Source organism: Saccopteryx leptura, chromosome 4 (genome assembly GCF_036850995.1).
Source record: "Saccopteryx leptura isolate mSacLep1 chromosome 4, mSacLep1_pri_phased_curated, whole genome shotgun sequence".
Lineage (NCBI taxonomy): Eukaryota > Metazoa > Chordata > Mammalia > Chiroptera > Emballonuridae > Saccopteryx > Saccopteryx leptura.
Genome location: NC_089506.1, coordinates 111,725,781 through 111,846,867, shown reverse-complemented (window position 1 = coordinate 111,846,867; position 121,087 = coordinate 111,725,781). Strand labels below are relative to the sequence as shown.

Genomic DNA, 121,087 nt, shown 5'->3' with positions numbered 1-121,087 from the left:
GTTCAGCAACATCCTGCATTTTATGAGTCAGAGACCCTTATTAGAAGTTTATGTTTGAAATTCTCCACTGAGCAATACCCCCCCCCCCCCCGTAACTGCGCACGACCTCCCTAGCCAATAGCTAACAGCCACATCAGCTTCTGTATAATGCTTGCTCAACCTAGATAGCCACCCTATAAAAAGGAGTCATTTTAGAAGCTCGGGGCTGCAGTGTTCCCCTGTGTGGGTTACCTGCAGTCCCTGCGCAGGTTTGCGGGGCTGCAGTGTTCCCCTGTGTGGGTTGCCTGCAGTCCCTGCGCAGGTTTGCGGGGCTGCAGTGTTCCCCTGTGTGGGTTGCCTGCAGTCCCTGCGCAGGTTTGCGGGGCTGCAGTGTTCCCCTGTGTGGGTTGCCTGCAGTCCCTGCGCAGGTTTGCAATAAAACTTATAAAATTTACTTTGTGTCTGCTGTAGCCTGTCTCCTGGGATGTAACACTAGCACTAGAATCCCCAAACAGCACAAGATGTGGTGGGTTCAGCAGCATTGCAACTTTCAACTTATAAAATTTGTAACTATAAATACAGGTTGCAATTCATTTTCTACAGACTCAAAGCTGAAAATAGAAAATGAACTCATTTCTTTTTTTTTTAAATATTTTTTATTTATTCATTTTAGATAGGAGAGAGAGAGATAAGACAGACAGACAGACAGACAGAAAGGAGGAGCAGGAAGCATCAACTCCCATATGTGCCTTGACCAGGCAAGTCCAGGGTTTTGAACCAGCGACCTCACTGTTTCCAGGAAGACACTTGATCCACTGCACCACCACAGGTCAGGCTGAACTCGTTTCTAATGTTGTTTTAACAAGGTGTACATTTGACAATGTGCATCCCACTTATAACAACTTGATTTTTAAATTTCTCATATGTATAAACACTTGAAATTACAAAATAAAAATACAGTGCTTCCTAAGCAGTTCAGAACTAACTCAATTTTAAATATAATGTTTGTACAGTTTCACAGAGGGTTAGGTCATTTTAGATTATAACTTATTCACCTTTTCTGTCCTGATTTAAATTAATGTCTACTTTCTTGCTATGAAATTCTTTTTTTTTTTTTTTTTTTTTTGATTTCAGACCTATCTTTTTTTTTTTTTTAATCATTTTATTTTTTTAATGGGGCGACATCAATAAATCAGGATACATATATTCAAAGATAACAAGTCCAGGTTATCTTGTCGTTCAATTATGTTGCATACCCACCACCCAAAGTCAGATTGTCCTCTGTCACCTTCTATCTTGTTTTCTTTGTGCCCCTCCCCACCCCCTTTCCCTCTCCCATTCCCCCCTCCCCCCCGTAACCACCACACTCTTATCAATGTCTCTTAGTTTCACTATTATGTCCCACCTATGTATGGAATAATACAGTTCCTGGTTTTTTCTGATTTACTTATTTCGCTTCGTATCATGTTATCAAGATCCCACCATTTTGCTGTAAATGTTCCGATGTCATCATTTCTTATGGCTGAGTAGTATTCCATAGTGTATACGTGCCACATCTTCTTTATCTAGTCATCTATTGATGGGCTTTTTGGTTGTTTCCATGTCCTGGCCACTGTGAACAATGCTGCAATAAACATGGGGCTGCATGTGTCTTTACGTATCAATGTTTCTGAGTTTTTGGGATACATACCCAGTAGAGGGATTGCTGGGTCATAAGGTAGTTCTACTTTCAGTTTTTTGAGGAACCACCATACTTTCTTCCATAATGGTTGTACTACTTTACATTCCCACCTACAATGGATGAGGGTTCCTTTTTCTCCACAGCCTCTCCAACATTTGCTATTACCTGTCTTGCTAATAATAGCTAATCGAACAGGTGTGAGGTGGTATCTCATTGCAGTTTTGATTTGCATTTCTCTAATAGCTAAAGAAGATGAGCATCTTTTCATATATCTGTTGGCCATTTGTATTTCTTCCTGGGAGAAGTGTCTATTCATATCCTCTTCCCATTTTTTTATTGGATTGTTTGTTGTTTGTTGTTGAGTTTTATGAGTTCTTTGTATATTTTGGATATTAGGCCCTTATCTGAGCTGTCGTTTGAAAATATCATTTCCCATTTAGTTGGCTTTCTGTTTATTTTGTTATCAGTTTCTCTTGCTGAGCAAAAACTTCTTAGTCTGATGTAGTCCCATTCATTAATTTTTGCCTTCACTTCTCTTGCCTGTGGAGTCAAATTCATAAAATGCTCTTTAAAACCCAGGTCCATGAGTTGAGTACCTATGTCTTCTTCTATGTACTTAATTGTTTCAGGTCTTATGTTTAGATCTTTGATCCATTTTGAGTTAATTTTTGTACAGGGGGAGAGACTGTAGTCCAGTTTCATTCTTTTGCATGTGGCTTTCCAGTTTTCCCAGCACCATTTATTGAAGAGGCTTTCTTTTCTCCATTGTGTGTTGTTGGCCCCTTTATCAAAAATTATTTGACTATATATATGTGGTTTTATTTCTGGACTTTCTATTCTGTTCCATTGGTCTGATTGTCTATTTTTCTGCCAATACCATGCTGTTTTGATTGTCGTGGCCCTATAATAGAGTTTGAAGTCAGGTATTGTAATGTCCCCAGCTTCATTCTTTTTCTTTAGGATTGCTTTGGCTATTTGGGGTTTTTTATAGTTCCATATAAATCTGATGATTTTTTGCTCTATTTCCTTAAAAAACGTCATTGGAAGTTTGATGGGAAGTGCATTAAATTTGTATATTGCTTTGGGTAATATAGCCATCTTGATTATATTTATTCTTCCTAGCCAAGAACAAGGTATATTCTTCCATCTCATTATATCTTTTTCGATTTCCCTTAACAATGGTTTATAGTTTTCATTATATAAGTCCTTTACATTCTTTGTTATGTTTATTCCTAAGTATTTTTTTTTTTTTGTTGCTATCGTGAAGGGGATTATTCTTTTGAGTTCGTTCTCAGTTGTTTCATTGTTGGCATATAGAAAGGCTATTGACTTCTGTATGTTAATTTTGTATCCTGCGACCTTACTGTATTGGCTTATTGTTTCTAGTAGTCTTTTTGTGGATTCTTTGTGGTTTTCGATGTATAGGATCATATCATCTGCAAAAAGTGATACCTTTCCTTCTTCTTTTCCGATATGGATGCCTTTTATTTCTTTGTCTTGTCTGATTGCTCTGCCTAGAACCTCTAGTACCACATTAAATAAGAGTGGAGAGAGTGGACAACCCTGTCTTGTTCCTGATTTAAGGGGGAAAGCCTTCAGTTTAGTGCCATTTAATATGATGTTAGCTGATGGTTTATCATATATGGCCTTTATCATGTTGAGATATTTTCCTTCTATACCCATTTTGTTGAGAGTCTTAAACATAAGATTGTGTTGTATTTTATCGAAAGCCTTTTCTGCGTCTATTGATAAGATCATGTGGTTTTTGTTCTTTGTTTTGTTGATATGGTGTATTACGTTAACCGTTTTACGTATGTTGAACCATCCTTGAGATTCTGGGATGAATCCCACTTGATCATGATGTATTATTTTTTTAATATGTTGTTGTATTCGATTTGCTAGTATTTTGTTTAATATTTTAGCATCTGTATTCATTAGAGATATTGGTCTGTAGTTTTCTTTTTTTGTGCCATCCTTGCCTGGTTTTGGTATGAGGGTTATGTTGGCCTCATAAAATGTGTTTTGAAGTATTACTTCTTCTTCAAATTTTTGGAAGACTTTGAGTAGAATAGGAACCAAGTCTTCTTTGAATGTTTGATAAAATTCGCATGTATAGCCGTCAGGGCCTGGACTTTTATTTTTGGGGAGGTTTTTAATGGTTTTTTCTATTTCTTCTCTACTAATAGGTCTGTTTAGGCTTTCTGCTTCTTCTTGACTCAGTCTAGGAAGGTTGTATTGTTCTAGGAATTTATCCATTTCTTCTAGGTTGTTGAATTTAGTGGCATAAAGTTTTTCATAGTATTCTACAATAATTCTTTGTATATCTACGGTGTCTGTGGTGATTTCTCCTCTTTCATTTTGGATTTTGTTTATATGAGTTCTTTCTCTTTTTTCCTTGGTAAGTCTTGCCAAGGGCTTGTCAATTTTGTTGATCTTTTCAAAGAACTAGCTCCTTGTTCTATTAATTTTTTCTATAGTTTTTCTGTTCTCTAATTCATTTATTTCTGCTCTGATTTTTATTATCTCCTTTCTTCGGCTGGTTTTGGGTTGTCTTTGTTCTTCTTTTTCTAGTTCCTTAAGGTGTGAAGTTAAGTGGTTCACTTGGGCTCTCTCTTGTTTGTTCATATATGCCTGAAGTGATATGAACTTCCCTCTTATTACTGCTTTTGCTGCATCCCATAGATTCTGATATGTCGTATTGTCATTTTCATTAGTCTGTATATATCTTTTGATCTCTGCACTTATTTCTTCTTTGACCCATTCATTTTTTAAAAGTATGTTGTTTAGTTTCCACATTTTTGTGGGATTTTTTTCCTCTTTTTTGCAGTTGAATTCTAGTTTCAAGGCTTTATGATCAGAAAATATGCTTGGTACAACTTCAATTTTTCTGAATTTGCTGATGTTGTTTTTGTGGCCCAACATATGGTCAATTCTTGAGAATGATCCATGTACACTGGAGAAAAATGTATACTCTGTCACTTTGGGATGAAATGTCCTGTAGATGTCTATCATATCCAGGTGCTCTAGTGTTTTGTTTAAGGCCACTATGTCTTTGTTGATTCTCTGTTTGGATGACCGATCTAGAGCCGTCAGTGGTGTATTGAGGTCTCCAAGTATGATTGTGTTTTTGTCAGTTTTTGTTTTAAGATCAATAAGTAGCTGTCTTATATATTTTGGTGCTCCTTGGTTTGGTGCATATATATTAAGAATTGTTATGTCTTCTTGATTCAGTGTCCCCTTAGCCATTATGAAATCGCCATTTTTGTCTCTGAGTACTTTTCCTGTCTCGTAGTCAGCATTATCCGATATGAGTATTGCTACACGTGCTTTTTTTTGGATGTTATTTGCTTGGAGTATTGTTTTCCAGCCTTTCACTTTGAATTTGTTTTTATCCTTGTTACTTAGATGAGTTTCCTGTAGGCAGCATACAGTTGGATTTTCTTTTTTAATCCATTCTGCTACTCTGTGCCTTTTTATTGGTGAGTTTAATCCGTTTATATTTAGTGTAATTATTGATACTTGTGAGTTCCCTATTGCCATTTTATAGATTGCTTTCTGTTAGTTTTGTGTCGTTTGATCCTTCTCTTTCGTTTTTCTATCTTTTGTTTTTATTTGGTTGTATTCCATACATCTTTCCTCTCTTGCTATCTTTTTTATCTCATGTGCTTCTGTGGTGGTTTTTTCAAGGGTGGTTACCTTTGAGTAATGAAAAGGGTCCCTACCCTGTTCATTGTAGCGCACTATTTTGTGAGTACTTTTGTACTCCATCGTCCTTTGCTACTGTTAATCTCCATCTTCTCCCCCTCTTTCTTTTTGTTGTTGTCACAGTTTAAATTTGGTTTTCTTGTGTTCTTCTCGGAGCTTTTACTTGTGGCTCTGTTTTTTTTTTGTTCTTTGTATCTGATTGGAGAACCCCCTTTAGTAATTCCTGGAGTGGGGGTTTTCTGATGATAAATTCCCTCATCTTTTCTGTATCTGTGAATGTTTTTATTTTTCCTTCATATTTGAAGGATAGCTTTGATGGGTATAGTATTCGTGGCTGAAAGTTCCTCTCTTTCAGGACTTTAAATATTGGGGTCCACTCTCTTCTAGCTTGTAGAGTTTCTGCTGAGAAATCTGATGATAATCTAATGGGCCTTCCTTTATATGTTGTATTCTTCTTTTCCCTGGCTGCCTTGAGAATTTTTTCTTTGCTGTTGGTTTGTGTCAATTTCATTATGATATGCCTTGGAGTAGGTTTGTTGGGGTTAAGAAAACTCGGAGTTCTGTTTGCTTCTTGAACTTGAGGCTTTAGTTCTTTCCACAGGCTTGGGAAGTTCTCATCTATTATTTGTTTGAGTATGTTCTCCATTCCATTTTCTTTCTCTTCTCCCTCTGATATACCTATTATTCTTATGTTATTCTTTTTGATGTAGTCAGATAATTCTTGTAGGGCTATCTCATTTTTTTAAATTTTTGAGTCTCTTTCTTCTTCTCTCTGTTGTGCCTCAAGTTGCTTGTCTTCTATTTCACTAATCCTCTCTTCTATCTGACCTGTTCTATTAGCTAAGCTTGTTACTTCGTTTTTCAGCTCGTGAATTGAGTTTTTCATCTCTGTTTGATTTGTTTTTATAGTTTCAATTTCCTTGGAGATATACTCTTTGTGTTAATTGAGTTGTTTTCTGAGCTTCCTAAATTGCCTTTCTGTGTTTTCTTGTATATCTCGGAGGATTTTTAGGATTTCTATCTTGAATTCTCTGTCATTTAGCTCCAAGGTTTCCAAGATATTAAATTTTTTCTCCATAGATTTTTCCTCATCTAGCTGTGTTACCTCTCTTTCTTTTGTATCCATGATATTCGATTTTCTCTTCCTTAATGGCATCTGAGGGTGGTTTTGTTGATAGTATTAATGAGATTTAATAAAGAATAAAAAGTTAAAAAAAATAATAAAAAAAAATCGAAAAGAGTTGTTTTTTAAAAAAAAAATTAATAATGAAATAAAGAAAAATAAAATAAAATAAAAATTTTTAAAAAAGGAAATTATTCCCCCCCCTCCTTTTTTCCTCTCCTCTCCTCTCCCCTCTTTCCTGAGAAAATCTTGTGGTGAACTGTGAATTATAACAAACAATGCCTGTGATGGAGGGCCTGAATTGGGGAAAAGTAATAAAGGGACAAAAAAAAAAGGAAAAAAAAAAGAAAAACGAAAAAAAAAAAAAAAAAAAGTGTATGGACCCACAAAAAACAAATAAGGAAAAAATTTGGGTCAAGAATAAAATGATTTGCTTTTAGGTGTTGGTTGTCTAAGAGTTATGATGAGAGGAATAAGAGGAAAATGGAAAAATGGGGGGACAAATTAAAAAATTACTATTGTATTTAGTGGAACAAGAACTAGATAAAATGGAGAGCCAGGGATGGGAGCACTGCTAGTGAGTTAAAAAGGTGAAGTAAAAAACCCCCAAAATGCCACAAACATAAGTTTGAGTCCCAGATAAGATAATTTGTTTGTTATTGAGGTTTGAATGAGAGGAGATGTAAAGGAGAAAGGAAGAAACTAATATAGAGGGAGAAAAGAAAGAGAGAGAGAGAGAAAAAGAGGGAACCACTAAAAGAAGAAAAAAGAAAGGAGAGAGAGAGAGAGAGAGTTAAGGGTTTTGGAATTCAACCCTCATAGAGAGAAAGGAAGAGAAGAGAAAAGATAATGGGAGATGTAACACTTATGGGTAGTGTAGTTCAAGGAGAGGAGAGAGTAAGACCGGCAGAGAGTTAATCGGCCAAATTGGAGGAGGAAAAAAAGTATCAAGAATGAAGATAAGAGAAACAAACAAACAAATATAATAAAATGGGATAGGTTATAAAGTCTGCAGATTATTCTTGATTTTGAGAGGTTATCTTCTTGCTTTTTCTTTTCTCTCCCTCTTCCTGGTCGGTGACTCTGTACCCCGGGTTCTGCCCCTTTGGCACGCTCAGGTAGAGTTTTGCAGTTGATAAGTCTCTATGGCAATATTATGTATTGTGCTTTAGTCTCGTTGGCAGTCGAGGCTCATTAGCATTTATAGGCTCCGACAGTGAGAGAGTCCGTGTTCCTGGAGCCTTTCTCCTAGTCTTTCCTTCCTCAGGTAGTAGCCTGATAATCCAGCTGTGGGGTTGCTGCTGCCTCTGCCTGGATAGTAAGAGGCTCAAAGAGCTGGCAATTCCCCACTCTATTTCCACTCAGCACAGGGCTCTGGGTAAGGCTCAGTCAGTCAGAGCTGCTAGCATAATCAGGCGGGCTTTCCGCCCACTCAAAGACCTCTGGCTCTGTCTGCCACTCTGTCCGGTAACACAGGCGGGCGCCCACTTCCGGGGCGCTTGGAGGAAACTCTCACTCACTGGCTGTGCGCGCAGACCAGGATATCCGGCCAGCAGTCTCACGCTCTGAGTGAAACCCCCAACCGCAGGGAAAAGTTGCAGCATTGGAATTGAGTCTCGCTCCGTCCCCGTGCACAGCTTTTGCAAGGCGCTGGGGCGGCCCGAGATTCTGCTTTGGCCCACACAAAGGCCCCTGACTCTGCCCCTCTGTGCGATAACACGGGTGCGCACTGCCGAGGCACTCGGAGGAATCTCTCATTCACTATCTGCGCGCGCAAACCAGGATATGAGGCCGGCCGCGTTTCCCTCTGAGTGAAACCCCTCCAGCACAGAAAATCTCCACCATTGGAATTAGTTCTCACTCCCTCCCGTGCGTGGCTTTCCCAGGGCGCTGGGGCTGCCCAGAGACTCTGCCCTCGGCCCACAGAAAGGCCTCTGAACCTGCCTCTCCGTGGGGCAACACGGGCACCCACTCTCGGGGCCTAGGAAGAAATCTCTCGCCCACTAACTGTGCGCACGCCAACCAGGAGACCGGGTAAAATGGCCGCCCCGCTTGTCTTTCTTTGTTTGGGTTTGGCGCGAGTGTTAGCTTGTATTGCCCGGGTGTCCACAGGATCAGTTTTTCCTCGGCTTGGATCTCCGTGCCACAGCCTGGTTCGGCCGTTTGTGCCGCGGCCTGGATCTATTCACCCCCTTTGCCCGCCTCAGTTTCTATATTCACAGTTACCAGAGAAAGCCGCCCTGTTTAGGTTAGTGAGGAAGGCGGAGCATTTCTTACTCCCTATTTCCTTCGGGGTTTGGTTATATATTTAGCCAATTTTTCACTCGACCATACCTTTGGGTGTATTGCGAAGCTTCTGGAGGCTCCAAGTATAGGTTTTTCTGTTTCTGGTTGAAGATCTTGTTGAGTTTTGGGGGAGATTTATCGGTATCACTTCCTACCCTGCCATTACTCTGACGTCATCTCTGAAATTCTTATTGTTATATTAAATTGTTTCCATTTTTTGGTCATATTTACTCTCTGGTTCCATGTTTGTGCAAAATAAGTATCTTCAAGCCCAGTTGACATAACACAGGATCATCATGGAACATTTATAAATTAGCTTGGTTCTCGTAGTACATATCAAAAACTGGTGCTTAAATGATAAAGTGAGGTAAAGAAAAAGTATTAAGGATAAAGTATGAGAAGAGAACTTTTTAAATAAAAGATGTAAATTAGATATTTGTTCCTCTGCTATATGGCATCATCGTGAAAGAAGTAGTCAAGGGAACCTAAATTCTGCAGAGTGAGATAAGAAATTTCCCCATGGTTAGAATGAAAACTTTTAGATAGGCTGTATTCTAAAATATATTACATAAACCTGCCTTCCTACATTATATAATATATTTAAATTTTTCATTAGAGGTCCAAGGTCATAATTATGCGTACACACTAATAAGGTAGATGCACTGAAACCCTGATATACCAAGTGATTTTAGACCATAGAGTATTATTTTAGTAACAATCCTTATTTCCTTTCCAGTATTCAAACCGAGTAGACGCAAGTTAAAAAAAGGAATATCAAAATATCAGCTTGAAAAATAAAGAACTCTGATTTGCTTCAAAATGGATTTCCTAAGACTTGACAGCTCAATAGAACATGAATTCTCTCACCCTAGGCAGAACTGTAGGCTCCTGATGCCCACAGCTCACTATATGGAGGGTGGACAGGTGCATCTGTTCTGAAGGCAGCCACATTCAAACAGGAAGGGGTGGAGCACACATGTTTAGGTCCTTCCTTTCAGTTCACCCACCAGCTCAATGTTGATTCCTTTGGGGAACAGTGAAGGAGGGTGGAAGTTATTTTGAAAGGGTAGAACCCCTCACACTAATGCTATCAGTTGTGTCTGCTCTAGTTTGTTTCTCCCTGATTTAAAATATCACTTCTTATTCAGCTTTATCAGTCTTCTCTACATTTTAAATTCCACTCTGTTTATTGTGGTTTGGAAACCAAAGAAACTTTGTATCAAGTATAACAAGCAGGTGGAAGAAAAGGTCTCAGGGTACTGCTAGGCAAAACACAAATTCTTAACTGGATAGACAGTGCAACCACAATTTTGTTTTAGAGGTCTGGGCTTTGTATTTACAGTGCATGAGGGTATCTGCAAAGCCACTTATGAAGAGAAAGAATACATTTTAAATATATTTCTTATTTTTAAATAAAATCTAACTAATTTTGGCTTTTGTAAGCAGGTAGTAGTCCATGATAAAAGTAGGCAAATCACACCAGTCTGTGGTTGATGGAACCGACAGTCAGGACGGAGGGCGCACCTCCCTGTCTCAAACAACTGACATAATCTTCACAGGGGCTCAGGAAGCACTCCTGCAAGCCATACTTGTTAAAATAAGATAAATAATAATAGTAGTAATAATAATAAACTTTAGAAGCCAAAGATTTAGGAAACTCCACCCGCAGACTGCAGCTTCAGCTCCTGCCCAAGCATTACCAGCCTGTGGTTTAGGCCTGGCCTACAGATTAAGAACTTGTCAGTTCTCACAATCACAAATACCTCTCTTATCTTCTACAGGTTTTGTTTCTCTGATAGAACCCTGATTAATACATGACTAATTAAAATCTTTTCTAATTCCTATTTCCTACCAGCACTACAAATTTTATTCTTGACATCTCCAAAACATTTGAAGTACAAAAAATGTCAATTTGCACAAATAGAATAAAATCCCACCTATCCCCAAATGAGACCTGGGAACAACTTTATTTTATAAAACACAATTTGAATATTTTACCAACATCTTTACCTGGGATCTCAGCACTTCCCACTCCCCTCCGGCCTGGTTTTTAAACTAATTGAACTGTGCAGGTTGTTCACTAGTTTCCTCATGAAGACTATGAACAATTTAGCCCTTCTGCCTGGAATCCTCTTACCCTCCCTCACCCGCCACAGGGACCTGCTCCCGAGTGTGGGCACACCTGTGCCAGCCCCTTACTGGACTGTGTGCTACTCAGGGAGCATTCTACACACCAGCTGACAGCTTCTCTTTTCCTTTTAATATGAAAAGCAAACAGGGGAAAAGATAGAAAAAGCATAAGATAATTGGCTCAGGCCCAAAATTCCTTACCTGTGTAATGCTGGTGGCCGAGGCCAGGCAGGTTTACACTGGATTCAGGCAGATGGTAGAACTGCGAAGCTGGAAAGTGTTGGGCCATTCTGTTTATTGGAGGCTCACGACAGCAGGCAAGCACACAGGCTGGGGAAAACCGCTTCTCACAGCAGCAGGCTAACAAACAGCAGAACGGCGCCTCGCAGTGGCGGGCAGGCACTCTGCAACCCGCACTGAGGGCAGGCGCCCGTAGGCTCACACAGACTATACACGCGTGGTACTGCCATGTGCTCACTCACTAATCAGGCAAAGTACAAGCGAGCAAGCCTAACACAACTGTTTTCCCAACACCCTAAATTTTAAAATCTAAAAAACTCCCCAAAATGAAAACTTTCCAAATATGTCAGCTGCAAAACCTGGCCTAAATTTAGATGAGGCTTTTTATCAGATCTAGGTATTCACAAGTTTCACTGCAAAAATACCAACCCTGATGGGAATGCTTCATTAGAAATGCCCGAAAACCCAAATTCTGAAATACTTTTGCCAAGGATTTCATATAAGGTACTGTGAACCTGTAACTTTAAAAAAAAGAAGTCCACCCCCCACACACACACAAATATCCAATTGGATCAAATCTCACAAAGGCCAGACAAGGTTTCTGTTTAAGTTTTAGTACCCAAAAGTTATAAAATATATTCCAAGTGCTGAAACTTGAGTCCCAAAGTAGCAAGCACTTCCTTAGAATGGCCCAGAAAGCTGAAGGCCAAGTGTAGGGAGCTGTGTTAGGCTCGCTCGCTGGTTTACCAGCCGCAGGCCCTTTGCCTGATTGGTGCGTGAGCACCTGGCAGCGCCACGTGTGTGGCCTATATAAGGCTATGGGCGCTTGCACTTAGGGGGATTGCGGATGGCAGATTGCCCGCCTGCCACTGTGAGGGGACAGTTTTGCTGTTTGTGTGCCAGAGAAGCGGTTTTCCCCTGCCTGTGTGCTTGTCCGCCCTTTTGAGACTTTACTAAAACAAAAATGGCCCAACGCTTTCCGGCTCCGCAGTTTCTCTACCATCTGCCCGAATCCAGTGGGGACCTGCCTGGCCTTGGCCACTGGCATCACACTAAGAATTTAGGTAGCCTCAGAGAAACAGAACTCTTAGCGCTGCTCTGCCTAACTTTGAAGACTTACACTTCAGATATAAAGATGAACGTTTCCTACCTGTTAGGGCTCAAGTGTGAATTAGTCCCAAACATAAAGCCATCCTCTTGAGGTTAGAAAAATACCAGTTTAGTCTCTGCCTACAGAACCATATTTAATCAATTTCCAAATACATCTCTTACAGGGTGGGGCAAAGTACGTTTTCATTTGTTCGAATGGAAAATAATACAATAATTAATAAATAATAATACAAGGCCTGACCTGTGGTGGTGCACTGGATAGGGTGTTGACCTGGAATGTGAGGCCATTGGTTCAAAGCCCTGGGGTGGCCCAGTCAAGGCACATATAAGAAGCAACGACTATGAGTTAATGCTTCTGCCCGATCCCCTTTCTCGCACTCTCTCCTTTACTCTAAAATCAATAAATAAAATTATTACAAAATAATAATACAAGAATAAAATTTCATGTACTCACAACTGTAAACCTACCTTTGCCACACCCTGTATATACCATATATGTCAACTAATCTTATTCCCCAAAAAGGTAAATAAAAAAACTCTTCAATCAATAAAAAGTTAATAAACCAAGTACTTTATATTCAACCATGAAAAAAACCCACTAAAATTCCAGTATAAAAAATATAGGAAAAGGCCGGTGGCTCAGTGTATAGAGCATTGGTGTGGCGTATGGACATCCCAGGTTTGGTTCCCTGTCAAGGCACACCAGAGAAGCGATTATCTGCTTCTCTCCCTCACCTCCTCCCCCTTTTCTCCCTTTTCCCATCCTGCAGACAGTGGCTCGATTGGTTTTCCAATCTGAGGATAGCTCGGTTGATCCAAGAGCAACCTCAGGCACTAAAAATATCTCAATTGATTTAAGCATTGGCCTCAGATGGGGGTTGCCAGGTGGATCTTCGTCAGAGTGCATGTGGGAATCTGTCTATCTCCCCTCATCTCACTTAAAAAAAAAAAAATATATATATATATGTACTGTATATATATATAATTCTACTGTAATTTTTCCAATAAACACACATATCAAAACAATATAGGAAGATATTAAGTTTGACTTTCAATTATTTTTAAAATACCAGTTACACACAGACCAATGGAACAGAATAGAGAACCCAGAAATAAAACCACATATATATGGTCAAATCATCTTTGATAAAGGAGCCAAATACACACAATGGAAAAAAGAAAGCCTCTTCAATAAATGGTGCTGGGAAAACTGGAAAGCCACGTGCAAAAGAATGAAACTTGACTACAGTTTTATCTCCTTGCACAAAAATTAATTCAAAATAGATCAAAGACTTAAATATAGGACCTGAAAGAATAAATTACATAGAAGAAAACATAGGTATTAAACCCATGGACCTGGGCAATAGAGAACATTTTATGAATTTGACTCCAAAAGCAAGGGAAGTGAAGGCAAAGATAAATGAATGGGACTACATCAGCTAAGAAGCTTCTGCATAGTAAAAGAAACTGACAACAAAACAAACAGACAGCCAACTAAATGGGAGATGATATTTTCAAACAACAGCACAATAAGGGCTAATATCCAAAATATTTAAAGAACTCACAAAACTCAGCAACAAGCAAGCAAACCCAATAAAAAAAATGGAAAGAGGACATGAACAGACACTTCTCCCAAGAAGAAATACAAATGCTGATATATGAAAAAATGCTCTTCTTCATTAGCTAATCAAATGCAAATCAAATGCAAATCAAAACTACAATGAGATACCACCTCACACCTGTTAGATTAGCTATTATCAACAAAACATGTAATAACAAGGGTTGGAGAGGCTGTGGAGAAAAAGTAACCCTCATTTGCTGTTGGTGGGAATGTAAAGTAGTGCAACCACTATGGGAGGAAGTATGGTGGTTCCTCAAAAAATTAAGAATACAACTACCATAAGACCCAGCAATCCCTCTACTGGGTATATACCCCCAAAAGTAAAAAACATGGGTACACAAAGACACATGCAACCTCATGTTCATCACATTGTTCACGGTGGCCAAGACATGGAAGCAGCCAAAATGCCCTTCAATAAAGGGTTGAATAAAGATGTGGCACATATACACAATGGAATACTACTCAGCCATAAGAAATGATGACATAGTACCATTTACGACAACATGGATGGACCTTGATAACGTTATACTGAGTGAAATAAGTAGATATGAAAAAGCTAAGAACTGTATGATTCCATACATAGGTGGGACACAAAATTGAGACTCATGGACATAGATAAAAGTGCAGTGGTTACTAGGGGAAGGGGAAGAGAAGAGAAAGAGGGGGGTGGAGTAGGGGAGGGGCTTAAAGAGAAACAAAATATAGGGTGACAGAAGATGATCTGACTTTGGATGATGGGTATACAGCATGATCGACTGTCCAAATGATGTGGAGATGTTATCTCTAAATCTACATGCTCTGGTTGACCAATGTCACCCTGTTAAATTTAATGGTCTAAATAAAAAAAAATACCAGTTACAATGATTTCATATGTACATTTGCTTTATTAAAATTATGGCACTTAATATAACAGCAGAAATGGCTTCACATTCAGAAGCAACTGAATTGTGGAGATGCAAACATTCCTTAATATCAATAAAAGTAAAAAAATTTTAATGTTCCATAAGCCCTTAATTGCATAAAATATTATATTCAACATAATTTACAGCCAGCACACATATATAAACTAATTTTCATTACCTTTTTTTACAATCTGCAAAAGAAATGTTAAATACCTATGATAAGACATTCAAAACAAAGAAAATTCACTGTCAGTTCTTAATCATTCAGAGAAACTACAAGTTGATAATTCCTCTTTTATAAACTACTGAATATTGTTACAATGATTCCAAAGTAAAATCCCAAGGCCCTGCTGAGTGCCATGTTGAAAGACAAGAATGTTTTTAGCTGCAGCACCTTTAGTCAACAAAGGGTTGCGTCCTGTTCCATCATGCTACACAAATTATGACATCTGTAAAATATGTACTACGTAAAACAAATGTTCTAACAGGTGATAAATGTTTTGGTAAGCAGTTCTTGGAAGCAATATTAACATCTGGTGATAAGAACTACCACGATTTTGAGTTTTCCATATGCTATCTTCATGAAAAAGGAAGCCTGTAAACATAGGTGTAAAAAAACATTTTAAATTAAGATGTAAAGTGCACTCAGTGCACCCTGGGAAGTACTATCTGCTACTCTTAATCAAGTAATACTCAGGATTAAAATAAGGTACCAATTCTTAAATGTGCTGTGTATTTAAGATGTAAAGTTACAACAAATTCATAGTCAGATCCAGCTGATAGGAAACAGCATATCTAAGAGAATCCACTTAAAGAAACAAAACTCCACAACTTAATTCTCCTTATTGTTTAAACTAAAGATATTCCAGTGTTTCATTAGCTCCTTCAAAAATACCGTGTTAAAAACAAAATTAACTTCATTCTAACCAGGGACATAAACAGACTCGAACAAACTGCTAGGGTTTGGTTATATAAAGTGCAGTTCAACACTGTGCCATCCTAGCCATTCAAATACATCTAGCAATTCTGTAGTTCACTCTCATCTTCAAAATAATTTTTAGATGCATTCAAGGCCTTATATTAATATTCATGTTCGTAACAGCTCTGAAAATCTTCCCTAACAATTTGCAACGTACTTCACAATTCCTAAGTGGCAATGAAGCTTAAGGAAGGACAGCAATTCCTATTTGTGCTATAATACATTCAAGATCTAGCTCTACTTTTTTTCTTTAAATAGTTTCACACTTTTTGTTGTATAAAATTTTCAAGTTTTATTATGATACAGGCAGTACATTCCATCACCCTCATAGCAACCTCGGAAGTGAACCTGTCATTTGGAATCTGTGGGAAAGGAAGCAAATCAGGGTATCTTGTCTTTAAACTGTCTACACCATAAGCTTCCAATGTGTGGACATCATTTGTCAGTCCTTCAAGTTGCTGACTATATTCTTCTATTTTTTGTGCAAGTGCAGCTGGCTTTACATCTTTATCAGACTTCCCTCTCACAGCATAGTCAGCAGCAATCAAAGCTAATTTGGTAGAAAGGTAACACTTAAAACACACCCATTCGTTGGCATTTTTATGAAGGTCATTCCTGGCAGCTGAAAAATTTGCTCTGGCTTGTCTTAGCCACCTACGTGCTTCAACTGGATTACCAACTGACTTAAAAGTGGGAGGGACAAAGAACCGCTGAGAGTAAGTCTGTCCAGCCGAAGGTGGGCATTTTTCTTTATTTTGCTGTTGCCGTTCAGATTTGTGGCTTGTTGCTTCTTGATTCCATGAAGTATAAAATCTCTGGAATGAGTACTTGTCTGACTGAAACCGGGATGCTGAAGTTGAAAATGTCCGCCTTGAGGCTCTGTCTGCATTTTGATCTAGAAAAGCCTGTTTCTCTAATCTGTTAATTTCATTCTGCAAATGTTTAAAAACTTCATTAGCAATATCATGATTCTCTGGATTTTTGTCAGGGTGCCATTTTAAATATAACCGCCTAATAATCTTTTTTCTTTCAGACTCTGGAAGCTTCCAAGCTTGCTCCACCACTGTTGTCACTTCTTTTAAAATTTCTGGTAAGGAAGTCACCTTAAGCTTTCTGGGGGAATGGTGTTTGGAAGATGAGGTCTTGTGGCTCTCTCTACCAGAGAAAAGAGGAGGAATGCTTCGTACACCAGGTGCTAGGAACTCGGTAGGGCTGGTTGGTGTAGAGGGGGCACTGTCTCTGCTTTGAGAGCTTTCCTCAGGCCTTGAAAACTTATACAGATCGAGAGAGCTAACTATTTTATATTCACTATAACCAATGTCAATCTGATAGATCTTTCCTAGAAAACTAGAATTTTCAGCATCTTCTCTTTCAACTTCTTGTACAATAATTGCATATGTATATGTTGGCTGGTATGATCCATAGATATCACCACCTTCGGCATCAACAAGGTACCCAACATATTCTCCTGGGTAGAAAACATTCATTGGATCCATAAGCAGAGTATAATGAATTTCAGCAGGTATTGGAGTGCCTGGCATTGGAAGTTCAAGTTTTGATGGTTCTGAAGAGTCATATTTCACTCCTAAACTGTCAAGTTTCTCACTGATTCTATAAATATCATTGCATCCTAGCATAGCAATTAAATATGAAGTGTCAGAAATCAAATTGTCAGTCGCTGATTTAAGCGTCATTGCCAATGCCAGTAGGAAATTAATGTCTTTACTGTCTGAATGTTGTATGTAGAGCAGGATGACAGCATTACCAAATCTCTTCAAAAAAGCGAAAGTCTCACTTCTACTGTGGGGGATAGGATTAAACCCTTTAACTCTTAACGTTGTTTGAAGCTTTTCAAAACAGGACACTTTCAATCCTTCTCTTAGGGCTTTGCAAAGTCTTATGGCTTTTTCTTCATTGGCCAGGAAAGCATTATCATTTTCATGCTTCATAATTCTAATTATTCCTGTAATGAACTGTTCAGAAGACAAGAGTAACTGCAATCTTCCCTGAAGAGAACACAAGGCTCCAAACTGACAAACTTTGGGGGTCTCTTCATCTAACTGCTCTTCAAGTATACTGCTCAATAAACGAGGTCTGAGTTTTTGAGGAAAAAGCATTATCAACTTAGTATGAAATCCGTGGTCTTTCCCTAAATAGCACTGGCTAAGATCAACCAACATTTGCACACCAATATTCCCCTGGATTCTACTTTTGTAATGCGGTGCATCATCAAACACTAAGATGCTGGACTTGACCAATCTACCATCCTGGCTAGGAAGGTAAAGTGCAAGGTCACGTACATTCTCAAGATCACCTCTCACCTTGACTGAATCATTTTGTAGACTCTTGAACAAGCCAGAAACTACTCTCTTCACTGTACGCATTTCATTAGGATCTAACTGTTTTCCTTCAGAACTTTTAAATATGCGGCTCAACACTTCAACATATTGCTTAGTTGAAATAACATCTTCAGTACCTAAATGTTTGAACAACTGATGAAAGGTGCCGAGTTCTAAAGGTAGTTTGTACAAATAAGGTTTAAAATCAGATTCATATTCTAGATTTATTACTACCTCTTCAGGCTTCAGAAGTTTCCAACCATCTTCTACCATCACAAAAGCAATGCCCCGCAGCTGAAAGCGGAACTCCCTTTTTTCTGCACTGAGGAATTCATATATGCTCCTTAAGACCTTTGCTCTAGTTTTCACCATTTCTTCATCCAAAGTTGTAATGTTGCATATGTTTCTGCAGTTATTAATGACCTTATCAAGAGGGGGATCCAGGTTAACATTAAGCATGCTTAAAACTTGTTCAAGCTGTTCCTGTGGACCAAGGTCACTAGCTTCTTGTTCTCTGATACTCAAGGGTGTTGCTTTCTCTGGAAGAATAGGGCAGGATGTCCATAACAGCTGAACCACATCACACTGCTTAAATTTGGGATTCACTTGTGCTCCATTAAACTTTATAAGGGGAAGTGTTCCATTTACCTCTTGATACTGAGGATGAAATCTAATGAATTCAGCAGGGGCCCGCTCAGGACATAAGAATGGTATTAAAGACAGTTCTTTCAAAAAACTTCCAGATAACAAATCTATCCGTTCTTGGAATATGTGATGGAGAAGGATATCAACTGTATTTTGCAATGTTTCTTTAGACCAGTTTTCTGTATTAGCTCTCACACTGATTTCCTTTGCAAACTGTAATAACTGCTGCTGAGAAAGTACGTATTTTAGTCCAATATTTCTTAAGAATTCTACCCAGGAGGTCATAAATGAAACTTGATTTTTGGGTTTTATAAGTTGTTCTAATTTTTTAAAAAAATCCTTAGGAATAAACAATTTTTCAGGAAGCATAACTTCAAAAACTTTCACAGTTCTATCATAGAAATGTTTTGCTTGCTTTAGTCGACTGTTAGCATCATAGATTATCAATAAACTTTCTAGTTTTTCAAAAAGTTGTTCTTTGATCTCTGACGATTCCTCAATATTTGATAATCTATTCTTAAGATAGATCAAATGCTCTAGTTTTGCATCATAAGAGAGATTTTCAATTTTTGGTAAGAGGTGTTTCAAATATACCTCAAGATCATCAACAGGTACACAACCAAGCACCTCATACAGTTCTTTTAAGTGTATTTTTTCTTCAAGAAATGCAGATGATGATGACTGTGTCCACTTTTCCACTTCAGCCGTAGGAATACTTTTTGTAAGTACAAAGCATGTTCCAAATTTTGCAATGCTCATATAGCGACCACTGATGGATTTATAGCATGGAAGTGACTTTAAAACTTTTATGTCATCTTGAGACATTAAGTGACTCAAATTGCAATTGAAATACATCAAAAGTGCTTCAAAGTCATTTTCTACTAGTTTTTCAGTTCTAAATGTTGAAGTTTGAACCATATAATGTACAGCCCTCAAAATGCTTGTGGGGCTCTCTATGTTTGCTGTGTGACATGACAAAAGAGGAACAAATGCACTGTCTTTGGAACATATTTTGTTCAAAGCAAGTTGAATACAGCCAGCTTTCATAAGTGCATGAAAAACTTTATCACTCTGGGCATTTGGGAAAACTGCAATGTGCACGAGGCTGAGAGGAAGCAGGACATCTCCTTCGGGAACTACAAGCTGATTTGCTGAAACAGTAAACTTTGTTCCCGGAAGCAATGCCCAGTCTTTTAGAGTGTCAACAATAATGTCAAATGCTGGTTTTGTTTCTTCTTGATCTTCTTTCACAGTTACAGATTCGCTGATAAAATGCCATGCATTCTTAAGCCAGGACTCACTTGCAAAATTATCTTTCCATTTTGTACAATTTTTGGTCTTATATTCACGAGGCAATACAGAGGACAACAAATCAGCAAAGCTGGATATGTCAAAAACTTTTGCAACTTTACAGTTCAATAAAATATTACTGTATTTCAAGTATAATGTATTCATGAACAAGTCTTTGCGGGATGGAATCAATTCATGGTATGTTGTTAGAAACTTAGGTCGTTTTGCATCAAAAGTTTGCAAAACACTGTCCAGTGTAATGAGAAGAGGAAGTCCCTCCACTTCCATCTCATTTTCTTCTGCATCCTTAAAACAATAATCAACTAAAAGTTTTAAACTGTGAAAAAGTTTTAGGTTAGTCTGCTGGAGACGACAAGGCAGCTTCCCAATATGGCAATTAGTATCAGGAGAAGAAAATGTCATTAAAAAAGATCTAACATCAGCAGGAGTTACATAACTAACAGGAATATCTGCATCTATGAGACAGTGGTACAGATTAGCAGTTTCATCACAGTTGTAAACCAAGTTGAAACCAACCTCTAAAAGTAGGTGTTTCAGTCTATAGACATTCTCTGCTACTGTTTTCCGTGTCGTGATATTATAATCAGCATTTTTTAGGTGTTGTAATTCATCCTGCAATAAATTGTCAAAAAATGGTCTCATTTTATTTGAAGTAGACATATTAATCCAAGTAATTATAACTGAAGAATGCAAATCAGAGCCATCAATATTCGGAGTCCGTACAACAGGCAAAAGACGTTTCATATCTTCATGAATGCAACTATAAAGTGCTTTCACTAAACAATATAAATCTGGCTGTAGATCAAGCTTGTTAACTGGGAAAAATGACAAAAATTTCTTTAAAGTGTCCTTTACAACATGAATAGGCGTGTTCTGTAAAACTGACAATGTTGGGTCAGAACCAGGGAAATACCGCTTTTTTAACTGGATTAGTAATTCAACATACGCAGGAGCTATTAATGCTGTCATTAAGCTGTTGTTCCAGTCACTTCGGACACCAACTCCATTGTCATCGCGCCACAGGTTTCTTCGGGCTGAATCTAGAGCAAAGTGGCCATTCACATGAAATGGTAAGCCTGTCTCTAAAGAGAGGGGCAAAAAACAGAAGGCCCTGTGGGGTTTTTTATAGTTGTGTGTAATGCAGGCAGCTACTCCACCACGTGGGAAGAGAGTAATATCTTGGTTCTTGTGAGCTGATATAACGCTTTTAGATACTTTTTCCATACTTGAAAAACCTGATCTATTACAGATTAGCCATGTAGTAAGATTCCCTTCAGAGTCCTCAGTATCCATAGTATAGGTGATCTGTTGAACTGGTATGTCTTTGAGCTGTCTCTTTTTAGTAACACTGTCAATTACAGATGCATGAAATTGCTTCCTTTTCAATCTGTCTACATCAGTGACTTTGCCCTTTACAGAATACAGCACATTTAGAGCTCCAGTAGTTTTATCTATTTCACAAATAGAAATCTTTTCCATGTGATTAAGAAACATTAGAAGTTCTGCCCCATCTGACCGCAATTTGTCCAAAAGATTCTGGACCATTCTGTCTGATGATGGAACTGAAGAAATTTCTGAAACTTTTGCCATTTCTGCATTACGAAGAGGAAATCTAAACATTGTGCAATTATCCAGTTTAAAGTGGGTTCCCAAATAAAGATCCAGAACATCTGAGAACTGTGTCCTAAAATCCGCATCCAAATCTCTAAACATGCGTCCAGGACTAATGGACGTAGCTCCCGGTGCATATCTGGCATGAGGATCGAAAATACACAGGATATCATTGCCAGAAATAAAAGAAGGGCAGTCTGTAATGTGATACACAGAATTGAATCCTATTCCATACTGTCCAGTCTTATAAGGATTTCCTTCTTTGGTGCCTTTTCCGAGATTCTGAATCCCTCTGACATCATCTTCTGTAAAAGGTTGGTTGTTATACACACAAAGTGCAGGCCCCTGCAGTGGGGCCCACTTATCATCAAATATTCTATCCACAGGATGCTCTCTAGGATCAAACACAAAACAGATTTCAGTGGCCTTGGCATCATCAGCATTTTGAAGAAGTTCTTTCAACATTTCCTTTTCTGAAGGATAGGCATTAAGGATGCTCTTAATTCTGCTGGTGAGTTTTTCTTTCTGCCCAAATTCAGTGCCAAGTGTTGTAAAACAGATGTTAGATGCATATCTTTCTAAGGCTTTATGTCGCTTTGGTACTGCTCCTAGTTTTACAGCTACTTCCCTGGGTATATCAGCATGACAGTATTTTACAGTCGTATCCTTTACTTTTATCCAGGGACAATCATTGTAGCATAACGACTTAGCAGGGAGAAGCTTAAGATTAGTGTCTGGCAATAAGATTTTGCCATAATTTTTCTCACAGAATTCTTGTTTCTTTTCTCTAATGAGACTCCATATTCCTTCACTAATTATTCGCCGGCAAAGCTGAAAATTCTCTTCTGTTATTTGTTTTGTTCCCCTTTCTTGATCAATAGATTCCAAAACAAGGGCAAAATCTTCAACAGTAAATGCCTGCCTTACACCCACACTTTCAAACAGTTCACGGAAATTATTTTTATATTTATTAGGCAACTGATAAAGGTATGGTGCTGCTTCAAAATTCAAATGAAAAGAAACCTTTTCTGAGCCAACATATGCATTCTCAACTAGAATGAAGCTAAAGGGTTTTAACTTTTCAACAACTGATAATTTAGTGGCTTCATTTTGCATCATTGCTTCATGAAGATATTTGTAGCAAGCATTGGTGATATTCTCTTGGTACAACGTAATTCCATCATCAACTGATTTTGCAACTTCTTTCAATTGGTTTACAACCAGATCAACTGTTGGCTTCCTTAGTAATCCCAAAAACTCCTTAACAGCTAATGGCACTGAACCGCAACCTCTGAAGGAATGCGAGTTTTCGTTTAGAATTGGCTGCAAAAGACAAACTATATCTTGATGCTCAGCTATATAAAGGTCAGTTGCTGCAAACATGGTTTCAGGATTATAACTGTTACCTTTCCAGTCTAAAGAAAAACCTGCTGGTTTTGTTAAAAATGGAAGAAAGGGGATTGTTTGATACTTTACAGCAAAATCCTTTGCTCTAGGATCCCTTATTTTTAGTTTTTCATCAATAAGACTTAATAGGATACTACTTCTTAGACAAGCAGCAGCATGATCACGTTTATTAATTTCTGTTACTGACCCTGCACGTTCTAGCATGTCATCCCATAAAATATCATCTTTTGCCATACCTAACTGAACTAGTTTAATCAAAATAATAGGATTAAGATAATCCTGAGTAGAACCATAAGGAAACCGTCCATCTTTAGTATCAAATAACTTTGCAACTCGTCCTTCGGGGTGAATTAACCTTGATGGTAAAACCAAAGGATGGCCCTCCAAAGAGCAAGGAATACATGGAGTAACACGAAGAATTCCTGAAAATTCATCTACTTTCTCATTTAGAAGAAAAATCATTAAAGGATCTCTGAGTTCGGCATCAATTTCCTGAATATTTGGAAAAAACACTTCTGTAAAAAATTGTTTCTCTGAAAATGTATTTTCAAGCAGTATCTGTTTGCAGGCAGCTTCTTCAAATCCTAATTTTACTGAAGAAGGAAGTTCAACAGCACAAAGGTTTTTTGACCCAGTCTTCTTGAGGTATTTCAAAAATATCTTGAAGGCTGCTGCACCAACATCTCTTCTTTTAAGTATAGAGTCATCTAGAAATCTCACATTCTTCATGGAAACCCAAGTAGATCCATCAGAGAAGACTCTGGTCAATTCTTTCCCCTTTCCATGAGCTATATCTTCATAAAATCCTTGACATATCACAGAAAAATCATCATGAACTAAATCAGGATCAGGCCACACTGCATAGTAAGTATAGTCCACTAACTCCCCACTGGTGGCCAGGTCACGCAGGACACTGAGCACCTCTAAGTAAGCTTTCACAATAACATTTCTCATGAAGGTGGTATTCCATCGTCCTTTTGTATCTGTCTTCCAGATTTCTTTTCTATTGGAAGTTACAGCAAAGCACCCATTGATATGAACTGGCAGTCCTGTTTTTATTCGTAAAGGTAAATAGCAAAATACTTCTCCGGTGTGTGGTTTCACAGTCCACTTTTGGTCCTGGACTTCAGAGAGCAGAACTCCTACAGCCCCACAAGGAACCAGTCCTAGTCTTCTTCCACTTTCACTCAGGGAAAACTTGAGAGCCTCTCCTGTATCCATGCAGGTACATATAAGCCATGTGGTGCACTCTACTGTTTTTTGTGGCAACTCATCTGATGGTTTTTTTGATTGGCCAGACTTAGCCATTTCAAAGAGAGCAGCTGGGTCATCATCTGGACCTCTAAAAAGTGGCGACTGTAAATCAGCAATCCTTCTGAACACATGGTGAAATTCTTCAACTGAGATTTGGAGAATGCAAGATGACTTTGGTGCGTCCACAGGTGGCTTTTTATTACTGCTGCTGCAAGTTTTCATGAGTTCAGCAGCTTCTTTTAAAACACTTAAGATAGGTGCAGTCAGTACCTTGGAAGAGCAAATTGTTTTTCTAATTATTATTGTATCCTGTGCTAAGCTGGGATTGTTTTCCTCAATTTTCAAGTACTTCAAATACATTGAGTTTACACTCTGAGTAAAAATGATAAGCCTATGTCCACAGAGACTAAATTCATCCACAAGAGAGTAAATATCTGCTGTATTATAGCAGGTGTTACTAACTTCACTCACTTTTGCTTCCTGCTGAGTTCTAAAGGACAGTCGGAAAAGAGTTCCATTGTAACTGTAAGGTGTCTCTACAGTCAAGGGTAACTGACAGCCAAATACGTCTATAAATGGTCTGAACTGATTAGGAAATTTTCTAAGTCTTTTCTGTTGTTTACTCCAATTAATTTTGATTCCAGGATTAGATTTGTCTTTAATGTGTTTACTGATATGGTTTATATTTGGATCAAACATTATCATGAATTCTCGACTCATAATGATGGGAATGTCAGTAATATGGTACACAGAATTAAATCCAAGACCAAATTTTCCAACTTTGTCAACTTCTGCTCTTTTTAAAGATTCTCCTAACCTAGTTATGTTCACAAAATCCGAATCTGAGAATACAGAATTATTGAATGACCACAAAGCGGGTCCATGACAAGCTGCCATGCCTGGGTCCAGGAGATTCTCTCTAATGTCCATATTTCTTCTCATATCAATCATGAAACTGCATTCTGTTGCATTTGCATCATCAGCATTTTGAAGTAGTTCTTTAAAAATATCTGACACTGAAGGGTATTCTTCCAGAATATTTTTAATTCTTACAGTAAGTGGTTCTCTTTGGCCTGACTGCTCAAATCCCATGTTCTCCGGATTGATCAATCTTGTACTAAGGCATGGAACTTTCAGCCATTCTGCAGTTTTCATGGGTATGTCCTCATGCACCAAAATGATTGGCTCCACTGAATCTTCCAATACATCATTAAGGTCATCAACTTTGATGTCACAATAACAGCACTCATGAATTGGCTTCATGACGAGTTTAGAAGGGTCTCTGCTGTGATGTATAGGAACTGGTGTGTGGGGGCTTGCTGGAATCTGATTGCTGTATAGCCATCTGATAATGTTCAACATCAGATGAAGATTTTGTCTGCTTTCTTGTTCACTGAGATCTTGATCACTTTTGAGATATACCTTCTGAATAACCATGGAAATATGATCTGATGACAATTCCTCTATTGAACCACAGACCTTAAACAGTTGGTGAAATTTTGCCATGGTTTTAGGCACACTATGCAAATAAGGCTGAAGGTCAAGGTCATGGAATGGTTTTATCACAGCTTGGTTGAGAGGACAAAAATTTTTGCCAGTCCAAACCCATGGAAATTCTAAGGCTCTGAAAGCCTCTTTCCCCTCATTTAAATGATCATGCATGAATCCATAAATTTCAAGCAAAATATGTTGGAATTGATAGTAGTCTTCATCACTAAAAGTTTTTGAAGTATACCAATCAATGACAATTTTAAAGTGTTTTAGGACAGCATTGATGCTAGGTTTTGTGAAGATACCTAAAGCTTTTTCCAAGTTTATATGGATACTTTCAACAAGAGGAAGTGCTGAGCCCACTAGAATGGCATGGGCCACATCACACATGTCTGGTGGTGTGCAAAGACTACAGAGATCCCCTTTCCATACCAAAGAGCCTGGATAATTTGGAGGCCTTTTCTTGCAAGCTGGAACCCATTTTATTTTCTTCAGTGTCATCTTTCCTTCAGACGACTGCAACAGTGTATAATTCTTATTTAAAACCTGTAAAAGTGTTTTGGCTTTCTTTGTAAGAATTTCCTGATTTGGACAACCACTAATCTGTAAGGCTTCAATTTTTTTGGCCACTTGCACAACATCTTTCTCTTTGAGACTGGCTTCGTTTTTTAAACCAATCTGTCTTAAAGAGTGAAGACTATCTCGTGAGGTAAAAATTGAAGGTGGGAAGCAAGTCTCTTCTTCATTATAAAAGAGATCCTTTAGCACTTCTATATCAGGATCAAAGAGTTCACTGGCTGATACCATCTGTTCCTGTGAAATCTGAATGAATTTTAATGGCATTAACCAATCAAGCACGTTTGGATTCTCATTTTTAAGAGAGGATAGATTCTCAAGGATCCATAGCATAAGGTGTGTTATCTCCTCATGTGAATAAAATGCATTTTCAATATCTTTTAAAACAAGCTTTAAGCAGCTAGTAGTCTTTAACTTCTCTATTTTCAACATGTTTGCCAAGCCAATAGTAGCTTCATCACTACTGTCTATTACTGAAATAGAGAGTCGCAGATCTGGTGGAAGTTTGGCAGTATGGTGCAAGACTTTACAACCTTTCAGTTTTGTATAAGAGGAAATTCCCTGACCAGATGAATGGTTAATTCGTTTGAATATTGTCAATTCCTGAATTATTCTTTTTTCCTTTTCATTGGTATCAGTTAAACTAGCTAAAAACTTTCTGAGGGCATCTTTGTGTTTTGGAAGTAGTGAAGCTATTTGATTACACAATTTCTGCAACGGCATCTTCTCCATTATCTGCAAAACAGCACTTGGTAATGGTGAATGAATATATTTTTTAATAAGTGGATGTTGTATGGAGGCATCCAGTTTTTTAAGAACAATCCCTCCAAGTTTTTGTATAACATCAGCTAGAAATTCTGGAAGCTGCGCTTCAGATTCATCATCTAAAATTACTAATGATGGAATCCTGAGTCTAATGAGTTCCACACATGTCTGACCTTCTTCGAGTGTAGTTTTGGGGATAAGTGGCATCTCTTCAAATAAAGTCAAATCCTCTGAAAAATGCATATAGAGATTCTTCCAAACCGTTTTAAGCCATGAAACAGACGGATGATTTTTGTCTTCATCAAATGGATACCATTGAACAATCAACTCTCTGCCAGGCCAGAATGTATTCATTACTTCCTTGATAAGACGTGCAAATCGTTCTGGATTTAGAAGTTGCAGCTGAGTACATGGTCTTCCTGTAAATCATATACAGACACATTATAAATATGTAATTCTACAATAATTTATTTAGCTTTCTATCCATGCAGATTATATAGTACTAGAAACTCATTTTAATAAGTTTTAAATACACTGTAAAAATGCAAAAATTCAGCATAACTAGCCTAAACTAATTTTTAAATAATAATGATAATAGAGAAACTACCTATAAATCTATATTTAAATAACCTCTGGGAAAAACAATTCTCTCTGGAAAGTGCTTATTTTAAATAAATATATAAAAATGCATTTACATGTGCTTTAAAAATTATTGTATATGTTCTACAAATGGAATCAACATGGAAACTAATTTTTAGCGGTTATTTGTCCATAGAGAAAAGTATCAAAGGAAAGTGGATAAAGTTTAAATAAGTACCATGTTGATTGTAGATGTAAGTAATTTACAAGCAAACCCAATGTGAATTCCTTTCTTTCACCTCTGCAGGAGCCATGTGGCAGTACGAGGTAACAGACGGGCCTAGAGGAAGAACATAGAGGATGGATGTCGGTCTTAGTTGACCAACTCTCTGAAGCTGAGGCAGCAGGGAGACTTCGTTTCTTTTCAACCACTAACTACATGTATCACTTCCTCTTTCTAGGCTTGCATGCTCTCAACTGGAAAAAGAATGGGGATGAGGTTCAAGGTCTCAAGACAGCTCTATATTTGTGCCCAAGTAAAGGGCACATTCATAACTTTTCCAAAGTAGCTTTACTTAGCTGCTAACTACTTATTAAAGTGTGTTCTTCTGAGCCCGAGGTTTTGCAGAAATGCTTCAGGGACAAGCAACAAGAGCGAGTGGGACACTGCTGTGGATGCGGGGCTATCTACCATCAAGTAGCTTCACTTCGGGAACTCTCATAAACTTGGAGAATACAAAGATTTGTCTGGGAAAAAGGCTTTTGCTGATTTTTAACCACTGGTTTAGAAAATAACATTTTATTTTAAGTTTATTTTGTGTTTCAGAGTATTTAAAATATCAATAGGAACAAAATTTTAAACTAGGGGGTCTGGCCTGTGACGGTGCTGTGATAGAACATCAACCTGGAACGCTGAGGTCGCCAGTTTGAAATCCTAGGCTTGCCAGGTCAAACCACATATGACAAGCAACCAATGAAGAACTCAAGTGAAGCAACTATGAGCTGATACTTCTCATTCCCCCTCCCTTCTGTAAAATAAAAAAATTTAAACTAACATTATGTACCTATATGTATGTATTTTCCCCTATGGTGAAATAAAAAGCATCTCAAATTCAATCCTATGGGAAACTAACAATTTTTTCTCTATGTACATACAATTTCTACAATCTTGAAAGACTAATTTAAAAAAAAGTTATAAAAGAGGGCACAGCTCGAGCCCCTTGAAATTTCTGTATGTATTTTAACCAAGGAAGAACACCCTTATTTCTTTCTTACACATCAGGAAGATGACTCTACCTCTGCCAAAAAATTACCTCTGTTACAATAAGACATTTTAAAATTATTACCATAGAAACTTAAGCAAGTACACACTTCTGCAACTTCTGGGAGCTGTCGATACCCAAATTCTGAATATTTTCAGTTTCTACATTGTGTGATTTAGGGTAAATCAAGTAGTATTATAAGTAGAAATTATAAAATCTTGTCAGGAGTCTGATTGGTATAGCTTCCTTGGTCTATGAGTCCCTTTAAAATATAATTTTTATAATTAATTTTTAACAATACTATTTTAAACAAATGTTTACTGAATTAACAATAGAATATCCAAATCATAAGAAACACAAAGATTTAATACCAAAGATACAAAAACAAGTTAGAAATTAAAGTTCACAACACTCAGAAAACAAAAATCAAATATGCACCACATCATGTTCTATGTTAATAATTGCCACATAACATGCATTTTGTAGGTACTCCAACCCAATATCCTTGCATAAAATTTGGCCATATATAAAACACATACCTACCTTTAAGACAATTATCAAAATTAATGTATAAATAATATGTCAATAAAACACACACTATACATAACATGCAACTAACACATCGGTCATGCTCAACTAAAAAAACATAATAGAAAATAAAGGAGAGAGAAAATGTAGTAAGACACAGGTAAATTATAAGTACCTAAGTCAATTCAATCTGAAGTTCTGTTTTCTATTTATTTTGTATTTAAGCACTTATATAGCTTTTAATCCTAAATTATATATGTTAACACAGAAAAAAGTCTTGTTCTTTAGAAAGTCACTAAAATGGTAAAGCACTCTCTAACAGTATAAGCAAAATAATTTATAGCACTGTAATAAATGACTTGTGTTTTTATGGCCTCGCCTTTAAAATTATCAGCACTGTCCAAAGTAGTTAAAACTAAGCAGTATTGAAAGTGTTCCTAGAGACAGAAAGCTTTTTATGTAAATTAGTATTAAATATGATTGTTTAATTAAGAAATAAGTCTCCTAAGAGACTTATTCAAAATAATATCAACACACTGAATCTCTATTGAAAGACTGCACTGTTTTTTTATTGTATACATTTACATGTATGTTTATATTCAGTACTAACTTTGACTAAGATTTTCAATGTGGATGAAAACAGAATATTATGGTCTATTTCAAAATTTACTTAACCAAAAAATCTCAGTCCTTATTGCTTTTATGAATTGGGTGTTTAGAACAGCTGACCAGCCTCGCTCAGTCAAAGCCAGCTGACCACTCTGATACCCAAGGTTACAAGTGTTTTTATACTTTTCTTGTACAGAAAGGGGCAATGGTAGCTTTGGTTGTTGATGAGTTCTGACAATGCTCCACTGTGTAGATATCCAAATCTCTCTGTAAGTACATATGTGATAAAGTGAAGGTCCAATTAAATGTAAAAGTCAGTCAAATGAAAAAGGCCAAACCAGGAAAGGAAAGGAAAGCCTGCCTGCCCACCAAGATTCCAGCTGGCACGCCACACGTCTAGCGGCAGCATGGCGCACACCGTGGGGGCCGGGGGAAACATCCACTCTGATGTGGATGGGGTTGCAAAGGTGGTTCAAAAATAGCAGAGGGACCCTCTTAGGAAATCAACATGCACACTACTGCTGCTTCCCTCGTTTCCACCCCGACCGGGGCTGCAGCAGCGGCCAGGTCCCTCACACTGCCAGAGCTGCAGGGCAGGGCGACTAGGCAGCCCACTGCTATGAGATTGTGCTTTCCTCTTTGATTACACCTTAAAAATATAAGATATATTAATTAAGGTTTAAAAATATATAACAGTAGTTGTGAATGCTAAGCCACTTTTAATATAAGCTAGAAAACAAATTTAATATTTATATGAAGTATCAGTATAATAAGAGCTTAGTTTCTAAATTAATTTTAATATAGGTATAGCCTACTTCAAAGAATAAATTAACTCCAAAAATATTATTTACAAAAGTTTCTGTAAAGAAAATCTTATACCCTCTAATTTTCTAAGTGAAAGTAAACTAAGGGAAAATAACACAGGGTAAGTAAAAAACGTTTAATTAAAAAAATCAACAAAATGATACACTAGGCATTGTAAGAACATTCAAGCACCTGTCCCTAAGGGAAGCTGGGCTGGCTACAGAACTTGTCCTCTGCTACATCCCTGCAGCTCACTAAGTCATAGGCTCTCACTTCACAGGTCCAGAACTAATGCCCCTCTACCCTTTTTAATCTCAACACTTACAAGTATCATATAATAGGGGTGTTCACTTTCATACTTAGCCACAAAATACCAAAGATTTCAACATAATTCTTTCATTTGTAACTAAATGCTCTATGAAATGAATGTTTCCAAGCCATTTAAATATGGTTTTGTTGTGGTATGTATAACAACCATATACATACATGTATCAATATGTATAGTTTCCTCTCCCCTTTAATAGTTATTACTACTAGAAAAAAATGATATAATTTCTAGTTACTTAGGTAAATGAAAAAATGGGATTCAAAGAGTCAAATGAACAAAAACATAAGGCTAAAAATGGACACAACATTTAGTCAGTTATCATACCTGAGTATCCCCAGAGAAGTTGTGCTAGAATACAATTAAATCTTTTCTTAGAAAAAGAATTGTCACAATTTTCACATGATGACTACAGAAATTTTTCTGTATCTTAAGATGACAGTTTTACATTAACACTATTTGTCTTAACACACCACTATGTAAAAGAAAAGCCATAAATAAAACTCCAAACAGCAAATTATACATTTAAGATTTAAAGATGTATTTCAATGAAAACTCCAAACTACATAGGGTAAGGAATCTTAGTTTAAAAAGAAAGCAAGAAGAAAGGAATATGTACTCTATATGCACAAATCACATTTCAACAACAGAAATAAAGTCATTCGATAAGCCTCCCAAGGCTTTCTGTATAGGCTATCATCACATAATACTTACATATTCTAGATAAGAAGAAAAAGAAAGACATTTGACTTTTAAAAAGTTTTGGAATAACTCTACAAAGTAATACACAATTAATTCATTAATTCTGTCTTTATAATAACGAAGGGAAGATTTGATATATTTTCCATTGTTTGCATCAATAATTAAAAACTTCAAATAATTGCTCCATGGATATCTAACCCATCATCTGCCTAAACCAAGCCACTTATTTGATCAAGAACATCTCTACAACTCTGTGAGGTATTGTGTATTTGGTTGCCTCTGGCTAAACTTGGTATCAAATACAGAAACCACGGGTCTTACCAAGGAATTTAAACTCTTTTAACCTTAACATCCTTTCAATTACTTTAAAGGCATTTGTCAGTCAGTGCTAGATATACAGAGAAGAACAAAACAGACATGGTCCCAGACTTGACCTAACAGTCTAATGAAAAGGCAGGTAGTAGGTAAATTATTATAAACAACTAAACAGGTACAAGAGCATGAGTGTCATGAGAAGCTCAGGACGAGGTCAGCACACATGGGCTGTGTGGAAGACGAGCATGAGGGGTAAGATAGAGAGGGTGGCATCACATGCACCACATCCAAGGGAGAAAAAGAGCATGCTGCCTTCCAAATATGAGAGCTACCAGGGGAAAGACTAAAGGGTATGGGAAGAGATGGTTAATAATAATCATACAGCAAACACTGATGGACCCTTTCCACGTTCCAGGGTTCTTTATAACACCCAGAAAATGGAGCCAGATAATAAAGAGCCTCACAGAAAATGTTCAGGATTTTGGCCTTTGTTCAAGGAAAAAGGAGAGCCTTTGGAAGATTTTCAAATAAGAAGTGGGAAAATAATATTTTACACAGATAACATAGAGTATTGTGTTTTATTACCCAGATAGGCAAGAATAAATGTGAGATTTTTGAGATTATTTCTGCACTCCAGATCTCTTGAACAAGGACTGAGAGGCAGAAAGCCTTCCTAAAACACAGCCCCTCCGACTGACAGCTGGGAAGTGGTGACCAGAACATCCCAGTGGCACAAAGCTTGCAGCAAAATCTTTGAAATGCTGCTGATCCACACTCCTGAAGCTGGTACCTAAAACTACAACTCTTTCTAAAGTTTTTTCTTACATACATATATAAGATGCTGTTATCCCTATAATGAACACTGCAAATCATCACAAAGTTGTGTCAAAGTGGACAATGTAAATACGCTATGCCCTGAGCCATGAAGTTCACAGTCTTTCTCCTGAACGTATGAGTCAGAACATGTTCCAGCTCATCTGTGAGGTCCCCTGACCTGCCACACCCCTCCTGAACAAACTCTGTTCTCAGTATTTCATGGAGGACCAACCTCACTAAATGCCAGTGTCACTGACATGCTGGCTATGCTCAGCTCTGAGCTCCTTCAGTACTCATCTCTACAATACGTCCATCTGGCAAGATGCCCGAGACATGGGGGACAATCAAACAAATGTTTATTTAGGAGTCTTTGATCATGAGATAGAACAAGGCATGAGGTCATGTGTAATAAAAACACAAGAAAAAATTTAAAATATAAATATCATTTTGGTGCCAACCAATTATATATTCCTACCATCTGACTTGACTGGTTTTTCTTTATTTTCTCTGAAACCCATTTATCTACTCTTCTAACTATCCCCCAACTTCTAACAGTCACCCATTTATTCAAGTAACTTAATACAAAAATAATCTAGACCTGGAAATAGAAAAAAGCAAAACAAAATCAGAATCATAGCTCCAACTCTGCAATCAAGCAAGTCATTTAAATCCTTCAAACTATATCAGCTTCAAAGTCTCCCCCTCTGAAATGAAGATGATAATACAGGTTCTGTTATGGCATGGCTGTGAAGAACAACTAAGGTAAGAGAGATAACTTACTTTAAAAACAAGTACTAACCCACAGGCACAATACCAGAGACTTTCCTATTCATCTTTGTACCCCCGACCCCAAGATCATCATACAGAAGCATTAAGTTTTTAATTTTTGTCCAACCAAACTTGTCAATCAGGCACTGGGAATACAAAAATAAAATAGATGGCCCCTGCACTTAAGGATTTTATAGTCTAGCACAGCAGAAATATGGTTGTTATAATAAGGTGAAGAGGGTCAAATGGACCATGCTCTGGGCTCCACGAGCCAAGCAGAGGCGTCTACCTCAGCTCTGCACAGAGGACCAGGGGTGTGGGGAGAGATGTGAAAGACTGCCTTCAGGGAGACTTGTGGGTTGAATATTAAAAGATGAATAAAAGTCAGCAAGGCAAAGTAGAAAATGGCAAAAGTATTCTAAGAAAAAAGAGCCGCATATAAAAGAACTACTGATATAAAAAACCTTTCATTTGAGTGAAAAAGAAACTTACTGAGCACCCACCTTAGAGCAGGCACTGTGCTACATGGTGGTGACAAAACTCACTGGGCTCTGCTCTCAGGAGATTAAGGGAGCGCCACAGTTTACCAACCTACAAGTGCTAGAGAAAACAGAAAGAGGGGCACTGAATGAATCACAGCCAATGAGACGGCAGGTTCACAATCACGAAAAGTCTGTACTCCACACTAACCGGATACCTTCCACAGGGGAGCAGCATGAACAGACGAGGAGCACATGCTGGAGGGAGGGGTCCAGAGATGGCAGCAGTAATACGCCACAGAAACACAGGCCATCGACTACAACAGTGGCAGTGCCCGGGAGAGAGCAGATGCCCGAAACCATGACGAGCACTGAACCCTAAATGGACGACCTCAGATGAGTTTTCTCCTATCTATACATACCATTTCTCTGAAAGGGCGCACCTTACAGCTTCTCTTTGGCAGGTCTAAACTGCCAGCATCACTACTCCTATGCTTTGAAACCGTTATCAGGTGAAAAAAGGATGACCTGTGATAGTCGGTCTGATAACTACAGTAGCTACTGAATGGTGGGATGAGGATAAGGGGAAACTAATGCAAAGACAATAAGCATGCACTACTCTCTATGACAGCATGCAAGAAGGGAGATCAAATCTAAGGTTTGTTTTGCTTTCCCCAAAATGAGAAAGACTGAAACATGTTTAATTGCTATTGGAAAAGGTACAGTAGATGTAAAGAGAAAAGACAAACAATAACTTAATATTTAGCTCATGATTTTAAATGTGATACAAGTAAAAGGCAAAACTGTCAAATAATGAGACAGATTTTTCTTGAGCTATAGAATCAGAGAAGTACCCACTGCAGCAGAGAAATAAAAACCATGTTTCAACTATATGCAGCAGTCCCTTCGAAACTGGCCAGTTTTTACTGACAGTCGCATAACCATTATTTAGAGCAAAAAATGCCAAATGTTATATATCTGTGATATCTCCTACCATATGAAGGGAGCTCCGTATAATACCCTTGGCCTCCTTCCCCCACACGCACTAGTACCCTCCCTCCGCACCACTCCACCGGGAAGTGGCTTGACATATGTAACTGGTATCAGAGAGGGAGAGACTCTGCCTGCTCACAAGTGGCTACAGGGCAGCTGCTCCATGCTCTGTGCACAGGGCCAGGCCCCATGTAAGGAAGCCTGTGGTATTTCCACTCAACGGGCTCAGCTAATCTGTTTAATTCTGGAGCTGAACTGTAGAAGTCCACCGCCTGACATTAGCTATGATCTCCAAAGTAAAATTATAATAGAGTTGTGATTTTAGACATCAATCTGCTGAACTATTTTCTGTGTATCTTCACTGACTAGTTCTCAGGAAAGGAAAGCCAGTCATTGTTTGTGTCCCCAATCAACCCCTACATTATAATGCTCCCAAAATATTGTATGTTCATGGCAATAATGTAATTTTGGTCTGAAACAAAATTATTTTTTTTCTGGAACTAACAATATAAAAATAAGAAGGAAGGTGCCCAGGAAGCAGTTATCCACTCACCCATGTAGTCAAATAAAAATATAGAAAAGGATTATTAAGTAATCAAAAGAATGGTAGCCTAACACATATAATCAAAGTAAAAAGAAAGTGACCATGAAGACAATTTCTGGTAAAGCCAAGCCACACCTATGGGTGACAAAAACAGTAAGTATACCCTATCTAGTGTAACAGTAACAGTCTAAAGAAAATTAACCAAGAACCAGAGACAAAAGGTAGTGCACACAGAATAATCCCAAGATAAACCAGAAGTCACAGCAGATGAGAAAATAAAGACATACAAAGTGGGATGTGAAATAACCTAAGTTAATAAGTAACTTTTAACTCATCCTTAAAAATATAACAGGTACCCCCATCTGTCAAAGGCTAGATAAGCAAGTTGTGGTCACGCCCTATGCCACAGGGTATTTAAAATGGTTTGAGGCCCTGGCCGGTTGGCTCAGCAGTAAAGCATCGGCCTAGCGTGCAGGAGTCCCAGGTTCGATTCCCGGCCAGGGCACACAGGAGAAGCGCCCATCTGCTTCTCCACCCCTCCCCTTCTCCTTCCTCTCTGTCTCTTTCTTCCCCTCCCGCAGCTGAGACTCCACTGGAGCGGAGTTGGCTCGGGCGCTGAGAATGGCTCTGTGGCCTCTGCTTCAGGCGCTAGAATGGCTCTGGTTGCAACAGAGCAATGCCCCAGATGGGCAGAGCATCATCCCCTTGTGGGCGTGCCGGGTGGATCCTGGTCAGGCGCATGCAGGAGTCTGTCTGACTGCCTCCCCATTTCCAGCTTCGGAAAAATACAAAAAAATAAAAATAAATAAATAAATAAATAAAATGGTTTGAGTAAAAGCAGTATTATTTTGTTGGTCTTGCATGGTATTTACCTGATTGGTTCTCAATAACTTTTGGCTGATTTCTATATCAATATGCACCTCTGAAACTACTGGCTATCAAAAAGAGTATTCTCTTCAAAGAAGGTGATACATTGCACAATAAAATACCACAGCACTAAGAAGGAAACATCTACAACTCTGTGTGACAACGTCAATGATCTCACAAATATCAGAGTAAGTGAAAGAGCAAACACAAAGAATACATACATATACTATATGACATCTTTTACAGAAAGTACAATTAACTAGCTAAATTAGTCAATGCCATTAAAAGTCAAGATCAATGAATGCATAAATAAATTGAAGTTTCTCTCTCTCTCTCTCTCTCTCTCCCCCCCCCACCCCCTTCATCTCTCTAAAACCAATTTAAAAAATTAAAAATAAAACGTTAGGATTATGGTCACCGTTGAGTAGGTGGGACTGAAAAAGGCAAGAAGGGTTTTCTGGGTGATGGTGATCTAGGTATTTTTGGTTTGCAAAATTCCATTAAGCTTACGTTTATAATATGTATACTTTTCTGTATGTACAGTATCGTTCAGTGTAAAGTTTTTATAACAGAATAGAATAATATTTGAATAATAAGCATTTCCAAAACTTTGGACTAAACAATGGCAGGGTTACAGAAATTCATGTTTAGACTCCCCAAAAGGCTACTCTGAAGATGACAATTCCCATCAATTGTCACAGTTACTACCTCAGAGTTACAGATTACTTACACTAAACAGTATTTACATATTCCTTTTCCTTTAGTCTCACTTTGACTCTCTCCTTAATTTGCCTCCCAATTCCAATTCCTTTCACCTACATTTAAATGAATTAAGATAGTACAATTATTACAACTTTTCCTGTCATTACCTTTTAAAAGGAAATAGTATATGTTATAAAAGACACATCATAAGCCCTGGCCAGTTGGCTCAGGGGTAGAGCATTGGCCTAGCATGTGAAAGTACCGGGTTCGATTCCCAGCCAGAGCACTCAGGAGAAGCGTCCATCTGCTTTTCCACCCTCCCCCTTCTCCTATCTCTTTGTCTCTCTTTTCCCCTCCCACAACCAGGGCTCCGTGGGAGCAAAAGTTGGCCCAGGTGCTGAGGACTGCTCCATGGCCTCCGCCTCAGGTGCTAGAATGGCTCCGGTTGCAATGGAGCAATGCCCCAGATGGGCAGAGCATTGCCCCCTGGTGGGCATGCACGGTGGATCCCAGTCAGGCAATTGCGGGAGTCTGCCGCCCACACCTCACTCCTCCCCATTTCTCACTTTGGGAAAATACAAAAAACAAACAAACAAACAAAAAAAGACACATCACGAAGAATATGCTTTGCAACCTTAACCAGTAGAACAAAACCAGAATTTTTCAGGCCAATATCTAACTAGAAAAAAGTTTGGGCAATAGTCTTATGAGGAAAATGATGCTTGCAAAAGTTGTAAGATAATATCAAACTTAGAACCATAGTGATTTTTCTCTCCAAACCATTCTGTCTTTTCCTAAGAAGAATTCTGAGTAAAGGATGCTCATCCTTTGCTGACATCCCAGGAGTCCCCTTTCCTGACTCTGTGGCACAGTTCATTTACCTGTCAGCATTTCCCTAAAGTGACTCGGCACAACCGCACAAAATTGTGGAGGGCAGGGCAAATGGGCAACAGAACAAGGCTGACAGGTGCAAGATCTGAGCTCTAGACATGTATAAGCTTAAGAGCCTGAACTTAACCTCCTTATGTGTCATCTCTGCAATCTGGAGAACAGCTGTCCTCACTACCGCATATGCTACAAGGAATGAGGCTGGGGGCTCAAATGAGGAAACAAATGAGAAAGCATAGAAAGTAAAGCACTGTGCAGACTAAGAAAGCATCTCTGTAAATGTACACCAACATAATGTAACAGGAGAGACTCTTCAATACAACTCTATATTCTTTTAGATGTCAGAATCCAGTATTGAAACATCTTAAAATATAACAATTATATTAGGTTAAACCATATGAAACTGTTAACTTACAGATGTTGAAAATGGAAAATTATTGGCAATTTCATATTGGTGAAACTTAATAGAAAACTTATAAAGACTTTTTAGACTTTTATAAATAGGTTTATTTAAAAAAATAATTAGAATACCTCGGGTTTGGGCAGCTTCCTTTAAAGCAACTAGAAGATGAGGCTTCAAATTATCCAAAATAAATCTTCCTTCAAGACCTGGAAAAAGGGACCTAAAAAGTGACAGGACCGCAGCAATTATAATCTTCTAACAAGTCTAAAATAAATTAAATAATTTCAAGCTAGCTAAACGAACTATTTTACACAGGTCAATGCACACATCAAATCACATTGCAATAGTTTTTGCTCAAATATGAATGAGCCTTTGCTTTAAACTATGAGCGCTTCATGAACCACATGCATAGCCAGAGCTACTCTATAAATAGCTCAGAGTAGAATTAATGTTATTTTCTGAAATGTCAATATACAGCCTTAGTTATAAAAAAATCACTTAACACTTTATTTTCATTCATTTAAATTAAATTTCATAAAATTCATTGACACATCTGACTTAGTTATTAGCACTTAATAGCCATTGTTTTCAGTGTTTTGTCTTTAAAATTTCCAAGAAAAACAACAGCTTGAATAGCTTTTTAACTAATAAACATGTTTTTTTTCATTTTAAGATGTAAAAACTTGTCCATTTATACTTTAACAAAGTATTATATTTCTGCAAAAGTCTTCCTTATTATAAAATCTACATTGATAATTGATGAATTTCTCAATAAAGAATCTAAATGTGGGCAGGGACAGAGGAGTATGTAAAAGTAAACACTTATTTTTAAAAGTGTGATCTGTACCTTGGATAGTCTTCTGAGGTAATATAAATTACATCTTGATCTGATACAGATGAGGAGAAGGGAACAAAATTTCCATTTTGTAAAGGTAGCAGCTCCAACCCAAGAAGTTCGCTGTAGGCCTGGTCGGAAAGCACGAATTCTAAGAGGTGAAGCCTGTCTTCGGCGCCACCCAGGTGTGCAGACTTCCTCAGCACCTGCCGCACCCACGCAGGGGTCACCCTCCGCATGGGCTTCTCACTGGAGGCAGTGAGCTGCATGGCTGCAGACAGATTCGCTGGGACCTTGACAACCTGCTTCCCTGAGCTGTGGAGGTAGTTGAGCACAGTCTTTGTGTACTCCAAACTTTCATCGAGTTCTGAGAAATACGCCTGGTCCAACTTGACCCACTGGTTGCTCATTGAATAAATCACTGCATTCTGGAACAGCTCGTGAAATAGAGGTTCTAACACTGGCTGCCAGTGCACCTTGACTTTGTTCACATCAGGCCAAAGCTTGTAGATGACGTCAACTGACAAGGGAAAATCAGAGCCCCTCTTTGACTCCAGGCGTTTTATTGAATCTAAGATCAGAGTAGCGTAGGCTTTCGGAACAACAGTCAGGATCAGAAATTCATTCCATAAGGCAGCCGGGTCTCTCCACTGGTCCAACTCTCTCCATTTTATGCTTCTGCGATTGTCAGTCAGACCGAAGAACCCGCTAATGTGAACTGGGAGGCCTGTTTTACTCTCCTCTCCAGGCGGCAAGGGAAGAAAACAAAATGCTTTTCCTGAGAAATGAGATTCTGCTCCATTTTCATCATCTCTGCTTGACAAAGACATGGCTATTCCAATGGTTGGGACAAATTTCAATTCATCAGCCAAAGAATCAAGTTTACTACTAATCCCTCGCCCTCCCACACTGTTACACACCAACCAAGACGTCTTGTGTACGTCCTTCGTGCTCTCATCTTCTAAAACTATATTTACGTAATATGTTACACAGGTTATGGTATTGTTTGGAATCTTTTTACAATAGTTACTAATAGCAGTTTCCAGAATCTTGATAGAATCTGGCCGTTCCTGTTTTAGGGCCTTGTTCTCACTAGCAGTCACTCTAAACACCAGCTTCTCTGTCCCGTCAGCTTCTCGGACACATAAGGAGACACCCTGCACACTTTTCAGAAAGAGAAGCACTGTGTCTGCATCTGCTCTAAAAGACTCAAACAACTCAAGAACCTTTTGTTTATTGTAGAGGTTACTACTAAGCTGGGAAGGCTGTAGGCGAAGAGGGAAGCGGAAAACTGTTCCTGGAAAATTGCCATTTATAAATGTTTCCTTGGTGCTTCCAAAAATGCCAAGAAATGGTGCAAATTGGTCTGAGAGTTCATTAATTTCTTTGCTGTCGTCTTTGAGATTCCAGCATTGACCTGATTCATGTGGACCAAAAAGTGTTTGATGAGGATCTAACATCCCAATCTGGTCACCACTAAAAATACAAGGAACATCTGCAAAGAAAAATTCAAGTCACCATCAACTCTGAAACGTAATGAACAGTAACAATTACATTACACAATGCATAATTGCTATCAGAATATTATACATGAAAAGGCATAAGCCATAAAATGACTCCAAAATAGATTTCTTTTTAAAAAGCACTAAATTTAGCTCAAAAAATATAATTCTTTGAACATGAAGAGGAAATATAGGCCCTGGCTGGTTCAGCGGTAAAGAGTCAACCCATCATGTAGATGTCCTGGGTTCAATTCCTGGTCAGGGCACACAGGAGAAGCACCCATCTGCATCTCCACCCCCCTCCACTTCTCTCTTTCTCTCCCTCTTTCTATTCACTTCCTGCAGCCATGGCTCAATAGGAACGAGTTGGCCCCAGGGGCTGAGGATGGCTCCATGGTCTCCACCTCAGGTGCTAAGAAGGGCTCAGTTGCTGAGCAATAAAACACCCCAGTTGGGCAGATCATCAACACCTAGTGGGCTTATGGGGTGAATCCCGGTCGGGAACATGTGGAGTCTGTCTCTCTGTCTCCCCTTCTCTCACTGAATTAAAAAAAAAAAATTAGGTAAATAAAATTCTTTCAACATGAAAAATAATAAATTCTCTCTTGATTCAGTAAGTATCAGGCACAGAGACTCAGTGGCAGTCAACCAGGTCCCTACCGCCCACTAGTGGGCATTCCAGCTTTCATGGTGGGCGGTAGCGGAGCAACCAAAGTATAAATAAAAAGATAAGATTTAACTATAGTAAGTTGTTTTATAAAGATTTATTCTGCCAAACTTAGCAAAAATCTGACATAAAGTACTTGGTAAGTAATTATTATTATATGTTTTAACTTGCTGTAACTCTGCTTTATAAATTTTATAAAGTAAAGTTACTTCCCTACTTTATAAATCACTATTACTGTGGAACCGGTGGGCGGTTAGAAAATTTTACTACTAACAGAGATACAAAAGTGGGTGGTAGGTATAAAAAGGTTGACTACTCCTGCTTACCTGGTTATTATGAAAACCTAAGATTATTTTGAAACTTTTATTAAACAATATATGTGAGGAATAATTGGATATTTACATTCAGCCCCGACAGCCATGTAAACCCAGTCAAACAGAACAGAGTCATACCCTATGCTCAAAATAAAAACTTCAATGGCACATTCCCTGAAGGAAGAGGGCAGGGAACTAACACCACAGGTGATTCTGCCACGGTGTTACCCAGTAAGCTTTCTCTATGCTTCCTACAGCGGTGTGCCCTCAGGCAGGAGCATCTCTCCCCCTGAACTGAAGGGTAGTGCTTCCAGAGACACATTTTTTGTATAGCATGGTCCCTAAATTGATACCAACTGCTTCATCTGTTCTTCAACAAAGACAAAGTTATATTTAAATACTGGAAGAAAAACTAGACATGTCAGAAATGCTATATTATAAGACATTCTTCAATATGGCCCATTTAAGGACTTCCTGAGGGTTAATTTTGATATATTTTGCCTCACATGCTGCTACAGCACCTAACCTTCATGCAAAATGCAACTCCAATGAAGTCCACCTTTAAGATTGATGGTCATCAATTGCAGGCTCAGTTGTCACAACCATCAGCCCCTAAGCTCTCGGGGTTTTTTTTGTTTGTTTTTTACAGAGACAGAGAGAGAGTCAGAGAGAGGGATAGACAGGGACAGACAGACAGGAACAGAGAGATGTTAGTTAGCATCAATCATTAGTTTTTCGTTGCGTATTGCGACTCCTTAGTTGTTCATTGATTGCTTTCTCATATGTGCCTTGACCGTGGGCCTTCAGCAGACCGAGCAACCACTTGCTGGAGCCAGCGACCTTGGGTTCAAGCTGGTGAGCTTTTGCTCAAACCAGATGAGCCTGCGCTCAAGCTGGCGACCTCGGGGTCTTGAACCTGGGTCCTTCCGCATCCCAGTCTGACGCTCTATCCACTGCGCCATCGCCTGGTCAGGCTCTCTCGGGTATTTTAAGCAGAAACTGTTACATCCACCAACCCAGCAGCTAAATCAATCAAAAATGTGGTCAGTGACACTTTTGTCCACAGACTGTGTACATACTCCCATTATTGAAATTATGCTGGGAAACTACTGACTGTTGTAAAGCAGGACCCAGGAACCTCGAAAATCCTCAGATTAGAGAATTGCACTGCACTTAATACTGCTGCACGTAAATGTGCCCATTCTCAAATAGTGGGACAAATAAGTCCATAGAGAGATGCAGACACTGGCAGTCAGCTGGACTCTAAGTGATCCATTCCTGTATAATAGTCTCCACGCTTATACCATTCACATATGTACCCCATAAATTTAAAAACTGACCTGAGGGATAATTTGAAAATAGCTGAATATTAATATTCACATATAACAGTAATATAACATTTTAATTTATGAATTAATATATTTTGTTATATAAGTAATATTACTTAGTACCTTATATAATATTTAATAATATAAATATAATACAAAAAAACAGGCTTACTAAAATTGGGCTATAGTGACAATGACCCTACATCCCGCTCACCCAGGGAATTCCCAATTTAGAATAGTTATCTCAAAATAATACACTCTCATGAGTGTCCTAGTTTAGACAATAAACTATATGATCACCCGAACAATAACTATAGCTCTGCTAGCTCAATCTCTCCTTCTCCTGCAAGTTCAAAATGCCAAAAGTTTGAAACTAAACAATAACCAGGCCCAATTCCATAAAAAAAATGAAAAAAAACATTTTTAACACAAACTAGTAAATAGTAAGCTTTGATTCTGGATGAACAGCCATATACTTTTAGAGATGTCTACACTGTTTCAAGTGTTTCCTCTTATAAGTATGTACCAGAAACCTCATATTCTTTTTAGATTCAAAACATAATTTCAAAATCATCAAAATACTCACTTAAAAGCAAAATTTTTATGAGAAAAATATGCAGAAATCAGAATCACATCAAAGATCTTCACTTTGTCAGTTATTCAATACCATTAGCTATTATACTTTAGCCCTGTCCAGTTGGCTTAGTGGTAGAGTGTCAGCCAACATGTGGATGTCCCAGTTCGATTCCCAGTCAGGACACACAGGAAAAGTGACCATCTGCTTCTCCACCCCTCCCCTTCTCTTTCTCTCTTCTTCTCTCACAGCCATAACTCAATGGGTTTGATCAAGTTGGCCCTGGATACTGAGGATGCCTCCATGGAGCCTACACCTCAGGTGCTAAAAATAGCTCAGTTGCCAAGTAACATTCCCAGATGGGCAGAGCATTGGTCCCAGATGGAGGTTACCAGGTGGATCCCGGTTGGGGTGCATATGAAGTCTGTCTCTCTGTCTCCCCTCCTCCTACTTAAAACAACAACAACAAAAAACAGTATTATCTCTACAGTTAACCAAATAAATTATAAACTACAGGCTAAAATAATTTTCAATCTCAAGACTGATATCAAATACTATACCTGTTATGTGATAGACAGAATTAAACCCAATTCCAAATCTTCCAACTTTCAAAGGGTCATCCTTCTTCCTGCTTCTTGCTATTTCTTGAATACCGTGCCAGTCCTCTGGGGTGAACACTGCATTGTTGTACACATAGAGAGCTGATCCTAGATGTTAAAATGCACATGCACACATTCAGAAAGAAGTGTGATAAGATGTTCAGCTCTTTCACGAACTTTCTCTACATAAAGTTGCTTATTTGATGGGAAGATATAAAGAACTGAATGGCATGACTGAATTCTGCATTATAATTCTGATTGTTTTCAAAATAAAAATAAAACACATATAAATGGTAAAAGTTACTAGCAAAAACTCAAAAAAGAAAAAATTATGGGTGTTATGGTACTTAAATATCCAAAACATGGGGCAAACAAGGATCTTAATCACAGTGTACTACTTTGTGAAATTTGTTTCTAAATAGCATATTAAAGTTTTTTATTTTGCAAATGAGATTATGTGTAAATGTATTTCCTTAAGAAACCTTGTTATTATTTCAAAAGGTAAACAATCTCCTTTAATAAATTTAATAATCACTAAGTGCTTGTTTTTATTTTTGGCAGCCTCTAGATTTTTCTATATAAGATATTCCTTATATCATTTTAAAAATCAATATGACAAATTTGTAAGTAAGCATGTCAAAAAATACCACCCTTGTCTCCAAAGTAGTTCCTTTAAAAAGTTATAATTCTGCACAAATATTTTTGGAACTCTACTTTTTGAGATTTATCTTCAGAATCTCTAATATTTTTTAATACATTCACCTAAAATAACTCCTCATACTTTAAAAATAATTAATATTTTTCTCTGAAAATGTTACTGACATATAACATACAGGGTGTGGCAAAAGTAGGTTTACAGTTGCGAGTGCAAAACAGTTTATTCTTGTATTATTACTTATTAATTGTTGCATTATTTTCCATGTGAACAGCTGTAAACCTACTTTTTCCCAGGCTGTACATACAATACAGGACCAAATACTAAGTGTACAGCTTGATCAATTCTGACAAAGTGAATAAACCATGTAACATCCACTCAAATGAATTACAGAGAATATTCCAGCACCCCCTCCAATGCCTCTTCTCATGTGCCTATAAATTCAAGCAGATCCAGGGATGAGGACCACACATAGTTTGTTTTATAAAAATGATGTGACTGCTACTTGTAAAATAGTTTGAGCAGGAATATGAAAGCCGCCCAGACTGCGGAGGTCCTTCTGAGAAGGATGGAGAAAGCACACTGCGCTGAGCATGCGTGCCAGAGCCAGGTGGGCTGGACAGCAGCCAGCTCTGCTGTCACAACTTTAGGCAACACTAAAGCCACCGAGGCTCAATTTCCTCATCTGTAAAATAATGGTGAGAACAGTGTGTATCCACAAGGTGTTAAGCAGCAAATGAGTAACAGCAATGAGGGGCTCAGCATAGCACCCAGCACAGCGAAGATACCCAAAAAGTCAGATACTCTTACTGTTAAATTTATTTGTGGTATATAATACTGTCATATTTTATCATAGCAAGTTAAATATTACAGAAATAGTAACAAAATAAATCTTATTATGCAACAGCTAACTCCAGCTGGTTTAAAAATTCCATCTAGCAAGTAGTGCCTGGTTCTGCCTGCTCCAAATGTCCCTTAGAAATATGTATGAAGACACAGAAACAAGGGCCAACCACAAAAACTCACGACACTGAACCCCAGACCTGAGAGTGAACCTTTAGCCAGAATCTGGAGAAAATGGGCACAGCTGCGAGATCATGGAAGGGACGAGAATCCAGCAGTGACACCCAGCAGCCAGGCACCAGCAGAGAGGCAGAGCCGCTAGCCTGAGGACCCTCCTTGCTGCCCACTGTCAGCTGGCACACTGAGCAGCAGACCCTCTGAGGCCTGACAGCTTTTATAAAACACTTGTGAGATTACAAAATAATAGATGCTTGTTTTCTTTTCAAATAAAAAAGCATTTCCTGTGAAAAAAAACTTCCTCCTCATATCTCCACTCTCCACAGTATCTGAAGTGTCAAAACTACTGTTTTTCCCATCCACATTAATGCCACTCCCGGAAAGAAGGACACCCTGTAAGTGAAAGTGTCCTGTCACTGGCTGCCAGAGCCCTTCTCACTCTGGCCGACCAGCACTGTGACCAGGAGTGCGCACACACACCCACCTCAGAGAGCAGACGGCAGGATGAGAGGCAGGCAGACGAAGCCCTCTCCACTGGTTCTGCATCTAGCAGGTATGACCTAGTTGTTACGAAAGGTTTTTAATCAAGATATAATTCTGATTCCACTCATCCTGGAATAAGAAGGGAAGCTATGTAATTTGCCTTTGTTCCAATCTACTTGGGTCTCACTGAATCTCTGCCTTCATCCATGAGATCAAGGTTAAAAGGGGTCGTCAAACTTTTTATAAAAACCGCCCACTTTTGCAGTGCTGGTAGACCTGGTCCCTACCGCCTACTAGTGGGCGTTCCAGCTTTCATGATGGGCCAATCGCGGCGCTGTTTGGTTGCACGGTAGGGACCAGGTTGACCAGCACTGCAAAAGTGGGCGGTTTTTATAAAAAGTTTGACGACCCCTGCGGGGAGGAGAGTATTAATAGTAGGCTGGCAATCTATTTGCTCCTTTTAAAAGGGAATACCCGGCCCTGGCTGGTTGGCTCAGTGGTAGAGCGTCGGCCTGGCATGCAGGAGCCCCAGGTTCGATTCCCGGCCAGGGCACACAGGAGAAGAGCCCATCTGCTTCTCCACCCCTCCCCCTCTTCTTCTTCTCTGTCTCTCTATTCCCCTCCCGCAGCCAGGGCTCGATTGGAGCAAAGTTGGTCCGGGAGCTGGGGGTGGCTCTATGGCCTCTGCTTCAGGCACTAGAATGGCTCTGGTCGCAACAGAGCAACGCCCCAGATGGGCAGAGCATTGCCCCCTGGTGGGCGTGCCGGGTGGATCCCGGTCGGGCGCATGTGGGAGTCTGTCTGACTGCCTCCCCGTTTCCAACTTCAAAAAAATACAAAAAAAAAAAAAAAAAAAAAAATAGGAATACCCAAGCCAGAGTCTCCTTGTAAACACTCTGGTGACAGACCTCTGGGCAAACACAGCAACAGTATTTACTAACAGAAGAGGCCTGATCTAGTGGATGCTTTTAGAAGGTTGCTTACTGTAAGGAAACCTGGAATTTATAGATTTATGAGGCATAATTCCCATATAATGCCCTAAGCTATGTAATTACCAGGAAAAACATGAACATCTTTCATGACTAAAAGAGTTCTATTTGTTTAAGTGAAGGCCTGCGTGTATCACTTAGAGACCACTTGTCCTAAACCCAGGCCATGGTGTGTGTCTAACAGCAGGAAGAAGCTAGAAGGAGGCCTTAGGAATCTAAGACGTCTCCATGCTGCCTTTACTTGTGTCTGTCTCTTAGTTACCCACATCCTTGAAATCCTTATATTAAAGTGTGGAACTGGGTAAGTTCTCTTCTTTTCCTGCAACTCATTTGATGAATTGGGCTTGTCATATGATTATATAAAAAGGAACAAAAACAAGTTGTATTAAAAAATTCTCACTTGCAAAACTAGGTATCATAAAGGAGGAAAAACTATAATCCAAAAAGACATCATCAAAGACAACATTTATATCTGAATGCAACAGAAAGATATTTTCCAATAATGCAAGAGCATGTAGGAAATTATTTGTTAAATAAAGATGTCAGCCCTGGCCTGACCTGTGGTGGCACAGTGGATAAAGCATTGACCAGGAATGCTGAGGTTGCTGGTTCGAAACCCTGGGCTTGCCCAGTCCAGGCATATATGGGGAGAGTTGATACTTTCCATTCTTCCCCCTTCTTTCTCTCCACTCTCTCTAATAGCAATAAACAAAAAAAAATCATTAAGCCCTGGCCAGATAGCTCAGTTGGTTAGAGCATCATCCTGAAGCACATAGGTTGCCAGTTCAATCACTGGTCAGGGCACATACAGGAACAGATCAAGGTTCCTGTTTCTCACTCTCTCCCTTTCTCTCTCTAAAATCAATAAATGAACATTTAAAATAAAATACAATCTTTAAACAAAACCAAACAAAAAAGATGTCAGCCCACAAAGGATATGGGCGCAATCCCCGGTCAGGGCACATACAGGAACAGAATGATGTTCCTGTCCTTTCCTCTCTCTCTGAAATCAATATATAAAAATTCAAAAAAAATTTAAATTAAAAGTTAAAATTTTTTTTTAAAATATGTCAAAGATCATTTCTACCAATATGTCCAAGTTATTTTAAATTGGCTTATTTGGTGTGAGTTTAAAAAGCCTATCTCTAAGTATACTTATGCACAAATTCAACTAAATAATCTTGTTTCAAATATATTTTTAAATGAGGTAAAGTCAAGGCTAGAAGCAAAAAATCATAAAATTTAGGTTGTACTTTGAAGCAAAATACTTATAGGATATCTCCATACTCTCCCTTTCATGGTTCTAGAGTGCACACTAATAATATCAGTATGCCAGAACACCTAAAACACTGTCACATAAATTACCTGATTTAATCCTCAAAGTATATGGGAGGTCAATTTTGTTCTTAATACTATTCTGTAGGTGAGCAGACTGAAATTCAGTGAGGCTCACTAATCTGCTTAATCTCACTGAGTGAATATGAGGATCAGAGATGCTACCCCACCTACTGGCACCCTGTTGGGGGTACATGAGATGGTAGCCCTGTGTAGGATCAGGATATAAGTGAAAGCCTCTCAGAGCCACACTTGGTATTTTTCAACAATGGTTACATTAAATCGTAGAAACTTAGAACCAGGAAACCTCACTGCTCAATCCTCTCATAACCAGTACAGATGCAATGACATGCGCAAGATCCCAAATGCTGAAAACCTCTGAATGTATTATGTCTGTCACCACGTCTCTTTATAAGATAAAAAGATGCAACTTTAGAGAAAAAGTTGGATGATGTCAGAGTAATGGCGGTATGAGAGATACTCCTGATCTCTCCCCTTGAAATTTCAACAAATTGAACAACTATAACACAGCAAAGGAACCCCAATTGGGCTTGCAGGCATGCCTGAAAGGGTCACATACTGAATGTACCGAAGGTGGGATGGGGTGAAAAGGGGAGCAGAAAATAAAATTCACTCACAGTGGGCTTTGGAGAGGAGAGGAGACAAATCTGGAGTGACTGGTTTTTCTCTGCCAGGACTATAGGGAAGAAGGAAGCTTGGGCTCTCTGGATTTTGTATGAGGAGTATGGAGAGGGAAACCTGGAGTGACTGAGTCAACCTCTGCAGGGTGAGACAGAGGGGCAGAAGGGGAGATAAACCAAAGTGGCCAGAGAGTGGGGTCACCGCCAGTGTTCCTGTGGTCTGCCTGCAGCTCACACTCAGCAAAGACAGAGAAAACTAAAGTGCGGTTTCCAGTCTCCCAGATCCTGCCTCCCTCACCTTGCAGTACCGAGAGTGGCAGAGACAAACCCCACGCCAGCTCACCAGAGCCACTCTCTCCCCTGAAAAACAGAGGTGCTCAACATCAGGTGCCCAGGTCTGAGATGTAGGAAGGAGTGCCTGAGTGCCTGGGAGCCTGAGATCACTTGCCATTGCTAGAGCCATAAAGACCTCATAACAGGCCCCACCCACTAATATGACTATAGCCCCACCTACATCATTGCCATAGCAACATCTTAGCAGCAGCCCAGGAACTTCATAGTGCTAAAAGTTGTAATACAGTGACATCTACTGGAAGAAACCTCTCAAAACCAAAATTTATTTTTTTCTTTTTTTACTTCTTATTCTTTTTTTTCATTTTTGAACTTCATTTTTTAAAATTTTTATAATTTTATTCTTATTTTTTGTGGGTATTTTGTTTTTGATCTTTTTCTTTGCTTCCCATCTTTTTTTTCAGTGGTTTTTCTTCTTGTCATAATTTTTAAATTTTTTCAATATTTTACTGTATTTTTAAAATTTTTTCAAGTTTTTTTAGTTGTTTTTTGTTAGGGTTCTTAACAATACCACTCTCAAATGTCATCAAGGAACAAGATATAAAATACCATGGCTACACAAGACAGAGGCATATTTCAGAAAGAAAATGAAAAATGTCCAGAAAAAAATCTCAATCACATGGAAGCCTTGGAGTTAAATAATAAAGAATTCAAAATTGAAGTTCTGAAAATACTCAACAAGATGTGAGAAGACACCAATAGGCAACTTAATGAGCTCAGAAAACAAATTAATGAACAAATGAATACCTCACCAAGGAGACTACAACTTTAAAAACAGAGATGAGGAACTCAGTATGGGAACTAAAGACTGAGGTAACAAGTTTACCTAATAGAACAAGCCAGACAGAGGAAAGAATCAGTGACACTGAAGATAGGGAATTAGAGGTGCTACAGAGAGAACAGGAGACTCATAAATTAAAAAAACTGAGAAAGCCTACAAGAATTGTCTGACTCAATCAGAAAGAACAATTTAAGAATAATGGGTATATCATAAGAAGAAGAGAGGGAGAAGAGAATGAAGAGCCTATTCAAACAAATAATTGATGAGAATTTCCCAAACCTATGGAAAGAGTTAGAACCTCAAATCCAAGAAGCAAACAGAATGCTGAGTTACTACTACCCAAACAGACCTACTCCAAGGCATATTGTAATAAAATTGTCAAAAATCAATGACAAAGAAAGAATACTAAAGGCAGCTAGGGAAAAGAAGACCACGATATATAAAGGAAAGACCATCAAGTTATTTTCAGACTTCTCAGCAGAAGAAACTTTACAAGCCAGAAGAGAGTAAACCCAAACATTCAAAGCACTGAAAGAGAGGAATTACCAGCCAAGAATACTATATCTATTAATGGTATCCTTCAAATATGAAGGAGAAATAAAAACTTTTACAGACATACAGAAGCTGAGGAAATTTATCACCAGAAACCCTCCATTGCAGGAAATACTAAAGGGGGTTATTCAACCAGACACAAAGAACAAAATAAAAATTACAAGTAAAAGCTGCAACAAGGTCACAATAAAAACAAAGATAATCTGTGACAACAATAATATAAAAGGGGAGAGAATAGAGATCTGAAGTAGCAAAGGAGGATGGAGTGCAGAAGCACTGATATGAGAAGGACTCTTGTACATATGAACATTTTCTTCTAACCTAATGGTAATCACTCATGATAAAGCCACTACTGAAACACACAGCTTAAAAAAAGAAGAAACGGGAAAGAAGTATGGAACACCACCAAACAAAAACAACTGACAGAAACAAAAAACAGAGAAGAACCAAACGAGAAACAGAGCTACCAGAAAACAAAACATAAAATGACTATATGAAATCCTCAAGTGTCAAATTACCCTAAATTTAAATGGACTGAATTCACCAATAAAGAGGCACAGAGTAGCAAACTGGATCAAAAAGCAAAGCCCAACCATATGCTGCCTTCAAGAGACACATCTAAGCTGCAAGGACAAAAGCAGATTCAAAGTGAAAGGTTGGAAAACAATTTTCCAAGCAAATAATATATAAAAGGTAAACAATCCAATTAAAAAATGGGCAAAAGAACTGAATACACACTTCTTCAAAGAGGACATACAGATGGCCAACAGGCATATGAAGAAATACTCAACATCACTAATCATTAGAGAAATGCAAATTAAAATCACAATGAGATACCACCTCACACCTGTCAGAATGGCTCTCATCAACAAATCAACACACAAAAAGTGCTGGTGAGGGTGTGGAGAAAAGGGAACCCTCCTGCATTGCTGGTGGGAATGCAGACTGGTGCAGCCACTGTGCAGAACAGTATGGAGTTTCTTCAAAAAATTAAAAATGGAACTGCCTTTTGACCCAGCTATCCTACTTTTAGGAATATATCTAAGAATACCAAATCAATGACTTAAAAGAAGATATGCACCTGCATGTTTACTGCAGCATTGTTCACAATAGCCAAGATCTGGAAACAGCCCAAGTGTCTATAATGGACAAGTGGATTAAAAAGCTGTGGTACATATACACAACAGAATACTACAGAGCTGTGAAAAAGAAGAAAATCTTATCTTTTGTGATGGCATGGATGGACCTGGAGATTATTATGCTAAGTGAAATAAGCCAGGCCGAGAAAGAAAAATATCATATGATCTCACTTATATGTGGAATCTAATGAACAAAGTGAACTGAGGAACAGAATAGAAGCAGAGGCAGGTCACAGGGAGCAGAGGCACAGAGTCAGAGGGAAGCGGAATGAGGGAATGAGATCAGAGAAGGTGAAGAGATTAGTGAAATTATATTATACATAACACAGAGATAAAGATAATATGATAGCAAATCCCAGAAAAAAGAGGGGAGGGATTGAGGGGAAGGGGGATAGAGGGGGTATAAATAGAAATATGGGAGTGGGGGGTGAGGGTGTTATATTCAGTGGGACACCCGAATCCATGTAAACACAATAAATTAAAATAAACATTTTTAAAAAAGAAAAGCAGGTGTAGCCATACTCATATCTGACAATGCTGACTTCAAGACGACAAAGTAACCAGAGACAAAGATGGACATTTCAAAATGATAAAGGAGACATTGTATCAAGAAGATATAACACTTCTTAATATATATGCACCAAACAAGGGAGCACCAAAATATATAAGATATTTACTAACTGATCTAAAAATAGGAGACAATCATTCTTAGAGATTTTAACACACCACTGATGATTTTAAATAGATCATCCAAACAGAAAATCAATAAAGAAATATCGGCCTTAAATGATACTCTGGACCAAATGGACATAATAGACATTTATAGAACATTTCATCCCAAAACATCAGATTATACATTCTTCTCCAGTGTGCTTGGAACATTCTCAAGGACAAACCATATGTGGGGCCACAAAACTAACAACAACAAATTCAGGAAGACTGAAATTATACCAAGCATATTTTCTGATCATAAGGCTTTTAAATTAAAATTCAATTGTAAAAAGGAAGAAGAAACCCACAAAAGTGTGAAAATTAAACAACATTTTTCTAAGAAATGACTGGGTCAAAGAAGAAATAAAAGAAGAGATCAAATGATATATCCAAATGAAAATGACAACATGACATATCAAAATTTCTGGAAAGCATCAAAAACAGTAATAAGAGGGAAGTTTATATCATTACAAGCTTATATCAAGAAACAAGAGAGATCCCAAGTAAACAACCTAATATCACACTTTAAGGAACTAGAAAAAGAAAAACAAAGGCAACCTAAAGTCAGCAGAAGAAAGGAAATAGTAAATATTAGAGAACTAAATGAAATAGAGAAAAAAACTATTAAAAATACTGTAACAGAGCTAGTTCTTTAAAAAAATCAATAAAATTGACAAACCACTGGCTAGACTCACTAAGAAAAACAGAGGAAGAACTCATATAAACAAAATCTAAAATGAAAGAGGAGAAATTACCACATCATAGATACACAAAAGATAATAGTAGAATATCATGAAAGATTATATGTCACCAAATTCAACAACCTAGAGGAAATAATAAATTCCTAGAATTATACAATCTTCCCAAACTGAGCCATGAAGAAGTGGAAACCCTAAATAGACCTATAAGGAAGGAGGAAATAGAAACAATAATGAAAAAACCTCCCCCAAAACAAAAGTCCAAGACGAGATGGTTACACTAGTGAATTCTACCAAATATTCAAAGAAGATTTGGTACCTATTCTTGTCAGTCTTACAAAAAATAGAAGAAGCAATACTCCCCAACACATTTTATGAGACTAACCAAAACCTGGCAAGGACAACACAAAAAAAGAAACTACAGACCAATATCTCTAATGAATACAGACACAAAAATCCTAAACAAAATACTAGCAAATTGAATACAACAATACATTAAAAAAATAATACATCATGATCAAGTTGGATTCATTCCAGGAGCACAATGATGGTTCAACATACATAAAATCAGTGGTAGTCAACCTGGTCACCTGGTCCCTACCGCCCACTAGTGGGCGTTCCAGCTTTCATGGTGGGTGGTAGCGGAGCAACCAAATGGAGCCGTGATTACATACTAATCGACTAACTGTTGACCAGTCAAGATCAGGACAGCGGTCAGACTCTGTTACAGGGCATTTGTATTGGGACTGCATCCAACCTCTTTCATAACCACCTGGCCTGCATCCTTAAGCAGCCAGGTACCTGACTCTGGGTCCACATCTGCCGCCCAACCTGGTGGGCAGTTCATGACCACTATTGTCACCCAAAAACTATCAGTTCATCATTTTATTAACCAGCAGACAAAGAACTCCATGATTCAACGCTTCTTTCAATGACAGAAACTGCCAGACAATGGAGACACCAATTAACTCATATTTTCGTCTCGATTCCCAGATTTTAGGGTAATAAGGTGAGGAACACCCCCCCCCCCCCCGACTGCCAAAACTAGCCGATGTCTCGCTACTTTGCCCTGATCACCATTGGCCAACTCCCGCTACATAAAATTTTATAAAACGCACAACCATGGATACTCAGTCTCGTGTTGACAAACTCTCACTCAACCATGACACTGTAACGTCGTGACCATGTAACAGACTTCAAGCGCATAAGTTTTGTTCACGTTACGTACGTGAAGCTAAATGGTGTTACGTAATCGAAACTAAAGTCAGTACATAGTTAGATTTCTGAGAGCAAGCACATGCTTACAGCTTCAAACAAAATATTGTGAAATATCGTGAGCCCATGTCTCAAAAAAAAAAAATATGCACATGGCTATTTGCCAGAGTATCTGAAGATGGGTTTCATAGAATCTGTTCCAAATAAACAACATCCAATGTGTTTATTGTGCCACAAAACATCATCCAATGAGGCAGTGAAGCCAAGTCAATTGCGAGAAATCTTTCTACAAAATGACAAGGACAAGCCCATTATATATTTTCAGGAAATATATAAAAAGTTTCAAAATCATTCAACTATCGTTGCATCATTTAAGAAACAACATACAACAAACAAAGATGGATTACTTGCCACTTATTGCATTTCACAAATAATTGCAAAAAGTGGTAAAAGCTATAATATTGGAGAAACTGTAATAATACCCTCTTTAAAAGAATTTATCTCAACAGTAATGCATCAGGATATACCTCAAATTTTAAAAAACGTTGACCCTAAGTGATAGCACAGTAAAGCGACGAATTGATGAAATGCAGTTAATGTTGAAAACAAACTTATAAGTATTCTCCAAAACTCTTCATTTTCCATGCAATTGGACGAATCTACCATTGCAGATAATGATGCTTTATTGATGGCATATGTATACCCTATTTTGATGAAAACAATATATTACGAGAAGAAATGCTATTCACAGTAAATCTCATCACAGATACAAAGGATTATCTACATTTAATACTGTGAGAACATACTTTACAAAAAATAATATTCCTTTGAATAATATTGTTGCATGCACTACTGATGAAGCACCATCAATGGTAGGTCACTATCGTGGATTTGTTGCTTATTTGAAGCAGGAAGTGCCAAATGTTTTATGTATTCGTTGTGTGGTGCACAGATATATCTTATAGGAACACATCTAAGTACAAGTCTCCATTCATCATTAACTATAATAATTCAAGCCGTAAACAAGATCAAATCCTATGCAAAGAATGATAGAATGTTTCGGCAGCTTTGCCAGGACAATAATGAAGATTTTATTAAGTTACTTTAGCACACAGAAGTTCGGTGGCTGTCAAAGAGTACATCTTTGGCTAGATCTGTAGCATTATATGATAGTGTCATACAATTTTTCGAAAGTAATAAGACCAGTCTGTGTCAACAGTTAAAAACAGTAAAGAGTGATGCCTTTTACTTGGCAGATATTTTCAAGAGATTTAATGATGTCAATTTGCAGCTTCAAGGAGCTAATAAAACTCTTATAGGTTGCCATAGTATTGTGTTATTATTTATTGACAAACTTGAACTACTTCGTCATAATCTATTGAGGAGAGAATTTCATCAGTTTCCTCAATTATCATCTATAAAAGATGATGTAACTCCAGAGGATATTGACAGATTCAGTAGCTACCTCAACGAACTTAAAGTGGACATGGAAAAACGATTTGAAGATATTTTGAAATTGAAGGTACATAACTGGATGAAAAATCCTTTTGCCACAAATATTGAAGAGGCTGATACAACTTGCCAAGAAGAACTGTTAGAAATTAGATATGATGAAGAAAGTAAACATAAATTCGACAGTGATGGATATGAAAACCTATGGCAAAATAAAAAAATGCCGGTCTTATATCCAAATATGTGAAAAATGGTATTCAGCTTATTGACACCTTTCCCTACCTCATATCTTGTGGAATCAGGATTTAGTGCTGTTAATCATATTATGATGAGACCTTCATTTGTTCCTCACAACAATTGAACCGGATATTCAATATTTAGTTTCCCAGCATCAGCTTCAGGGATCCCACTAATAATTCAATTAACTAATGTAATTTCTATGTATGCAAAGCATAAATAAAAAGATAGATTTAACTATAGTTGTTTTATAAAGATTTATTCTGCCAAACTTAGCGAAAATCCAATATACTTGGTAAGTACTTGGTAAGTAATTATTATTTTATGTTTTAACTTCCTGTAACTCTGCTTTATAAATTTTATAAAGTAAAGTTACTTCCCTACTTTATAAATCACCATTACTATAGAACTGGTGAGCGGTTAGAAAATTTTACTACGAACAGAGATATAAAAGTGGGCGGTAGGTATAAAAAGGTTGACTACTCCTGCATAAAACAATTTATGTAACACACCACATCAACGAAACAACAAAAAAGGTATGATCCTAATAGATGCAGAAAAGGCATCGATAAGATTCCTTTATGTTTAAAACACTCAATAAAATTGGAATAGAAGGAAAGTACCTCAACATAATAAAGGCCGTATATGACAAACCATCAGCTAATATCATTCTAAATGGTGAAAAATATGAAGGCTTTTCCTCTAAAATCAGGAATGAGACAAGGCTGCCCACTCTATCCACTCTTATTCAACATAGTTCTGGAAGTTTTAGCCACAGCAATCAGGCAAGAGAAAGAAATAAAAGGCATTTGTAATGGGAAAAAAGAAATAAAGGTATCACTTTTTGCAGATGACATGATCCTATATATAGAAAACCCCAAAGATTCCACCAAAAAACTGTTAGATACAATAAATCAATTCAGTAAAATTGCAGGATATAAAATCAATATACAAAAGTCTACTATTTTTCTATATGCCAAAAATGAAACTTCAGAAAATGAACTTAAAAAAAATTTCTTTTACAACTGCAACAAAAAAAATAAAGTACCTAGGAATATACTTAACAAAGCATGTGAAGGATCTATAAACAGAAAACTACAAAACATTATTGAAAGAAATTAAAATTCAAGACATAATGAAATGGAAAAATATTCTATGTTCATGAAATGACAGAATCAACAATTAAAATGGCCACATTATCCAAAGCAATATACAAATTTAGTGTAATCCTCATCAAAATCTCAATGTCATTTTTTTAAAGAAATAGAACAAAAAAATTACCAGGTTTGTATGGAACCATAAAAAAAAAAAAACACCGAATAGCCAAAGCAATCCTGAGGAGAAAGAATGAAGCCAGAGGTACCACACTGCCTGACTTCAAATTGTACTATAGAGCCATGATAATCAAAACGGCATGAAGTTTTGATTATCCCACCCAATTCAAAGCATTTCAAGGGTATTGGCAGAAAAAAAAACATACAGACCAATGAAACAGAATTGAAAGCCCAGAAATAAAACCACATATATAACAAATCATCTTCGACAAAGGAGCCAAAACACACAATGGAAAAAGAAAGCCTCTTCAATAAATGATGCTGGGAAAATTGGAAAACCACATGCAAAAGAATGAAACTTGACTACAGTTTATCCCCCTACACAAAAATTAATTCAAAATGGATCAAAGCCCTAAATATAAGACCTGAAACTTAAAATTACATAGAAGAAAACACAGGTACTAAGCTCATGAGCCTTGGCCGTAGAGAACAATTTATTAATTTGACTCCAAAGGCAAGGGAAGTAAAGGCAAAAATAAACGAATGCAACTATATCAAACTAAAAAGCTTCTGCACAGCAAAAGAAACTGACAAGAAAACAAATAGTCAACTAAATGGGAGATGATATTTGCAAACAACAGCTCCAATAAGGAATTAACATCCAGAATATATAAAGAACTGACAAAGCTCAGCAACAAACAAGCAAACAATCCAATTTTAAAAAAGGGGGAGAACCTGAAAAGACACTTCTCCCAAGAGGACATACAAATGGCCAACAGGTATATGAAAATATGCTCATCTTCACCAGTTATTTGAGAAATGCATATCAAAACTACAGTGAGATACTACCTCACACCTGTTAGATTAGCTATTATCAACAAGACGGATAATAACAAGTGTTGGAGAGACTGTGGAGGAAAAGGAACTCTCATTCATTGCTGGTGGGAATGTAAATTAGTACAGCCATTAAGGAAGAAAGTATGGTGGTTCCTCAAAAACTTAAGAATAGAACTACCATATGACCCAGCAATCCCTCTACTAGGTATCTACCCAAAAAACTCAAAAACAGGCACGTAACAACACATGCACCCCCGTGATCATCGCAGCATTATTCACAGTGGCCAAGACATGGAAACAGCCAAAGTGTCCCTCGATAGAAGATTAGATAAAGATGTGGTACATATATACAATGGAATACTACTCAGCCATAAGAAATGATGACATAGTGACATTTACAACAACATGGATGGACCTTGAGAACATTATACTGAGTAAAATAAGTAAATCAGAAAAAGTTAAGAACTATGATCTCACACATAGGTGAGATATAAAACTGAGACTTATGGACATGGATAAAGTGGTTACCAGGAGGAAGGGAACATGGGGGAGGGGGAAGAGGACTAAGTGAACAGGGAGTGGGAGGGTGTAAAGAGGGATAAGTATAAGGTTACAGAAAATGATTTGACTTTGGGTGATGGGTTTACAACATACTGAACAGTTCAAATGCTAAAGAAATGTTCACCTGAAACCTATGTACCCTTATTGATCAATGTCACTCTGTTAAAGTTAATTTTCTAACTAAAATAAAAAAAAAAGATGCAATATTCATATCACAATTTGGCCTAAAAATAAACATAGCTATAAGAAATGCTAAATATATATATATATATTTTTATAAATTTTTATTAATGTTGATGGGATGACATTAATAATTCAGGGTACATATATTCAAAGAAAACATGTCTAGGTTATCTTGTCATTAAATTATGTTGCATACCCCTCACCCAGAGTCAGATTGTCCTCCGTCACCCTCTGTCTAGTATTCTCTGTGCCCCTCCCCCTCCCCCTAACTCTCTCCCTCCCTCCCTCCTGCGTCCTCCCTCCCCCCACCCCTGGTAACCACCACTCTCTTGTCCATGTCTCTTAGTCTCGTTTTTATGTTCCACCAATGTATGGAATCATGTAGTTCTTGTTTTTTTCTGATTTACTTATTTCACTCCGTATAATGTTATCAAGATCCCACCATTTTGCTGTAAATGATCTGATGTCATCATTTCTTATGGCTGAGTAGTATTCCATAGTGTATATGTGCCACATCTTCTTTGTCCAGTCTTCTATTGAAGGGCTTTTTGGTTGTTTCCATGTCTTGGCCACTGTGAACAGTGCTGCAATGAACATGGGGCTACATGTGTCTTTACGTATCAATGATTCTGAGGTTTTGGGGTATATACCCAGTAGAGGGATTGATGGGTCATAAGGTAGTTCTATTTGCAGTTTTTTGAGGAACCACCATACTTTCCTCCATAATGGTTGTACTACTTTACATTCCCACCAACAGTGTATGAGGGTTCCTTTTTCTCCACAGCCTCTCCAACATTTGCTATTACCCGTCTTGTTGATAATAGCTAATCTAACAGGGGTGAGGTGGTATCTCATTGTAGTTTTGATTTGCAAGAAATGCTAAATATTTAATGTTTAAATACTTAACAATAATATTGATTACCCTCCTAAATCATAAAGCAACTTTTTAAAAAAGATGACTTCCATCTCTTTAAAAATATGTCCAGGAAACTCCGAAGTAATCCTCCCTTTTCTCAATAGCTTTCTATATAATAAACAGTCATTCACAATCATCATAGTGACTTCAAAACTGCAGTGAATGTAATGAACACTTTTTCCAAACAACACTTCAAAGAGTAGACTAAGGCAGTGTTTTTCAACCAGTGTGCCGCGGCACACTAGTGTGCCGCGGCACACTAGTGTGCCGTGAGACGTGGTCAGGTGTGCCGTGGGGAAATTAAAGATGGATCCCCAAACTACGGCCTGCCTGCCAGATACGGCCCAGGGAGGCTATTTATCCGGCCCACTGTCAGCCGCCATCCGAACATAAACATTCCCCTAACAATCCCTCCAGCTATCAGCGACAGGAAGAGTGGAGGCACAGGGAACGCTCACTGACCAATCACCTTCTAGGATTCATCCCGACCACTAGCGATGATGAACGAATAGTAGGCCGCCTCTCATCCACACCCAGGAAGGTCCCCGCTCGGGCTGCCGCGCACTTGTCATTGTGTGGCCGCAGCGAGTAGTTGAAGCTGCTACTCCTCCCGATGGTCCCGATTTCTAATCCTGGTCAGGACTGGAGGTAAATGTTGCCACCACTAGATAAAGCCTCAGCCTCAGCTGGTTATGTCTATCCTGATGGTGTATATAGATATTTGACCTTTTTCTTTTTAAAAGAGGCCCCCGCAGAGGGTGATATACAATGCATCACAATGTTATCTATATTGTATATGGCCTTCTGAAGGGTCATCTTCTTAAAGAGCTCAAATCTCTATATACACCATCAAAACAGACAGAACCAAGGCCCCTGCTGACCATGGGATTTGAACCCACAACCTCAGGGAGAACTCTAGTATTTATCAGAATCCTTACCTAGAAAGCAAACTTCTCAATCTGACAGTAGAGATGCTCTGAGGACTTATGATGTTACACAAGTACCCAACATTTTCTAAAATTGATTTTGTCCAGTCTCTATATAGAGAGAGTATTTGCCAAATTTATTTGAACCCACAACCTTGATGAAAGCTCCAGTAAATATTAGCAGGACTGTATATATGAGGGGATACATGGGACTGTATATATGAGGTTACATGGGACTATATATGAGGGATGTTACGTGGGACTGTATATATGAGGGGATGTTAAATGGGACTGTATATATGAGGGGGTTATCCTTTTTTATTTAACTTTTTAAAAATAAATAATTTATTTAAACTTTAAATAAATTCTAACAATTAGAGTGTCATTTTGTGTCATTTTGGTAGGTGGTGTGCCCCAGGATTTTGTAAATGTAAAAATGTGCCGCGGCTCAAAAAAGGTTGAAAATCACTGGACTAAGGTATCAAGTCTATTGGATATGGTTCTCTTATTGTCTTTCATTTTACTTATTCTCTTCTCATCTTCAAAATTTTTTCCCACCCAATTCAAAGCATTTCAAGGGTACCATGTAGGAAAATGGCTGAGAGATTAAACCGCAGTCTTGAGACAAGTCTTTGGTGTGGACTTCAGAATGCCAAGTCCTGCGGGGACAGAACGCTGCTCTGGTAAGCACTATTATGATTGTTTACAGGAAGCAGCTGATCCCTATAGCCATTTTCCTACATGCCTGGGGGGCATCGGTTGGTCATCTTTCTCTGCACCTGAATCTATTGTAGACTAATTTGACCCAGGCTCTGCTAATTTACTTGATGAGCAAAGAGACCAATAAATACCATGAGGCTGCAGAGGTCTGGGCTCTCAGTTCTAGAGCCTGGGAACCCTCTGTATCCATTTTCCTGTATGTTGTGTCTTGTGTGTGTTTTTTCTTAAGTCCTACAGTGCCTTCCTTTCATGCACCCCCACTGCTGAACTGGTCTCAGCAGTACCATAAAGCAGAAGCATCTTATTTCTTTCCAAATGCAGAGAAGTTTTTTATATATATGAAGCATTATATATATGATATCCTTTTGTCTTGCCAATGATATAAAATACTCACAAGTGACTAAATATATAACAAGAAGCTATGTACAGTTGACCGTGAACAACGTGGAGATTAGGAGTGCCAATGACCCCAGAGTTGAAAATCCACATGTAACTTTTCACTCCCCAAAAACTTCAGTGGTGCTTGGTATCCCTGTGGGACTAGTTCCAGGACCCCTCAGACACTAAAATCTGAAGATGCTCAAGTCCCTTATATAAAATGGCATAAGACAATGCACACAGTAGGTCCTCTGCATTTGCAGATTTTCTACTATGAATCAAAAATACTACTTTAGATCTATAATTGCTTAAATCTGATGATATGAAACCCAGAGATACAGAGGGCCAACTGGACATTTATTGAAAATAATCTGCATGTAAGTGGACCCATGCCATTTAAACCTGAATGGTTCAAGGGTCAGCTATATTTACGTTCTTGTTACTTTGAGTTATTTCTTTTCGTTTTTTAAAAATACCAACTAGCAGAGACATCTACACATAAAAAGCAGAGAAAAACATCTGAAGAAGTGGAATGAAATATGCCAGAAAGTGAAATATAGGTGGTAACTGGGCTATTCGTTAAAAAGAATATTGCTTCACTTAACATAATATTTTCCAGGTCCCTCCATGTTGTCACAAAAGGTAAGATTTCCTTCTTTTTCATGGCCCCATAGTATTCCATTGTATATATATATACCACAGCTTTTTAATCAGTGAAATAAGCCAGGCAGAAAAAGAAAAATATCATATGACCTCACTCATTTGAGGAATCCAATGAACAATGTGAACTGAGAAACGGAATTGAGACAGAGGAGAGATCAAACGGACCAGAGGAAAAGAGGACAGAGGGAAAGGGGATGATAGGATGGATAAACCTGAAGGGAAGGACATAGGGCGCTATGGGGAGGGGGCAAGGGGGATGTTGAGGGGAATATAAGGGAGGGGAGATACATTTGGGGCAATCCTATAATCTATGTAAACATAATTAAAAATTTTTAAAAAAGAGCATTGTACATCTCTAAAAATCACCTGTTAGTACATAAAACCTGTTCCTAAATAATGATTCTTACCCTGATATTGTGCCATATCTTTTGACCAAAGAGTCTCTGTTCCATATTGAGTTTCATCATATAAAAATTTAACTTCTGTGGCCCCAGCATCTTCTGCATTCTGAATTAATTCCTAATCAAGAAATACACCAAATATAACATTTCATAATAAGTAATTACTTATTTTTACCTATAATATTTAAAAATTACATTTAAGTAAAGGAAACCCACCACTTGCCTCATATCAGGAAGATCTGGTGAGGGTACTATTGACAGTAATTGTTACATACATACAAGTATGGTTGAAAAGACCACGAGTCCTTCTTCAACTACACATACCTACAATGTGATTTGTAACGTACTACTCTTTAGTGTATAATGTAAATCCTGAGACCATTTACAGCTCTACCTCTTATTTACAATCTGTGCACAGCCTTCATACAAAAGAAATCACTCCAGTTCCAAAAGCTGTACAGATTGTTGTCATTTGCAACAAGGACCCATTCTGAAGCAGTTAGCAAAAAAGATTTTTATTTATTTTCTTACTAGACTTACCTTCCTCTCAGAAAAAAAAAGTATAATCTATACATATAGTATGCTGCATTATTGAAATCTTCAGATAAGAATATGTTTTTCTCTTGTACTAAGATCAAAGTTTCTTGAAGGTCAGCACTGACTTATTCCTTTCATAAAAAAGGTAGTACTTTTGTTTGGTGAATAAATGAGTAGGTGAGTAAATGGGTAGTCCAAGCTCTAAAATGTAGAAAGGAAAAGACAAACTACAAAATGTATACCCATCAGTAGCCTCAAAAAAGTTCCCAGTCTCAACAACACCATGTTGGGAGCTCCAAACTTTGAAATAAGAGTCCAACTCCTCTAGCAACCCCACAGTCACCAGAACTTGAAATGATTTCCACAGATATTATCCCCTAGTTTATTTTGGACCTTGTTTAAAGTATGGGAATGTCAATGCATGACAATGCATTGGTGAGCGGTGAGTTAGGCTGAACCAAATCTGGTAATTATATTTTAAATGGATGAGTCTTTAGAAACACAATAATTTACCCTGTGGTATTACACTCACAAACCTCTAACTTTGGGGAGAATTATATTTTTAAATTTTCAGCACTTTAGTACCACTAAACCAGGGGTGGAAGTGGGTAGAAACGGGCAAGAACTGAAGACAGCAATGCCAACAGCATAGCTTTTATCAGAGCAAACTCTCCCCAAAAGCAAACCTCTAAACCCAGGGATCAAACGAGCACATGATTATGGCCCCTGAGTGTGGGTTTTGTATTATTTTGTGTGGTAAGTTGGTTGGTAGATTTTTAATGCCACTGGACAAAGTTTCACATGAAATTCACAAAATTACATGATAGAATTATATAAAATTATAAAGTGTTCCTAGAGCCACACTGCTTGATTACATGAGCTCAAGTGGGTTCCTCTGACTCTGAAACCTCACATATTTGTATGGAAAGCATTCTCAACACAAACCATCCGGCAAATGCACCGCAGGTCTGAAAGGTAATAAATACAGCCATCAAACCTAGAAAAGAGTTTTTACAAAGTAAATACTAACAAAACTTGCAAGTAATTTTACTTCATCTAATTTTTATCAAAGTAAATACATAAATACACAGCATGGGCCCTACCTTCAGGATCTGCCCTCCTTCTGGGTATCTTCTTAAAATGTCCTTTAGAAAATCAACCAGCGGTGGAGTTGTTTGACCAAATCGACCTAAAATGAAAATCCCATGGTCTGTTACCAATGTGTTATTTGGTTCCAAGACATTAAATTCTACAAGTTACATGAGATTCTATCTGCAAATCAGATTTAGTAGAAAGTAAAAATTTGTAACAAATCTCAAGATTTTTCATTAAACTACAAATTCGATTTTAAAAATCTGTTCAAAAATAGACTAAACGTCACAAAAGATTATTAATTCAAAAATAAGGGACATGGGTAGAGGGATTGCTATTTTCCTAAACAACTGAAATAAATAAATAAATTGTGCTTTGCTGCTAAATTTTAAGCCAGAGATAATGGTGACAATCATGGCATTCTTAATAGTCTCAAATGATGTTCTGAAATTCAGCACAATCACTGTCACGATGGCCTTTCCAAACTAGAGATTCTTAATACAGACTGACCAGGTAATTTTCAGAGAGGTGACAGGAAAGTATAAGGAGAATGGGGGGAAGGGAAGTAACTTCTCATATGTATAGGATAAAAAAAAAATCTGTAAGTAAAAAAGAAATCTGTGCTTAAACAAAATCACTATAAATTTGTATCATTTTGACACAACTATCCACCAAGACCAAACCCCAATGTCCCACAGACAATACATTCCACACATTTTCGTAACTCACTCCTCCATCTGCCGTTGTTTCCTTCTGGCCCTGACTGACCCTCATCACATTCCAATGATACATACTTTCATTTCAATTTTAAAACTTAATCTTTCTTCAAATAAAAATGGCATGATCTCCAGGTAAAGCCAATGTTATACCTCCCCCTTTTAAGCCTTTTGATTGAAGGTTTACAAAAAGATGATGACAATTTTTGGAAGTCAGATCTCCAATCTTGATCCAGTCAGGTAACTGAAACAAAAAAAAAAATGAAAATGTATGATAGCAACATAGCTCTTAATACTGTAAATTCAAAATTTTGCCATATTTTTTCACATAGGCTAAAATGCTTGTTAACTATTCTTATCAGGAAGTAAGCTGCTCTGGAGAAATGATTATTTCAAAGAATAAAACTTTAGTCAAAAATTTTATTTAAAAATTTAAAAGATTTTTCCTTCAATAATTATAAAAATACACATATTTCTAATCATTTAATTTGTTATGATGAATCAGGATCATCAAATAAAAAAGTCATTCTTCGGATCAGCATTTCCAAAGTGTACTGCTCAGAGCACAGCTCTGAGATGTCAAGAGATATTATAACACAAAAAAAATATTTTAAATGAGTGTAATATTTTGGGTTTTAGGGCATTTAACATATTAATATATAGCGACTTTCTTTAATAAGTTAATTTTTAACTTATTGGGATTACATGGATGGCCAGACAACAGAGGTTTCAGGGGTGACTCAATATCACACCATCTACACTGCATCATGCACCCTCTGCCCCAAGATCTTTCACCCCATTTGACCTCCTCCTCCCTTTCTCTTGGCTATTGTCACCCTATTGTCTGTATATATGTGTTACATATATGTTTTTTGGCTAATCCCTTCACCTTCTTCTATCCAGTTCCCTTCAAACCCATCCCCTCTGACCACTGTCCATCTGTCCCATGTGACCCTGCCTCTGTTTCTATTTTGTTCATCAGTTTATTGTGTTCATTAAATTCCACATGTAATTGATATCATATGTATTTGTTTTTCTCAGACTGGCTTATTTCACTTAGTATAATAATGTCCACGCAATCACAAAAGGTAAGAGTTCCTTCTTTTTCACAGCTGCATAGCATCCCATCACATAAATGTACCTTGGCTTTTTTATACATTCTCCCACTGGTGGACACTTGAGCTGTTTCCAGATCTTGGCTGTTTAAATAACACTGCAATGAACATGGAAGTGAATATATTCTTTTGAATTAGTGTTTCAGGGTTCTTATGATATAGTCCCAGAAATGGAATAGCTGGGTCAAATGACAAATCCATTTTTAATTTTTTGAGGAAACACCATATTGTATTCCAGAGTGGCTGCACCAGTCTGCATTCCCACATGCAGTGCACAGGGGTTCCCTTTTCCAGCACTAGCTGTTTGTTGATTTGTTAATGAAAGCCATTCTGGCAGGTGTGGGGTGATATCCCATTGTGGTTTTAATTTCTCTGATGATTAGTGATGTTGAACATTTTTTCACATGCCTATTGGTCATCTGTATGCCCTCTTTGCAGAAGTACCTATTCATGTCCTTTGCCTATTTTTTTTAATTGGATTGTCTTCTTAGTGTTGAGTTTTATAAGTTTTTATGAATTTTGATTATTAACCTCTTATCAGATGTATTAGCACATATGTTCTCCCATTCAGTGGGTTGTCTTTTCATTTTGTTGGTTTCTTTTGCTGTGCAGAAGTTTTTTAGTTTGATATAATTCTATTTGTTTATTTTTTCCTTTGTTTTGCTTGCCCAAGAGATAAACTGGCAAAAGTATTGCTATGAGAGATGTCTGAGATTCTACTTCCTATGTTTTCTTTTAAATTTTTTATGGCTTTGCAACTTAATTTAAGTCTTCTATTCATTTTGAGTATATTTTCATGTGTGGTGTAAGTTGGTGGTCTAATTTCATTTTTTGCATGTACCTGTCCGATTTTTCCAATACCATTTATTGAAGAGACTATCTTGACTCTATTGTATGCTCTTGCCCCCTTTGTCAAATGAGTTGACCATAAAGGTTTGGGTTTATTTCTGGGTTCTGTTCCATTTTATCTGTATGCCTATTCTTACGCTAGAAACAGGCTGGTTTGATTACAATGACCATGCAGTATAGCTTGGTATCAGGAAGTGTGAAACCTCCCACTTTGTTCTTCATTCTCAAGATTGCTGAGGCTATTCAGGTTCTGTTTTGGTTCCACATGAATTTTTGGATTATCTGTATATCTGTATTTGTTCTAGATTTGTGAAGTATGCCATTGATATTTTAATGGGAACTGCACTGAATTTATACATTGCTTTGGGTAGTATGAACATTTTAATAATGTAAATTCTCCCAATCCATGAACATGGTATATGTTCCCACTTGTCTTCCTCAATTTATTTTTTTCAACATCCTATAATTTTCTGAGAAGTCTTTTACCTCCTTGGTTAAATTTGTATTGTAACTTTCTTAGTAAGGATTACACTAAGCAGTATTTCACAAATTCTAGCAGTGACTTTTTTTCATTTATTTTCTAAGAATATCTTATAGGATATTGTTCCTAGAAATACAGTTTAGGAAAAACTGCTATGGACATTGCTACAAAATAGGTATGATATAAAAGTAAAGGACAAATAAGGACTCCAACCTCTGAAGTTGCTTTGGTTTACGACTTCCCTGAAACTGGCTTTTTTGAGAAACATCTTCATATTCATTTTCCTTTTGGTGATTGTTCTATTTCTCATTATGGCAGGGAACAGTATGTGCAATCATGGCCCATAGGAGTGGTGTAATAGAGGGCCTTTTTTGGAAAATAAGGTAAATAATCCAAAGCCAGATCAATCTTGTCACCAACAGTCCACTCTTAAGTGTTGCTATGGAGTGACTCTTTACAGGTCAACAGTCTACAAAACACTACTCAGAACTCACCTGAAGAACTACCTTTGTACCGTTTGCTTCCTTGGCAGGGTGTTAAGGACATTATTTACCACTTCAAAAATTCAGTATTTCCAACTGTCTACTACCCATTTCACACTGATATACTCCAGGATTCCTAAAGTTCAACCTATAAAAGGTGACATCACTAGCTTTCCTTCCATCACTTACCTCTCATCTTTTACTATGCATCTCAGTTACAAGGTTCACCTTCTATCTCATCACTTTAATGGGAAAGCTGGGGGAAAAGTCTTCTCTCTCTCCAAACCACACATCCAATTAATCTCTGGGTCCCAGTATGTCTCTCCCCAACTCCTCTCATAGCTAACTTGTTCTCTACTTCCAGTTGTTCACATTCTCACATTGCTCAGATTTTTATAAAATTTCCATCTGTCTCCTTACTTTCTGTACATCATCTTCATGCTAGTCCCTGTTTCTATCAGACAAACCTGAACATGTTACAGTTTCCAGTTTATGAAGCCTTCTATACATATTCCCACTGAATCTTAAAGCAAACCTGTAACAGCTCCTTGCACAGGAAATATGGATAAGAATAATCATAGCAGTACTGTCTTAACAAAAACTTAGAAACAACTCAAATTTTACAACACAGTAATACAATGAAATATTACAAAACAATAAGAAATTAATTAACTAAACTGCACATAAATTGGAATGAATATTGATAACATAATATTGAGTATAAAAAGCTAATTTCAGGTTACTAAATATATAAAATAATAAGCTTCTTATACAGCTCATAAATAAAAATAAACAGTATATTGTGTAGGTTATATATTTAGGTTATATAAACACAGATAATACATACATATATACAAACATAAGTATGCATATATTATATATATAATACAAACACATATACATATATGATAAAACTATTAAAACCACAAAAAAGGCAACAGAATAATAAACACAAAGGGGTATGAGAAGAGGCACAGGTACACACACACACACACACACACACACACACACGGAAGAGGAGAAGAGAAGCACGGAGATAAATATAAATATCAACAATGTTCTAGTTCTCCAGTTGGATGTCATGGTTGTTCACACTATTGTTAGTTAATTAACTAATAAAAGATAGCCATGCATAAACCAAAGATTATTAGCCCAATTTAGTATAGCTAAGGTACTGTTAAAGGAAGAAAGGCTGAAAAGGAGGAAGGAAGAAAAACTATAATGCACAAAGATTTGTCCAGGTCTTAAAGAGTACTAAAAAAGAAGACGCAGACTAGAACCACGTCAATAAACACAGCTATAACTGGCTATGTGAGTCTGACAATGAATGCTTTTCGTAGACTATTATCAGTGACCTATTTACAGGGAAGTGATTTTCTGAAAGATAAAACCAGCAGCACAGATAACCTCAGCAGTGCGATCTGCTTTCTCCTCCTGAGCTTGCCAAGATTTGTGGATGTTGCTAGGGTCTTGTCTAGACCTTAAATTACTACAACCAAGTAAAGTAACATTGATCCTATTTACCTCCAAAGGCAATGGAATAGTAAAAGTTGTCCATTTCTGTCTTTATATTTTGTTTTTAAAAGAGTGATTATAAAACAATCTGAACATCTGGGTTTCTGTCCATGCCAGCTGTAGCCTCCCTTAAAAACCTCAGAGATGCTCATTTCCATTTACTATGAAACAGTAATTCCAAGTTATTAAGCAAAGAGTATAATATTAAATGCAATCTGGATCTCCAAACATTTCTTCCTTTGTTCAATTGTCAAGGACACAGGAGGTTCACAAATTCAAGAGTTGACAGGGAAGACATTTTTGATCAATTAAAAGACAAGACAGTGAAGTGGTACTTCAAACCTGGCTTGAAGCTCAGACATGATTGGTATGGAGCAGTTTGGAAAAGGATCAGAGAAATGCACAGCTATAATGAATAGCTTCAGTCTCTGCACAGAACAGGAGGTAAAGAACTTAAAAATGCCTATTCCAGACTAGGAAAAGCAAAAGAGAAATAAGTGATGGCAGGTGACCCAGAAGATTAAGTGCCTGCTGTTAGCTCTGTCCAATACCAAACAAACCAGTGAGAGATAAGGAGTTGTCAGCTTTTGTTTCCTGCCTACGCTTAGATACTTAGAATTTTTTGCCAAAAATTCAAATCTAAAAGGTTCTGAGCAGCATTAACTAGGAAAAGCAAGCCTCTGCTGTGAAAGATCTGCATATATCAAGGTGACTCTTTGATGGTACATGTTAGCATTACTAAGCTCACCAGGTCAGCAGTGTCACAGCCTGTCTTCTCCAAACCAGGGGAGAGTTGTGTCCTCTCTTTGTTTTCTGGGGGAGCTCCATTCTTGATTTTAAAGTTCATTTTAAATTGTATAAGCTCTTCTGTTTTAAAAACTTTATATTTAACTTTTTTATTTATTGACACCCTGACCGATTCCCTGTTGTATGCAATAGTGAAAAGTCCATAGACTTTGGAATCAGACAGACCTGGGTTCCAATCCTGATTTGTTATTTCTCTTGGAATCTTGGCTTTACTACTCCACAAAATGGGGGTAGTAATAACCAACTTATGTGGTTGTTTTCAGTAGTAAATGAGTTATAGATATACAAAATACCTAGAAAAGTGTGCAGAACATTTTGTTGCTCCATAAATGTCAATAACATTCCCAATGCATTTACAAAGCACAGAAAGAGAAATGTGCCGAAAAAGTTACCTTCCAAAATTATATTTCCAGAACTGGCCCTTCAACTTTAGTCCCGGATGTGCCTATTGAATATCACTCTCTAGTCTAGACTCTTACATCGCAGAGACCTTGGAATTGGCTAGAATTCACTTATCCCGTTCCTATTATAAACAGAAAGCAGACTCTAACATGGTAATTAATGTGGCCTCTTTATCCACTGGCAGCACTTAAGCAGGATTTAGGTCACCTACCTCTTCGTGCATTTTCCTGAATGTTTCTTCTACTTCCAGTCATCAGCTAAACCAGACAAATGCAATCTGGTGACCACCTTTCCTCCAAAATTAGATGCCCTCTGTGCTTGTTTATCTCTGCTAACTGAGCCATTATTTCCTTGAACTCACTAGAAGTTTTAGAACTCCCTTGGCAAGGCCTTCTGCCTAATGCTACATTTCACCCCCTCCACCATTCTGCACCGCCATATTCTGTACCCCCATCCATTTGATATCAACCTGCCATAACTTTCTCTTTTTCAATGTCTCCTGTATCCTTTCCTTTTAGTTTTACCTATACAATCACAGTCTAGAACCTCAGTACCTAGTATTAGTGTAAGTTTCCTAACTAGACACTCCCAGTGACCACCCATTTCAACCCGAAACACTCTATGCACCCATGCTTTGCACAGACATCTCCAAACACATATCTAATAGCAAGACCCAGCAACAACTGAGCCTTTGGGTATAACCACATCTATGAGACAAACGAACAAAACAGAACCAAGGAGTAATCAAAGAAGTGGGTATAGAACCAGGAGAGTACACAGAGAAAGGTTAAAATATAGGAGTAGGCACAGAAAGGGGTCATTCTGTCAACAGTCCTCAAGTCACTGTCTGCATGCTACCAAACACCTTGGGGAACTGCTAAAGAGGACTGATCCATGGCGGAACATAAGAACAAATTAGTGAGCAATCTGGATCTAAACGGGCAAGGGACCACAGGGTGGACCCAGGTACACACAAGGTCAAGATTACATTCAGGGATTAAAAATCACAGGTACCAAGTACTTCACTAATATCTGTACTGGATAATAAGGAAACCTAATACTAAACATGTCATTCTGTATGGCTCAAGTATTCCTTGTGTATCTGTTCAACTCTTTTTTTTTTTTTTTTTTTTTTTTGCCTCTTTTAAATCTTGGAAATGATGTTCTTTTATCACATAAAAAGTGAAGATATTTACCAGGTTAAAAGAATAAGTTAATTTTCAGTAATATGTCTCCATGTGACCTCCCTTAAATATTTTCACCAATACATGACAATATGAAATACTCTTATTTTCTAAAGTTTGGATCCACGAAATTCTTTATTTACACCTTAGAAGTTTTATATAAATTTGCTTGTCAAACTTATAGCTTCTACATTATAGTATGTCTAAAGATTCTTTTAGTCTGAATTTCTGTGATTCAGAACTGAGGGGAGTTTCAACGACAAGACGATTAAGCTACTTACCAGGGTTGAATGTATAACAAGTAGAAAAATATGAGTAATGATTAAGTCACTTCAACTATGATGTCTCCAAACAAGGAAACAAACACACAAACAAACAAAAAAGACCTTCTGGTTATAATACCCATCAAAAAAGTATCGTCATTTCAGGAAGTGAAGATTCTGACAAAATGGGGGAGGGGGCTTGCAAAGTTGAAATGGTAAATCAATAAAAATTACAATGATAGGCTCTACCCGTGTCATTCTGTTCACGTTATATACAAAGCATTATTTCCAGGGTGACTATTTAGCGAGCATCTGCCTTCCAGGACACAAGAATACATCCACTCGGTTTCACCACCAGCAAGCCTACCACCAGTAAATTGATGCGCTGCCACCATACACAGATGGCAGGCCCGTCCTCCTACTCAGGACAGGGACCGGGGCCATACCTCCCTGTCGCCAAGCCACAGCCGCTGCTCCGACACCGGGAAGCCTGTCTCGGCCCAGATGCACTCCTTGACGTCGCGCACGGTCCGGGACTCCAGAACAGCCACTGTCCTGCAGCCGACGCTGCAGCCGGGGAGGACGGTCACCCGGAGCCACCTGTGCGAGAGGCAGACAGACACTCAGTGGGGGCCTCGCGGGGGCCCGCGCCCCCCCAGCGCGCCCTCCCTGCCCGGGTCGCGGTGGCGGGCACGCTCACGGCCCCGGCCCGGGTCGGCCCGGGCGGGGTTACCTGTCCTCCATCGCCTGCGTCCTCGCCGCGGGCCGGTGTCCACCCAAGTGCCCGCGCGGGCTCCCGATCACGGCCGGCCCAGCCGCACCGGGAGGCCCGACACGGGCCCGGAGGGCAGGCTCCCCATGGCGCAGACCGCGTCGCCCCGGCTGCGCTCAACCGCAGCCCCTGAGCACCCGCCGGCGCCGCGGTAGAAACGCGAGAGGAAGCCGTGCCGCGGGGGAGGAGAGTACGGATGCGGCGGCGGCGCGCTCCCGGCCGACGAAAGCCTTGGAGGCGCCGCCCGCGGGCGCGCGCCTGCCTGCAAAGACCGTTAGCGGCCCACCCCCAGCCAGACCCCACCCTCCAGGCCCCACCCCCAGCCAGACCCGGCCCCGGGGATCTCAGATTCCGCCGGGCCTGCCGGGCCCCGCCCACTTCTGCAGTGGCGCCCGCGCCTGGACAACCTCAAGCACGTTGATTGCGGAGGAGTGAGTTTAGAGCACGTGTATTTTCCCCGATGGAGTACAACAGTGATAGGAAATGCAGAATGTCTACATTTCTAGAGCCTACGTCTCCTTCAACTTGAATGATTTTTAATGTCTGCAAGCATCTCCAAGTAAGATTTATGGTGCCCTCTTAGATGCTGGAGGGGAACGTGATGATTGCAGAATGTAAGTCTCTTTCTGTGGTTTCATTTCCTGTTACTTTTCAAGGCATAAAAGTAAAATAAGTGATGCAGTTTCCTGGAGGAAGGAGTGCCAGTAGAAAAGTAATAGATGAGAATACACATAAACATATCCTATGACATGGTAAAATATAAACATGTGATTTAGTTTAGCAATATTGTCTTACAGTGTCAGTACCCTAAGTTTTTCATTCACACCTACAAGCTCCCTGAAATCAGAAACTTGAGTCTTAGAGTTCATGTGATAGCCCCAGAGTAACTAATGTTGCCTTGTAATTTGAAAATGTATCTGGTTTGATGAAGCTTCTGAGAATGTCCTTTCCACTGGCTTATTTTTCATAGGTTTGAATGAATCACAATGCAAAAACAAAACAAAAGTCAACATCTATTAAGACAATTCAAAGGCTATGTTGTGAACAAGGAAACGTGTGTTTCTTTTTTTGAATACACTGAAGAGAATTAAATTTTACTGTTGACCCCTAAAATTGTATTAATTACTGTTTTTCAATTACCTCTTCTCCACCTCATCCACACAAAAAATATTACTCAGAACTCATTATCTGTAATATACAGAATGCCCTTACAGTTGTTCCATCCCTTCATCTAAACTTATTTTTAAAAGGGAGTGCTTTAAGTCATGCAGGTTTTTCCCTACTTAAAACAGGTAAGCACATTTATTTATTTTTATTTTTTTGCATTTTTCCGAAGCTGGAAACGGGGAGACAGTCAGACAGACTCCCGCATGCGCCCCACCGGGATATGCTCTGCCCATCTGGGGCGTCGCTCTGTTGCATCCAGAGCCATCCTAGCGCCTGAGGTAGAGGCCACAGAGCCATCCTCAGTGCCCGGGCCATCTTTGCTCCAATGGCGCCTCGGCTGCAGGAGGGGAAAAGAGACAGAGAGGAAGGAGAGGGGTGGAGAAGCAGATGGGAGCTTCTCCTGTGTGTCCTGGCCGGGAATCGAACCCGGGACTCCTGCACGGCCAGGGCCAGGTAAGCACATTTAATCAACTAAAAGAGCATATACTATTTCAATATAAATATCAAGCCAGAAACCCCTTATGAATGGTTACTTCTTTCAGACAAGGTTGCACAAGCAAATGCACTGAATACCAACAATTGGAAGGAATGTGAGCTGTCACTCCTTGCTATCACATATACCCCAGAATAAATCTTTTATACCCAACTCCTTTGACAACCCCTAGATCTACCTGCTTCTTTATGCATTTTCCTAGTATATGGTGACAAAGGAACATGACTTGAGAAACAAAGAAATCACCTTGGAGAGGGTTTCACAAGAAGCAGATTTGGTTGGGGAAGGAAGTTGATCGTGAGAAGCTTTGCGTTTCCAACTTCAGAAAAATGCAAAAAAAAAAAAGAAGCTTTGAACACCTGGAGTTAAAAGTATACTTAGGATTTACTTTAAAGGATTAGTTAGCATGGGAGCTACAACTACACATCTGGAGCTCAGGAGAGATGTCAAAGCTAAAGATATATATTCAGCACTTGTTTCTTTAAGCATTTAGATAATACCATATTTCCCCATGTTTAAGATGCTCCTTTCCTAAAAAATTTGCAGTCTAAAAACTGGGGCGTCTTATAAAGTGGTTGTAGTTTTATTTACTCACATTTCCCGCTTTTTTGTGCTTGTTTTTGTGCTCATTGTTGAAGACAGTGATTTGTCATTAGACACAGATGAGGACAAGCTAATAGATGGGAGTTTTTACAGTGATGAGGAGTTGTATGAATTTTATGATGAATAAAACAAGTTCAATGATTTTATGTAATACATTTCTTTTCAAATTTTGGGCCCCAAACTTAAGGTGTGTCTTATACATGGGAGCGTCTTATACGTGGGGAAATACGATATTTATTAAACCTTTTCTATGTCCCAGATGGACACATTTCTAAATGATAGGGATACAACAAACAAAGCCAAGTCCCTATCTCATGCTTATATTCTATGGAAGAAAGGCAACTATAAACAAATAACATATAGACAAATAACATATCAGTCCATCCTATAGTGTCAGCCAGGTAGGGATAAGTACTATTTAAAAGTGTGTGTGTTTGGGGGGGGGGGGGGTTGGAGCAAAGCAAGGTAAGGGAGTAAAAGAATTTCTTTCTAAGAAGTGACATTTGAGCAGAGGCCTGAATGAAACACAGGAAGATGAAATTACCCAGAAAGAGCTTATGTAAGAAGAAACAGGGCAGAGCAACTAGTGTAGTTTGTACTTCCATCACCTTTGACCTGGATTTGGTGCCATCACCTCCTACTTATTCTCCACCCTCTACTTATCCTCTGTCCAATCCATTCCCCAAACCGCTACAAAATCATATTTGAAATTGGTGTATGTTTTGTTTACTATGGCTTCCCGGGGTTGAGAAGAGACCCTAACAGGATAAGTACTCAGAAGATAGGAAGGAAGAAAGGGAAGTAAGGAGGGAGGAAGAGAGGGAGAGGGAGAAAAAAAGAAATGAATAAATAATACAGAAAAGTAGAAAGAAGCTCAAACATTACTCATAATTTTAACACACTTTTATACATTGCCATGATTTTTTTTTTATATAGGGACAGAGAGAGAGTCAGAGAGAGGGATAGATAGGGACAGACAGACAGGAACAGAGAGAGATGAGAAATATCAATCATCAGTTTCTTGTTGTGGCACTTTAGTTGTTCATTGATTGCTTTCTCATGGGTGCCTTGACCGTGGGGCTACAGCAGACTGAGTAACCCCTTGCTCTAGCCAGAGACCTTGGGTCCAAGCTGGTGAGCTTTACTCATACCAGATGAGCCTGCGCTCAAGCTGGCGACCTCGGGGTCTCAAACCTGGGTCCTCCGCATCCCAGTCCGATGTTCTATCCACTGTACCACTGCCTGGTCAGGCATATTGCCATGAATTTAAAGGTTTTTAATGTGATGCAATTATACTATGGACACATAGTATTTTCAACATTTTTATCACTGTCAAAATCTTATGTCTCTAGTGCCTGATTGATTCCATTGAGAAGAACTATCATAGGCTGCTTAATCCTACTGATGCTTAAGTGGGTATTTTAATTTTTCAGAAGTTCACAAATTTCAGTGAATATCTTTGTTCATGAACTTTTGTCACTACTTAGAATGAGAAGAAAATTTGCAAAAATTTAAAAAATGTTTAGCTGAGCCTTAGTTCATTCTTTAGGAGCATATTATCAAATGTGTAACAGCAAGAAGCCATCTCAACTGCAGTCCCTTTTTTAGAGTGAGCTCAAACTCATTAAGAAATGGGGAGTCATCTGACCACGCTTTGAGCCTATTTCAGTTGTAAAGATGGGCAAATAAAATTGTTTTATTGGGCAAGCTGGACTCAGCATGATGGAAACAGAAAACAATGTCATTTTTCTCGTGACCCCTGTTTTTACTTGTCCTGGTGTTTCTTTCTTTACATTTTTCTGGATGACATATCCAGGCATGGGCTCTAGTTTTCCCATCATTTTTAGGAGATAAAAATCTTCCATTCCTTTCCAATCCCTAAAATGGGCTCATTTTAGTAATTGAAAATCCTATCTAGGATAATAATCAAAATACCAGTCCAACCCAATGTAAATATTCTTAAATCATAATTGGGCTCCTTTTATTCTGGTCCTTTCTCAGCACCACATACTGTGTCAACTGCAGTTCACAAGCACAGGTCAAGGCTGAGTGTTAACTTCTCCTGAAACAATATTTCAGGATTTCATGAAATAGAATGATTCTAATGACTTGTATTTGTTGATCATAGAGAAACAATAATTAGTCCTTTCTACAGAATGTTTACCAGTGATATGAAGACAAAAGTCTAACAAATTGTTATTTCTTTGTTTAACTGGTAGCACAAGGCTGTTTATCTTGAAAATAAAAGGATAAGGATATTGTGGACCTGCCATTTAGTGAAGTCCTAAAGAATGAATTAAAATCATAAGCCAAGAGAGAGGAAACAAGCTGGAGCAGTGCAGGTTGATGTCCCAGCCACGTCCCTCCTGATGCTTTGGAGTGCTGTATACAGTATTCTGGTAGCATATGTTTCAGGTTCTCTGTATGGTTCACCAGGCTTGATAGGAAGGAAGTGAACCCCTCTAATCCTGTCCACTTGGCAGCATCTCTCTCCAAAGAAATCTCTACCAAACTTCTCTTCCCTTGTTAGTCTGCCTAAGGAGGTCTCAGTCCCAGAATTTACTTATCTTCTTGGTTTTATTCCTATCTCAAGTCATCTCCTGCCCAGTCATCCTCAGTCCTGCTGCCTGAGGAATCTTTGTAGAATGTAACTGTGATCTCCTAACCTGATTTAAATCTGGAACGGCTCCCCACGCCCTTCAGGCAACTCCATATATAGCATAAAGGAGACTTCATGACCATATCCCTGCAGATTCCCCTAGGATCTATGCCTTTATACGAGTTCTATCCTACTGGGAGTTCCTCAGTCTTATTGCAGTTTTTTTACTCCAAGAGCAGAGCTGTTTTTGATTCAATTCACATTAAGTGCTCAGTAAGAGTTGTTAAATATATGAATGCTTGCTCTGCCCGCTTCCCGGGCTACCAAGCTGATGTCCTGGGCATTTGTGCCTCCACACCCCTCTCCCCTTGCTCTAGCCTTCATTCCCTTGTCCTCTGCATTCAGGGCTGTGGTGTGGCTCTGACTGGGCCCCACCACACACTGGCTGTCTCCTAGCTTTAGCCCTCTGGGCAGAGGTTCTCCATCTTGCTCCAGGGAGCCTGTGTCTGGTATCATTCAGTCTGCCAATTCCCCTAACCCCCAGGTGATTAGGCAAACAGGTCCTGACCCATTGGCTTCCTCCCCATGACCACCAGCAGAGAGGGAGAACGAAATGACTGTCTCGTTTTATTTCTTCAGTGAAGATTCTTAAAATCTGAGAGAGAACTCGTAGCTGAAACCCTCAGGAAACTGATACCCTTGCTCCCAAATATTGACATAAACAAGATAAAATGCAAACTGCCTATCAGATCATTCAAGCTCTACTTTTGCTTTCATCTCTCACTATTCCCCACCCCAAATTAACTCTTTCTGCCTCCAGCCCACCCTTCCACGCTGTGCTCCAGCCTCATCGCAGGAATGCCCCAGCCCTCTCACATGACCTTTACATGCACAGTCCTTCATAACCTCAGGTGCATCATCTGAATTTTGATCTGAGGTTGGTTGAATCTGCGGATGCTGAAGGCTAACAGACTTGAACATAAGCAGATTTTGATATCAGAGGGAGTCCTGTAACCAAATACCAAGGGAAGACTGGATCTTCCTCCCTTCCACCATGTCCCTTCTTCAGATTTAAGCTTCTTCTGGGCAACCTGATGCCTCCCGAGGCACCGAAGCTGGGAGCCCCAGTGTTGCCTTCTAGATGTCTGTCCATCCTGTCTGTATCTCCTCCCTCCTACTCACTAAGGGAAGAGTATTATTCTACAAAATAATCCCTTTAAAGGAAGACTAGCTCTTCAACCAGAACTGCTTGGGCCCAGGCAGAATTTATCCACAGGCCACATTCAGTTAGCAATCTGTCAGACAAATGACACAACTTTCCTTCCTTTGGGCTATGTGAACACAATTGCTTAAGTTTTATTTTTAGTTACATTAAACATGCTTTGGGCAATGATGTCATTTTTCTGAAATAACATTCTGCCTTTTTTTCCAAGGAGGGCATTATGAACTCCCTAAACTGCTGTAAAAGTTGAGAAAAAAAGAATTGTACAGAATTTACATGATGCTGCTGAATCTATTGTTAATTTTAATGAGAGCTAGCTGTTTGGTTGCCAAAAATCCCAGATTATTCAAGAAAATCTTGCCAAAGCAAAATTAACGAGTAAGAGCCTTGTGTAGTCATGCTGTCACATATCAATTGAGTAATACAAAGAGACTTTGCATTAGAAAGAAAAAAGAAATGACTCAGGCACTCAGATATTATAAAGGTGACACATCTTGAGCCATCAGCCATTTCAAGGAATAATAAAACCACACATGATTTTAAAATTCCTTTTTCATTTATAATGACCTTTAATTAAACATTGTCTCTTGGAACATTTTATAGAAAATATGGAGACAGAATGGGCTGGCTCAATTAAATATGTACATTAAAATATATTTATTGTATTCTTTTATGTGTGTGACAGAGACAGAGAGAGGGACAGATAAGAAGGGAGAGAGATGAGAAGCATCAGTTCTTCGTTGCTGCACCTTAGTTGTTCATTGATTGCTTTCTCATATGTGCCTTGACTGGGGAGCTGCAGCACAGCAAGTGACCCCTTGCTAAGCCAGCGACCTTCGGCTCAAGCCAGTGACCATAGGGTCATGTCTATGATCCTACACTCAAGCTAGAAACCCCATGCTCAAGCAGGCTACCTTGGGTTTTCAAACCTGAGTCCTCTGCATCCCAGTCCAATGCTCTATCCACTGTGCCACAGCCTGGTCAGGCTATTGCATCCCAATACTATAATTAGAATGGAATCTTATCCCTAGACATAATAGTAGAAAACCTATAACAAAAAGCAAAACCTGTGAAACATTTTTTCATAGAATTGGTTATTTGAACATAAAAGAGGAAAGAGTATGAGCAACCAATACCATAATGCGCTCCCTTATTTCTGTTTTCTCTGACTTGCTATTACTCTAGTCAGTTAGGTTTCCTGTTTTGTCCTTCACTTTCCTGAGTTGTTCTTCACTCTTTGCCCATTTCCAGCCTCTGCCCCTTGTGTGGTAGTGAATTGGGAATATGATCCCCCAGCTGTCACACCTGACAAACTGGGTGGATTGTCACTGTTCCAGGGTCACTTTCTTACGTACTCAACTGGACTGATAACTTCCTCCTAGGGTTATTGTCAGGTAAAAAGGGCTGTCACTGACCTGGGGGGTGCTCATTTATTCATATGACAAGAATGTGTAGAACTCGCTATATGGAGGACACTGGTATGATAAAGGAACACAGCTCCTCTCTAGGGGGAGCATCACAAGAAGTACAAGATGGCCACCTCCAAACTCCTTTCTCAGTTATCCTCAACCTCTTTCTTCACCCTTCTCTCTTACTTACACATCTGAACAGTCAAGATCAATGCCAGAAAAAATGAGAACCAAGCAAAGGGTGTCTTGGGTACTCTTAAACCCCTTTATGTCAACTTCGCCTCCTTTTCCTAATGTGCCTCACTCTTTCCTTCACCATTCTTCCAGCTCTGTTGAGCTCAGTGCATAAGCACTGTTCATATTCTATGTGCTGGCACTCTGCTGGGGTGCTCAGAAATTACATCTAATGGTAATAATAACAACCCCACTGCTCAGAAGGAGCTCGAAGAATGGACTGATATACAAACATAATAAACATAATTTCAACACAAAAAGGAAAGTGCTACAAGAAAGGAATCCTACCAGAGTCATTAGTTATTACAAATGCCAAAATATTGTCTTCCATTGACAGAGCTTTCCTCGACTGCATCATGGCTTTGTGTCCCAGTCAGGGAAAAGACTGCCTTCCTGGTGGCTTTTATTTCTGGAATGAAACCTGGGTTTTCTTTCCCTCCCTCGTTATCTTTATTCCCAAGCACACTGCAAGCTTCAGCTCCCCACCAAATGTACCCTGTTGTTACTGATTCTACCTCCCCTCTGGGCCACACTTCAGTTCCTCCAAGTCCTTGGAAAAGAGCCCTTTTATTCTTTCCTTGTGCATTTCCATGTGTCTTTCATGTGTTTACACATAGAACTTATTTTTCTTTTCATCTTTTAGACCTTCACCAACTGCATGTAGACTCCTTCATATCCACTATTATTTTTAGTTCCCAGGTAAATCTGCAAAGGAGACATCATCAGCCACAAGTATAAGTCAGAATTCAGGACCCAGAGAGAGATGTAATTTGTCTGAGATTTCCTTTTAAATGCAAGTGTCAAGATTAGTGCCCAGGTCTCCATTAAATTTCACTTATTCTGTGCTGTTCTCTGGAATTTAAGAGAAGAGAAAACACTTTTCCTGAGATCCTAAAAATCATACATGGTCACCATTCTTTAGGGACAAGAATGTCCTAAATTCTCTCCTAACAGCTAATCACAATCTTGTATTTTCAAGCATGTGTCACTTTTGTAGCCTGGCTGGATATAGGCAGCCTACAAGCTCCCCTCCTCTCACACTGGAAAATACTTCTAAATGTGTGCAATAAATATACAAGTATGAATTACAGAATAGAGATGCAGATGTTCAACAAAAAAGATTTTACAATTAACTACTTCTATTCAGTTAATTACAGCCAACGAGGTTACTTGTTTGAAAATATTCTCTCCTTTAGTTTTGAAATGATGTCTCAGATAGAATCTCTAGACTAATAATTTGATTAACATACTCTGGTCAGTAGTATGTGTGAAATATAAACTTATTTATGAAAACCAGTGGAACCTTATTTATTTTTGTTATATTTTATTTTTAATATTTTTGCTCATATTCACTAAAGATTTTTAAAAGTAAAGAAACATACTTTATGTATTCCATTTCTAAATATCAAAGCTTGGAATGATACTGTCAATGAACAATCTAAAGAGTGATTATTATTTTATGTCTGTGAAAACCAATGCCTCAATAACTTGGAAATATGAATCATAGAAACCATATTCCCATAATTTGTGAATTTATGAAAAACACCTCTTCTTTTTTTACTTTATATTAAAAGAGGAACATGCTATAGTCTACTTCACATGGGAGGATTTATGAGTGGTTGCATGCCTTTGCTGTCTTGGAGAACCATTCTAGTAGTTGGCAGGCAACCTCTACAGAAAAGGACATAAAGAAAATGAACGCTAGTTAGAAATAGATAAAAAAAGTTTTTCATGGAAAATTGGAAATAAATCTATAAAAAAACTAGATTTTACATGAGTGCTACAATTCAATTCAGATTTCATCTTTTAAAATCCTCCAACTAATTTCCTGAACCATTTTAAATGTTCTCTTGATGGGATTTCATTGGACAAATTAGTTATAAAATGAAAAAGCTTTACTCACTGCTTATAAATATGAATATTTCTAAAGTTCCAAGGTTAAAATTATTAAAGAAAGCATATAATATTCAAATATATGTTTTTTCAGAATTCATTCAAATCTAAATCTAATCACTTGAATGTTCATTATTTTTATAATATTTATAAATATAATGCGTAAGCAATCTACATTTAAAACTCATCAATTGGTAAACTAGGGCAAATGACCATAGCTCAGGAAACACTTTTATTTTTACTGGTAATTAAACTTATATGTGTATTTGTCTTGAAGACTTTGGTTACTTTCCTGTTTTCTAAATATTTTTGGTTAAATAGGCTAGATTACAGATACAAAGCAAATATTTCAAGAAAGAAAAGTTGATTTTTCTCAGTAAACCCTCTTCTTACATATCCAATCAGCAACCATGTCTAAGTACTCAACTATGCTATAGATCTTTTGAATCGATCTCATTTCCTCCCCTTGTTCATTCTGATTCAGGTCCTTACCCTCTCTTACTCAGACCAGTAGGTCAGCATCCCAACTATTCTCACTGGCCCTAATCCTTCTCCTCCAGTTCATCTTCTCTCTGTCATAACAATATTCAGAATTTTAAATTATCTACATGATAAAGTCCTAATGCTCCAAAGTTATGCTTGCCTTTCTAGCCCTGTCCCTGCCCCAGCTTTCTAGACATCCCCCCACTCCCATCCAGCTCTGCAGACATGTTCATGTCTTTGTACTTTATTTTTCATATTCTGTTTCCTCCTGCAGTGTCTGTCTCCTCCTACCTGTTAAACCCTTTACCCATTTCTGTTGGCCCAGCTCAAATGTCACTTCAATTGTAAAAACCTCCTTTTCTACCCATCACTGTGGGAATGCAAACTGGTACAACCATTATGGAAGACAGTATGGTGGTACCTCAAAAAATTAAGAATAGAATTACCATATGACCCAGCAATTCCTTTACTGGTTATCTAACCAAAAAGCTTGAAAACACTGGTACACAAAGACACATGCACTCCCATATTCATTGCAGCATTATTCATGGTGGCCAAGACATGGAAACAACCAAAGCGTCCCTTGATAGAGGATTGGATAAAGAAGATGTGGCACATATACACAATGGAATACTACTCAGCCATAAGAAATGATGACATATTGCCACTTACAACAACATGGATGGACCCTGAGAACATTATACTGAGTGAAATAAGTAAATCAGAAAAATATAAGAACTATATGATTCCACCCATATGTGAGATATCAAACTGAGACTCAAGGACATAAGTAAAGGTGAAGTGGTTACCAGAGAGAGGAGGGTGGGGAGTGGAAGTAAAGAGGGACAAATGTATATCATACATAGGTGGGATATAAAACCGAGACTCATGGACATAGATACAAGTGAAATGGTTACCTAAGGCAGAAGGTGGGGGGAGGGGAATAAAGAGAGGCAATATATGGTGACAGAAAAGGATCTGACTTTAGATGATGAGCACACAACTCAGTCAACTGTTCAAATGGTATAGAGATGTTCACTTGAAACCTATGTTACTCTTATTGATCAATGTTACCCAATTCAGTTTAATTTCAAAATTAAAGTAAAGAATAAAATAAATATATAGAAAAAAATAGAAATGGGTCCATGACAAATAAAGTTTATGTCCCCTTTCTTATTCTCTCATAATACTCTGTATATCCATCAATCCTAGTTCTTTCCATATTACATAAACCATGTATTTATATGGCTGTGTCCCCTTTTGGAGAATGGAAACATCTTAAGAACAAGAAATAAATCTTGGCATCCCTTTCCCACACCCCCAATGCCTGGCACAACCCAGTAAATGCCAATGGAGTGAATAAGAACTAAGATAAGTAAGCAGGCTGATTACAAGATCTCTTACTCTGAAGAGATGAGGAAAAGCTGGAACTTCAGACTCAGATCATGTAACAGAAACATGCACGAATGGGGTTTTGGAAACAGTCGTTCATATTTTAGGAGACAGATATAAAACACATCAGAAGTGAGAAGAATCTAATCACACTCCTGAGCCACCAGTCAATGTCGAGCCCCAGGAGAAGGTAGGAGGAAGGGATGAGAGTAAGGTCAGCGAATTCCTTCCCCCAACACCCCTCCCACCGGGGCCTGCCTGTCCCCCACTGTCCTTCTCAAGCAGTCTTGCTCCACAGTAATAGTCTCTGTCCATCAAGTTTCAGACAATTTCTTCTATCACTAGTCTTGAGAAGTAACAAAGCCACTGTTTCTAGCTCCAGGTTCCTTAGTGATTTCTTGTGGTCCCTTTTCACCCTTTGCATAAACACTTCAGTTATCTTAAGTTGAATTTGGGGACCCCAGCTGATAGGCCACTCAATGAGGCATGATCACCTATCCATGAAGGAGAGAGTAAATCAAACTCACTATTGTAAAAAGCAGCAGCATGCCTGATTGGCAGGAAAATACTGCAAAGCATTTATCAATGTGTTTTTCTTTCCTTCCCTCACCGAATCCCTTACCTTTCACACTGAAGATGCATTCTTTGCCCCCCATGAAACTGACAGCACTGATGGGGAGTTACCTGTTACAGACCAGACACGAGGCTGCTAATACCCTATGGAAGATCTGAGCATCACACATGTGGGCTGAGTTTTCCCTTTCCCAGAAACCTGTGGGAGGAGGCTATGAGAAAACTGAGCTAGTCTTTTCCTGACCACTTGTGGAGGACCAGCAGTTGTGAGGAGTCATCCTGTCACCTTTTAATGATTCTTTTTTTTAAATTTTTTATTATTTTTTATTTTTATTTATTCATTTTAGAAAGGAGAGAGAGGGGGAGAGACAGAGAGGAGAGAGAGAAGGGGGAGAGGAGCAGGAAGCATCAATTCATTCCCATATGTGCCTTGACCAGGCAAGCCCAGGGTTTCGAACCGGCAACCTCAGCATTTCCAGGTTGATGCTTTATCCACTGCGCCACCACAGGTCAGGCCTTAATGATTCTTTTTGTAAAGATATTGTATGGTATTCACCAGGATTCTCACTGACCCTCCTCTGTACCTTGTATTTCCTATGTGGTGGCCAAAGCACTCGATAACCCCCTTCCCAAAACAGATAATAGCATACTGGACAAATTGAAGTGATAATACTAGCAGGGAGAAAAATCCCTAGAGCCAACAAACAAGGATAAGACAGACTGGTTTGCAACTGCTCATTAGGCTGAGAGAACGGTGGAGTAAGAACAACGATTTCCTTGAGGGGAATACTCTGTGTCAGTACTATGCTAAGTGTTTTGCATTCATGATCTTTAATCTTACACAATTATAGGCATGATTTCCCCAAAATTATAAGAAAAAAGTAACTTATGCAAGACCACATGACTGGTAAAGAGCAAAACAGATTCAAGCCAAGTATATATGAAACAAAAGTTTATACTCTTACTGTTACATAATTTGTTTTCTCTTAAAGGAGTTGGGAGGATATTCATTGAGAGTTTTTCTTTTGTTTGGATGCAGAGGTAGGTTTCTAAAGAAAAGAGGAGAGAGAGAGAGAGAAGACATGGGAGGACAGATCAGGACCCAGCCTCCCCTCTCTGTCCGCACATGAGAGACTGGTTTTGAGCTTATGAGGACAAAAGATGAAGCCACAGTGTTCATGAAATACTGGATAGAACTAAGTCTATGCAATACTGCTTCCATCCTACAAAACAATGTCAGCATGAGCTTGAGAAGTCATGCTTCTCCCCTCACCACCCATCCACAGGTTGCAGAGTCGCTTCGGGCTCAAAGGGTTTGCTGGATGTAGCGGATAACATCCTGACAGAGGCACCAGCTACAAAAGCTGCGGCAAGTCCCCTTGACTGAGAGGCTGAAGTGGAATTAATATGAGCAAATTCATTTCTGAGCCCATATGAGATGTCACTGCCCTGAGGCTGCCGAGAAATAGCCAGGAAAGAATGTAAGGAGAAGAGAGGAGCATGAAGGTTCGAGTCTTCTCAAGCAGCGAAGGTTTGGAGCTATAGAGATATGGGTGCAAATACTAACTGACCTTGTGAACTACTCAGACCTAGGAGGTGTGGAACAATTTCTAATCCACTTGTTCTTTCTTTGGATCCCTGTCACTCTGGCTCTATTTCTGAGTAACCACCAGGAGCTTCATGGCTCCAAGCCTAAATTTGATCCTGTCCCTCATCAGAAGGACACAGCTGCCTGATTTTCTTGGCCCTCTCTATTGCCACTTCTTTGTCAGGGCTTAGTTTTCATGCACTGGATGCAGATTATCTGCCTGTTCTCCTGAACTGGACTTTTCTCTTTTCTCTGATTTTTTGTTACTCCCACTGTGTTATAGTAAAAAATATCCATTTAGTCTTTGTCTTCAGTTCCTGGCACAGAGTTCTTAAAACTCTTGGAATTTCTTGAGCAGTGGGAGTATCTTTTTATGCTAATGAGATAACTGATGGCAGAGCTCCTAGATAACATCAAGATGGGATTGGTCACCAAAGGAATGTGTCTTTCAGCCCTATTCCCTGGCCTTCAAGGAGAGGAAAGGGGCCAGAGACTGAGTTCAATCATCAACGGTTTTATTAATTTAATCAATCACATTTACATAATAAAGCTTTGAGGAAAAACTCTGAAATGAGGGTAAGGGAACTTCCCGGTTGGGTTGGTGAACTTATCAGGTACTGGTAGGGGGGTAAACCTGGAGTGAAGAGGGAAGTTCTACACAAACCCTGTCACCAAGTCTTCCTTCCTGTTGTCTGTTCCAGAGTTGAATCTTTATAGAATACAGTAATAATACATAAAGAGGTTTTTGAGTTATGAATTGTTTAGTGAATTACTGAACCTGAGGGAGGGGGTCTTTGGAATCCCAGCTTTGTAGTTGGGTCCCCCGGGAAACCCATTTGTGGCTGGTGCCCGAAGTGGGGCAGTCCTGCAGGACTGAACCCTTAACCTGTGGGGTCCGTGCCAGCTCTGGGCAGTTACTGTCAGAACTGAATTGAATTCTTGGATATACAGTTGGTATTAGATAGATAATCAGGGTACTAACTGCTGTTGGAAAACTGGGGTGCAGTAATAATCAGGTTGTTTATACTCAGCTTAAATGTACTCAGTATTCCAATGCAGCTAGATGGTAAAGATATTCTCACAGTCTCACTCAAAGACTGACACATGCTACCACAGAGCCAGCATGTGTGTCCCTCTAACACACTACCACTCTGGCCAGAGCTACCATCATCTGGATACTTAAAATAGCCCATAATGGGTTTTCCTTTCTTTGACCTTTGCACCTCTACGTTGCCACTAGAGGGATCCTTTAAACATGTAAGTCAATAGATGATTACTAGAATTAGTAGGGTGATCACACTATAAGGTATCTATAAGGTACAACAATGCGGAATCACTATATTGTACAAACTGAAACTAATATAATATTGTATACCAACTATACTTCAGTTTTTAAAAAATTTAACTGAAGAAAAACACATAAGTCAGATCTTGTCACTCCTTAAAACCTTGCAGTAGTCCCAGTTTCCTTCCCAGTGATCCGGTACCTGGCCACCTCTGCAACCCCGTGTCCACTCCCTTGGCCCTCATTCCCTTCAGTCCAGCATGCCGGCTTCTTCTTTGTTCTTGGAAATGTACCAAGCAGCTCCCACCTAGGGGCTTTGTACCTGTTTCCTTGCCTGGAATATATTTCCCCTAAATAGCTTATGATTAATTCCCTTACTTCTTGCAAGTGTTTGCTCAGATTTCACCTTCTCCATGAGGTCTGTCTTTACCATCCTGTTTAAACTAGTGACGCACATTCCTACATCATCCATTGGACTCCCACCTCATTTCCCTCGCCTGCCATTCCTTCCGTTTCATCATACAAGGTACCATATAATTTAATTGTTGACTAGGTTTATTATTTATTTCTTGGCTTCCCCTAGAAGTAGAATGTAAATTTCACAAATCAATATCTATGTCAGTTTCATTCACAGTTGTATTCAGAGGACATCCTCCCTCCTCCTGCCCCTCACCATAATAGAATGCTCAATGCAGGCAGTTGAATGAATGATTTTAAGGACCAGAGTTTGTTTGGAGAATCCTAAGTGCAAGTGCCACACTGCAATCCCAGGTTAGATGTAAAGTCAGACACACTGGGCAGACCCCAGAAGGAGCTGGGAGCTGCAGATCCCATCCTGACTGGGCTCCAACATGACAGACTCTTTCTTTGACCAAACGTCAGAAGGCTCCTGTGAGCCCTCTGTTTTGACCTGCCTCATCCAGTTGCAGCAAAAATCCTACTTGGTCAAGTTAGCAAGATCCCTCAACCTTAATATCTGATCACTTTCAATATCTAATCAAATTCTTCACCCCTCGCCTTCGACACCTGATCACGCTGTCCTGCCATCAGCAAGAACCCTGTCCAGTTAGTTTAAACAATTGAAACAATAAACAAATTTGAAACATTGAAAAGAAACTCCGTATTTGTTTTTTCCTTTACCTTCCAAAATTTTTTATTCAATTGACAGTGGAAATATAATTTTTAAATAGGCCTTGCCTCTTAACAAATCAGAATTAATTTTTGTGACTGATTGTTATTTACATGTGTGAATGCACACAGGTATTGACTGCTTACTGTGTTTGATTTTTATTGACAGTTGGAATATTTGATCATTTTTTGGATTTTCTAATATTATGAGAAGTCTCCTTAATGTTGCTGCTTTTTAATTTGTCATCCACTGATTCCCTTTCTCTGCTCTTTCTCTGTTGGCGATTGATCCCACTTGTGTTTATTTAGAGTCAAGTCTACCCTTTTCCCCCATTGCAATAGTCCTAAATAATATCTTTCTTACCATTTAAAAATGTCAGAGTAATTTTCTTCTTTAGCCAACGCTTTGAGTTTGAGCAAGTCCCATAAGTTTAGTTTTTTCATCTATTAAATGAGTCCCATAAGAGAGGCTCTTAGATATTGCCATGAGCTTGAATTCATCCCAGATATACCAAGCCCCTTAGCGCATGTACCTAGAACTATTTCCTTGGTATCCTAGGGGGCGGTTTCCCAACATGTGATCCGCCCTTCGGATCCTGGAGTTTGATCTCCGTGCTATCACAGCCTGATACTCCACCATCTTCCTGAAGGCAATGGAGAGGGAACCAATCCCAAAGTGGCCTTCAACAAGTAAGACTGCCTCAGCTCTTACCTTAAATATCCAGATAATATATTCAATCATGTATCTGCTTTTATTCAGGCAATATTTTACATTGCTTATTAGATAGATAATCTTTTTTTCCCAAAAAAATATTTACATCAAGTCAGTGCCTTGGGAAAGCCCTGCATGTTAATGCTGTGACTCGGAGCAAAACTCTACAACCCCCACACATGCCTCTGAAAACTCAGAACACAGCACCTCCGAGACCTAGAAGCACACACTAGATCATTTTTACCTTTAAAAATTATTATTATACCTTGCGGTCCTAGCTGGTTGGCTCAGTGGTAGAGTGTTGGCATGGCGTGTGGAAGTCCCGGGTTCGATTCTCAGTCAGGGCACACAGGACAAGTGCCCATTTGCTTCTCTACCCTTCCACCTCTCCTTCCTCTCTGTTTCTCTCCTCCCCTCCCACAGCCAAGGCTCCATTGGAGCAAAGTTGGCCTGGGGAACTGAGAATGGCTCCATGGCCTCCACCTCAAGCGCTAGAATGGCTCGGGCTGCAGCAGAGCAACGCCCCAGATGGGCAGAAACATCGCCCCCTGGTGGGCATGCCAGGTGGATCCCAGTCGGGTGCATGCAGGAGTCTGTCTGACTGCCTCCCCTCTTCCAACTTCTGGGGGAAAAAAAATTATTACCTTGCCCCAGGAACAAGGAGACCAGGCAGTCAAGTTTTACATAGTTATCATCTTTAAAAGACAGGTTTTAAATGTCTTAATAAACATTTATTCATAAAAATAATCTTAAAGTGATGATTCAACTCTCAACCCATGCCCTCTATGTTATGTATCTATAAATATTATTATATCCAATCACTTTTAGCTTTCATTAAACTATAAGTTTTCAGGAAATTCTTAAGTACCCAACCCACATAATATAAATTTCTGCAAAGATGTTTTCAGTTGATTTATATTTTTTCTAGCTATAACTAGAATTTATCACCTAGAGATTGCAAAGATAATCTAAAATAATCTAATCTGTTGTTTTTTTCAACATCTGTTAGATGCTCCAAACCAATCCTGATTTTTGTTAAAAATTTATACTTAGTTTAAGCATCAATGATTCTATATAATCACTATTCTTCAAAATAAATTATAAATAAAAGTATTTCTAACAAATCAGCCTATGGTAAGTTAAATGAAAATGGGTTTAACTTTAATTTGAAAACAATATCTACTTTTAAAACTAAGAGGAAATGACTATATAGAAGCACTTAAGAAGTAAAAAGAAGCCCAGGCTGGTTGGCTTAGCAGTAGAGCGTTGGCACAGCGTGTAGAAGTCCTGGGTTTGATTCCTAATCAGGGCACACAGGAAAAGCGACCATCTGCTTCTCCACCCCTTCCCCCTCAATCTCTATCTCTGTCTCCCCTTCCCAGCCATGGCTCGAATGGTTCGAGCAAAGTTGGCCCTGGGCACTAAGGATAGCTCCATGGCCTTAGTCTCAAGCACTGAAATAGCTCAGTTGCTGAGCAACAGAGCTCCCGTCCAGCCAGGCAGAGCACCACCTGGTAGGCGCTTGCTGGGTGGATCCCTGTCAGGGTGCATGCAAGAGTCTGTCTCTGCCTCCCTGCCTCTCACAGAATAAAAGAAAGGAAAAAAAGAAGATAGTAAAAAGAAAAATCTACAGAAATACTGTGATATAATATTTATGATAACACATAAATATATTTCTCTCATGTTTAAACAATTTAACATCAGAATAGGAAGAAAATGCATCTTAGGTGACTTCTCATAATACTAAAAACTACAGAAAATAATAAAATATTCCAATCTGTCAATAAAAATTAAACACAGTAAGTAATCTCAGTACCTGTGTGCATTCACCTAGTTAAATAATAGTCACAAAATTAATTCTGATTTATTGAGGCAAGTTCTATTGAAAAATGTTACACTTACTTCCTCTATCTAAAGAATACTTTTCAAAAGGTTAAGAGAAGAACAAATATTGAGTTTTTTCAATGTTTCAAGTTTGGAAACAAAAGTTTTACCATTGATATCATTAGATTTCAAGATGTGAAACCTTACCTGGTGTCTATCACACCATAATTTCAATTAATGAACATTCTACTTAAACATGGCAGTCAAAATCAATGAAAAAGTATTTTGTCATATGCTTGAGAAGCAAAAAAAAAAGAGCACATAGAAATTTAAGAGGCAATTAACTGTATATGACATTTGTGCATAAACTGTCAAGCTTGTAAAATAGGAATCTGTTCTTATAAAATAGCCACTAAATTTGAGGAAAGGAGCAAGCATGACCTTTTATCATCATAGTTTAAAAAGGAAAAGCAGAGTGCTCTCAGTTTACTTAATACAGTTCTAAGTACTTCACAGTAGTTTATTTAATTATTTCCAAATAATCATATGTCCAGTAAGAGGCACTAATATTCAAATATGATAAAGGAGAAAGTATAATACATCTATCTAGTCAACTGTCCATTGCACCAATCACACCAAGAGACAGAACATCCAAACCACCTGGAGAAAAGTATGGAATGATTTTTATCCCTTGGTTTGAAACGTTACTTACATAGTGACAGTCAGAACTAAAGTACCAATAGCTGACTCACTTTCACCTCTAGAAGCCTTTCATTTGCTTTAGCCTATTGATGTCTCATTTGGTAAAACCCAATAAACCTTAAAATCTCAATGCAACTTGCTTTAATTTAAAGTGTTAACTCATTTACCGATTATCCTTGGTCTCCATTGTTACTTCTCCTTGGAATATTTGTCTGCTAAAAGCATGAAAATACTTTTCTTCTGTTTGTTTTCCGTTTGTGTTTTTTTTTAACCAGTACTACAGTTCAGCTCTGTGAGTTCAGTGTGAAGCCTATTCTTCCCCTCTGTGTCCATTCATCATCTGATATCCAAAAACATTGTGCTGTCTTTGTGTTCCTTAAGGTATGATTCTCCAGTCTGAAAGAGGTTGCCTCTTGCTGCAATGAAGTCTTTAAAGTTAATCACTTTTGGCTTTTCTCCAAAACAAAACAAAACAAAAAAACACCCTGTTTTCCTGTGAGAATCTCCTGTGTCTCTTTTTGAAGATGATGAGGAAAGATGTTGTAGATGTCCTCGGGGTTGGTGTTTCTCACCCTTATCTCAGCAGATGTAAAATTCTTGTTGGCTAGCACCCTTCTACTTGCAGTGGTGATTTCTGCATCTCGGCATCACTTCTGTTCTTCTGAAAGAAAGATCAAGGAAGGTAAAGGAAGGAGTAGGGAAAGTACTCAAAGTAAATGCACTGAAAACGTGATTCTTTGTGGAGGACAGCATGGTTCTTAGCTCCAGAGACTTTCTAATTATAAACTGGTTGCACCACAACCTTGCCAGATAACACCACATTTAACCCTTGCTTGACAATCAATGAGTGCACATGTGAAACTAAATGAAGTGATCTCTAAAAATAAAAAACTAACTACATAATTTAATTTTCTGTCCTCACTCTCTTTGCATTTCTTCTCACTGACTTTTTCTAAGTAGAAATGTGTGCTTCAAGCAATGTGTCTTTTTCCCCATAACTATACCCTTAAATCCAAACCAACGACTTTACACATAATGTGACTCATGTTTGAAAGTGAAATCTCTATGTTAGAAAAAGAAGTCATACCACTCTGAACCTGCCTGATCTCATCTGATCTCATAAATTAAACAAGGTCAGGCCTGGTTAGTACTTGGATGGGAGAAAAAGAAGAGAAATGTGTCTATTAGAAAATCTTCATTTGTCTAGTAATGGTGTCAATAACCATTGGTGCCTGCAAAAGTCTAACATTATAATAAATAAACTAGAAAAAAATGACAAACTTTTATAACAGTGATAAACCAGATAGACCCATGAGATTAAATTTTCTACCCATTCATACAAATATCACAATTAAAATTACTCTATAATTTTCAAGGTGCTCTCTTAGACATTTAAGGGTTCTTTGAAGAAGACAGAATGAGAGAGGCAGAATTGCTAATATGTTAAAGAAACTTGAACAGTAAGTAACTGCTTTAAGTTCACTCAACTAAGAAGTAATAGACTGGAAACTGGAAAAAAAGTCAGTTCCTGACTTCTTATTTCATTTTTGTTATGCACCAATGTTTCATTTTAGACAAAAGTGCCACAGAGATAACAATCTAGTACTTATAACACTACAGCTTCTCAGATATTCAGTAAAACCCAGGAAAATAATCCAAAATTCACTGGAAATTCTCCAAAAATACTTCTCCAGTAGCTTATTATAATGAAAATGTTGCTAGGTATTGTGAATGACATTCATTGAAACAAACCAATCTAAATTTTTCTTGCTACTTCATATAAAATACATATATATAATGAAATTTGACTTTCATCTGTCAAGAATTAAAGATCTAGATTTAACATTAAAATTAAGAGTTAAAATTAAATCAAAGAATTTAATTTATTAATTTATTAGCAAGGGGATGGGAGCTTTTCATATGATAATGGATTTTTAAAATTGGACTCTTTATATGTTTAGATTAAGAGAGGTTGTATGTAATACAGTACAAGATTAAGATCAATTTATTTATTTGTAAAACAAGTGGATTGAAATAAATGTTCTGAATTCTGTTATTCTGGACAAGTATATATGTTTTAACTCATCTATAGTTCTGAGAATAGGAGTTAATTCAAATATGTCTCATAAATAAAAAAGTTTTGTCCATTAAAATGTCATTTAAAATATAACCTTAAAATTTAAACATATGGTAGAACAGATGCAAGTTTTGTGTGAGTGTTGATGATAAAATATGGGACTCCAAGGGAAATCTATATTTGTTCATGGTGCTCTGTCTCTGTGGGAATACTGGAGAGAAATAGATGCACTGATCTAAGGTAGAGCACTGGGTGTTCTTGCTTACTAATGTCCCTGAATGAGCTTCCATCACTGACCTAGTTTGTCAATATCTTTTAAAATATATATTCTGTTATCTGAAATGTTAATAGATTTATATCACCTGACACGTTTGATAAAACTACATAGAACCCTGTGACAAATTATTATCCTCCGAATGGGCAATAATGGATCATTTACAAAAGAACAATCTTTGAATAGCTTTTCCTAGATAACTCTTAGTCTCTATGAATGTACTGTTAACAAACACATTTATTTCTATCATTTCTAGCAGGATATGATGACTTTGTCAAGATGCAGTCTTTCTCCTGACCTATCCTGAGCTGCCAGGCTAATCATCTTGTCAAAGGGCTTCCCCTCCTGCCCTGTTCTTGATGGACCCGATGCTACATTCTTGTCTAACAGCTCTTGAACTCTCTCTTTCTAATAATCCAGTCTTTCATTTCACATCACTTCTATAATTAACATCCAACTCACAGTTTAGGATGCCCAAAACTATTATTTCTTTTTTGGACACTGGAATGTTGTACATATTCACCTCCCCAAGACCTATCTTACTCTCTGATTGTTCAGAAATTATCTGCTGTGGTTGAAAGATTGTATATATTAATGATACAGCACATTTCCCAGAACATCAGTTTCCCAAACAAATCACAAATGATCGCCACCAGGATTTTTGAAATACAACATACAAAGGATCTTTGGCCTATTTGTGTATCACCTGTTTGAGTTTTTACTTAATATTTTTCCTTAAAATGACTCTCTACTTATATAAATGTATTATAAAAGGAAATTTTGCATCCACACTGTAAATGGAAACCTGGTACCATGTGCCACAAATAGACAGTAAGTTTAAATATAAATACTAAAATAAATACAAAAGGAATCTTATTAATTTCTAGAATTAGATACCAGTGCTCGTGAAAAACACTAAGTCTTTCTTCAGTAAAAAAATGGGGATTCTGTACACCTGAAACTAATATAATATTGAAGATCAATTGTAGTTGAAAAATAAAGTTTTTTTCAAGTGGGGATTAGTGAATTTATGGGAACACTTAAAGCCTTTAATACTTTCATAGAGAAAGAGGAAAGGCTGAAAATTGGGTTCATTTCAAGAATTTATAAAAAAAGATAATAGGAATTAATCCAGAGACAATAGTAAAATAAAGATGACAGCAGAATTGATAATAGAAAACAAAGATACAATGGAAAAATCAGTAAAAACAAAAGTTAGTCTTTAAAAAGACTAATAAAATTGGCAATCTTGTAGCAAGACTGATCAAGATAAAAGCAAAAAAGTCACAAAATAAAATCATTGTTGGAAATGAAAAATAGAGTACATAAAAAAACTAAAAGGGTATTGAAGGTAATGGATTTGAAAATTTTGCAAATGGATTAATTCCTGAGAAAATGTAAAGTAACAAAACTAATTCAAGAAATGCCAATGCTGACCCTGGCTTGTTGGCTTAGTGGTAGAGAATCAGCCTAGTATGTGGAAGTCCTGGGTTCGATTCCTGGTCAGGGCATACAGAAGGACTCATCTGTTTTCTCCACCTCTCCCCTTCTCATTTCTCTTTCTCTCTTCCCTTCCTGCAGCCATGGCTTGATTGGAGCAAGGTGACTCCAGGTGCTGAGAATGGCTCCATGGCCTCCACCTAAGGCACTTCTGAAGAGCTCAGTTTCTGAGCAACAGCATTGCCCCCTAGTAGGTTTGCTGCATGATCCTGGTCCGGGTGCATGTGTCTTCCCTCCCCTCAGAAGAAGGAGAAAGAGAAGGAGAAGGAGAAGGAGAAGAAGGAGAAGAAATGCCAATGCTAATAAATATATTCAATTACTGATATTGAAAATCTCCCCACAGAGAAACCATTAAGCTAGATGGTTTTACTGGTGACTTTTACCAAATATTCAATAAACAGACAACTCTAATTATCTTACAAATTATACCAGAGAATATAAAAATAGGAAATGCCTTCCAAATAACTTCATGAGGTAGGTAATATTTCCAAATCTGATTATCTAAACCAGATTGGACAGTATGAACAATGAGAATTACTGGGTAATCTCACTTATAAACATTAATACATAGTAGCAAGTTGAATCCAGCAATGTATAAAAGAAAGATAATACCTGATGACCAAATTGATTGGATTTATCAGAGATAAAATTTAATGTCTATTAATGATAAAAAAAAAAAGAAAGAAAGAAAGAAAGAAAACCAAATCTTTTAGCAGGCAAAAACTAGAAGAGAATGAAACTTCCTCTCAGGGCAAACTAAAGGCAAATCTCATGCTTAACAGTGGTATAGATATAGTGCTTTTCTGTCTCCATTTCTATTCAACATTTTATTGGAGGTGCTAGGCAGTTCAAGAAAGAAAAAGGAAGAGAGAAACAAAGAGTAGGGGAGGGGAAGGGGAAATAAACTGTCACTATCCACAGCTGCAATATTTTTAAAAATGCAGACAAATTAATAGAATTAATAAATTTGTCAAGATGTAAGTTCTATTGTATTTTTACATATTAGCATACAATTCTTTTAAATTAATTTTTAGAGACAAAGAAGAAGAGAGAGAGTGAGTGAATGAGAGACATCAATTTGTTGTTCTACTTATCCATGTATTCATTGGTTGATTCTTCTATGTGCCCTGATGTAGGATCCAACCCACAACCTTGGCATGTTGTGACAATGCTCTAACCAACTGAGCTACCAAGCCAGGAAGAGTTATTAAAAATAATGTAATATACAGATGATGTATTATGGAATTATACCCTTGAAACCTGTGATTTTTATTATTCAATGTCAGTCTAATAATTTAATAAATTTTTTAAAAGAAAAAATAATGAGGACCAGATAAATTAGTTTTAATATTTTAAGCCTAGTATGTTTATAATATTCCAACATGTAATTAATATTAAAAACTATTTATGAAAAAATATGTTTTTAAATAACGATAATAATTTATAATAGAAAATATGTTACCTTGGAATAATTATAACAAAAGAGGTTTTATAAAAATTTTAGGAAATCTAGAAACTTTAAAAACAACTCATGAAAAATGGAAATATGTACATGGTGGGCAAGAAGGCTCAATATATTTGAAAAGTCAGCTCTCCTCAAATTGATCTTTTAATTTAGAGAAATTTTAATCAATATCCTAACAACCAAATAAATAAATAAAAAAATTCAGTTAAAAATAAAAGTTGACAAGCTGATTCTAAATGTTTTTCTGAAGAACTAAAGGACATGAGTTAAGACAGCCACTCTTTCAGAAGAGTAAGTGGAAAACTTGTTTTACTAAAAAACCTTCAAATAAAACAATAATCACTAACTTAGTGTGGCATTCACACAAGAACAATCAATAGAGTAAAAAAGCTTAGGAGCAGATCCATGCTTTATTTGACACATAACAGAGGCATTTGTGTAGTTCACTGGGGGAACTACACCATGTAGAAATTATTACCGGGACAAGTAGTTATCTACATAGAAAGGAAAATTTATCTGTACTTCATATTGTGCACAAATGTCAACTCCAGATGATCAAGGGAAGAGTAAGAAAATCAAACCTTAATGTTTTCACAAAGAAATACAATATCTTTACAACCTCAAAGTAGGGAAGAATTCCTTAAATAACAAGTAGAAAGCACTAAACATAAAAGAAAAGATGGTCACATTCAAATTACATTAAAATTAAGAACCTTTGTTCACTTAAGTCGAGCCAGATAAATCAGAACAATGTATTTGCTGCACAGATAATTGACAAAGGTTTTGTGTACAGAATATACAGAGGAGTCTTGAAATAAAGAAACAAACTAAAAGAAAAGCGAGCAAAGACTTTAATTTATATATACTCTTTTGTATGCATATTTTCATTTAAAATGATAAAAATTAAACTTGTCCTGTAAATTGTGTCTTGTATGGAGCATAAAATTAAAAACAGGTTTTTGCTTTTTTTTTCTTTCATTTTTCTGAAGCTGGAAACAGGGAGAGACAGTCAGACAGACTCCCGCATGCGCCCGACCGGGATCCACCCGGCACGCCCACCAGGGGCGACGCTCTGCCCACCAGGGGGCGATGCTCTGCCCATCCTGGGCGTCGCCATGTTGCGACCAGAGCCACTCTAGCGCCTGAGGCAGAGGCCACAGAGCCATCCCCAGCGCCCGGGCCATCTTTGCTCCAATGGAGCCTTGGCTGCGGGAGGGGAAGAGAGAGACAGAGAGGAAAGCGCGGCGGAGGGGTGGAGAAGCAAATGGGCGCTTCTCCTGAGTGCCCTGGCCAGGAATCGAACCCGCACGCTAGGCCGACGCTCTACCGCTGAGCCAATTGGCCGGGGCAAAAACAGGTTTTAAACGTGTATGTTTGAAACAGTATGTTTCTCCAAGTTGTCCCACGAGTATTTGATATGTGGCTAATCCAAATCAAGTGTGCTGTAAATATAAAAACCACACTTTATTTTGAAGATTCTGTATATTTTAAAAAATGTAAAGTGCTCAGTTATAAGTTTTATACTGATTACATGTTAAAATGATCACATTTTGGATATATTGGGTTAAATAAAATATATTAAAATTAATGTTATCTATAAAGACGTTTTTGACGCCTTTTATTTATTAAGACAAAGAGAGAGGAGATTGGAAAGAGGAGTTATCCCTTCACTGCATATTTTTATTTTTTTGATGCCTACCTGAGTAGCACTTACTTCTTCCCTAAACACCATTCACCCACTGACCATTAGCAGGGCACGCGTCCTACACTTCGTGAAACACTCCATGAGAGTGTTGCTTACTCCCCAAGCATCCCAAAGCATTCCTTAGTCTTTCAAAGATCCACATGTTACTGGTAAACCCTTCTTAATTAATATGAAATTCTGCACGTGGTATTTAAATAATAGTACCTTACATTTATGTTGTCTTTTACAATGATATACATTGTCTCGTGATTCTCAAGACTTTATACTAAAGGTAAACCAGATAGTTTCCTTATATTACAGGTTAAGAGACTGAAGCTCAAAGAGGTTAAATAGCATGCCCAGGCTGTAGGGGCATAAAGAAGGGCAAGTGGTGACAATAGTCCCCTGTGCCAGGTCCAGGCTGGGTTGCTTAGCAGATAAAGGGCACTGAGGTCTCACAGGTTCAATCCCTGGTCAGGGTAGGTAGGAGAAGCAACCAAAGAGTGCACAACTAAGTGAACAATGAGTTGATGCTTCTCCCTCTCCCTTCCCTCCTATCTCTTTCAAAAAAATGGGAAAAATTAAAAATAAATAAATAATAAAACGTTTCATAGGCCAATCTATAGGGATGTCACAAAGATTTCAGTCTTGGTGAACTCCACCTCTGCAATCACTAGGTAGAGGGAGACAGCTGTGCACCCCATTGTGGGGTCTTGTGGCACTATGCCATTGCAAGGTCGCAGCAAGATGTGACAGAGCTCCAACATTAGCTCTGGACCCCTAATTCAGGGAGTTGCTCTAATAAACCAGACCATTTTTCATATAATAGTATTGAAGTGTGTAGAGCACATTAACATTTACAAAGCATTTACTATGTTATTTTATTTCTTCTCGTGCTTACTGTGTGCTAATTCAAGATAAAAAGTATATAAGCAAAAGAAATTTTTTGATTCCCAATTTGATTTCACACACACAAGCACACCCATTTATTCAACTCAACAAAAATCTACTTCTTGGTGGGCCATAATTAAACATTCTAAATATGCAAGAATAACTGTGCTTATAATTAAACAAATATTAAGTTCAATTCATTTTTATTCTTTCAAACCACATAAATGATTTTTATTTTTTACTGATCATATGATAAACATTATATAGGATTTTTATACTTATGTGTTTAATGCTTCTGTTGTATATAATCCTCATCGAATAATGTATACACTTTGTGGGAGAGGGTTCACTTAAAATATTTTCTTTTAATTTTTTATTTACAGTTGACATAGTATTATATTAGTTTCAACTGTATAACACAAAGATTAGACATTTTTATAACTTACAAAGTGGTCACTCTGATAATTCTAGTACCCACCTGGCACCATATATAGTTATGATAGTTGTACTGACTATACTTCTCACAAAAATTAGGGGATATTTCAAAATGAATATGAAGCGATAAAAAAAGAAACATTTGATTTTTTTAATTAAACAAGAACATCAGAAAGGCAAACAACAGGTCAAAGAAAGTTGTTCAATTATACAAATGAGGTACAAAACTAACTTTTATTTCATTGGTGAAAATGCCCTATATAAAAGGCTGGAAGTACTGGAGTATCTGCAAGTTCCCTGATCCCCTGATTTTTGTGAGCAGTGCATATTCCTTATGCTGTACTTTATGTCTGTGACTATGTAATGTGTCCATTTCTGAATGTTTCAACATGTCACACAGATACTTTTGTAAATCCTTAACAATAGCATTGCATGGAAGACAAAAGCTAGTAACCTTCTTTATTACACATAATGTGATTAAACAGCAGTCTAATACAATTTAAAAATAAGAAATGCAAGCAAACTATCCATTACTAATAAATTTAAGACAGCTCCTGAATGAAACAATCAAATTAATCATGATGTGATTATGGCAGTGTTCCTGCTTTCATGATAATTTTGCATTGATGTAGTTCATTAGCATGGCCAAAAATATTAGTGTATCCTAAATTTTATATATGGTTTAAATGTTATTGACAGTAGAATTAAAATAAAGTATAACAAGATATTGTTGGTATTTTCAATTTGCTAAAGTGATTTCATAGTTACCATTACAGCATGGTGTTTTGGTAGGAAATTGTTAATTCTGTTTTACAGATAAGAAAATTAGTGTCCAGGAAAGTCAGGCAACATCCCAATTCTGGAATTAAGCACAGGTCTGACTCCTAGCTCTTACCTTATTCCCTGCTATTGAGTGCCTCACACAGTTTGGCTTCAAATATTATTTCTTTCCCTCCTACCAGGGGAAAGAAAGCAGCTTCTACACCATAACATTTTGAGGGTAGTGTGACATCCGTAGAGACCACAACCTGAGAATCACATAAGCTTTCTGTGCCCCATGTCTCTCATCTATAAAACAACCTTCCCTATCCACGTACAGGGTTTTCGTAAAGAGCAACTTGAACTATGTTTTAAAGGACTTAATAAACTACAGACAGTTTTGCAATAATGGAAGGCACTCTTTTGTTCATGTAATATTCTTGAACATATGCAGTGACATGAAATGTGTTCATGATATACTCTGCCCATGGATTCATGTCCTTCCCAGATGCGTTTGGGATCAAACAATGGATGTTCTGTAACCGCTGTTAGGGAATGGGCCTTGGATGGCCATCCTCACCAGCTGTGGAATCCGTTCATTTGGCTCTGAAACCTGACGCTTTTGCCCACAACTAAAAGAAGCACAGTGCGTCCATCCAGTGACCGCTTTGCCTTCCCAGCGAAAATATCCTGTTTTGGCAACCTGGCTTTTCCCATAGTCAGATGTGGCTCTACATATGATCTCATTTAAGGAGTAGAGAAAAAATGTGCCGGCTTCACTTACTCACTGAAGTGAACATTTCTTTGAGTTATCCTACCTGAAACAAACAACCCAGAGGACTTAGGGCTTAAATTATAACCATTATATAAATCACTGATGATGGTCCCTTAACCCAAAGCCATTCACTGGTAGAGGTGGTCAGGGAGAGAAAGGAGTTCCTACGGGAAAAGAAAATGGACTTCACCAGGAAGAAGGGGCACCCAGCAAATTTCCAGGAACCGGCACACAGATCCCTGGCTGTCACCCAGAAGGAGAAGAAAGGTGTTTCCTTCAGGGATGAGATAAAAATATAATTATGAGCTATCCCTATTACTTGATCCTCTTCATGATGACCTTGATGTTATAATATCACAAGGAGGTTAAGTACAGCATAAGAAATATAGTCAATAGAATTATAATAACTATGTATGGTGTCAGGTGGGTATAAGACTTACCAGGGTGATCACTTATAAGTTATATAAATGTTTACTCTTTGTATGATGTATAATAACCTTGCCCTTTGCTTAAGGGCATCTGTTAAATCTCAGAACCACATCTTCTCTGTATAGACTTAGAACTAGAGAAAAACTCCCTCCTGACGGTGCAGGGGAGGAAGGAGCCCATATTCTGTATGAAGAAGCAAGGACACCTTGGGAGACACCTTTTGCTTTCACCATTCTTAGTGTTACAGTGTTCCTAGGCACACCTTTGCAGCATTACCTATCAAAATAGCTTTAGTTTCTCTAGAAAAGTCTTTTAACCCATTTATAGCAAAGATTACAGCTAGAACTGCCTTTATCAATCTCCTGAGAATGGGATACATATTCGTCTAAATGTGGGAATTCAAAATCAGTGTTACTTTTTATCATGTTTGACCAAACAAGTTTACAGATGGCTGAATCCTCTGTGATGTGGTAAAATTTACTCTTGAATGAATGTCCCTAATGTTACAAAAACTGGAAGCCAAGTACAGACATGTTTCTGGCCCACAGAAAGCCTCCACTGGAATTACCTCAGAATAATCAACCATCTTGCCATCTGGAACAAAACATGAGTCAGCAAGGCCTTTAAAATGGTATCTTTGCAAAATGGAGAAGTCAGATTAATTCACCTTTTAAATCAATAGACCAAAAGGTAAGAAGTAGCAAGAATTGTGGATGTCATTGATGAAGAACTGAATTGACATAATCTGTTGTAGAAAAGGTCATGGTCATCACAAACACCATTTGACCTCAAATATACATACCTATAACTGAATATGTACCTAAATGCACTTTATAGAGCTAAAGGTGTGTGTGTTTGTATGTATTTGTATAATTAAATATTTCTATGTAAAATGAACAACAGAAAAGATACTGTATTTTGAACAATTTTTAAAAATGTATAGCATTCCCTCAGTGTTCCAAATGGCTGTTGTACAAATCTTCCAGGTCTGCTGAACTTCCTCAAGGATGTCTTGTCTTTGGCTCTGCTATTCGGTCAGACTCCGTACAATGGGTGTAGAAAGTATTCAATAAAAGAGTGAATAATTTAGTTACTTTGGCCAATTTCCCAGTAATAAAAATGCACATATACTTTTATAGCATATATTGAATTGAATTGATCTAGCCTCAGCTTGCAGTCTGTCAACCTGCAGAGCCACCTGGGGGAGACAGGGGCTTAGAGGTGGCTAGTCCTGGAGTAGAAGCTCTTCAGTCTTACATTTGCCTTTAAAAATCTCATTTTATTTTTTCAAAGATAAATTTCACATAAAGATAATATACCAATGGGGAAAATTGTATGGCATGTCAATTATATCCCAAAACATCTTTTAAAAAGAAATATTAAAACTGGATTATATGATTAAAATATGACTCATTTGATATTATTTGGCTAATATTATTACTATCTGGCTTTTTGAAGGATAAAACTATATTCTTTCATTCACTTAAAAACCAACATTTTGACCCTGGCCTGTTGGCTCAGTGGTAGAGTGTCAGCCTGTGTATGGACATCCTGGGTTCAATTCCCAGTCAGGACACACAGAAGAAGTGACCATCTGCTTCTCCACTCCTTCCCTTTTTCCTTCTCTCTTTTTATCTCTCTCTTCCTCCTGTAGCCATGGCTCAGTAGGAGCAAGTTGGCCCCAGGCACTGAGGATGGCTCCATGGCCTCGCCTCAGGTGCTTAAATAGCTCGGTTGCTAAGCAACATAGCAACAGCCCCAGATGGGCAGAGCATCGCTCCATAAGTGGGCTTGCTGGGTAGATCCCAGTCAGGGCACATGTGGGAGTCTGTCTTTCTGCATCTCCACTTCTCACTTAAGAAAAAACAAAACAAAGCATTTCTGCCTGACCTTTGGTGGCTCAGTGATGAAGCCTTGACCTAGAATGCTGAGTCACCAGTTTGAAACCCTGGCTTGCCTGGTCAAAGCACATATTGGAGTTGTTGCATTCCTGCTCCTCTCCCCTTCTCTCTCTGTCTCTTTCTCTCTCCCCCCTCTCAAAAATGAATAAATAAAATCTTAAAAATAAATGCCAGAGGCTTTTCTTACTTGTCCTCTGATCTCTGCCATGGAAATTATAAACCCATTATCAGTATGATAGAGAGCCATTTTTAAAGCCAAGTTTGTCTGCCCCCCCAAAAAAAAATCTTAGGGTTTTTCCCCCAGTAGCAGGGCCTCTAGGAAATATGAAGGTGAGTTGGACATACTCTGTTCTTCAGGATCAGAAATTCTTAGGATAGTCACTTAGCTTTAAATATAATAAACAAAAACATTAATAAATAAAATTAATGAGATATTTGACATATGAAAAAATAATAAAGACTGGATGTAATTCATGTTTTAAACTTTAAAATCCAACATATCAATATCTTTAACCTCAAAGTAACTATGATTTAATTCATTAGTTGAAGTTATGTTTATATAGTATTGCCAGATTTAACAAAGAAAAATATGCCTAGTAAAATCTGAATTTCAAATAAAACCAAATAACGTTTTTAGTATATGTGTGTTTTATACAGTATTTCCTGTATTTTATCTGATAATCCTAGTAGGACTTTTTTTTAATGGATAACCATATCATTGCATTAGAAACAAGAAGAAAGTCTAAATGTCTACTACTATGTAAAATTGTGCCCAAATTTCAGATACTTAAAAATTCAAATATGTACTCTAGCACTTAGTACTTTAATGAAATGAGGTCTATGAAGTTTAAATGATCACTCGTAATAATATTAGAATGGCTCTGACTTATTTTTAAGTGTAGTTTCAGAACATGTGAAAAGGTTATGTGGGTGGCAGAGCCCATATTTTCTGGAGCAGACAAGAGACTCATGATCTAACCCAGAGCAGAATACTTAAAACCAATATTTGTCTGGATGTCAAGTTGCTGTAAGTGGGACAGATTTCTCCTTATAAAACTGAGACCAGGAGAGGGGACCAGGTGTGGGGAGCAGAGTTCAGGGTTTGCAATCTGAAGATTCACCAATATTCAGCAAGAAAAACAAACTTAGATATCATCTAGTCAACCCCTCTTTTTACAAATAGAAAAGGGGGATCTACTGTCTCTAAATCTTACATTTTATAATCTGTTAGATGGGGTTGCCTGTTGCCAACAGCTATTGTGAGAATGAAAAAGATAACATATGTGAAAGCATAGTTTTTGATCAAATAATTGTTATAAAGTAAGTATACCCCAAAGAGAAGTATATGAATCATGTACCCCTTACCTCTGATCCCAGACATGAGGTTAAATGACTTTTCAATGACCACAAAGAGAAGCCAAGGCAGAGCTAAACCACTCTCCTGGATTCTTAATCCAAGGTTTCTTCTAACTTTATGATGGTCACCTTTGGTACTGGCACAACAGCTCCATCCTAGACTTTTAAATCTGACACTGTATGCTATGTGTAGAGTTTAAGGAAAGGGAAGGTAGCAAGGAGAAAGGCATATAAAACAGAAACCAAAAGAGTGACAAGAAGGCACTATAAAGAGCAAATTACTGTCCATTGTCCAAAACCACTATTGCAATGGGAATTGTTTTGATTTCCAGTTTGGCACCTTTTGCATCAATCCCATTTAGCAGTCCTCAGTTGGACTCATGGCATGATGGTCAATATCATTCCACTGCTGTCCACATAAAGAATCTCATAGAAGCTCTACAAAGGGAGTTGGTCTTCCGTTCTTTGAGAGAAGGCTCTTATAGCAATATAGAAATAACAGCATTACTTTTATAGGTAAGAGATCTTCAACAAGTACTGAATATATACTTTTTGTACTTTGTCAGAGCTAATTATTTGGTGAAAAGATCCTTTCAAGATTCTTTTTTTTTTTTTTAGGGAAATGGTATTAGAAACCATATTAGCCTCTTTTCCTATGGATGGGTGGATAGGAAGATGAGTAGACTGAATAAGAAAATGACCAAACACCTGCTAAACAGGCTACATTGTGCCATGTGTGTGCTAGGTACTTGGCTTTCACAGGTATTACCTTATGCTATCTGTATGACAATTGTGTGAATGATGACTGCCATCATTGCTAACATATGAAGGAACTGAGACTTACAAGAGTTAAGTGACTTTTTGGTAGTTGCAGAGCTAGCATTTGGAGATCGGAACCTAAGGCTTCTAAAGCAAATCTTGCATAAGGCAACAATACAGAAGATGCTTCTGATGTAAGCTAACCCTAGTTTTAAAAAGCTATAGTCGGGCTTTTTTTCCTACTATGTGAAAAAATAAAAAACACCACTTTAATCATGGAAAAGATCTTATAAACCAAGCAATATACAAGGAAAATATAGGAATATGTAAAATCTAGTTAGGTTCATTGGAAAGGTCAGTTTGTTGACTGAGGTAGTCTTGATGTAAAGAGAAAAGGAAGAAATTGGCCAGCCTAAAAGCCAGGAAAGGTAAAGAAAGGATGAGGGAGCAGCACAGAGGAAAGAGGAGCTGAAACTGGATGTCACTGGCCTATGACATGAGGTGAGACATCAGGCAATATTAGGGGAAAAAGCTTGTTAGTCATAAATAAAACCATTGGAACATAATAACCATACATAGACCTAGTATGCATCTGGTTATCAATGAGTAGCTTAATCAAACAATGTGACAAATAAGATGGAATTAAGTGTCAGTTACTTATATCTTCATTGCTGGAGAAATGAGTGTCCCCCTTCAGAATAACTTCCAGGCGCCTGTGCTGGGGAACTACAAGGAATTCACCTGCTTTCAATGTTTCACTAAAACATGGAGGCTTTCATTTCATAGAAAGGATAAAATTAAAGCCAAAGCAATTGACACATTAGAAACAAACTAGCACTCTTCACTGAGGTATCAACCTTGTGTAAAGGGGAAAAAAAAAGCACAAGATTTTAGTTATTAAACCTGGAACACTCTTTCTAAGAATTTACTGATCACTTATTGGAATAAAATTAAATAAGTAAAATGCTTTTAACTAAAAGCAGGATTTTCAAATACTATTACATAAGATAACTATAAGATATGGAATCATTTAAGGATGTGCTGTTTAAAAAGAGAACAATAACTATAAATTAAACTATAAGCTACTTTGAGAATCTACTTTCTTATTCAACAGGACTCTTGACCTAACAGAAGTAGACCCATTGTGCGCAAACAAGGCAGCCCAGGGTGGTAATAAAAATGACAAAGCCGGCTTGCCTGAGCATCTTGACCGCATAGATCTCTCAGGTAGCACAGTCGCCGGCACCTCACCCACCAGCCTGCAGCCTGCCCAGCCAAACCGCAGATTTTACAAGGAAGCCATTACTCACAGCTGCACAGCACGTTAGAAGTTCTCTCTTCTTTAACAAAGGCGAGTATCTCAGGAAAGTGGTCAGTGCTCTTTGCAAACAACTGCGGTGACCAACCGACCTGGTTCCAGCCCAGCTCACACAGCACTGAATGACCTATCAAATTTAGTGCCTGCTTATTCCTATAAGCGTTTTTATTTTCCCTTTTCATTAGTTACCTAGCTGGATCCTCAAATACTCACTGGTCGCTAGCTATCAGCATGACGTTTCCACGCTCTGGTTTCCCTTTGTCACATCAGCAGTTCCCAGCGTGATTGCCACCACAGCTGCATTGGGTCCAGGCTGCCTGGATGCAATGCCGCAGTCAGCACCCCACCCCTCCAGTGGCCTTTTTTTTTCTTTTTAAAGAGATAGGACTATCCTCAACCTTAGGTTTCAGTCATGCTACAAAATGCAGCATGATTGCTCAGGCTGATGCTGTAAATTAACATAATGTAATGCATTTTCTATTATCTTCATATTGCAAAGATTAATTTTAGGAGGTAGGCATGGCTAACAAGAAGCTAGGTCTATCAAAGACTAGTGACCTTAGAAAAGTCACTCATAGGTCTCACTTACCCCATGGAAAATAAAGAATTGTGACCAGGCAATGTGCAGTCTGGAAATCCTCCCAAAATTAAAATTAAGAACATCATCTACACACTCTCTGATAAAATACAGTAACTTTGTGTTGCAGGTTACAACTCACAAAGCATTTTTTGTATTTTATTTGGATTTGGGGAAGAGGCTCTAAAGGTTTAAAATAAGGCATTCACTCAAAATGTTTTACAAAATGTGAAATGCTATGCAGTTATGAAGTGCTCTGGCCTGACCTGGGTGGCACGGCACATACAGCATTGACCTGGAATGCTAAGGTTGCCAGTTCAAAACCCTAGGCTTGCCCAGTCAGGACACGTACGACCAGCAATCAATGAACAACTAAAATGAAGCAACTATGAACTATGAGTTGACACTTCTCATTCCCCTTGTTCCTTTCTCTGTAAAATTAACAAATAAAGTATCTTTTAAAAAGTGCTCTAAGTTGTCATTGTTACTGTACATTTCATAATAAAAAAATACTGTAACAATTCAAATAGAATGCTATCTTCTGATTGCCTTCCAACGGGTGTGTGTGTGTGTGTGTGTGTGTGTGTGTGTGTGTGTGTGTGTGAAATACCAAGAGAGCCTATTTTTGTCAACAGCCCTCCCTCTACTCCCCTTGGGTGCATTATACTCCTCATGACAGTCTCCTGTAGCACTGCCCACCTCATCAACAGAAACTTAGACTTGAAGCTCATCTAGATCTACCAGAACATTGAAGCTTCCAGTTTCTTTCTTTTTTTTTTTTTTTTTTTTTTTTTTTTTTTTTGTATTTTTCTGAAGCTGGAAACGGGGAGAGACAGTCAGACAGACTCCCGCATGCGCCTGACCGGGGTCCACCCGGCACGCCCACCAGGGGCGAAGCTCTGCCCACCAGGGGGCGATGCTCTGTCCTTCCAGGGTGTCGCTCTGCCGTGACCAGAGTCACTCTAGCGCCTGGGGCAGAGGCCAAGGAGCCATCCCCAGCGCCCGGGCCATCTTTGCTCCAATGGAGCCTTGGCTATGGGAGGGGAAGAGAGAGACAGAGAGGAAGGAGGGGGTGGAGGTGGAGAAGCAAATGGGCGCTTCTCCTATGTGCCCTGGCCGGGAATCGAACCCGGGTCCCCCGCACGCCAGGCCGACGCTCTACCGCTGAGCCAACCGGCCAGGGCCGCTTCCAGTTTCTTTACCTCTGAAAAACATACCTAACTCAGCTCAGCAAGCGCCAGACCTGAAAAAGATAAACTGATCTTTTCTGGGGAATGTAAAAGTATATATTCATCAGTTGTCATCATTCACTTCAGAAGCAGCGTCACCAACCTCTCTGTTAAATGGTCCTGCACAGACACCAACTCTAATGCCTGGTCTTTCCTATTCTTGACTCATAGATTCAGATATATATTTCCAAGGAGATAGTAGGGCAATGTCTTGTTCAAACAAAATTGCTATATAACAAGTTTTTATGAAGAAGAAATAGTGTCTCACAGAGCCTTTTTATAAAATCTTTTTTTTTAATTATTACTTATTGATTTTAGAGAAGGAGGGAGACAGAAAGAAAACAACAACATTGATTGTTGTTCCACTTAGTTGAGCATTCATTGGTTTCTTCTTCTTTGTGTCCTGAATGGGGATCGAACCCACACCTTGGCATATTGGGACAACTCTCTAATCAGCTGAGCTACCTGGCAAGTGCCTCTTCTGGGGACCTTTTACCTGATTCTTACCATGGTGTCGGGTGGCCCTTGGTGGCGTGCACCTATGAAAGTGAACCTGTCTTCTCCAGAAGCCACCTCAATTCCAATAGCATCGTTAAGTTGTCGTCAAATTAATCGAGCCTTAGCACTTCAGTTTCTTGTTCACCTAGCATCGTATCTACTCATAACTTTGACTTATCCGAACCCCAAAGGGGCAAAAATTGTCAATTATAAGAATGTATAATCCCCTTACCTTCCTAGAAATTTTGGTCCCTAAGAAGATCATTTTGTTTTGCTCAGTGTAAGGTGTTGAGATGCAAGGAGCAGAAGCCGAGGGAAGAGCTAGATTATACTGTTTAAGAGTGCTGATCATGCTAGAAAAATTTCTAGGAACAAGGAACCCTGGAGAGAGTGAAACCAATACACCTGAAGGGCATTGGGGAGGTTGGAGAGTGGGTCAGGCGAGCAGAAAGAGGAGTTGAAGTGCTGCTATTATGAGTGAAACTTTTGGAAAACAGATTTATAAAGTAAATTTTTCAGAAGTCCTGCTGTGGTTTGTGCCATAATTCTGTCTTCAGTACCCTTATCAAGAGAAAACCTTTAGTTAAAAAACTCCTGTTCCTCCTCTAGACTTTTATAGCTAAGTTTAAGAGCCTTCAGAATGTGGCACAGTGCTGAGTCACATTCAGCGCTGGCAGCAAGAAAACAGCTTTGGATAACAAAGAAACTACTGCAGGATGAATGTAGAGCTCTGCTATCTGGACCAGAGACCTCCTAGGTGTGGACTGACCTCTGGTGTGGCACCCCCTTCCTAGTCCTTACCTCTATGTCCTCTAACTTCTCTCTCCTCTGTGTCAGTTTTGACACCACCCATCTTCACCCGAGGGCTCGATGACTCCGATTGCGTCTTTGCTGTCTCTTAAATACATTCGTTTTTTCATCAAAGGTGATTCTTCAAACTGCTGCCTGCTTCTTAGTGGTCTTATGTATAGACAAAAAGGTGGGTCTTGGGCTTAGGCTGCCATCTACATCCATATGGTACAATTAGTTATATGGAGTCCCATGGTCTTATGCTGTCACTCATTTGGAGATGTTTTGCAATTAAATACAAAACCTAGATTTTTTTTAAATGACAGTTATTGTTTTATATTAATTAGAAAGATGTGTGTTTATTTTAGAAAACATGAGGAATATAACCTATAATTCTATCATCTGAAATACTTATAACTTCTCTTGATTTTTTATAAATATAATATATATATTATATATATATATATCACTTGACTTAGTGTTTCCATTTAACATTATACTTCTCTTTTCTTCTTTGAGATTATAATTTTTAATACCTGCCTGATAACCCTTCTTATAGTTATACCATAACTTATTCCAACAGTTTCCTATTGTTCAACTTTTTTATCTCATGTTATTTATTTTATATTAGAGCGAGAGAGAGACAGGAAGGGAGAGAAATGAGAAGCATCAACTTGTAGTTGCATCACTTTAGTTGTTCATTGATTGTTTCTCATATGTTCCTTGACCAGGGGAACTCAAGCTAAGCCAGTGACCCCTTCTCAAGCCAGCAGCCTGAGTTCAAGCCAGCGACCTTTAGACTAAAGCCAGTGACCTTGGAATCAGGCTGATGATCCTACACTCAAGCCAGTGACCTCGAGGTTTTGAACCTGGTGACCTCAACATTCCAGGTTGACGCTCTATCCACTGCGTCACCAAGACCGGCCCTATTGTTCAATTTTAGGGTTGATATAAATTGTTTTCAAGAGGGAATACCTTTTTGTTTTTTGTTGGTTTTTTTTTAGTTGTTCATTGATTGCTTTCTTTCTTTTTTTTCTTTTATTTTTAATTAAATTTAATGCAGTGACATTGATAAATCAGAGTACATATGTTGAGAGAAAACATCTCCAGATTATTTTGACATTTGATTGTGCTGTATACCCCTCACCCAAAGTCAAATTGTCTTCTGTCACCTTCTATCTGGTTTTCTTTGTGCCCCTTCCCTCCCCCACCCCCTCTCTCCTTCCTCGCCCCATTCCCCCTCCCCCACCCCCCCCACCCCCATTACCATCACATTCTTGTTCATGTCTCTGAGTCTCATTTTTATGTCCCATCTATATATGGATTCATATAGTTCTTAGTTTTTTCTGATTTACTTATTTCACTCCGTATAATGTTATCAAGGTCCATCCATGTTATTGTAAATGATCTGATGTCATCATTTCTTATGGCTGAGTAGTATTCCATAGTATATATGTACCAAAGCTTTTTAATCCACTCGTCCTCTGACGGACACTTGGGCTGTTTCCAGATCTTCACTATTGTGAACAATGCTGCCACAAACATGGGGGTGCATTTCTCCTTTTGGAGCCGTTCTATGGTGTCCTTGGGGTATATTCCTAAAAGTGGGATAGCTGGGTCAAAAGGCAGTTCGATTTTCAGTTTTTTGAGGAATCTCCATACTGTTTTCCACAGAGGCTGCACCAGTCTGCATTCCCACCAGCAGTGCAGGAGGGTTCCAAAAGGCAATATCTTTTTACCCACCTACTCCCACTGCATAAGAGTACAATAAACACTATGCAGAAATAGCCTAGTAATGTAGAGTTTGAGGTTTCAATATCTTCATGAGCATTGCACGTGATATATGCCTTTTTACTGTCACAATCAATTACATATGTTTGTGTGGGGCTTTACATCCATTCTGAGGTTGGTTTCATGAGTACCACAAGCCTTTGACCTCTGCTACACTAGCACACTCAATAAACATGTGGATCTAGTTAAATTCATGGTACTATTTATGGTATATTAACATTGTTATCAAAAGATTTAAACTTTGTCTTAAAAGTATTAAAAAGACAATGGTTTCTAGATAATTAGTGAACCATGAATCTTCCATGTTCTGGAAAGACTGACTGTTGATGTACACAGGTTAGAGGTCAACAAATCTTTATCTCACCTGCAACTGACCTTAGAAATTGGTGTAAGAAAGTACTACTCACTGCCACCCTTGCCAAGCACTGTGAAGGCTTAGCCCAAGGGATGAGGCTTTGCCATTTGTTTAGGGCTTTTAAAGAGCTGGCACTGCCAACCCTCTGGCTTCTTCTCCTAGATGACCCCCAGCTGTTACTCTTACTGTGACCTTCTTTTCCTTTCCATTCACCTCATGTGGCCTCAACTCTCTTCCTGTGCAGCCTGGATACCACATGCCCTTCATGGTCCTCATCACAAAATTGTATGAGTGTCAGATTTTTGTCATTTCAGTAATGGTTGCTATTAAACCTGAGAGATGTCAGCTCAATCTGAGCATCCATTCATAATTATGGAGTCATAGTGTTAATAGCTTTGTCATAGATTCTGTTCACTTGCTTGTGTATAATGCCAGGACTCTCTTCATCTCAGTGACTGCTTTTGGCAGTTTAGTTAGGCAGACATGAATTCAAGCCCAATAAACCAGTAAATGTCTAAGCAAGCTGCTTATGCTTATTGTCCTTCAGTTTCTTCATCTGTAAAATGAGAACATTACCTTTCAGTATGGAAGTACACAGTGCTTGGCATATAATAGGTGTTCAAATTTAAAATTATTACTACTTTTGTATGTTATTTTTTCTGCTTTAGGGTACTCTCTTAACTAATTAATTTTATTTTTTTAAGTGAGAGGAGGGAAGATAGTGAGAGAGACTCCCATATGCACCCTGACAGGGACCCACCCAGCAATCCCCATCTGGAGGGAATTGATTCTCAAATCCAAACTATTTTTAGCACCTGAGGCCAAGGCTCAGACCAATTGAGCCACTGGCTACTGAAGGGGAAAAGAGAGGGAAAAGGGAGAGAAGCAGACGGTCACTTCTCCTGTGTGCCCTGACTGGGAATTGAACCCAGGACATCCAGAAGCCAGGCTGACACCCTATCCACTGAGCCAGCCAGCCAAAGCCAAATATAAACTTTTCAATTAAAGGATAAAAAGATAATTTACCCTCTCCCACTCCATCCTCACAGTACTGAAAGCCTTGTGTAATGGATGTCCTGGTTCATAAACAACATAACATTTTTATTTTCAGGGCTAAAAATAAAGAGTTGTTGCCCAGGAAGATGGGGTCAGACGAGTTGATTCCTGCCAGAGTTCTCGGTGTAAGATTTAGACAAAAGGTTGCCCGTTGGCAGCAGTAAGCCTGGGAACAAGAGCCAACCCACTAAGGAAAGCAGAGCAGAAAGCTGGAAAGAGCCAGGTTCTGAAAGATGTCACAAACCAGCCAAACTAATGCCAACCACTGCTTACCCTTCAAACTCTGTTTATGTGGCAAAAACAATGAGATCGCATGGAGATAAAGCCAGTTTTTGTGAGTTTTCCATTATTTGCAGAATAAAAGGTGTGACTGGTCAGACAAAAATAATACCTACCATAGTCTGACCTACCAGTCTCTGCAGGTTGTTATGCGAATTAAATGAGCTAATGCAACTATAAGCAAGATAATAAAATAAGGTGTTTTAATACAATGCCTTGCACATAACAGATACCCGTGAATTGTATACTTAATTGCACTGAATTAGACCCTAATATACATTAAGCAAATAGCTTACTTGTAATTTTTTGTCTGTCTTTTCCTTACATAAAAGCAAATGAAAAAAAGTATTTGAAATAAAAATATTTGTTATGTTTTTATTCAGGAAAACAACGATAAATTTGAGTGTTTACAAAACAAGAGAGAACATTAATGGTTTTGAATTTGCCTTTTCATCTAAATCTGTATGTCCACTTAATGACAGACTTTGCAAGAGGAATTAAACAAGTTGTATAGATACTCACAGTGCCATGCTAGGCCATCTAATAGGAAAAATGCAGAAGTTAGTTTGAACAGTTTATTTGCTGGCTCATTTTGTATAAACCAGGAAGGAAATATGGATGCATGAGGTATAGAATCTAGAAAAATCATGGTATGTCCCTAGTGAACTTTGGAAGGTCATTAAATGCCATCTCTGCTTCAGGCCAGCTCAAATCTAACCCTCCCATGGGAGATAAGAACTCGCCTAGCCTGTCATGCCACCTGTTCCTAATCAATCAAGTTGTCATCCAGGGTCAAATGTGCCCTCTTAGATTCTGAAAAGCATCTTCGTGCATTATGATGGCATTTTCCCTTGGTTTATGAAAGTGAAATGTACTTCAGTCAAGTTGCAATAGCAGATATGACTTCATATGAGCCTCGGAAAGTTGCCTTTCATTCTCTCTTAGCCTATTATATAAATTGTTTTCCTTAAATATACTTCTTCCTTCTTTCTGATTCCCAGGTTTCTCTTAAAAGTCTGTGTTGCCTGGGAGACCAAGGCCAAAAGTACACATTTCTTCCTATAAAAAGCTTAGGGCTGTGCCCATCTCCCCCTCTGCTCAATCCACATACCAACTCCAGAACCTTTTGGCGATTCAGTTGTGAACCTCTACAAGTGTCAACAAAAGTGCAGAATGTATTACTCCCTATAATAATGTTTTCAACAGAATAGCCACACTGGTTATTGACAGATTTTATTAGTATCCTATGAGCCAGTGATATACTCACTTTTTATTTTTTGTATTTTTCCGAAGTTAGAAGCAGGGAGGCAGTCAGATAGACTCCCGCATGCACCAAGGGGGCGATGCTCTGTCCATCTGGAGCATTGCTCCATTGTGGCTGGAGCCATTCTAGTGCCTGAGGTGGAGGCCATGGAGCTGTCCTCAGCGCCTGGGCCAACTTGGCTCCAGTGGAGCCTTGGCTGTGGGAAAAGAAGACAGAGATAGAGAGGGAGAAGAGGAAGGGTGGAGAAGCAGATGGGCTCTTCCCCTGTGTGCTCTGACCGAGAATCAAACTTGGGACTTCCACACGCTGGGCCAACACTGTACTGCTGAGCCAACCATCCAAGGCCTTATTCACTTTCTTTCTTTTTTTTTTTCTTTTCCAAGTGAGAGGAGATAGACAGATAGATTTCCACATGCACCCAGACCGGGATCCATCTGCTAACTAACCTCCATCTAAGGTGGGTTGATGCTCTGCCCATCTAAGGCCAAGCTCAAAACTGAGCTATTTTTAGTGCCTGAGGTGGAGGCTCCATGGAGCCATCCTAAGCACCCAGGGCTGATGTGCTGGTACCAATTAAGCCATGGCTGCGGGAAGAGAATAGAGAAAGAGAGAGAGAAGGGGAGGGGGAGGGATGAAGAAGCAGATGGTTGCTACTCTTGTGTGCCCTGATTGGGAATTGAACCCAGAAAATCCACATGCTGGGCCAACACTCTATCACTGAGACAATTTTCCAGGACCGATTTACTCACTTTCATTTAAATTTTACTCATAGTACAGCTCTCAAAAACAAGTACTATTTTACTAGTAAGAAAAACATTGCACAAAAAAATAATCTAACCAAGAAACACAGCTGTTGACTGGCTGAGCCAGATTTCAAACATAAATCTGCCCTTTTCTCACATTGCTTGTGTAAGCTGTTATTATTGTTGCTGGGATAGTTTTTATCATTGAGAGAAAATGTTTGCAAATAATATATCTAATAAATCTTACCTTTTGCGACAACTTGGAAGGACCTGGAAACTACAGTGTGTCCGTAAAGTCATGGTGCACTTTTGACCGGTCACAGGAAAGCAACAAAAGACAATAGAAATGTGCAATCTGCACCAAATAAAAAGAAAACCCTTCCAGTTTCTGTAGGATGATGCAGCAACATGTGCGTATGCACAGATGATGACGTAACACTGTGTATACAGTGGAGCAGCCCACGGCCATGCCAGTCGAGATGTGGATGGTACAGAGGAAAGTTCAGTGTGTTCTGTGGCTCGCTAAATTAGAATCCGTGACCAAAGTGCAACGTGAATATCGGCGCGTTTATAACGAAGTGCCACCACATAGGAATAACATTACTCGGTGGGATAAGCAGTTGAAGGAAACTGGCAGTTTGCAGTTTGATGGAGAAACCCCCTTCTGGTAGGCCATCAGTCAGTGACGAGTCTGTAGAGGCTATACGGGATAGCTACCTAAGGAGCCCTAAAAAATCTGTGCATGAGCCCACATCGAACTGCACTGAATTGGTATGAAACTGGGAGAGTTTTTCTTTTATTTGGTGCAGATTTCACATTTCTATTGTCTTTTGTTGCTTTCCTGTGACCAGTCAAAAGTGCACCATTACTTTACAGACACACTGTATTATGTTAAGTGAAATAAGCCAGGCAGAGAAAGAAAAATATCATATGACCTCACTCATTTGAGGAATCAAATGAACAATATGAACTGAGGAACGAAATAGAGGCAGAGGCGGGATCAAAGGGACCAGAGGGAAAGTGGACAGAGGGAAAGGGGATGAGAGGATGGGATCAGAAAAGGGAAAGAAATTGGTAAAATTATATACACATAACACAGCGTTATAGAGAGCAGAAAAGCAAATCCTGGAGGGAAGGAGGGAGGGCATTGGAGAGAGTGGGGCAAGAAGTATGTTGAGGGGAACACGGGGAAGGGAGTGATGCATTTGAGGGACACTAGAATCTATGTAAACACAATAAATTAAAATAAACAATAAAAAAGAGTTAATATCCAAAATATCAGGGAACTCATACAACTCTGCATCAAAAAAATCACCCCAAAATCCAACTAAAAAATGGGCAGAGGATATAAATAGACATTTATCCAAAGAGGACATAGAAATGGTCAATAGAGGCCCTGGCCGGTTGGCTCAGCGGTAGAGCGTCGGCCTAGCGTGCGGAGGACCCGGGTTCGATTCCCGGCCAGGGCACACAGGAGAAGCGCCCATTTGCTTCTCCACCCCTCCGCCGCGCTTTCCTCTCTGTCTCTCTCTTCCCCTTCCGCAGCCAAGGCTCCATTGGAGCAAAGATGGCCCGGGCGCTGGGGATGGCTCTGTGGCCTCTGCCTCAGGTGCTAGAGTGGCTCTGGTCGCAACATGGCGACGCCCAGGATGGGCAGAGCATCGCCCCCTGGTGGGCAGAGCGTCGCCCCATGGTGGGCGTGCCGGGTGGATCCCGGTCGGGCGCATGCGGGAGTCTGTCTGACTGTCTCTCCCTGTTTCCAGCTTCAGAAAAAAAAAAAAAAAGAAATGGTCAATAGATATGTGAAAAGGTGTTCAACGACACTAACCATTAATGCAGTGAAAATCAAAACCACAATGAGATTTCACCTCATACCTGTTAAAATGGCTAGTATTAAGAAGACTAGAAAAACAAGTGCTAATAAAGATGTGGAGAAAGGAGAAACTTCATGTACTGTTGGTGGGAATGTAAATTTGTGCAGCCACTATGGAAAATGGTATGGCTGATATTTCCTTATTGATTTTCTGTTTGGATGATCCTTCTGGAGTTGTCAATGGAATATTAAGATTCCCCAACTATGACTGTGTTTTTGTATGTTTCTCCCTTTAGTTCTGTTAGTAGTTGCTTTATATATTTTGGTGTTTCCTGATTTGGTGCATATATACTAAGAAGTATACATCTTCTTGTGGTAATGTCCCCTTTATCATAATAAATTATCTATCTTTGTCTCTTGTTACCTTTGTCTTCTTAAAATCTATTTTGTCATATATAAGTATGGGCACTTTTGTTTTTCTGTGGATGCTATTTGCATGGAAACTTATTTTCCACCCTTTCACTTGAGTCTAATTTTGTCTTTGCAAATTAAATGTGTCTCCTGAAGGCAGCAGACCATTGCGTTTTTTTTTTTTTTTTATTTAATCTGCTCCTCTGTGACTCTTTATTGGTGAGTCCAGTCCACTAACATTTAGGGCAGGCATTGGGAACCTATGGCTCGCGAGCTAGATGTGGCTCTTTTGATGGCTGCATCTGGCTCGCAGACAAATCTTTAATAAAAAAAATAATAACATTAAAAATAGAAAACATTCTGGCTCTGGCCGATTGGCTCAGTGGTAGAGTGTCGGCCTGGCATGCAGGAGTCCCGGGTTCGATTCCCAGCCAAGGCACCCAGGAGAAGCGCCCATCAGCTTCTCCACCCCTCCTCTTCTTCTTGCTCTCTGTCTCTCTCTTCCCCTCCCACAGTCAAGGCTCCATTGGAGCAAAGTTGGCCCAGGTGCTGAGGATGACTCCATGGCCTTTGCCTCAGACGCTAGAATGGCCCTGGTTGCAACAGAGCAGTGCCCCAGATGGGCAGAGCATCACCCCTTGGTGGGCATGCTGGGTGGATCCCGGTCGGGTGCATGTGGGAGTCTGTCTGACTGCCTCCCCATTTCCAACTTCAGGAAAAAAAAATAGAAAACATTCTCATGTATTACAATCCATTCATTTCCTACCGCTTATGTTCATGGTTGTGGGTGGCTGGAGCCAATCACAGCTGTCCTCTGGGACAACACCAAATTTTTATTGGATAATGATTAACGTACATGGGTCATTGTGAGATCAGGAAGTAAACTTCCCACCTTTTAATCAAGTAGTCAGCTAGCTAATTGCAGAAACCCTTTTGACGAAGAAGATGGCTAAAAGAAAAAAAGATGAAGAGTATCGTACTTTTCAGCAGGAATGGACAGAGGAATTCGCCTTTGTGGAGAGAGTAGATTCTGCAGTGTGTCTAATATGCAATGATAAAATTGCATAGATGAAATGGTCAAATATGAAGCAACACTTCAACACACACCATACTACATTTGCATCGAAATATCCAGCGGGGGACAGCAGGAAGAAAGCATGTCAAGAGCTACTGTGCAGAGTGCAAGCTAGTCAGCAGCAACTCCGTGCTTGGACCCAACAAGGTGACAGGAATTCGGCTCGCTTTGCCGGTGCTTTAGCAATTCTGAGTAACAGAAAGTCATTCACAGATGGAGAGTATGCCAAAACATTCATGCTTGATGTTGCCAATGAACTTTGTCTGATAAAGACAAGATAATCAAATGAATAAAAGACATACCTCTGTTGGCAAGAACTGTTCACGATCATATCATCATGATGGCAAATCAAATTGAGGCAACACAAGTGAAGGACATAAATGCAG

At 38.5% G+C, this 121,087-nt stretch overlaps 1 protein-coding gene across 2 annotated transcripts; it reads right to left on the bottom strand.

The window, feature by feature from the left end:
- Nucleotides 1-14,761: 14,761 nt before the first annotated feature.
- SACS (sacsin molecular chaperone) lies at nucleotides 14,762-109,112 on the bottom strand. Of its 2 annotated transcripts, XM_066381000.1 has the most exons (11): nucleotides 109,035-109,112; nucleotides 93,366-93,859; nucleotides 73,566-73,719; nucleotides 66,175-66,265; nucleotides 65,317-65,402; nucleotides 63,683-63,794; nucleotides 44,520-44,666; nucleotides 39,587-41,069; nucleotides 38,868-38,959; nucleotides 31,590-31,613; nucleotides 14,762-27,574 (listed from the first exon to the last, which is right to left on the bottom strand). In XM_066381000.1, the coding sequence occupies exons 2-11, from the start codon at nucleotides 93,383-93,385 to the stop codon at nucleotides 16,017-16,019; spliced, it is 13,767 nt and encodes a 4,588-aa protein (XP_066237097.1). In that variant the 5' UTR covers nucleotides 93,386-93,859; nucleotides 109,035-109,112; the 3' UTR covers nucleotides 14,762-16,016. The 2 variants fall into 2 exon arrangements, with proteins under 2 accessions (XP_066237097.1, XP_066237098.1); XM_066381001.1 differs by lacking the exons at nucleotides 93,366-93,859; nucleotides 109,035-109,112 and adding an exon at nucleotides 73,853-74,134.
- Nucleotides 109,113-121,087: the final 11,975 nt, after the last annotated feature.

Coding starts and splice junctions, on each gene's coding strand:
- SACS (XM_066381000.1), bottom strand. CDS start 93,385: ATGGAGACCAAGGATAATCG. Junction 73,720..93,365: donor ATGGAGACCAAGGATAATCG/GTAAATGAGTTA, acceptor CCTCTCGCACAG/GTGGCTCCGGGTGACCGTCC. Junction 65,403..66,174: donor AAAAGGCTTAAAAGGGGGAG/GTATAACATTGG, acceptor TTTTCATTTTAG/GTCGATTTGGTCAAACAACT.